The 144179-nt window shown below is 40.6% G+C and overlaps 2 protein-coding genes and 1 long non-coding RNA gene across 3 annotated transcripts; 2 read left to right on the top strand and 1 right to left on the bottom strand.

Moving 5' to 3' along the window:
• Nucleotides 1-1014: 1014 nt before the first annotated feature.
• Nucleotides 1015-3966, bottom strand: LOC127382690 (uncharacterized). The gene is made up of 2 exons (XR_007889022.1): nucleotides 3662-3966; nucleotides 1015-2101 (listed from the first exon to the last, which is right to left on the bottom strand). It is a non-coding gene; the product is annotated as an uncharacterized LOC127382690 (long non-coding RNA).
• A 59-nt stretch (nucleotides 3967-4025) lies between these two features.
• On the top strand, nucleotides 4026-36363 carry STX7 (syntaxin 7). The gene is made up of 10 exons (XM_051615153.1): nucleotides 4026-4109; nucleotides 11893-12046; nucleotides 26294-26363; nucleotides 28211-28301; nucleotides 30004-30141; nucleotides 30874-30926; nucleotides 31673-31763; nucleotides 33059-33131; nucleotides 33364-33446; nucleotides 34736-36363. Exons 2-10 carry the CDS (start codon nucleotides 11965-11967, stop codon nucleotides 34829-34831), a joined length of 777 nt encoding a protein of 258 aa, XP_051471113.1. The 5' UTR covers nucleotides 4026-4109; nucleotides 11893-11964; the 3' UTR covers nucleotides 34832-36363.
• A 20218-nt stretch (nucleotides 36364-56581) lies between these two features.
• On the top strand, nucleotides 56582-111008 carry MOXD1 (monooxygenase DBH like 1). Its single transcript, XM_051614288.1, has 12 exons — nucleotides 56582-56882; nucleotides 68545-68691; nucleotides 70098-70265; nucleotides 70392-70475; nucleotides 89123-89302; nucleotides 91540-91642; nucleotides 95361-95527; nucleotides 99418-99609; nucleotides 102408-102467; nucleotides 103898-104040; nucleotides 107656-107824; nucleotides 110541-111008. Exons 1-12 carry the CDS (start codon nucleotides 56598-56600, stop codon nucleotides 110703-110705), a joined length of 1863 nt encoding a protein of 620 aa, XP_051470248.1. The 5' UTR covers nucleotides 56582-56597; the 3' UTR covers nucleotides 110706-111008.
• The last annotated feature ends 33171 nt before the right edge of the window (nucleotides 111009-144179 follow it).

The raw sequence follows: 144179 nt of genomic DNA on the forward strand, positions 1-144179 counted from the left end.
AGAAAGGGAATTTCCACTGAGTTTCTAGGGTTTTTTTTTCTGAGAAATTTTCTACCAGCCCTCAATAGATTACAGAGGGTATATGCCGTGAATGTATTTGGTTGGCCACTTCTTTCATGAGTCTTATTGCATAATCTGGCTTTATAGAACCCTTGCTCTCCGGAAGCAGTTGAGCCTTATTCCCTCAACCAGTTCCCACTGTCCATGCCACAGTATACTGTTGCTGGACCTCTTTTTTGGCTAAACAGCAGGCTGCAATGATGAAAAGAGGGAAAAGCAGAACCCAGACTGCTGATATGTATAGTGACAGTGGCTGCTAAAACTCTGGGAGTAGCCACCACCACTTTCTGGATTTTCTGATGCTGCATCTCACAACTATCATTAAGTGGTGGTTTCCTCATCTTTGTAACTCCCACCCAGTCCTCTTGCTTTTGGCATCTGTTTGGTTTACATAACTGAATTCTGTCAGGATTCCTTTGTCTGTTTTTTGTTGTGTTTTTTTTTCCTTCATGGTTTCAAAAGGCAATTAAGATAATTATGAATCGCAAAATGATGATGAGGATAAGCTGTAAAATGATGAAGATTGATTGTTCAACAATGACCTCATTTTCAAAATGACAATCTGTTTGATCCTATGAGAGCTAGTTGCTGACCTCAGAGTCCATAGAGTTTATTATTTTTAATATATTTCCTTCTGTAGATTTGTATTTCTTTATCCAAACGAAATGTTGCCACTGAATTTTATGCCTCTTTTAACTCTTAATCATTTTGAAATAGTTTGTCTGAAGTTAGAAAGATTATGCATTTGCACGTACTTCTTTATTAAATACTGAGCTTGGAAAGAATAACATTAGCTCATTTCACTAGTGCAAACAAAATTATATTATGGTCTTTGAAAATTAAACAGGAAGGCAAAGAAATATTTGAAAATTATTTGTTAGTAAAACTTCGTTTTCTTTGTTTTGTTTTGTTTTCTGTTGTTTTTTTTTAGGAAATATTATCAACATCAGGAGCAGAATTTTTCTCTGTTTATTGAAAATGTATGCTATCACATTACCTATTGCTGGCTGAGAGCAAGTACCAGCCTAATAAATCAATATATGTTTTTAAACGAATAGGTTTTACAGGCCATTCTGCAATATAACAGCCTATAAGCTTGTTCAAGCTGGAAACGAACATTCATCATAATTTTGTACAACATTTGGTGTAATAGGAACCTAATCTCATTTCAGGTTCTGAAGCAGATATTTTAATTAAATTAGCAAACAGAGATGATGACAATAATAACAGGAGTTCTTACGGCTGGTGGAATACATCAGTAACAGCTTCTGCCTGGGAATCTCTGCCAGGTGCTTTGTCATCAGTACCAAACACTGACAGGATTGCTCTTCCTGTCTAAAGTTAGAGGCGGAGAAGCAGAGAATGAAATTTGTCCATAAGGTAAATTACCCACCACTTAGGGACAGCTCATGCCTTGGAAAGAAGACACTCCTCAGGAATGTGAGGCCAGGGTTGGGCTGCTTCCCCTTCAATCTCATCACGCCTCATGCAGTCATAGGGAGAAAATGAGCACAGAAATGAGTGCCTCCTTCCCACGTCACCAGCAGCCCCGATGCCTGTGCCACCCATCCTGCTGGGCCCACGTGCTTTCCGGCTCAGTCCCAGGACATGGGAGGGAGACACAGAGTCAGGAAGGTGGGGAAAATTTGGATACCAGGCTAGGAGGAAAGCATGCCGTTTCAAAATCACACTGTGCTTGTTTCGGTTTAATTCCCAGTCTCTCAAACATCAGATACAATACTGAGTTCAGATCCTCAAAAAGTGTGTGTTAGAAGTGACATCCCTTGTAGCTCATTTTTACATACATCAACAGGAAATGCAAATGGCACATACTTTGATCTTCTGTTAGTGAATATCCAAAGCATCCTCCATTACATACTGTGCCTATGATTAGCAGGGTCTCAACATTTTCCCCAGAGCTTTCTCTGCTTCATTTAATCAAACAAAATCAAATCACTTTCCAAAAGCAACAGGAAATGTCCATAAGTAGGTGAATATGTGATTCCAAACTCAAACCCCAGGTAACACTGGTGTGGAAGCTCTGGAAATAAGCAAATTGAAGGAGCTTAGAGACAGAATTGTGTAGCAGCACTCCCCTTCAGTGTCTCTGATGATAACTCTTAGACAGCTTCTTTACAACTCCCATCCACGGATTATGCACCTTTGGAAATATTCTTATCTGCTAGCAAAGGAAAGGATGAAGAACCTGAAAGAATCCTCCTGTTCTATCCAAAAGGGTGAAATAGAGCATCTGCTCCCAGGCAATGGTTTTTCTATAGGAGTTAAGAAAAATGTTCTGAGGACATACTGTGCTGTTAGCAGTATCTGATCAATAAAAAGGACTTTCTGGCTGGTCTCTTAACTGTATAGAATCACAGAAGGTGTTGGGTTCAAAGGGACCTTTAAAGGTCATCTAGTCCAGCCCCTCTGCAGTGAGCAGGGAACTTTTTAGTTAGATCAGGTTTCTAAGAGCCCTGTCAAGCATGGCCTTTAATATCTCCTGGGACTGGGCCTCTATCACCTCTCTGGGTAACCTGGTCCAGTGTTTTGCCACCCTCATAGTAAAGGACTTTTTCCTAATATCCAATCTAAGTCCACCCTGCTCTAGTTGAAAACCATTGCCCCTTGTCCTGTCGCTACATGCTTTTGTAAACAGCCCCTCCTCAGCTTTCCTGTAGCCCCTTCAGCTACTGGAAGGCCGCTGTGAGGTCTCCCTGGAGTCGTCTTCTCTCAAGGCTGTACAACCTCAACTCTTAGTCTATCTTCATAGGTGAGATGCTCCAGCCAGTCTTTAGTGCACTGTCTAGTGGGATCATGTTGGATCAGCTTTAATATGTCAACAGCATGGGGGGAAACAACTGAACATGTGCTAAAATAATTGCTAATTAAAATAGCCTATTTAAACTAGAATGAAGTTGTATACAGCATTCCTGCAGCAAATAGGCATATCAGAATGTTTTTCCTTTGTAACTTTATCAAAGTGAGAAAAGAATGTTTCCAGCATGGATATTTCTAACACTGTTCTGTCCTGCTAAATCCAAGTTGACAGATTATGAGGTAAAAAGACAGTGGGGGGTAAAAAAAATGTAGCTTTATGCTTTTTCAAGCATGTACATGATTCCTGCAAAACAAGTTAATTTATCTGATTGTTTTCCCACATAAAAATCAAATGCAGATAATTTCCACCCCTTGACCATAAGATCCACTTGTTACTAATCAGCTGCCTCCTTGCTTGCAACCACTATACCTTGTTTCTCAAAGGGGAAGGAGAAGAGAAGAGAAGAGAAGAGAAGAGAAGAGAAGAGAAGAGAAGAGAAGAGAAGAGAAGAGAAGAGAAGAGAAGAGAAGAGAAGAGAAGAGAAGAGAAGAGAAGAGAAGAGAAGAGAAGAGAAGAGAAGAGAAGAGAAGCGTTCAACTGCAGTTCCTAATGCAAATTATGACGGCGTACCACTGAAATCAGCAAAGCTATCTGAACTTACAGCCCCAAGTCTGGACACACCCTTCACTTCCCGTTGTTCCTGGCACCGCTTGCCCCCTCTCTCAGCTAAATACGGTCAATCTCTTCACTTAAAGGCACCTTTAAGCATAATTTCCCACTCACTTTCTTCGAAGTGTCCATACCCACTGAGAGACGAAGCAACTAAAGCTGAAAGCAGTGTTTCGAAGCAGAGTATTGCTGTAGTAACATCGTGCTTTTCACTGCAAGCTTGTTTCCTTATTCATGTTTTCCCCTTAATTCCTGACACAGCAGCATCTTTCCCTTAAATTACACTGCCCCTCGTTCTCTCCACCCGCGGAGCGCTGCGGCTGGCGAGGGGCGGCTGGCGAGGGGCGGCTGCCCGTTCCCCTCGGCACCGCCGGGGCCGTGCGAGCGGACCCAGCCCCCGCAGGCCCGGGCGCTGCCGGCCGTGCAGGGCCGCCCGCCTGGGCGGGGCGGCGCCGCCTCCTCACGCCTCCGCCGTCACGGCGGGACGGGGCGGGCCTGCCGCTCCGCGCTCTGGTGCCGCCAGCGCCCGCCGCGCCCAGGGGGAGCCGCTTCGCCGGGGCCGGTAAGGGCATCGGGAGCTCGGCTGGGGCGCTGGGGGGGGGGAGGAGGTCGCCCCTCGGCCCGGAGGAACGGCAGGGCGGTGTCCGGGCGGCCGGGAAGGAGCTGCCAGGCGGGGGTGGCCAGGCAGGGCGGGAGGGCCGCAGCGCCACGCCGGCCGTGGCGGGGGTCGGGGCCTCTCCTCCGGCTGGGCGCTGCCGCCCGGCCTGGGCAGTGGGGCGGCTCGGGGTGGGAGCCGGGCCATGGTCACGGTGGAGCGGGGAGGGCTGGGCCGCGGGCGGGGAGCTCGGTTTTGGAGTGCGGCCGGTTGTGTCACCGCCACCTCCTTTCCCTCACACCTCTCCCTGTGGCATCCCCTTGGTATCGTGGCTTTGGGCTTGTGATACATCCAGGGATAGACTCGGGGCTCACAGCTGCTGTTTCACAGGCGCTTATGTCGAATTGTAAGGTGGGGACAGTCGCTTTTATCATATTGAGACGCTCTCTGTGCTGTTCTAGATCCGAGGTGAGCTAAGTGTGTCAGCAGGAGGGAGGGAGAGTATAAAACTTGCATATGTAGATAGCAAGCCTGGGCCTGGCGCTCCAGGCCCGTGGCCCAACCTTATCCTGACTTTCCTGGTGAGCCTCTCGCCCCTGCATCAGCAATGGGCACTTCTCGAAACTAAAGAAGGAAGTGGAAGGTTTCACTCCTCATTGCATGAAATGCAAAGCACTGCATCTTAATTAAAGCTCAGTGATACAATCCCGGGGTGCTCGCTGCCAGAAGCGGTGTGCTCATGTGTTGTCATCCCGTCCCCTGACGAACAGGCCGTGCAAAGGTAGCCGTGCTGGTGGAGCAAGTGGAGCCCCCCTGACCCGGGATAGTCCAGGCACTTGCTTTGTCACCAGTGCGGCCCTTCAGCCTGGAGCTCACGGTTTTGTGCAAGTGCTGCTAATAGAAAAGAACGAACAGAGGAGGGGAAAAAGTTAAAATGCATTAAAATTGGAAAAAAGTGGTGCTAAAATGGTGGCAGTGTTTGTGTTCCCTTAATGAAGATGTGGCTTGTGGTCTTATATCAGAACATTAAGTAGCACTCTTCTTGGTTGTTTACATTGAAGTTAAGCTCTTTGGTGGGAGGGGAAGAGACCATGAGCTGAGAATGTAGTCCTTAGCATCCTAGTAGGCCTCAGAGGGAGGTCTGGGACAACTCTCTGCCGGGACACCTCTGCACTGGGACATCTCCCCACAGACCGGCAGATTATACAGGGCTGTGCTGGTCTCCCAGTGGAGAGATGTCCTGGCAGAGAGCTGTCCTTTCCCATCAGAGAGACTCAGCACCCAGCGCAATTTTGTGCAAAGATATTTCTCCCTTGGTTTACTTGATATGACAATTTGGTTCAAAGTAAACAAGCTGCTATTAGGGAGATTTTGGGTGAGGAGACATAACGCACTAGATGTACTGGGGTTCTGGTCTATCTTCGTTTTCCCATGAGATGTTTGTCTGCCAGCAGCACAAGAAGCTTGGCACTTTGAAACAGTCATCTCAGGTCCATTTTCAGCCCACCCGTTCCCTTCCCATTAGTTCCAGTACCCAGTGTTCATTTTCCTATTCCTGCTTCATCATCAGGCCTCTAAACATTTTGTGTGCTCCTGGGAAACAATTCCCTTTCTTAAGGCACTTCCCCAAGAACTAGTATGTTCTGTTAGGCTTGTGAGAGTTATGTGCTTCCGTCACCTATTTAATTATAAATATTGGCGTGGAGGAATTTGACAGTGACAGGCATATTCTTTTTGGAGCCATATATGCTGAGTGTTGGTGATACATTAGGCCTAATCATATCTTAGGTTTTCATAGTTTAGTTTTTCACCCTGGACAGTTCTAAATGCTGCCACTTTAAATTACATCTTTGTTGGGCATAATAATTTCTAGGGAAGATGACTAAAACACTGATCAGTGGCACAATCTAGTATTACTATTTTTTTCCTTAAAAAAAAAAAAAAAAGAATGCTTCTAGCTACTGCTCAGTATAAGCTTGATTTTTGTATGTTTCAGTGTGACTAATGTGGCAAGGCTGAAAGAATTGGTCAGAGTAGAACAGAAAATTACCTTTTGACATCTTTTATGTTAGTGTTGCTGTGTTAGAGTGAAGGAAGTTTTAAATAAACTTTGCTTGCTTTTCCCTGCCCTATATGGATTTAAGTTTGAATTCTGCCTGAAAATAGATGATAGAAAAAAATCTGAAAACTTCTTTTTTATTATTATTTTAAGAGGGTAGGAAGGAATTTAATTATACTGCTATGTTGTTTGCATATTTATTATGCTCTGTAGTTGGGTTTGTATAATGGAAGCCCCCAGCCTGCCTTTGTGGACCAGGACTGCAGCACATTAGGAGCTGTAAATTCACAAAGTGGAAGATACGATCTCTGTTTTTGGGTAGTTTAGCCTAAGCATAAGGTGAAAAAAGGAGATAAATAAAAAAAACATCTTAACCTCCCTCATCCCCACTACAGAAAATAGTGACAGATTTAATGTTCACCTGCATATTACAAAGTCAGTTGCTTTGAGTTGGTTATGAGAATCCCTCAGGTGCTGTAGTAGGGAGTACTTATTGTACAGTGTACTGTCTGCCCTTTATTCCAAGAGCTGTTTGGGTTATTTTAAGTTTAATTTTACTTGCTGCCAAGTCTACAGCCAGTGCTGTCTGAAGATGGTACTGTGTGCTGGGTTGACTACTGTAGGTGCCAGAGTCAGGCTGCTGGAGAGCAGTGTAGGAGAAAGGGACCTGGGAATCCTGGTAGACAGGAGGATGACCATGAGCCAGCAATGTGCCCTTGTGGCCAAGAAGGCCAACGGCATCCTGGGGTGCATTAGAAAGGGTGTGGTTAGTAGGTCAAGAGAGGTTCTCCTACCTCTTTATTCTGCATTGGTGAGGCCGCATCTGGAGTATTGTGTCCAGTTCTGGGCCCCTCAGTTCAAGAAGGACAGGGATCTGCTTGAGAGAGTCCAGCGCAGAGCTACAAAGATGATTAAGGGAGTAGAACATCTCCCTTATGAGGAGAGGCTGAGGGAGCTGGGTCTCTTTAGCTTGGAGAAAAGGAGACTGAGGGGTGACCTCATTAATGTTTACAAATACGTAAGGGGTGAGTGTCAGGGAGATGGAGTTAGGCTTTTCTCAGTGATGACCAGTGATAGGACAAGGGGTAATGGGTGGAAATTGGAGCATAGGAGGTTCAAGGTGAATATATGAAAAAATTTTTTTACTGTGAGAGTGACAGAGCACTGGAACAGGCTGCCCAGAGAGGTTGTGGAGTCTCCTTCACTGGAGACATTCAAAACCCACCTGGATGCGTTCTTGTGTGATGTGCTCTAGGTGACCCTGCTCTAGCAGGGGGGGTTGGACTAGATGATCTTTCGAGGTCCCTTCCAACCCCTAAGATTCTATGATTCTATGTAGGTGTGCCTTGTCTCATCTCAGTATTTGGGTGGTGAAACCTTCTGAGGTGAAACAGATTGAGCAATGTTACATTGCAGAAATCTTACAAATCATGGTTGGTACCATGCTACAAATTTTCTGTAGCTAACATTGTGACTGGCTGCAAATTTTTTTGCTAAAATCTTCAATTTTTTATTTTTAGCTGTGTTTTTTCACTGTTTGAAGGTTTTTTCACTTTTTTTTTTTTTTGGCAGTATTTTCAAAGGAAGTCACATTCAGGAGTTGTTTGGGAGAAGCTTTGTTTCTGTGACCTTTATTTAGAAAAAAAAATAATCACATACAAGAAAGCCTCATGACTTGTCTCTGGATACTTAAAGGCATAAGATCCTAATTCAGATCAGATTTAAATTTTCAAGCATGTCAATGGAATTCAGCATATGCTTTTTGCTTTCTGAAAGTTAAGGAAACTGTTGCCTGGGGTTCTTATCCTAATGTTGTGTATGGGCTAATTTTATAAGGGAAGGAAAACTCTTAGAACATTTAAATAAGGTAATACAAAATTTATTTGATGGTTATTGACTGTAGCTGACTGGAGCCTGCAAGATATTTTGGTGACTGCTGCTGAGATCTGACACGCCCTGTGCTTGTCACGTCGCTGTGTTTTCTACTGATGCTTTCAACGATGGCACTGGGGACCCTCTCAGTTGTGGAATTCCTACTTTCTTGTCTCTGCATTTGGCAGTAATCTGACTGGAAATAGCCAAGGGAAAAGTGGATTCTTTCCATGCCTGACACTTTTCTAGAAAACAAGTTGATACTAAGGTTCCATTTATTTTTTTTTTTGCTTGGGTATGGAGTGACAGTGTGATGCAGGAACCAGTAAATGCAGAAATTAGGAAAAATATATAATAATCCTTTGAATTCTTTAAACTTCTTGTATGCACAGGGAGATAATTGCTTCAATGAGTGTTGATGAAGTGTTCTGATTCTTTCATTTTTGACAGTAGACTCAATTCTTCGCACTTTCTTCAGTGGCTCGAAAAGCCCAGTTGCCACTGGGTACACTGCCATGCAAAAACAGAGTTGGTGAGTGAAAGGTGCAATCAAAAGCTTCACCCGACTGAAACTTTTAGAGGAACTGAAGACTACCACAGATGCATGCATCTCTGTTCCAGTTTTAATGCAAAGTGTACTTCCCTCAACTGCAGAAGGGTATTCACTTTCCCATTTAAAAAGTTATGCAGGCAGCAAATACCAAAATGCATCATGGCAGAGTAGTTCAATGTAGAAGTGAAAAGGGGTAATTTCTATGGAAATTTAGAGTCTTGATGGATGCTCGTGTCACCTTGGTATGGAAGGAGGTGCTTGGTGCACACATCTGTTTTGTTTCCTGGTAGCTGAAACCCTGACCTTGCCAAAGGTGTTAGCAAAACTCCCATTGACTTTCCAAGGGCTCAGCTATCTGTGTTTTCAGAGGAATTTGAGTAACTCGGTGCTAAGGAGCAAAGGGTGTGCAAGTGGAGGTGAGGTGTTTGTTCAGTTCAGATGGTTGTGTTACTGTGAGAACTAGAATGAGGAAGAAGTTCACACTTCCCATTTAAAAAATAATAATAAATACAACATTTTCCTTCCGTTTGGACTGTTTTTCCTTGACTTCAGGCATTTGTAGTGAAGACTGGGAAGTCCTGAGGGCTGATGGTTTACATTTTTCTGTCTCTTCTGCAGATCAGTAGCTTACCCTGTCAGCAGCCTGTGTTATTAACGTTGCTTGGGGGGAGAATTTGTATGAAGTAAAACAACTGTGAATTTGCACAAATATCCTGCAACCTCACTATAAATCTGAATTAAAATGTGTGCCGATACAAAGAATTGTATCAACAATTAAAGATTTAAATGTGCAGACAAAAAGCTAAGCTATACTGTGGACTTCATCATGTATCAGCTGAACATCCACTCATAATGTGTTGTGTTTGGCTGCCTATCTATGTAGATAGAAAGTTGAAAAGTCTTCGGTGTTGTACAAGCTGTGCATTTATCAGTATAGTGCAGTGCAGCTTTTTAAAGATCCTTTCGGTGAGCTGTTAAAAATTTTCAAGACAAAAAAAAAGAAAGTCAATCACTGCTTTTGTCAATATTTGGATTAAATATACTGTTTGTATCTCTTGATTGTTGATGAGAACAGTGCTACAGGCAGCTGCCTGGTGAATATAAACATGAAGAAAAACAGTCATTAGGGTCTGTTTTGGTTACTTCTGTAGCCTCTCTACGCAAGATAATTTGGTCTCTTGCCCTCTCCTCTCCCTAGAAGCTGCATTTTAACGTTTAACTTTTAACATGAAATATAATATTTAACTAAAAAAGCCTTTCTAGCCTGTGCTAGCATTGTGGTTAACATACTACTAAGGAGTTTAGAAATACCCATAACTTGTAAAAGCAATGAACAATGTTATTTGAATGTTATGCCTACAATTGTGTTTTCTGCTAAATTGATAGAATTTCCTTACTTAGTCACCACACAAAGGCATAGAGCTGTGTAGTTACCGTGAAGTTTGTTTCGGTTTACTCTACAATACAAATTCAATGCAAAGTTGCCCAGAGTTTTCAGAAGGGTCAAGGGTTGTTATGCCCGTTTCAGACCAGATAAGTGGGATTTAAGGTGGCTGGCTGACTTCACACTGTGATCTGAGACCCAGAATAACTTGAATCTGCGTGTGATACAGACAGAGACAGGAAGCAATACTGCAGAGAGCTAGCATGATTTGCAGGTGATTGTGCGGCAAGGACTTAGAACAGTGCAAATACACTCCCTGTTGCCTCATGTGCAATCAGATTGTTCATTACTAGGGGATACTTCAGGGCCTGAAGACTCCAAGCAGGGTTTGGCACCCTGGTGCAGCAGTCATTTCAAAACTGTGCAGGGTTTGTCTTCACAGTAGCAACAGCTTGTTCATCCAACATAACCTGCAGGACAGCAGGGATGAGCCTGACTTCTGTAGCTGCATCCCTGGTGAAATTCTGGTGGGATGGGTCTGACCAGTGCAATGTCTTGGCGGCTCCACTAGAAATCAATTCATATCGTAGAGATGTGAAAGCAATAATCATTTAAAACAACCAGGGGGTTGCTGTGCTGTACATCGGCACTTCTGAAGGTGAAAAAAAAAAATATTTGGCAACAAGGACTGTTAATTTTTTTGTTTTGTTTCTTAAAAAAGTTCATAAACACTTGAGTTTGCAAGCTGTAGCACAGCTGCTATCACTCTTGACAAATCAGTTGACCTTTTCATTTCCTTATTTTCCGTTTAAACATTTAAATGTCCTTTCTCTGTCTTCCCTAAAACTGAGTTTTAGCAGTGTCTGTTAACCAGAAGTTCACAGGCTAGGAGAAGAGTAAATTGCTTGGAAGGCTCGTGGTTTAGGTTGAATAGTGGAAGTGTGGAGAACTGGTGAGGTTAAAATGTTGAACCTGTGAAGCTGATGTAGAGGAGAGTGGAAAGGCTAAATTTAAGACTTAGCCTAAGACAACCTGCATGAAAATTTGGGATTGTATTGGATGCACATATGCTTGATTGGTTTGCTTTCTCACTGCAGAACAGATAAATTGCCAGTTTTAATTTGCACATGTATCCTAAGCTGTAACCTGTGAATTTGGATTTAGAGTATGTTTGAATTTGTGCTGAAATTTGGTTTATACCAAATAGATAGAAAGCAGGCTAAGACATCTCTAGTAGTTACATGCTACATGGTTGTATGTCTGTGCTTTTAGGAAAAGTGTGTTTGTGAGTATTTGTGTTACCAGATTTTGACCTTTTTAGATAACATATGATCGTTCTGGGTGCAAAAAACCAAAACAAAACACACCTAAAAATGCATTTGTATACCCAAGTTGTTGAAAAATGAGTTCGTATTGAGAAACAGCAGCTGAAACAGGTTAAGTTGGTAGTTTGTAGAATTCAGATGAAACTGGATTACAACTAAAACTGAAGTGGTTAAAATGAGTGGTGTTTAGAGGGAACTGGGTTCTTCATTCTGACATCTTGTGTGATATCTGTTGGGGTTTTTTTCTGTGGTTTATGTATACTGGGTTGTATTGGTGGGATGGGTCATCCACCATATGGAAATAATCATATATTTGCTTTGGGATGTAATTCATCAGATGATTTGGCATTAACAGAGGAAACATACATTCATATTTATTTATATTTTTTTTTAAGAAAGCATTAGCTTAAATTCCATCTTTGAAGTACTGTGTTTTCAGAGAGGGTAAACATTAGTATACAGTTTTCTTAAATCTTTTTCTCTGCATTCTTCTTGAAGATGGTGAAGAACTGTAAACCAGTGACAAAATATAACTGTCTTTTTGGGGGGGGGTTTAGGTGTCCTTAAGAGGTGGAGCCTGTCTGACTTGTTCTCCTTGTGGATGATCTGGATAGCGAATCTACTCAGCCATGTCATACGGTGCCGGATTTGGGGATCCTAATCAACTAGCCCAACGCATAACTTCTAACATCCAGAAGATCACACAATGCTGTAAGTTGCATTTATGCATGCTTTATATAAAACTTTAACAATGGTGGTGACCCCCATTCAAGGTTAATTTATTGGACTCATTCATGGGAGGTCACTCTTTGGCTTCACCTTCTCATTTGACTGGTTTGTGGCAGGCCACACGGTAGATCCAGTCCTTCTTATGTATGGTTATGTGTGATCTGTCCTGGGGAAGTGTAGTATCACTCAGTATTTGCCAAATGAATAAATAATTAGTAAGATGGCTGCTGGTAATAAGCCAGTTTTGTCCTGACCAGTTATGTGGCACTTTAAGATGGTAGGCTGAGATGTTTGCTGGGCAAGGATTGTGTCAAATATTTGCTGGAGCTTGTTTAGCAGGGGCAGAAACTGTGGCCTTGCAACTGTCCTTGGAAGTACATATTGGATATGTAAATAGGATTGTGAAGGTTTTAATATACTTGAGCTTAGATTCATACTATCTAATTTTTTAACCACATATCTGGGATGCTCAAGTAAGAGGTAAGCTAGACTGCTGGAGTTTTCAGTCCTTTTCCCTTTCCCTCAATTTTCCATTTTATTTTCAGTATTAAATATGAAGCAAATACAACTTGGATCTCTCCAATTATGTGAGGGAGAGGGGAGCTAGCCATGAACAGCATATGACTAGGTTTTAGGCACGCATGTTTTTGATGTTGTGCATGATGTAGTGTGCGTGGAGAAATGTTTTTTTTTATTAAAAGTTTAGATGAATTTTAATCAGTTAAGTATGTCAGTTTTAATAAGAAGTTTGATCGTTCTTTTGCAAGACAAGTTTTAGGAGCTGGTGTCTGTAGCCCTGATTAGTGGCACAGATTGGGCTATTTTGTATTTTCTTCCAGAATTTATTTAAATCCCAAAAGACGGGAAGAAAAATTGCAGTTTTGCTTTATTGGAAAGTTTCTGTGCATCAGGATTGTATTTCCTCAAACCTAAAATTAACAAACAGGCTCAGTAAAAGCTCATACACCTTATTTCTTAAAATCTGTTCAGTGAATTCACTAGGTCTCATGGCTTCTAACTTGGTCTTCCAGAGACTCGTAGCAGCCCGTGTCAAACACTGAGGCTCCAAGATGTAAAAAAGAGGTCTCTGTTGTCAGGCGAAAATGTAAAATGAAATCAGTGGTTGAAACTAGAGCATTGTGATATAGCTAAACATAATGAAATATCTTCTGCTGGATTCAGCAAGTCCTGAATCTCATCCTGCCACTTTCATCTCCTCTCTTGCTTCTGCTGTACCTCCCCTCCCCTTGGGACAAACAAGACATACTAAAATTTAGCAAGCTGCCCAGCTTAGATAGAAGGAGACATGCTGCAAGGGTTACATGCAATTCTGCCTTCCTTTCTTTTTTGAAATTTACATGGCTGAAGTCTGAGCAATAGACAGGTGCTTCTGCCATTGCAAGACCCAAGTCCAAATCTCTCTTAGCCCCACTGCTGTGTGGCTTCAGAAACAGGAGCTTTGCCTTTAAAAACTCCAGCCAAGCACTCTCCTAGAACGGGTAGTTACACAGCTGGATTTCATCCCTCACTCTTTTGTAGATCAGACTGAACTGTTAGCACTCAGTTACTTTTGTAGTCAGTACTCGTTGGGTAGATTTTATGAGGATCTGGATTCTGTGGGCATGCTGAACATGTTTCTTGGACTGAGCTCTCCAAAGCCTTATGTACACTTTTCTGGCTATTTTGTTCCCATGTGTAGTACCTGTCCAGCTTTCTGTTGGAAGGTGTGAGCTGCAGGAACTTCCAGGTCAAATGGGGAGAAGCCTGCAAACTTAGGGAGCTGTAAAGCTGGTCAGCTGCTGAGTAGGTGTCTTTCGGACTGCAATTCATCATCTTGGTTAGGGAGGGAGGGGAAGAGAAGTATCTTGATCCTAAATCCATGCTTTTCCTTCCAAGCAGTTGAATTGATTTTGTGCTCCATCCAGAAATTCTTAGCATTTGTGAGATATGTCAGCACATCTGAAATCTTCTTGGTTTAATTGAGTTGGGTGGATATTCTGATTTTCAGAGTGAGATTAATAGAGTACAAGAATTACGTTTCAGATTACTGAACCTTTTCAGGAGGTCCCTCAAAACTAATTCATGCTTTAGTTATCATGCCAGCAAACTGAATACTGCTACAGAGATACAGATAAGATAGAGGCTAGTTTAAAGGAAGCTAGCTCTTCCAGCTAGAAGCTGGCCCTTTAACTTGTGGGAGAAATACAAAAGAACTTCCTGAATTTGACAACACTGTGCTGCTGAGATTTCGTAACACACCAGGGTTTTACAGCAAGCAGTGTTGGTCGGAACAACAATCTTTACTGTAACATTTTGTCAAGGTTGAATTATTACAGACACCCTCCAAGTAATAAATTTATTCTGGTTCTTGATTAGCTGTTCTTAATACGCTATGCATAGACAAGATAAAATATGTCTATAAAATGCCTCACACTGCATAATGCATCCACATGATCCTGCTGTCGTATTCATACTCGTGATCCTCACCTCCCTTCTTTCTTAGTTCATGTAGCCCACTGTTACTGATTGACAAGCAGAGCTCATCCCTCAGCTGGGGAGACACACCACTTAAATAATTGTATCAGTTGCAAGGTAGTATTCTTTTTACTCTGGATTGTTCTGTGGTAATGGAGAGGACCTATATTTGTGTCAGGTAACAGCTCGGTTGGCTTAGCACCTTTTTAACTTTAAAGAACAGACTTTATTGATCTTGATTTCTTGATCCCATCATGCTGTTGATTGTTATGTTGGAGATGTGTTAAGAGCTGTAAATTGCTTCTGTCTCACTTGAGCTGCTGGTGAACTACTACAGTAAAAGTTACCTGTAGTGGGCTTGGTGGGTCATTTTTAGGATCTTGAAGGTACAATTGAGCTAGCTAATGGGAAGTAGCATTCACTGCAGTCTGCACTCTCAACTCTCTTGGAAACCTAAGCCTGGAAGGCACCTATATGTGTTTGGGCTCCCAAACCCAGAGCTTCCATGGAAAGAAGGTTCTTTCAGCTGTTCTTTAAAGAAGAATCTGTGCTCAGTTTTGTGTTTCCAGCATTTCTGCAGAAATAAATGATAACATCACTTAGCAACATCTAGGGAGTGGAGTCTACTTTCCTCAGCCTGAAACTCATGTTTTGCTTATCAACAATATCTCTAAGCTGAGATTTATGGAACTAGTCTGCAGAGCATTTCTCTGTGCCTTTTGTTAAAACTGTTGCAGTGAGAATCTGGAACTGCAGAACTCTAGGCTCTTCTTGCCATTGGCTGTAGAGCTGCAGGCCTCAGGCAGGAGAGTGAGAGTCAGGCTCTCAGACCCACTCCAAGCACTTGTAGAGGGTCCATGTGACCCTTTCTGAGCAGAGCTGTAATACCTGGGGAGCCTCCATCACATGTGGTTGAGTGAGCTGCAGTGCTGTGTGCTGAACCTCAGGGAGGTCAGCGATGCTGCCAGCCGTGTCTCCCTGGCTTGGTTTCAGGTCTGTGTTAGCAGTGATGAGAAGCAGATCTGCAAACAGCTAGGGAAGGTTCAGATTGAAATGGTAAAACCAATTAAGTGTATGATGAGCTTCGGCACCTCTTAGGCTTAGGCAGCTGCTAAATTTCTGTGTTACTAGAACACAATTTATGATTAAAGTTTAAATGTCTGTCTGGAATCTGGTCCAAAGTAATTGTAATTCTCATTCCAGGCCTATCTTACATCTGATTATAAGATCTAGATGACAAACATTGTGTTGGACTATTGAAAAATGAAATTAAAGATGTCTGAGGTTTGTTCCCAACTTCCTGAATATGGAATATGGAGAACAGATTATAAGGAATGATGTAGGGTACAGATCTCCATCCTGTCTGTGCTTTGTAAATGTAGAATCCATTATCAAGGTATTTTAATCAGTGTTTACTGAAGGAGCTTTAGTTTCAGAATGGGGTTTCACAGGTTGCACTCTCACTTAAATGGCAGATTAACTTGCAATTACTTTTTTCAGTATTTCCTTGAAATATTTCCTGTTGGTTGCTCATTTACAGCAACTCTGTGATGTTATTTTTCATTCTTTCTTTCTTTTGCCTCCTCCTCTTCTTGAAGAGCATGTAGAAAATTGGAGAAGAAATCTGATCTTTCAACAAATAGAAAGATGAAAGTAGAATAAGCAAAACAACCAAAAAGCCTAAGTTTAAACCTTTCAGACTTCATACAACTGTGAAGATGAGGGGGAGCAGTTCTTTGAAATCTGACAGTTTCCTGCCTTTTAAAATATTTGCTTCTCTGTGTGTAGCAAAAAGAGAAAGCCTTTTGTTTAAAAAAATGTTCCCGAAAGGGAGCAAAATGGGATTTGCATTCATCTACAGGGAGAACTCCATAGTAATAAGAGCAGAAAGGATGTAGTTAGAGGAGCAAAAGCCTCTTTTACTCAGCTGGAAGGACTGGACTTTTGTTCTGACACTGTGCAAGAGGTAACCAGCATTGGTTTTTCCTCCTCCAGCATGCTTCTTCTCAAGTCTCTCTCCCATGTGTGGGTCACTGAGGAAGCAGACTTGGTACACCTTTTCTTTCGTTTTGCTCCTAGTGTTTTCTTTGGAGCTTCCAAATATGTCACTCTGCAATCCCTGAAGGAAAGAAAGAATGGTACAGGCTAGATAGGTCACTGTCATGTCTCCACTGGCAGATTAAGCTGGGGTTAGGGAGGTGTTGGTTTAGAAGCAGTTTAGAATGCTGCCTTTTGCCTGGGAACACAGAACAAAGCCTGAAATTGATAAAGTACACCCAGTCTTTGAGTTTTAGGGTATTTCTGGTTTGCAAACTGTAATCAAACAATTACAGAACCTGTGCTAACTGAAGTGAGGCATTCATGTTCCCTCTATATTTTGTGCAGTGGTAGTTGCAAAGCCAGTAAGAATAGCATGATCTACCCTTGCTCAGTATTGGCAAGGTCAATGATAGAGCATTTGACTTGTTCATGCACACTGAAAATCAGCCTAGCTGGAGAAACACATTCTGCATAGTGCAAGATAATGAAAAGAAAATTAAATTCAGTAGTCACAGTCCACATACAGCTAGAGGGAATCTGCCAAGCTTTGAGAGATTCTTTCTCATGAGGACTCTTGCTTTCATAAGGACTTTCTTTTATGTTTGTTAAAGTAGCACAAACACCAATTCATATGGAGCACATTCCCAGAAGGTCAGCTTCTGCCAGCAGAGTTCCCTCTGTCATGTGATACATTTCCTGTGACAGAAAGTTTATCTAATATCTGTTGGATCCTAAGTTTTGTGTAAGCCAGTATTTTCATTGATACATAGTTAAAATGGGAGTTGAATTGCATCCATCATATGACTTTAGCTTTCACTTCATGTAACTGTAGAAAATTATAAACATAGATTAAATCCTGAAGAATACAGAGTTCTGATATATGCCTTTTTGTTGTGGTTTAAAAAACAGGCTGAAACCTTCATGAAAAACTGCTGCTGTTTGTAACACCAACAGATTTGCATGATTATTCTTTAGCTGAAGAAAGATACAAAAGGGCAAGTGAAAATCAAATTAAATTGCTGAGGTGTTGAAATCAGAGCCTGTATGAAAAGAAAGTTCTGTTGTGTCTATATTTAAAATGCGGTTTTGTACAGGTGTGTTTTTTAAGCAAATAGAAAGCAGAGCTTGTTGAGACTTCTCATGTTGATATTGTCAAAAGTTTCTGATTAGCTGCTGTTAACCAGAATTTAACTGTGTGGGAAGATACTAATTGGAAAAAAAAAAAAAAAAGATTATTTGATTTAGGATGAAGTTTCAGTAAAGGCTGGTTGTTTAGATGTTTTAAGCACCTGCTGAGGAATTGAACTTGAATCTCCTGTATCGAAATCAAAACTTGAATGTGAAGGATAATAGGAGTAGAAATTCAGATATTTTGGTTCTTTCTAAGTGCCTGTCTTTCTGCAATCAGGTGAAGTCATGAAGCCCACAGTTCTTTCAGAAATAAACTGATTCTGAAAACTTCAAGCATGAATTGTTTGCATGCTGTTCCTAAAGGCCTTGTTCTGTAAAGTAGAATATATATTTAAAGTAATATGCCTCACAGGCTTGTTTATTAATTTGTAGAGTTTGCTAGTATTTTATGTGTTTTGTCTTGTTTGTTAAAATATTTTGGTTCTGTGGAAAATGGCATAAAAACAGTCTCTTATGTGGATGACACTGCAAAAGAGGAGCAAGAATTTATTTATGCTAGTGTCTTTTGTGTACACCTCAGAGTGCTATTTCTGCTAATTTGTGCAGCAAAAGGCAGAATTTTCCTTGTCCTACTCTATTTTGCTCTGCCTTAGTTAACTACTTTGGGGGTGGTGGGACAGAAGAGCTCTGGAAATTAAGCCATCCTAGTTCAGAAGCCGTTTAAATAGCAATTGTAAAATTGCTGTGCAATGTGTAAATATCAAGGTGACTATGGAAGACATCCACAATTTATCTGCATCTGTTGCTTTTTCTGATGGAGTAAGCATAAATGAACTCTCCTAGAAAAGACAACTTTTGCAAACCAGCCCAGATTTGCAGCAGAAAGGGGAAGGTGAACTGGCTCCTTCCTGTCTCTAGAGCGTTACATTTAAGAGCCTCTCTAAGGTACTTAAAATACTTACTCCAGTTAGTTCTGTTGGATTTTCCTCCTTGAGAACAGGAGGAGATGGTATGGCAGCTGGATCATCCAGAGAGCCTTCTGTGAAATCTACTGAACTGCTGTACAGGAGGCTGCACTCCTTTTCGGGCTCAGAATAAACCCCAGTCAGTGGTTGGCTGCCAGTGACCCTTGGACTGACTGCTTCTTTCTTGTGTCAACCAGTCTGTGAGGCGTTGCATGTCTTTGCTTCCATATTGTCTCCTCAGTTAGCTGCCTGTGTTAATGACCTGACCTCTTAAAAAAAGCTTTCTTCCTGTAGGTGGGTTGGGTTTATAGTGTTTGTGCAGCTACTGTTTGCTGCACAATCATGCATCATTTTCATAACTTAGTTATGAATATTCTTTAGAGAAATGTTCAAACTTTGGGGTTTCAGGGAGTTATTGGGGACATTTTAGGTTATGAAGTGGTTAGAACTTGATTTAATGATTTCCCCTGGGCTGAGCTGTAATAATTGATCACATGATCATTTACTGTGCACTTAATGTGTATTTAGTGTGCTCTATGCTCATATTAGAAGAGCAGGCACTACTTCAATCCCACTTCCCAGTGTCCTTGGAAGACTGTTGTAAATGGTAGTAAACCAGCATGAAATAATGACAGTTGCACTGAAAAAACTGCGGGTAGGTCCTGAACTCCAGAAATTGTTACTGAGGTTCTTAATCACTTGGGGACATGATTCCATTTAGAAATGCTAGAAGCTCTAATAAAATTCAACAGGAGAGGGCACAAGACTTGGTGTTTTCCCATTCTTATGTACTTACCAAGTCTTCAGTCCTTAGAGCTCTGAGAACAATCTTAATCCCTGTCCTCATTTTGTTTTCTTCTTCCCATACATACTTCAGTTACTGTTTCTGTGCCCCAGTGTTTTATCTTTTTCTGGTCTTAAACACTGAATTAAGATATAATAAAGCAAATAACTTAAAACTGTATTGCTGAAGATTTTAGATACTTAATTCCAATTAGGTGAGCTCTCGGGCATGGGGCTGCTGTGTACTAAATTGGAGTCTTGACTGGTGTATTGGATTTGATTAATCTAGTGAACTTTCCCTCTTGGTTAAAGTAGGGATAGCGAATCGTACAGCACAATGACAGTGTAATTTGTTTTAAATCCTCAGTGGGTATGAATTAAACTAGGAGCTTTAAAGAGGCACTTACACTCATACAAAAAAATCCAGTCTGCTGTATTTATTGCAACATTAGGTTGCTATATATAAGCTTTTATAAAAGATTGATCCAGGAATGTTTTATGCAGCATCTGTCCATATTTAGTCAAGTACTTTCAGTTGAAGTGCAGAAAGAAAGCACGTTGAATTGGATTTGAATAAATGGAAGAAGCTTGTCATCCCTGAGAAAAAACAGTTTAAACTGGTGTAAATTAAAAAAATAGTTCTTCTCTTCCAGTAACCTGCTCTGAAGTGACTCTGAAGTTTATTAGATTCCACACCACTTAATCTGTAACTGTATTTGCCGTTTGTCGACTCACTTGTTCAGTTGGAAGCAAGTAGGAGATTTCTTCATGTTTACTTAACCAGTGGCAGCACATGTAAGGTCTTTGATGAAGCATTTCTGAATGGTGACTGCGCTGGTGTTGCATACACTGCTTATTTGCCATATGAAGCCATAGCTGAGCCTGTGCCTCTGTGGAGCAGGCTTTGCATTTGGTGCACGGGAAGGAACAAACACTTTGCTAAATTCTGTTTAATCTCCTTGGGCTCAGGAACTAGGAAAATCTCTGGAAATCTCTGGCTTTAAGTCTCCATTGTTAGCTTTAGTCCTGTGAATCTTAGGCAGTGACAGAAACCCTGTCTGTCTGTTTTCAAGGACAGATAGTGGCATGGGTGGGCCCCTCACCATAGTAGTTACTATTCAGGAGCAGCTGGAGCTCTCCTCCTGCTCTGCTCCATCTTCCTGTGCCAGGTCCAAGCCTTGCTGTTCTTGAAGGCAGGTTTCATTGTACTCGCCCTGCCTGCTTGTCTGGTTCTTGTCTTCCCTAGTACAACGCCTTGGTGTTTGTTGCTCCTGTTGTTGTCAGTTTTTTTTTCCAAGCACACCCAGTGGATACCATATTTCCTGTGGAAGCATTAGACCGGAACTTTATGAAACTGGGCAGCGTGGTGGGTCTGGCTTGAACTGTAACACTGTCCAAGTGCTAAACCGTGGGTGTGAAACTGCTGTTGTGTGGCTGTAATTCAAGAATATAAGAGGTTCCAGGCTGCAAAGGGGTAATAAGCAGCACTCATTAAACATGCTGCTTGTTTTTTTTTTCCCCCCAATTTCATGCTTCTGTGTTGTGACCTTCTCTTTAGGACTCTGTGGGATATATGTCGCCTCACTCTCCAGCTGTAAAGCAGCAATAAGCTTGGTCATGGCAATGTGAGAGCTCAGAGTTTTAGTTTTCCAAATGTTGAGTAGAATGAAGGAAAGACAGTTGATGATTGTAGGTAACCTGGGGAAGCTTCTCTTCTGTGTCCAGAGTTCCTGGTAACTGTTCTAAAGTAAGGCCATCCTCAGTTTCTCATGTCTCATGCTAGGGATTTAGTTCTTTAGTTCTTTGCTTTTCAAACATCAGGATTTGCACTCAAAGATTTGGAGGGGTTTTTTTTACATTTGCTTCTGCAGTAGCACTATGGTGTTACAGCCTGTACAGAGATTGCTAATTCTCAGCTGGGGTTAACTTTGCTTGTGTGTTCTTAGAAGCAAGAAGTTGTTTTCGTTTTGGTTTTTGTTTTATTAATTTGGGTTTTTTGTATATTTATATTAAGCTTGAAACTTGTTTACTATCATACAAGATTTTCATGTTCAAGGAGCAGAATCAGCAGTTATGTCAATATGGATTTACTTGTGATAGTGGAACAGCTTTGCAGGGGCAGCTAAAACGCAAGGGAACATGAGGTGAAAGGATATGAAACTTACTTCTTTCCCAGTCAGCTAAAAGCCAGCTCTGTGATCCACTATGTGACATATGTATTTATCTATGGAAAAAGTAGAATGTATTGCAGATCTGGCAGGAACATATTTCCCAAGTACTCCTACCTGTTAAATAATGTAAATATTTCCCATGTAAATTTCACTAGTCCTGTAAGTTGTGTAGAGAAAAGGATTATTTTTATATGAGACAATATTACTACTTTTTCTGTTCCCATTTTTGTTTTTCTCTTTATCTAGAGGGAGACCTTCCACTGACTGGAAATGGAACCACTGTTTGGCTTAGTAACAGTAAACATGAGCTGACTCTTAAACAATTTTCTCTGTAGGAATTCAGGTTGCTTCCTAATTGTTTCTCTGGCTCATCATTAACCATGTCTGACCTGTTCCTGAGCATGTGACTGATCTGGGAGCAGCTGAGTAGCTTTCATGAGCTACTAGTTATGTATTATGAGATCTAGATTAGGAATGCCACAAAAAACAAGTGAAAAGCCTTTTTACTAATACAGTGTTGTTTCTGATACAGGACTCATTTTCAGGTGGAAAAAGTGAGATTATTTTCTTTTGCATGTGAGACAGCAGTTGACTGGAGAAAATGCAGTTTATTTGGGTGCTATCATGCACCCTGCTTCCTGTGCTGCCCAGTTCCCCCAGGGGACTAGGCTTCTGCAGGGGCTCATTGCCAGCTTGCAGTTGGCAAGGTGGTGTTCCTCCAGGGTTGCAGTATGAGCCCTGAAAGAGCTGTTATCTTTGTTATATGCAAACAACTACCCTGATCTTCAGCATAGCTGTGGCTGCCAGAGTTAACATGCCTCTGATGGAGGCTATTGTTATATCCTGGTGACTTTGGTGAAGAAAGCCTGCAGGCACACTGTGTGTGCCCTTCTGCAGCTCCTGAGCAAAGTCCAGCAGCTAGCTCTACATACCCAAGGAACCAAAGCTAAAGCATCAGACTTGGCATTGAAATGGTGCATGATTAAAATCATGCACAAGATCCAGTCAGTCTCTGTTATGAGACTGGTAATGCCCAGAAGGACAGGAGGGACCTCTGGCAGTCGTATTACTCCTGTCTTTCAGAGCTCCGTGGAAAGTTAGAAGAATCAGGAAGTGGGGAAAGGAAGACTGTAAAGGGTGAGGTAACCTCAGAACCCATCAAAACTGTGCTCTGATCTTTGATCCCTGACTGTTACCCATATGTTTATAATGCAGAGCTAGGACTATGTGAGTTGGGCCTAAGTGCTTTGCTCTCCAGGACAACTGAGCATTATTGATGGATTGGGAGGCACCAAAGCAGCTGCCAGGTGCCTTGATGCACCAGCCTTAACCCCCTGCACAGGGGGGTAAAATGCTGGACAAGGGAGGGAGGCAGTACCATTAGGAAGATTACCATCAGTAGTGAAGCTGAGAGTTTAGGGGTCTCTATTTTATAAAAAATAATCCCAAGTTTCCAGCAGTTTAGCTCTTCCTCTTCACTGCCAAGATCCTCTCTCTGCTTTCTTCCCATCTGGGGCAGTGGAAGGAGCCAGCAGAGGTGTTTATAGTCTAACCTTCAGGAGGAGAGGCTGGGGCTGCCCTGCTTGTTCCTTGAGGAAAGGAATATTGACTTTTATCTAACTTTCAAAGCCAGTTCTTGCTTTTAATCAACTTCTGTAAGATCTCTGTGTGTACATGTGAGGGAACAAAACACTTTACCTGGTGATCCAGATGGGTATGTCTTAAAGCCTATTTTAATTTTTATTTCAATTTTTTTTCTAATCAATAAAGCTGTACAAGTTCAGGAGTCTGGACAAATGTCTGCAGTTTAGCTGGTTTTGTGACCATATGTATAATATTATATCAGATGTCCAAATGAGTAGTAACTACAGTAAGCTATCTATTAAAAAAAACCAAACACAACCGATAACACAAACAAAAAACCAAAACCAAGCCAAGCAAGAATTAGAAGTCTATAAAGAAATATATTTTTTAGTATGCATCCACTCTGGCATGTTTATTTTAATATGAAGGAGTACAGACTCATCCACCTGCAGGTCTGTACTGTAAATCAAGCTTCCCTCTCCTTCCTGTGGTATACTTGCTTTTGGCTTTTTTATGAAGACAGTTTCAGGAATGCTGCTGAAGACATTTGGCCAAAATTTACTTTTACTGCTCTACCTTTTTTCTGTTTGCATACTTAGTTAAGCAGTGTTTCAGTTTTCAAAGCAATATGCTTCATATGAACAAAAAATATGCTGGTTTCCCCCCCCTCTGAATAATGCCTTTAATGTGAAAGGTCAGGGTGGAAAATGCTGAAGTAGAGGAAGCCCAGAAAAATTGCTGTCAACTCAGGGTTGTTTTTTTGTTTGTTTGTTTGTTTTTTTCCTTCTTTAATTGATTCCATTTTTTCCCCATGAGATTTTAAAGCCTGTTAGCACTTTGCTCTTTTGATGCATACTTACAGACTTGTTGATATAATGTGTTTTAATTTTGTGCTAAATTCTTGAATCACAAGACCTGAATTGGGATGAGCTTCCTTCTGCCTGGAATTGTATAGCCGAGTAGCTGTATAGTGTTGGCTTTTAATTTCGCCTCAGTTAGCTACTTTTGTTCAATTTTAGAATCAGGATAGATATCTCATTAACTTGGAATGCGAATATTTTAAGTATAGGCTTTGTTTCATTTTCGAGTGAGAGCTTTTATTTAAAAGACAACCCTGTTACGTTCCCCATTTGCAGTTACATACTGCATCTCCAGGTGGCGGCAAGACACGCCGGTACTTTTTCGGTCTCCAAAACAGCTGTTAATTGTGCTTGCAGTTTGTTTGGGTTGGTTTTTTTTTTTTCCTTCTCCCTGTAAAAAAAAAAACAGAATGCCTATGCACCTTGGCTCTTGAATCAGAAGGGGAGTGCCTTGGAACAAATAAAGCATAATTTGTGTTCAGTTTTACAGATAATTAAAATTCAGCGCTGTTGAATGTAACACCTGCCAGTTACCTTTTTGTTTGTTTGTTTTAAAACAATGCATTACACTGGACATAAAAAGAAGGCTTAATTAACCCAAGTTGGTATTTATCAGTAGGTGTGACCAGCTCCAGCTGCCCAGGAGCAGCACAGGGGCCCTCCTGGCCCCGCAGGAGGGAGCCCCAGCAGGGCCGGGCTGGTGTGTGGCAGCAGATGGCAGCTGTGGACAAAATTTTTTTTTAAAATCACATTTGCTGCCTTTAGGCTCAATTATAATACAACCTGTGTGAAACTCAGCTTACAGTTCTGTTCCCCTCAGTAATTCCTTTAGTAGCTTATGTCTACTCAATTCCCCCAAATACTTCTATCTTGAAGTATTAAAATTTTACCTCATGCAAAACTGAAGTATTAACTTTCCTCTTTTTTTGATATCTTTGTTACCTTGGTGTGCACAGAAGGAAGTGACTACAGCAGTTGTTGACAGTGTGACATTGTCTAAAGTAGTGTAGGAAATAAAATGTAATCTAATTCACTGGTCAGTTGTTATGAAACAAAGATTAGAAGTAACATTATTACTGAAAACGTTCTAAGGAGTTCTAGTTTTATCTAACTGCTTAACGTAAGTCACAGGTAAATTTCTTGTAACAGAAGTTCTGTCTGTCACAGATCTCTTCCGTGATGTAGGGAAAAATACTCTTTTTATTCTTTAGGGTTTTCTCTATTACTCAGAGGTGACTTTTACTGCAATTTTAACTGTATTTAGGAAAAAAAAAAAAGATCATGTGCTAGTAAAGTGAGCATGACACAATCACTGTCATAATTCCTAGTGACCGTGTGGTACACCAGTCTGCCTGAAGAGGGCCACAGAAATACAGGGAAGAAAAATCTACTAGCAGAGATCAAGGAAGAATAAGTTTCTTTGCGTATGTATTATGTTGTTTTAGAAGATGTGAGGGTGTTAAGCTGAGATAAAGCACATCGAGGATATTAGTTTTGCAGTGTGATAAACTGCCTATCCTTGAAGTATCTGTCCATTTTTCTCCTTGTTTTGTCTTGTGATGGTAAAATATAGTAAGCTGAAAATAAAGATTAGATAAATGTCACTCCTTACAGTTGGAAACTAATCTATTTTATGAAATGTACTTTAAAATCACTGGTGGTTTGTATCCCATATTTAAAAATGTAAGGATCTCGAAATTACAATTTAAACATGGACACCTGACCTTTTTTTCTTTCTTTTTTTTTAATGTACTGTAAGCCCATGAGTGCTTTGTTGCTGTCTCTTCATTAATGCTCTGGTTCTGAAATATTTGTGTATAGTAATGTCGTGGCAGTCTTTCATATGGCTTTCCAAAGTTACGTGTAAAATATTATTAAATCAGAATAAGAAGTATGCTGCTTATTTTAAAAATTGATATTAAAAGGCCCGATTTATACTCATTACAGTGACACTATTAACTGATCTTCAAATTGCCTGTTTCTACCTAGACACTTGAATACATTCCCATGCTTTATAAGAAACCCTGGCCTTTGACTTCCAAAAACCATTCACTAGTTCTTCTGGGACTTCTTACATGGAGTCTTTGTAGTAGCTTGAAAGAGTCTTGAGTATCAGTTTCTGTCAACTTTTATAGCTTTAGAATTGTTGAACAAAAATGCATAAAATTAAGTGGGCATTGCCTGTGCCCCATTAACATTTCTCTTCCTCTTCACAAACAGCTGCTGAAATACAAAGAATACTCCATCAGCTTGGAACACCACAAGACACGCCTGAGTTGAGGCAACAGCTGTGAGTACTTCACATGAAAAAGTTTAATTTCATCGCATTGTAAACAAGCTCCTGGTAGATGATGAGGTGGTTCTTTGTTAGGCAGAGTGCTCGATCTTGCCGAGCAAAGCAAGTGTAGAGAAATGCAGGAAATGTAAATGTTGAGATGTCTTTTTTAAAAAATTCGTCTTGGATAGTCTTTGTAAACTAGAGTCTGTTGGTTTACTCATGTACATTCCCTGTATCCATACATCTGTAAAACCTGTGCTCTATGTCAGCAAAGGAAAAGAGGCAGGACCAGAAAGCAATATCATGGTTTTAAGAAAGAACAAACACCACCTCCTTCCACCCCAGTCCTCTCCAAATCTGTGTAAGTTTCACAAGGTATTGAGTGTATTGGGTTTTGGGGTTTTTTTTGTGAGATGTTGTACTGGAGAAGAGAATAGAAAATCTTTTTAGTGATGAAAGACACAATACAGGATGAGATTATAAAATAAACTTGCACCAGAAGTACTAGAAAAGCATAAGCCAAGTAAGGTGCAAGCAGGTGCTGCGCTATAGTTCAGTTACCTGAAGGTAGACCTTCATTAATATGCCACTGGCCAAGACAGTCAGCTGCTCTCCAGTTTTCTGCATGGTATGAAGGGTTTTTTCCCATTAAACTCCTTTACCACAGTAGTCTCAGCATCATAACTGCAGGTAAGCAGTGTGTTGTGCTAACCCTGTTGGTGAGAGAGTTGACAGTCTTCAGTGTGGTTAGTGCCACACTGTGGCTGTTGAATAATGGGAGGAGGTCTTTCACATTAATTCTGTGTGAACAGCCAAAGTGCTTTACAATAGTCCAAGTTCAGGGCCCTTAACTTTAGCCAGGTATAGACATCCCACTGGAGATTGTGAATAGGTAAGGTCAACATACACAGTTTATGCAATAACTAGACAGAATCTAGGCACAAATTCACAACCAAACTGGATAGAAACTGTTGTGAAGGACACATTCCAGTCCCTTTGTAATGGAGGTAATACATATGGTAAGCTTCCATACATTTACATCTGTTCCTTTTTCACATTTGGCCCTTCCTTTCATGTGGGCATCTATCTGAACAGTTACTTGATTATTTTAAATGTTGATGTTGATTGTTTGCTAGTAGCTTTCCAGATAATACCTGTTTTTATATGCTGGAGAGGAGGAAGCAAAAGCGGGTGAAGAGTTTGAGATGCTCCAGGAAAATAATATGAAGATTGGTAAAGGAGCGTGTGATAGTATCAGAAGCAAAAAGACCAAAAAAAAATAGAAATGTTGTTGAAGACAAGGGTTTTTTTAAACACTGTTGAAGCTATTAGTAAACAATTAAGTTTTTAGCTAAGTTCATAGCTATTGTATCATGGGAGAATACAGATCCCTTTTGGATAAGCTTCCCAGGAACTATTAGGAATTGACCTTCACTGACAGTGGTGTCGTAATTATATTCAAGCCACACAGAAAAAAACTTGGTCTTTCTACAGTTATTCTGAACTCAGAAATGACCAGCTGTTTCCAACTATTGATCAACATCAAAAGGACTATGAAAAGCATGTTTAGATGTTCATAATAACTAGAAAGCTATTGCTACACATTAAGAGGGGAAAAAGAAACCTAAAAAAAGAAAAAGAAAAAAGAAAAGTGAGTAATGATGCTGTCACCCTGAGGACCTTCTTCAGCATCTGCCCTGCCTAGAATCCATGGCATCACACCTCTACCATGAAGAACATAATAAACATGGCTTTGTACACTTTACAGAAACATTTATTACTGTTGCTTTTCTGACAATCAGTGACATTCAAACAAAGTAACCCAATGGTCCCTAATGAAACATTGCATTTGGTTTTAGGCAGCAGAAGCAGCAATACACCAACCAGCTTGCCAAAGAAACTGACAAATACATTAAAGAGTTTGGATCCTTGCCTGCAACGAGTGAACAGGTATGGAGCATGGCTTGTTTGACTGTCATGTCAGCTCATGTTGACTATTTGAATGACTTCACTTCTGCATGCCTATTTTTGTGCTCCTCACCAGGCTTTCAAAGTGCTGTTTTGCTAGTCAATACATTTGCACAACAGGGACACTTAGAACGCAAGAAAATGTTGTTGCAGTCCAGACTTGTTCCAAAGTTGTTTTTATTCATCAGGAATGAGCTAGGCTGACTTTCAGGTAGGAATCAAGGCAGTGTGCTGTGCCAGTGATTTCAGGTAGCTGGACATTTTGTAATCTGTTGCAGTGGTGCTAACTCTGCTTCCAGGGGCAAGGAGTTGTGTGCCAAAAGCCCTTGCAGGGCAGGTGGCTAGACCTGTTCACCCTCTGTCCAAATTATTTGATTAAGCACAGTAGTTCTCTTCTGCATGACTCAAATTAGCATAAATGCCATGTATGTCCACAGGCTTTTCCTTTCTAATGGGCAGTAGACAGGAGCTGTTGCTAAAATAGCAACTTGTGCAGTCTTAAAACTTTCTTTCCCAGCTCTGTGTAAATCTCCACAGGAGGTAACATGTGAAGTGGCAGTTTTCATTAGCACAATCTTGCCTGCCATCCTCTGGTTTCTTATCCTAGCAAAATCTGTCACTTAGATACAGGAAAAGCAATAGGATCACAGAAAAATGGATTCAGGTTATTGTCACTAAACTTGCCTGGTCTGTGGCTGATTACCAAGTAGCCTTGAGGAAAATGAATTGTCCTGAAACACTGAATTCAAATGGCAGGTCATGATCCACGTGTGCTCATCATGTCGAGGTGTAAACTTCTAACATAAGTGTCAAAACTTGATCTTGGAATATAACCTCTAGTTCAGGCAAAGTATGTTTGCAGTTGTTTTTGTTTAGTTTTGGTTTTTTATGGTTTCTCTGTTTCTGTATCTTGGAGCTGAAAAGGTGACAGTGAGATGTTAGTTATACTGTTGAATTTTACTCCTTTTATTATGAGCCTCTTCATCAAATCTACCTCTCATGTGCATAAATAAGACTGATGAATGGCAAATTATAGCTTCTCAGAAATTTGGAAGAAAGGGTTGCTGTACACTTAGGGAAATACGGTGAAGCCTCTCCTGAGTGCCCAGTATTTCTTTTCCATCCCCTGCATCTTAAAAAAAAAAATTAAAAAAAAAAAAATCTTGAAAGGTTAGAACAGGTATTTTTGTACAAGTTTTTAAACACTCAAGGGGGAATTCGAACCCACTTTTGGATGCCACTCAAATGTATTTTATTTAAAATACATGTGGAGTGTTCTGTCCCTGCTTATTCCTCTTTTCCACACTTTTCCCCAGTCAGTCACCTGTGTATATTTTAGTGTCCAGGGTATCAAAATATTTCACACTTAAACAGCAGGTTTTATATGCAACAGATTCTAAGGAAGGTAGAAGTTTTCTTATCCGTGCCCATTTCTCATTTTCAGCTGTTACATGAAACTAAACACATTGATTTCCTCTTTAAATTCCTTAAACTATGACAGAGTTATGTGATCCAAGAGAGAAGGAAGGTTTGTCTGCCCAGTTGCAAATGGTTTTGTGGGTAGCCTTCCCTTACGTTTATTTCCATTTTTTTTAACAAGAGTGCCTTAGCTTTGATCAGCCTAGAAATGGCAGTCTTGAAAAGCCTAAGCTCATTCAACTTGGTAAAACTTTTTCTCCTATAGCGTCAAAGAAAAATACAGAAAGACCGTCTGGTGGGGGAGTTCACCACAGCGCTAACAAATTTCCAAAGACTCCAAAGGCAGGCTGCTGAGAAAGAAAAAGACTTTGTAGCGAGAGTAAGAGCCAGCTCAAGGGTGTCTGTAAGTATCTGGGAATGGGCCATTGTACTCTGTTTACAATGTGTTGGTGGTGTTTGATGTCAAACTTTCCTCTGTAATGCTACTTACTAAGGCTCATACCTGACTCCAAATACAGCAGAACATGTGCTATATACTTATGAGTACATCATGATAAGCTTTCTTTGCTCACTTTTGTGCATAGCTGAATTACACAACTCATTTTATAGTTAAGGCTGAAATAGGTTGTAATAACCCTCCCCCAAGAACTGTTATTTTTCCTTGCTTTTGTCACACAAAGGCATGAACTGCCCCTGGGTTCATGCCAGAATATTGCAAAAGCAATTTTTAGTAGGTTTTGAAATGAATTTGCTGGACCTTTAGATATCAACAGATTTTTCCTACAGGGAAGAATGACATGCCAGATTTCTGTGTAGTATTAAAGTGGAGAAGTGCTGAGGAGCTTGAGAGGTTGAGCTCTTCCTTGTTGGCAAATGAATTTTGCCTTTTCACTCTATGCCAAATACACATTGTTATACATGTAAATTTTAGCAGGCAGTTACTGAGCTGAATGGTTTTGCTTGTATTTCAGCTTTATCCACGTGTAAAGCAAAATGAGAATGCGAACATGTTAAATCACGTTTCAGTTTCAAGTTGACTTACTATAAAACTTGTAATAGTGACTCGTTATAGAAATGCTGGCAGTGCTCCTGTCAGGGCCATAATGTTTTATTTATACTTTTAAACACTGATCAGGGGGGTGCTCCCGAAGACAGCTACAAAGAAGGAACCCTTGTCTCTTGGGACAGGTAAGCTGAATTTGTAATAAGTCTTAACCTAGTTGAGAATCATAAATGGCCTGCAGGGAAGCCAGCTGCCAATTTTTAATATATATATATTTATTTTTTTTTTCCTCATTATTTGCCTTTTTTTTGGAGGCAGTTGGGATAAGTTGTTCAATTACTTCCATGGGGCAACTGTGGAGAAGGGGCTTTGGTGGGGTAGGTGGGGAGAAAAAGGAGCAGTTAACATAATCTTCCCCTCTCCCCCCCATGATTCAGCTTTAGTCATCTCCTTAAGCTGCCCTAAATTTGTGTTTGCGCTGAGACCCAAACTTAGGTAAGCAGAGTCTAACCTGTGAACAGCCTAAAACTGTTAGTTGTGATAAAGGTCCACTGTTTACTGGGATCTCCCATTGCCTTCATACTCTCCAAGAACTGCTTGCAAGTCTCAGATTCTGTTTTGTTGGCTAACTTGCTTTTGCCTCAGATAGATATAAACTCTGCAGTTTATGATTCAGAAGAAACTTGGCCCTTGTATTCATACCTAGAATTTCAAATCAGGTAGCTCAACACTACACGCAATGTTACTACAACAGCAGCTTCCTATACCAAAGGTGTGGCTGTTCAACCTTCCCTGTTTGCCAGACAGGCAAGAGTAAAAACGTTCATTTTCTTAACCGATAATGTAAAATATGTGCGACATTGTTTTATTCTTCCTAGTTATTTCTCATTGTGCCTGTTCAATTCTGGGTGGGGTTTTTTTGGTTTGATAGTCAACCACAAGCACAAGTGCAAGATGAAGAAATTACAGAAGATGACCTCCGTCTTATTGAGGAGAGGGAATCTTCCATTAGGCAGCTTGAGGTAAGTACAAGTGGTTTTACAGCAGAATATGCTATAATGTTTCTACAGAAAAAGCATTTTATAGCGGCATGAGCATTAATTGTAGACACTAATCTTGAGAGGTTAGAGTTTGTGGTTGTGGGTTTTTTTCCTTCAAAACTACAAATACTGCCACTAGATGCAAAATGTGCATTGGAAATCTACTGTTTGAAAGTCATGTTTTGATACTGTGTTTAAATTCAGTGATTCAGCAATGGACTAAGAGAGAGCTCATGTGATTGCAAGGAAAAATGTAATTTTCTTTCACACATAGCAGTTCTATTGTATCACCATTTTCAAGAGGGACTATAAATGGAGCAAAATTGTACCTTTCCTCCCAAGTATTCCCAGTGCATTGTTCAACATCTTAATTTAGTTAGTGGCTTTTTTGAACATTTCTGGAAATACAGATACTCCGTTTCATTCAAACTGTTGTAAAGAGCTTGTCAAAACGTTAAAAATGTTTAAAAACAAGGTAACAAGGTGTAGATTACACCCAAAAAAATTGTCACATGTGATGACATACTGCCATCAGGAGATTTCTGTGAAGACAAAATTAATTTTTCCAGTCAGTCTGGAATTCATATTTCTACCATCAACAAGAAAGATGCTGGAAATAGAGTTTGTCAGGAAGTAAGTCTTGCTGATGCATGTGGCAAAATCCATTCTGTGTATATATTTTTCAGTAATGACCTTCTTGCCACCATACATTAACATAGAGTGAATTAAACTAATCATATACCAGTCATTAATTAAGAAGAGGTAATATGCACCGTGATAACATGGCATCTATTACTTCATCGTAACCAAATGGTAATAGGATAATGTAATATAGGTGCAGTAGGCTGGCTATATTATGGAGGTAATTTCTGTAAATTGTGCTGCATATGGAATTTCAGTGTCTTTATTACTAATATTACCTATTACTAAAACTAAGACAAAATACTATATTCGCATTATTTTATTAATTTGCCTTAAATTGATAGGCTTTAAGCAAAGTTGACAAGCCCTCAGCAATGAGGTGCTATTTGTGATGTAACATGAGGTGTACTTGGTGCACGTACTTACCCTTTGTTAATTTGATTATAATAAACTTGGTCTTGGAGTACCAAAAAAGCCTTCCAAATAAACCTATTAAAGCTGTTACTTTTTTCTGTCCTGTAGTATGAAGAGTCGTGGATGTGTACTCAGTAGTAGAAGGAGCAGTATTTTTATTTAAATGTACAGAGATGATAGAATATGCTACATCAATTAATGCAATGATTGTTTCCTTGCAGGCAGATATTATGGACATCAATGAAATTTTTAAAGATCTAGGAATGATGATTCATGAACAGGGTGATATGATAGGTAAGTGCAATTCAAATAGTCTCATTGCCCAGCTGGTTCAGAAATTAGCTTTGGCATACATACAGGATGGGTCAGACTTCCATAATGCAAGGTATAAAGCTTTGGATATTGATGAAGACACCAGCAGTCGGGGGGCAGCTATTACATATGTTTTCAAGAGTATTTCAGCATTCCAAACATTTGGCTGGGTTATGACTAACCAAAATTTTAAATCTTTCCTTTTAAAATAAAGACAGCATAGAAGCCAATGTAGAAAATGCAGATGTACATGTGCAGCAAGCAAACCAGCAGCTCTCAAGAGCAGCAAACTACCAGGTAATGTCAATGCCAACTGCCGGTTGTGTGTAACTGTCCTTTCTTAGCAGTCTGGATTTATGCAGCTCAGATTTTGCTTATCAGTTTCCTTGAGGCTTGGAGACTTACTTAAATGTTAGACTATAATGGTATTTCTGACTATAGGTGACTATAAAACAGCAGTCAGTGGATTCTGAAAGCTTTAGGCTTCCTGTAAAATTAGGGTGTTTCAGAGGACCTGGAGTTACATTTTTATTACAAAAAAGAACAACAACCACCCAAACCAAAATGGAACAAAAACAACCCCACAGAAAAACAAACACCAAAACAAACAAACCCAAAACAAACCCCAGAAAAATGCAAATAAACTGCTCCTTTTTCAGCTCAAGAACTAAAAGGTTCCTGTGCATGGAGAAGCATGCCTCTAAAGATCACTGGAGGGGTAGGGAAGATACACAGGGAAGTCTTAGGAAGACCCTTCCAGTTAGCACCAATTTTTGCTGTCTGAAATGTCAAAGCTGTATCTGCAGCCTCTGTTACCTGCAACACTGCTGTTAAAGACGTATTTCAAAGTCTCAAACTTTTTTGCAAAGCCATTTAAATATCTTTAAATGCCACTTTATAACATTTTTGGAACTTATTAGAAATAATCTTATTAGTAATAAAGCTTCCCTCTTAGGTCAGAATTAGTCCTTAGACTATTTTCTTTTTTTTTTTTTTAATCCTCTTATGTGTGTTAGTAGTAGTAGCCAGGACAGTAAATCAATGACAAAATGTCTGAAGGACTGCCTACTGATTTCAGAAGCAGGAGGGGGAAAGGGGTGGATGCATCCTTGAACTGTATTCTAGGTGGCATTAATTGGCATATTAAGTATGGTTGGTGGCTTCTATTTTGATACTGACAAACTTCAGAAAAAAAATAATAGCAGCCAAAATTTTCTGTGGAAGGTGGTGCATTTTCTGGTTGAAATTTAAAATGAAAAAACTTTATGCTTTTTCTTGAGGAGGTAAGGATGAGTATCTTCTGATCTCAAAAGAAAGTTGTTGAGACCTTGACAAGCTTCTGTTAGGTGTGTCTTGCAGCAGAGACCAAACACTGAAATAATTCTGTTGAATAATATAGCCAGAAAAGTAAGTTGTGGATAACCTGGCTCTTTTTTTCTTGAACAGTTTTATATGTCTTGTTGTTAGTAAGGATGCGATTTAGTTAGATTGCACAAGCAGTAGGACCATAAAAGCATTTGACTAGTCTTCTGATGTGATGGTACAGTTTCCAATCAACTTTTTGTTTTTTTTTCCTCTATTGGCAGCAAAGATCCCGAAAGAAGATGTGCATCCTCATTATTATACTTGCTGTTGTAGTATTGGCTATTGTAATCATCATATGGTTAACTGTAAGATCATAAAATCATTAAGGTTGGAAAAAACCTCTTAGGTTCATCAAGTCCAACTGTCAATCCAACACCACCATGCCCACTAAACCATGTGCCACATCTACACATTTTGTGAACATATCCAGGGACGATGACTCCACCACTTCCCTGGGCAGCCTGTTCCAATTCCTGACCACAGTAAAGAAATTTTTCTTAATATCCAATCTGAACTTCCCCTGGTGCAACTTGAAGCCGTTACCTCTCATCCTAAATAAGTGTCTGGAGAAAGCATTGTATTTAAATTATGAAAGGAAATTCATAGTCATCATTTGCTCATTGTGAAGCTGAATAAAATAATGGTTCTGTCCTTCATCACACTTACTTTTTTATAAGACTTTTTGTTTTAACCTGAGAAGTAACATTTTCAGTATTACTGTCATTGTAACTGTCTGCCATCTTGCATATGAGTGCCAGAGAAAAACAATCAAATCATACACTGTTCCAATAGCTTAAACATGAAAACCTCTTAAGGGGTAATCAAACTCCTAATAATTTGTTTTGAAGGGGCAGTTAAATATCTTTTGAGATATTGCTAAATGTTGCTGCCAAAACAAACTTCTGAGTTGTTGGTTGAGGCAACAAATTCACATCTCAGAATTTATTTTAAGTTAGAAATGTCTTTCTGTCTCTTTTCCTTCGATCCCACTCATCTGCCCATTTGATGTGGGTGGTTCAAAAATAAAATGTAGGCTTCTGAAGTTGGTGCGACCTCTCTTTTATAACTGAAGCTTTTGAATTATGCCTTCAGTTTGCCTGAAATCTTTTAACTGCTTCCTATATTTCTGTGTCTGTCATTGAGTATGGTTATGCCTGGGAAGCGCCTGCAAAGGTAGGTAGGGTGGATGAGGTGATTATGTGGATTGTTTGTTTGAGTTTTGGCATCAATACTGTGTTTTATGTGCACACATCTGGTGTGTTTGTGTGCATCAATGAGCTTGGCTAGATGAAAATAAGCTCTAGTCTGTGAATTCTTAGATTTACTGGGAAGAATAGAAATTCCCAACTTCTTAACTGTGTTTGAATGCCACTGTTCTGAAACTGCTGTAATTCAGTTTCCATGAACAGATCCAAAGTTGTATGTGAGGTCTTTCATACAGCTGAAGAAAAGAAGATTCCAAGTTCAATTCCAAGTTCAACAGTGGTATTTGAAATTAAGTTGAAATCAGTTGAACTGATGCAAACTGTTCAAGATGTTTGATGCTTATAGCCTTTAAAATGACCTTTTTCCTTTGGTGCCATTTTGTACTAATATATTAAAAATGTAACAACACCTTTTTGCCAATTAATCTATTTCCTTTTTTAATTGACCTTGAACTAATCTGAAAAGTGTACAGATTAAAAAGTCTCTTAATCTGTATTTTATAAATTCTTCTATGCTAGACTGATAGGGAATAAACTGTTTACCTGGTGAGCTATGAAATACTATTTGGGAAAAATCTTAACTGTAAGCATACAGGGACTTCAGAATTGTAACAGTGCAACCAAAATAAAGCTCTTTGAAAGAGTGTGTTTTCTAAAAGTTTCTTTTTTTTTTTCTCACAATCTGTCTTTACAAGTATAGCTGTCATCTTTATGTCAATTATTGAATCTTCTCTGAACAGCTCCAGAAAACTTCAGCTCTGATGGCTGATATGTTAATAATAGGACCTGTGTTCCTGTGATGTGCTTCACTTCATTAATGAAAACACCCCCGGATTTTGCTGCTGCTGTATTTGGGTTCCCAAAAGCAATGGAGGAAAAATTAAGTTGTATGAAACTGCATGAATATGTTCTATGTAATGCGGTAAACATCTCCAAGATTGAAAGGGAAATTTAATTTTTGTGTAAGATGGAGTATGGACTCTTTGAGTGTTGAGATCCCAGCTTCTGTGTTCCTGTGGCTGTCTTGGTGCTGTGAGTGAGGCTGCAGCTCCATTAGCCTGACTTGTTACACAAGCATCAGATCTGCTTAGGACTGCTGCTAGTCACGGCATGGCTGACACTAGTCATGTTAATGCCTTTTTGTGTTTCCAGGATACACGAGTCTATACTAGAAGAGTAGTCAGCATTTTCACTGAGTTGTTTTCTCACCAGTGAACTATCTAAAACCAACTTCAGAAGTTTCTGACCTTGATGGTTAACAAATATTTAACACCATTGCAAACAGATGCAGAGGAATGGCCTGATGCCACTTGCCCAGGAGATCCTTTATCACAATACCTCATACCTGCTCTGTCAGTTCCTGACTGATTCCACTGACATACTGGGGAAGGAAAAGCAGCACTTTAGCAGCATATCTAGCTCTGGCTCCTAGGAGATCAGAAATTCTGCCTTTGCTTAATACTTGTCTCATTTCATATGCATTGCAGTTTGTTTCTGTGCTAAGAGGGTTCTCTGCTAAAAGGCATATCAAGTTATAAGAATATTGCTTATCTTCGGATTAAATGGTATATTTACTGATTGCCTATTTACCTTATAGAGAGATTAATACCTTCCTGATTGGGTTTACCCAGCAGTGACTGCAAGGCAGAGAATAGCCAGTACATCCATCAGCAGCTGGTGGGAATCAGACTGGGGCAATAATTTTGAGTGAGTCAGAAATTCTGCAAGTTGCACAGCATCACATTTCCTAAACCCACGCTTCAACCTCTGTTCTTGTTCTTCTGTGTCTGATTTGTCTGCGTGTCTTTAACTCCCACATGCAGTTGGCTCTTCTAAGACAGTCAGACACCGTTGCTGTTTGACTGTTCTCTTGTGGTAGTGGTGCCCAGGTGCTGCCAGGGAGAAGAGGGCTGCTGGTGAATGCATTGGTGAATGCATTGTTTGTTTTCATTCATGGCCTCCTACTTATAAAAACTACTTATGGGGTGGAGGTCCCTTCCCCACCTACTCTCAGATTAAAGATTACTTCCTTTCTTGAATCCCAATGGAGGGGGGACACTGGAGCCCTTTACTTCTGGAAGAGATGAAGGGCCAGCTCTCGGAAGTCGCGGAGCTGTCTCTGCCTGAGCAACCGGATGGGGGCTGGGTGGCTGCTGCTGACCTGGGTGCCAGGCAGGGAGTGGTGAGAGCAGCACTTGAGTGTTTTACACACACACTCTTGTACCTGTTGGAGAGACCAGCCTGCAAGGCTCTAACTGGTCATTAAGAATCTTGGTGCTACTGATTTTCAAACTTGATTAGGCAGAAACAAAATGTTGGGCTTTTTTGTATTTAGAATGTCCATGTTGGGGGGCATATATACTCCGTTATAAGCTACTCTTAGTGGAGCTCCTCTCATTCTGTCTTTACCCTCCCCAGCATACGTGCATACTTCACTGTAAAAAATGCAATTTCCAAGTATTTAAAGAAAGCTTTGATATCTATTATGAACCCAGTACAACATCTGGATGTAACATGTATGAGTCAATGTTTTTAGAACAACGAGTTTTGGCTGTTCCAAATTATCCATCAATATCTGTCAGATTAGCAAGGCCAAAAAATGCAATCAAAGCACCCTTCATTTTACTGAAGGAACCTGGTAAGAATAGTTCCTTTGTAGTTATCTTAACCGCACACCAGGGGTACTTCTCTGTTCTTTCTTGCTTTTTCAAAGAGCTGAAAATCACAGGGGCAGGAGGCTTTTTAAAGGCGCTTTTTTTTCTTTTTCCCTGCACCTCCCCCTTTCAAGTTGTTCTTGATAATCAGCAGGGTACACAATATTCCCAAACTAACTTCATACCTAAAAGCCTTCTTAAGTCACACACACACTGTGTGCATTTAGTCAGCATTTATGTTTGATGTCAGAGGTATGGGCTAGATTTTGGGCATCAAAAGTAGTTTGAAAACATGAAAAAAAAAAAAGATCTTGGGAAGTAAGAGGTCAAAAGGTGGGAGGAGGGAGATAATGACATAATCTATTAGTGGAGTTTGAAAGATCAAATAGCCTTGATTGCTGGTTTGGGATGTTTGAAGGACAGTGTTGCTGTGTTGCACATTTGGAAGAGATTACTTTGCCTTTGTTTAGCTCTGGTTGAACCTACTTGATGCTTAAAGGAGCAGAAGGTTAAGTGAAAGGAAAGAGCAGAGATCTCCTTGCTACTGTACGTATCAACATTTGATGACTTTCTTAAGATACCTACAGTGCAAAGTGGTGCGCATTGCGTGCAGCTTGCTGTTTCAGTTTGCAATTAAATAGGTCCAAGCCTCTCACCCAAAGCTATTGTGGACTGAGCAGTAATGACTCTCTGATGAGGTGCCCACCTGCAGAGCCATTCTAAATGTTACTGCAGCAGAGCTGCAAGAATAAATATCTGAAAGCAACCAGCTTTCAGGCATCTTTATATTTGTATGTGTCTCCAGTGGTGCCCCTGAAGCTACATACTTTTCTGTAGCTTTAGAATGCAGGCATTTACTTAATTATTTTCGTGTACTGAACATGTTGAGTGATAAAGGAAGCCAAATGTTTGCACAACAACAAGAAACTCTGTAAACCCAAAAATAACTAGAAAAAGTAACAAAATGTTCATTTTTTAGAGGCATGCTGTATGTTCAAGTAGAACATCATGAGAGCACCAAGCAGTGTCTAATTTGTTATTCATAAAACTGATTCTCTGCTTTTCCTGTTGTCTATTTTGACTGTCTAGGCGTGAACACAGCTGTGGGGATTCTTTTTCCTCCTATTCCAAATATCAGAAAGGCACTTAGGGAAAGGGAATGCATCACACTTGTTGATATTTGTAAGAATAAATCTGAAGAAGAAATACTGTAAGTGCTCAATAATAGTCATACCTCAGTCCACCACACAGCACTCTTCTGCTACTGCTGATAAAAGATATTTTTCTGATTTAAGAAAAAAAACCAAAACCTAGATTACAAGGCTTGTTAGCACAAGAAAATTGGGTTGCAGTTTTGTTTTTATTAATATGACATATTTTAAAATATGTCTTGCGGAAGGTGGGGTGGGAAGTTAAAAATAAAGAAAGTGGAGGCTGGTAGCAGCATTGTTCACACCCACACCCCCACAAGTTCTTCAAGATTTAATCACGGACTGGATTATGGTCATGTCTTTTCCTTTATTTAAGGAAACATTTAGTCTTTAGCAGTGAAGATTGAAGTGTGAAGAGTTAATAAGCATGGGAAGGACCAGGCAAATTGCATAATTTAGATATCATAACTTAAAACACACTTTCCTGCATTTACTAAAAAAAAAAAAAAAAAAAAAAAGGAAGAGCTGCTGGAGCTACTGCTGGAGCTGCCAAGCTTCCAGTTTAGGAAGGAGAGCTCAGGGCTCAAGATCCACATCAAGTTCCTCTGCAACAGCTTCAGCTACTCCTAAGCCCTCCTACTGCATGGACCTTTATCTGAAGGAGGTAAGCAGGGTCAAGGAGAGAACTTTTTCTGTTTTAAAGGAAAACATCAGCCAGCAACTTGCAGAGAGGGTAGATAAATATAATCCCTGCCATCTGTGCCATGTTTGCTCCCACCCTCACTTATGCCTGGATGTTCTCTCTGCAGAGGAAACTGAAAACACAAATTTGGGTTCCCAGAGCCCAGCACAAGGGAAGAATTAGACCTTCATATTTCATGCTCTTCGAGAGAGAGATTTGCTGCCACAGAATGTCACTGAAATAGTAAGAAGCCTCATTGTCTGATATAGTGTGCCCTGACCCCTCTTCTTCAACCAGATAAAGAATAAATACAATCTTGGAGACTAGGGACTGTGTTGGCAGGGGGAATTAGGCTGAAGAAGTTTGGAGGATTAGAAATGCTTATTAAAAACTAAACTGTCTTTGTAAGAGGCTTTCTTATCCCATGTCAGCCTTGTTTTTGATGTCTTCCCTCGGTTTGGGGCAGACTACGACTGCATGAACTTGAGACCCTGTCAGCTACTGATGGGTTGTTTTGCTTGGCCACGTCATGTCACCATCCTTGTGCCTTTGAAACTGCCTCTGTGAGGCACCGCTTGCAGTTTGTCCTTGTAGAAACTTCAGCCAACACTATTTTTTTGCAAGAGGGATTGTCTCTGATTCACAGAGTGTGGGAGGTGTACAAACCAGCACAAAGGCAACCAGCACTGCAATCCGTCTTCTGGGTTTTGCCACCCTCGGAGTGGTGCCCCCAGAAACTGAGATCCCTCTCCAGAACTTGGACTCACTTCCTGCAGCATCTTCCCTACACTCCCCACAACCAGACAGGAGGCAATTTTTTTAAAAGCAACTATTTGCATAACTTTTCCTTGTCATAACTTTCCTACTGGCAGCTTTTCCCCTCCTCCAGCCTTTGCCTGGCAGCACTTAGAAACAGAACCAGCCGTGCTTTAAGGCTCTGCCTACACCATTGTGCCAGCTTTCTTTCTGCAATTAAGGTCATTTAGGTTGGCTACATGATTGATACACAAGCCAGTAGTTTTAGACTGGGAATAAACATTTTATTCACTTAGGTTCAAAGGCATTCAGTGATGGAACAATCTGACATCATCAATTCCATAACTTCCATGAACTTCTCAACCAATTGTAGTCTTGATCTCAGTTTAGCTTTTCCCAGTGAAGAGGAAAATTCATTTTATTTCTTCTGGCAGACACTGGAGTGAGATTGATTGATTGATTGATTGATTGACTTTAATCTCTACAGTTCTGATATTGTGATGGAACTGTACCTGAAAACAGGCAAATGCCCAGTAAGTTAAGCATTTTCTTAAAAGTCAGCCCTCCTGTCATCTCCTCTGCCCTCCTTCCCTGCCCTGAATTTATTTTTTAACATTGCTAGGACTGTAGAAATTCTATCTCAAGTTTCTCTCTGCCCCCAGACATAAGACATCCCTAAACTCTCTAGCTACGCTGCAGCTCATCTGGATTTTCAGTAGAAATTATTTTTAAAAAAACCCACCATGTGAGGTTTGTGATTCATCCATTTGCAAACACAGCTCTTCATAGAAAGGCTAAAGGGTTATTTTGTAAACCATGCACACAGACTAGAAGAGCTCTGAAAACCCAGAAATACTGCATAAAAACCACAAGACTAAATGAAAGTAAGAAAAATATTTGAGGGGAGAGGATGAGGTAGGGGAGACAGAAAAAGGACCTTTCTACAGCCTGTACCATAGAAAAGGGCAGAAACAAATATAACAACTGTAGCTGAGAGAACTGGACATGACTGTGGAGGGTTGTACTGACTGAGTAACACTACAACATTGTTCTGGGCGATTAATGGTGGCTGACTGTCACCCAGTGCAGATGACTCAAATTTTGGAAATTGCTCTTCTATGAATAGCCTTCTAAAGCTGGCCTTCTCTACAGCCAGAAAGACCATCTTTGCTTTGGGAGAGGAAAAAACAGCAGCATTTCTGCATGTTGTGTTTCCTTTGTAGCCTGAGGATTCAGTAGTTTGGTGCAGTCATTTTTATGAGTCTAGGGAAGCACTCGAAACCCTGAATTTCATTCTTGACTTCCCTGTTACGTTCTGGTTTTCTGGGAGGGTGTGTGCAGGGGCAAAAAAATCAGGAGGGCTGGAACAGAGGCAGGACGTGTTAGGAAAGCTGGTAAAAGGATTAAGAAGACTGAAGCAATTGCATCATAGTAATGTCAAGAAATGGAGATATACATGCATAATTCAGCTTGGCTATGCGTGACTTGTACCTATGAGACAAAACATATGCCAGTCTCAAACACTTAGATGCTTAGCAAGTCAGATATTTTTTAATTCATTTCGAAATCTCAGGAAAGCATAAAACATATTTGCCTTGACAGCATCCTTAAGGTTGCAAAGGGTCCAAGAGTGTTGGAATTTTAATTACTTTTGTTTCCTAATTACTTTTGTGTCTCCTCAGCTCTGCTGTTTTATCTGGAAGTTGCTAGTGAAAAGTGCTGTTCCCAATGTATGTTTGCTCGTTTGTGCTTTTCACCATGATTCCTCTGCACCAAAATCCTATCTTCAATCCTCCTGTGCTATTCTGCTGGGATATTTGTAGCAAGTTCCCTGCCTCAAGCTGTGTTCTCTGCTTGGATCCAGCAACTCCAATCCTCAAAAGAGTGCAAGGGCAAGACTGCTCAAGACTGTTTTTTTTTAAAGGTGTGTTCAAAATACCACAACAATTAACTGAAGATGTAGTAAAACCTTCTACTTGTCAGACATGCTGCTCTTTGATGCCAAGGACACCTTGAATATTTTCATCTAGCAACTAAACCTGGTTTGTTTTGAGCCCCAAATTTGGGCTGGCCTTCAGTAGTGATTCCTAAAGGGAGAAGAGAGGAGTTTCCTCAGCTTGGTCCTCAGGCTTTTCTAGGTAGGCTTTGCCATGTCGATACACAGAGGATCTTTTGATGAGGCTCTTGACAAAATCAGACCAGAAGCATTTAAGGAAGGCAGAAAGTACAACATTATTAAATGCTGTATCAGGAAACTATTTGTCTAATCAAATTTCCTGAGTGCTAAAGAAAAAAACATATGGGTTTGTAAATCAAAAGGAGAAAGGAGAATGCAAATTTGAGGTGATTTAACACAGCTTTCTAATACCAGCACTTTTTAGGAGATGTTTGTTGATTTGATTTTTCTACTTATCCAGGGTTGCAAAATTTTCCATGAGTATGCATTACAGAATACTCCCCACTGTGCTGAGTAGCACTTAATGACTCTTAGTCCTTACAGTGCTAATGGTAGTGATTTGATTTTAATGGATACCAAAGTACCGTGAGTGTTTACTTTGTTAAAGATATTGTGGGAAAGGGGATGAAGTAGACTCAAGAGGATGGCACAGGACTGGGGCAAATCTCAGTTGAGAGCAAGGAAGTGACAACTGCAGCTTAGAACTATGCTGCTTCTGAGGTAGCAGTAGGGAAATAATGTATTAAAAAAAAAAACCAACAAACCAACAAACCGTGTCTGCTTGAAACTCAGGCAGCAGCCTAGTGGTAGAATCTGAAGCCTGAGATGCTCTGGCAGTCCTACATAGTCCTCCTTTAGTTAATTAGTCCACATGAAGATTTGCTAGAAGAATAAACAGGTGACTGTGGATGTCTCTTGAATTCACAGTGCTGTACTTCACAGAGAAATCTCTGACAAGATGCTGCAAATACAGAAACCAGCAATTTTCAGGGAAGTTTGGGTTTGGACTGCAACCTATTCTCCTACCAGAGATAACAAGAATATGGTGTTAAAATAATACAGAAGCTCCTGAAAAATGCTGAGGAGTCAGACTCTGATCTATACTTAGCACTGTGAAATTACAGTATAGGGCAAACAAACCAAAGTTCATTACTTATAGACCATCCATTTAATGGAAAGCTGAGAGTTTGATGTTGTGATGTCAGACTTGTAGGAATAGAGAGAGATGAATGAAGCCAAACAAAAAAGGCATTATGATTTAAAGTCCATGAAATGCCACTACTTACTGAAAATGACACATTGTGCAAGTAGGTTGGAAATAAGTAGTCGACAACAACATTGGTATCACATGAGTCTTCTGAGGTTGCGACCACAGATGGATGTGTTCTGTGACCATGTCCTGCAGCTTCCACAAAACACTCGGGAGAGCACTGAATTCACTACTTCCTCAAGGAGCTTTACTTCAAAAGCACAACTATTGTAGGCCCAGATCTGTGAGCTCCAGAGCATTATGCTGCCAGAACAAATCACTGTCTGCTGGCAACAGCAGTACTGGCATTTTAAAGCAGATCTGTAAAACACTAACAGGGCAAGGAGCCATCAGAAAGCAAAGTTTTGCTTCTAAGTGCTAGGAGTGTGTTGACTGGGAAAGGAAGATGTGGTGTTGGGAATTGGTGTTTTTTAAGAGCTTCAGAGATGGGAAGTCTGCAAAGCAGGGGTGAGAAGTGCAAGTTCCCTGGGCAGAGCTGCTGGGATGAGTCCCTGAAGAAGGAGAGCTTCTCTGTGCTCAGAGCAATTCCCCAACATTGCTGTCTAGGTGGCCTGTCTTAATTTATTGTATATTCCTTCCCAAGAGAGAAATGGAGATCCTCTCTAATGGAATTGCCCCTCCCAGCAGGGATTGTAATTCCCTGTAGTTTTCCTGCCCTAAGCTAGAGTAGTGTATGAAAACATCACTTGTCTTCAAAATTCAGTATCATAAAGAAATCCTTGACTGTGGAAAAATTCTCTGCTTGCAAGGTGCAGCAGAAGCCTGGCTTGCCTGGCCCTGGTGCACCCTGGAGCTGCTGGCTGTGCAGAAGGAGCACTCCTGCTGATCCACAGTTTATAGGCTGGCCAGCCCTAACCCCCAAGACTGCAGGAAGGGAGATCAGAGCTGATTTCCTCTCTTCATGCTTTTCTCTTTTTGGAAGCAGGGAATGAACAGTCCCTGCTTTGTTGCTTCTGTGGGAGAGAAAGAGCGGAGCCAATAGGGAATCTTTCTGTCTTCTTGTGCAGCCTCTTCCCTGCTTTCCTCCACCCCAGCCAGGAGGTGACCACACAGCCTCACCTGAAATAAGTTTAGGAATCAAACTTGATTCTTATATACAAAAGTAAGTATTTTTCTAAAATAAAATACATATCTAAGGTTATTTTTTTAACTAGTCAGCAGGAGCTGCAGCTCCTGGAAGTTCAAAGCAAGCTGGGTTACAGGAAGAGGTAGTTTCTTTTTCCCGCAGCCCAGTGATGTCTGTTAAAATGGGATTATCTGTGTATTTGGTTAATATCATGACTTGTGACTAATACAAAAGGAATTAAAGCCTTGGTTAAAATGAAAGCCAACAAACAGGCAGCTGCTTCTGCATGATCTTTGTTCTCCCCTTCAACTCACGCAGCTTAGCATGCTTGAAGTCAGCTGATGGATTATAATGAAAACAAGGACCTAAATTCGTATCACCAGCAGAAAGTGTTAAATACAGCTCCACCCAGGAGACCCAGCAAAAAGTCCGTGGATATTGAGCTCAGCTGGTACAGTCACATGGAGAAAGGTTGCTTATATAAGTATGGGTTTTGGGCTTCAGTCTTGAGGGTGCATTAACAAACCTGTCATCACCGAAAAATGGAAATAACATGTATTCATGCTTTGGATTGGTATTGTGTGCTCCAAGTAATGATTTGTTTAGTTTGGTTGGGAAGACTCCAGCTTTGGGGAAGTGAGCCCTAATTTGAAAATGTTTGTGCTTATGAATGTTAGACAGCTGCAGATCTGTACAGTAGTGTTCATTTGGGAAAAACTTGCAGCTGCTTTTCCCCTGGTGTTTAGAATAAATGTCTGCTGTCTGCTGGGTTCTGGACTTAAACTTTCTCAAGAAGCCTAGAGGTCTCTCCATCATATACTTACTATTTCTTCTGCAACACTTGCATTAACATATTTGAAAACATGTCAGTGATTCATAAAATAATATCTACTGATGACACTGTATTCTCAACATATTATAAAAGATTAAGAACGTAAAGTTCTAAATAATTTTGTTAAAGTAACTCTTAAATGATCCAGCTGAGCATGGGAGAATATTTCACCATATATGATATTCTTATATGGTCATAAACCCTCTGTGCAGACCTGTTTCTACACATCCAGCTATGAAGAAGGTGAATGGTCTTGTTGCAAAGAGGTGACAAGACTTCCTCCTACAGATGTGGAGCAAGGCCGTATAACAAACCTGAAAATGAAAGCAATTTCTTCCCAGAACTATGAACTACGGTAGCTTAAAAGCTTTAAAAGCAGGATTTGGGGTCCACTCATTTGGAAAACACTGGGTTAGGGAATGATTAGGGCAGTAAACCAAGGAGCAGAAGCAGTGGTAGGAAGGAAGGGAGAGATGGGAGGAAAGTTGTAACTCCTGACTAGTGATGGCAAGTGATGGTGAGTATCTGGGGCTCAGCTGGGACAGCAATCTTTTTACCCAGCTCAGATGCAGTGAGAACAGGACATGTGCAGCAGCCCAAACACATTTCAGATTGCATTGCACGAATTAAAATCTCTTACAATGACAGACAATTTGTCATTAGGCATGGGAATTTATCTTTCCCATGAAGATTTTTTGTTTAAGATCTGTGTCCTGCTATCCTCTGCCAATGTAAAGGCCAGAACGGCTACTGTGAATTTGAACAACTTTTTCTTTTGGTGATGCAGTTGGCCAATATTTTTATTTATAGACTATATTTTTAACTGTAATTTTACCCCTTGGTACTTACAGGCCATGATCAACTCAACTCTTACCTCTGACTCAGAGCTAAGAAATGTAAGCAGGTTTCTGAGGCCTTCAGCAAGTCTTTCAGTCATTTTCTGTGTATTTTCAGTTTCTTAATTGTCTTTTCAGTGTGTGGGCCCTGGCATAGAGGACAAAGCAGAGCAATGCTTGCTTGCTTCCTTCCCTAGAGGCACAGTCAGCTCTCCTCTCATCGTTTCACACTAGGAGCTCCTGTTCAGCAGATTATTTAGTAAGATGCCTCTGTCTCTTTTAGTATCACTGCTTCCAGGGTACTTTTTTCTGTCACATCCCTGTGACTTTATTTTTTGCTATGTTTGGTGCTATGGTCTTGTATTTTTGTGTTCCTTCTGCAGGGCTAGCTTTTGTCCTGTCAAGACAGTGACCCATTGCTGAAATGACTGATGTCAAGAGGTGATGTCATTTGTGAATTTTAAGGATTTTAATTTAATTGCTTTTTGCCATATTCCATTCACTTTCATTCTAACAGTCCTTGTTATTCTAGATGTGAAACTTGACAAAAGTATGTATGATCAGAAAAATCAATGCAACAAAGCCAGGAGAAAAATCCAGGTGTTTTAATAATGACCGTGTTGAACACCAGCCTTTGGAAATCTTACAATAAACTTCCCTTCAAATCAGCAGGCAAGAATCTCATCCCTCAACCTGTGTAAAAAAACCCTCATAACTGATGAAAAGAGCGGAGTGCTTGGAAGTTTAAGAGATGGCTATTTTTTATTACACCAAGGTATGTTTTCATTCTTAAAAGCAAGCTTACTTCTCCTGTTTGGATTAGATATTTACTACTGACTTCAGTGGAAACAGGATGGAGTTTAATAGTTTGCTGTGTTGAAAAATTCTGGAAACTTTCATGTGATGGTGTAATTGGGAGCTAATCTTCAGAATTTGGTGGTAAGAAATTCTACTGTTGTTGTTCAAAGGATGCAGGATGATTGGCACCCTCTTTCTGCTACATTTTTGCTTCTTGTTTATATTCATAGCTTTGAAGGTCTAGGCAGGCTGTTTACACAGAGGGTAGGGCGTGGGGATGCTCTCCACTTCTGCGGAACAAGACATTCCCCCAAAGGCACCCAGGCCCACCTCCGGCTCTCCTTCTGTTTTGCGTTTGTTCTGCTAATTTTGACATCGTAAGTAAGAGAGGGAAATTAAACCCAGAGGTGAATTACGCCTCTGAATTCATTGAATCCATCTGTCCAATTAAGAAAACACTGGAGATTATTTATTTAGATGTAGAAAATTGGATGACTATTGAGATTTGTAAAGGCTGCACAGGGGAAATGGTCTTCAGCTTCTTACAAAAGTAGTTTAACTCAGATTAGTTTGGGGTTTTTTTTTAGTAAAAGATGTTTTAATACCAAACCATTATAAACCACTAGCATATACTCTGTCTTTCAGATATTTAGTATTTGCTGAAAATAGCAACAGCTAATATTTAATTAACCCATAAAATTTCTTAGAATCTCTCCACAATATTGTTACAACCAGTAAAAAATTAATTTTAATAACCTCCATTTTCTGGATTTCTGCTCGTGTTTGAAATTACAAAGACACAGCAGAGAGAAGCAGTTTGACTCCATTTTTTCCCCCTGGTGTTATTCTGGTGAAAGTCCACCTAGCACCAGTTCTTCTTCTTCCTAGAGCTGGCTGGCATCCTGCACTATGCCCGTACTCCAAATAAACAGATTTATCTGGCCATATGAAAGAGTATAGGAGATACTTTTTAGGTGAAGAAATATTAGAAAAGAGCAACTATTTTATACTGCTTAATCCAGATGTTTTGTGCAGGCACAAAAATATTTGCAATACTACTCAAAAATGTGGATGGAGTTTTTCATGGGACTATGAGAAACCAGTTTAACAGTGGACCATGAGCCACCCATGAACCAGAAGCCTCAGACTACTAATTTGTTTTGAAAAAGTAATGGATGCAGCTCTAAATTTTGTGGGGGGTTGGTTTGTTTCTCCTTTTCTTTTCTCTTTTCTTTTCTTTTCTTTTCTTTTCTTTTCTTTTCTTTTCTTTTCTTTTCTTTTCTTTTCTTTTCTTTTCTTTTCTTTTCTTTTCTTTTCTTTTCTTTTCTTTTCTTTTCTTTTCTTTTCTTCTCTTCTCTTCTCTTCTCTTTTCTTCTCTTTTCTTCTCTCTTTTCAAGTTAGGAACAACTGTTTTGTCTTAGCCTACTTTATTAAGGTGGGAGAAGAGAGCACTGTGCTTACTTTATTGAGGTTTATTGAAGCTGCACTTAGCAGAAGAGCAACATGTCCATGTAAGTACCCCATAAATTGTGTATTTATAGATACCTGGTACCTAATCTAAAGATACACACCAGCACCGGTGAATTAGGAGTTAGGTCACTACCCAAGATCAGACTAAATCTCCAGAATTAATCGACTCATTAAGGAACAATAGAGAGACATCATCTCTTTGCCCTTTGCTCTTCAATTCCTATCAACACCCAGGAGCATTCTCAATGAGTGAGCACCAAAGATATCTAAAGATATTACTAGCTCTGAAAGGGAAATATATGACTCTATTGTGTCTTCTGAAAATAGTAGCCCTCTGAAAGTGAGAAGTCTGTCCAAGTGGGGATACAAATTTTGCAGCCCTTCAGTATGTATTTTGTCTGGAATTTCCTTTATGTCTTCATCTTTTGTTATTTTAAAGTGTTTGGGGTTTGGGTGGGGTTTTTTGTTTGCTTGCTTCTTTTTCCCCCCTCATCCTTTTTTTTCCACCCTATTTCCCAAATACTTGAAAATTATCTTTAAATTTTTAAGTGGAAAATACCTACAATTTAATTGATCACTGTAAATAGAGTAACTGCATGAAAGCTTTTATAAACTCTTTTTCATTCTCTTGCTATGCATTTTATGTACTTGTTTTGCATTTTTCTTCTGCTGGGTGTTGTAGAGAGGAAGATGCAGTTGCTTTTGCCTTCAGATTGGCATCCCAGGACCTACAAACTCTTACGAAGTAATACAGGTTAATCACTAGAGCTGGAAGCAATGTCTGGCACCAGGGGGGTACAGAGTGGACTCTTCCTACGTTTCCATTCTGGGAACACCTTGACCTTGGCTCAAGTTAGGGTAGTTTTGGAGCTCTCTTGTGCTACCTACAATCTATGTTGTAAATGCTCTGCTCATCTCAAACTAGTATAAATAAGCAATAGTATGCTTTCAGCTGCTCTTATGATGAGTTTGAACTCATGTCAGTTGATGTTTTTAATTATTCACCTGTGTCATGGTTCCTCACCTCTCGCCTGCCTGGCTCGCCAATAATGTTGTGTGTGGTTTGGGCCGAAGATGACAACAAAGGAACAGCCCCATGGTCGCTCACTCAATTCTCACCCACACACACACTCTGGGATGAGAAGGACAAAGCTCATGGGTCGAGACAAAGGACAAGGAGGGTTCTTCACCAGTTAAGGTCCCGGGCAAAAGAGACTCAACTTGGGGAAAAAACAATAATTTAATTTCACACCAATCAAACACACACAGGACACAGACAACAGAGCAGGGCTTGCATATGTTACCCCACCCCTGCCTTCTTCCCGGAACCAAATCACTTTGCTCCCAGTTTCTCTCCCTCCTTCCCCCCAGCGGCACAGGGGGACAGGGGATGGGGTTTAGAGTCAGTTCACAGGCTGGTGGTTCCTGCTGCTCCTTCCTCCTCAGGAAGAAGGATTCCTTACAGTCCTTCCCTGCTGCCCCACGGGGTCCCTCCTATGAGAGAGAGGAACCTCTCCTTCATGAGTCCTTCCCACGAGGTCCGGAGCTGCTCCAGCCTGGGCTTCCCACAGAGTCACGGGTGCTTCGGGAACACCCAGCTCTCCTGGCGCCAGGGTCTTCCAAAGCTGCGCAATCAGAGTCCACTGGCAGCAAATCCACTGGCCACAAAATCCAAGTCCCCTGGCCCAAGTTCAGCCCTCCTGGCACCTTCAGAGAGCGTTCCACCACGTTCCTCCATGAGTGCAGGGGCACAGCTGCCATCTCGCCATGGGTTGCAGGGAAACTTCTGCTTGGGCACCTTCTTCACCTTCTTCCTCACCAACCACCAACACCGCTCTCCTTCCCCAGCACAGCTCTTCTCCCCTCTCTCCTAGCTCTGCTTAGGTGTTATCTCAGTTCTTTCGTATGTTAATCGCAGAGGTGCATCTATTGTCCCTCTAATGGCTCCTTGGCTGGATTTGGAGCAGGGGGAGCTTCTCAGCTTCTTACCGGAGCCACCCCTGAGGTCCTTCCCCCGCTACAAAAAAAAAACCACCAAACCAAACCAAAACAACCTGTGAAGAGAGAAATAAAATCAATATAATAAAAAAATATTTCCCCGTTCCTGTGCTCGGGGCACTAGCAGAATGACTTAGCTTTCTATTCCACACTGGCAAGCTGGTTTCTGCAGACATTGCCAAATTTCCAAATACCTTGACTCAAGTTCATAAAAACTTCTTACTTCTCTTGGGAGAGAAAATTGGAGGGCAAGAGTTTTATTAGACCAGTTGGAGGAGCCGACAAGCTTTACAGCAAAGAGTCTCTAATTTCTCTTGGTTGTGGTTGTTGTCTTTACCCTCCTTTTACGAGTACCTCTGTGAAAGCAGGCACTTAGCTGCAGGCAGGCATGCAGAGTAGTGCTGGGAGCTGGCTGACAGCAAATGCCACAAGGGGATGCCTCAGCGATGGCATTTCTACACGGGATCTCCTCAGTTGTGGGCAAGAATTAATTCCCTTGCATTTGAATTTAACCCAATCTCAACTGTTTTACTCCTCACTGAGTGTATCTGTTCTGACACTGATGTTTCCTATACTGGAATGCCTTTTAATATGCATGCCTTTCAGTGCAAGTGCCATTGAAAAATGGTTACTTATGCTTCATCTATATCTTTACTAAGTTAATATACATGCTATTACCACTCTGCCTGCCTGTACTTCTGTCACACAGGGCCTACACTCATTTTAAATGCTTTTTGCATAGGTTTCATAGATCTTTTAATTGTGGTTTTTTGTTTGGTTGGTTAGGTTTTTTTTACATTAATGGCTATGTTCTGGTCTTCACAGCATTACTCACAGGTACGTGGTGCCACATTTGTTTGTAATGCATTTGTATGCATTTCTTGCAGGAAGAGGGCCTAGAGAAAAGCTGGGAAAGGACTATTCAGACCTTTTATGAGGACTTGTAATGAGAGCACAAGGGGTAATGGCTTTAAAATGGAAGAGGGGAGATTTAGGTTAGACATTAGGAAGAAATCTTTCACTATGAGGGTGGTGAGATCCAAGGAAGTTGTGGCTACCCCATCCCTGGCAGTGTCCATGGTCAGGTTGGATCAGTCTCTGAACAACCTGATCTAGGGGAATGTGCCCTTGCCCATGCAGGAGGATTGGGTCTAGATGATCTTTAAGGTCCTTCCAACCCAAACTGTTCTGTGATTCTATGATTCCATGACTTGAGAAGGTCCTTACGCAAATGGTTTCAAATGCTTCTATACTAGTTAGATGAGGGATGTCTGGTGCATGAGGGTTTTTTAGGTAAGCAGTGTGTTCAAGAGAGACATTCATGTTGTTGCTCTGGATGAAACCTGGTGTCACTGCTGGCTCCAAGGATTTTTAAATTTTTCTTACACAGCCTAATCAGCTCACTGGCTAAGGGCCAGCTTTCTTTTGGGTACTCACAGGTAGTTGTTAAAGCTGTGCTGTGTTCTTCCTTTCCTTACGGTTTTGGGAAATGATGGGTAGAGTGTCTCTTATAGCAAAGTGCACAGTTTTCTATCAACAGATGTTTATGCTTTTAGCAAGTCTTTACTGCATATAGATCTTGTGCCTTTTTTTCAAAAATATTTGTGGCATGAACAAGAAGGTACCATTTTTTACACAGCTGTTTAGTATATGAACCACACTGCACAAATGGTGCAAGGAGCAACTGGCAAGGTTGTCTTCAGTAATGGTAAGTGATTTTAAAAAGATAAATACTTGCTGAATCTTCCTGTGCTTGGTTAGATGACTGCCTTCCTCTAGAAAAGGAGCAATGGGATTGAGTACAGCCAGGAGAAGGTATTAATCTGACGTTGCCCTGGGCTCCTGCCAGCAGCATTACTTCTAGGCCAAAACTCAGATTTAGACTGTGTTTTCTTCATATGTTTGGTCTCTTAATGATGCAAAATTTTTTTTTGTGAAGTCACTGAAGTCTCTTAATGTGAGTTTTGGGAATTATGCTACTCTGCCCACAAAGTGCCTTTTCTAACTCTACTAGGAAAGTTTTATTACATGAGTATTGTTCTTGGGATTATAAATAGCAGAAAATTGAAAAAGATTGGTTTTGTCACAGTTTTTTTGTAGATCAAGTGTGCAGAAACCATTTGGATGGCTTGTTTTGATGGAAAAATATCTGCTGGAGATTGGAAAGCAATAGGGCTGCTATTCCTGCACTTCTATTAGTCTTAGGGAGGCCAGTGTGATGGGTGAGCAGTGCTGCTGAGTGTGAATCTGTTGCTGGAAGACAGGTTACCAGCACCTCTAGTTTTTGGTAGAGTCACAAGGGCTTTAGGAATAAAGGCTTCAGAGCTGCTGAGAAGCAGCAGACTGACCCTTGAGCTGTGTGAAGAGAAGATCATTCAGTCCCATGGGAGATTTCAAGAACTAGAGTATTGTTTCCACGCCAGCTCTCAGCCTCCAAAATGTCATTTTTCTCCACAGAAGAAAATAAAGCCCAGGAGCAATCTGGGGTTAGGTCCAGAGCCATAGAATAGGGATGTCCTGGCCACAGGCTCCGCCAGCACAGGATACTTGCATGCTGGGCTGTGCAGGGGCTGCCCAACCTCCAAGGCCTCTGCAGCTCATCAGAAACATCAGGCTGCTTCCCCTGAGTGTTACCAGTTTTAACAGACCCACTATAACAACCCTATGTCTTTTCTGAGGTACTGCTCTTTGTCCAAGCTGATCCTGTTGTCTTGGCTTTTGGCTGAATTACTGGAATGATCTCAGCTGACCCCAAGTTTGAGTTCATTAGAGCCTGTGTTTCAGTTTCTGTCTGTGCCTGTTTGCTGTAAGAGGAGCAGGGCTGGATGGAGGTGTGGGGTCAGAGGCCAGGCTCTCCACACAGGGAGGTGTGCAGCTCTTACCAGCAACATCCTGTACGGTGCACACCTACCTCCAGCTCTGTTTCTCTCATGACACCCACGTCCAGGCTGGCTGAGTAGCACCATTTCTGGTTCCTGTGCTGTACAGTATTGTGCACTTTATGGGATATTCCACGATCCTTCCCTATATAACAATATTCTGTGCTGTCTATAGGCTTCTGAAGTGTCATCTGTACCATCCTTACTGAGCTGAGGCATCATGGGGTACTTCAAAGTGAGTATTTTCCATTACTTTGTACAAATGCTTATACAACACATGCTACAGGAAGCACGATGAGGCATCCACAACCTTTCTGGGCAACCTATTCCAGTGTTTCACCAATAGCAGAGTTTGTTACTGTTACAGAAAAGCAGAAAGACGTATATACTTGTATCCACTTGGATCACTGCACAGCTAGACATTAAGGTCCTGAATACAACTTTCTCTTTCTTTTGGCTGTAATTCATCTGGCAATTAAGAGCTAATGAACAGAGAAAGCAACTCCTAAGAGAAGCAATGCAAGCCAAAATTACCTTAGACAAAGTAACTGGTAGTAAGATGCTTGATGTAGTCATTTGGCTTGTGTAATTACTAAATTAGGAGAACCCTGGAAGTGTTCAAGGCCAGGTTAGATGGGGCTCTGAGCAACCTGATCTAGTGGAAGGTGTCCCTTCCCATGGCAGGATCTAAACAATCTTTAAGGTCCCTTCCAACCCAAACCATTCTCTGTTTCTATCTTTCTATGCCTTTGGTGCCCACTGTTGTGGTTGAAAGGCAGTGATCTTCCTACCAGATGTGTAATTCAATGGTTCCTTCCAAGAGTGAAGCTACTGTATGAGCTTCTCACGTCCACATGATTGAAACTTCATCTCAGGGTTTCTGCTATATAAGAATGTAATATACAATCTCATAAGAAAATTAAGAAATAAAGATAATTTTAAGAAACATCCTTCGTTCCTTCTTTGTCCCTGCCCCCAGATAATACAGACATACTTTTTTGTAACTGTCTTATGGATCTCCTATTTAACAGTTTTACAAAGAGTGCTCTCCCCACCCCAATTGAGGTCACACCTTTGGCCTTGAGAGGTTTTTTACATACTTGAAATTTCTTCTTAAATTAATCCAAGATACTTGTAAACATTAGCAATATTTAGAAGAGCATCTCACTGCTTTCTGTTTTGTCAGTCATCTGAGTTTGTACCTTTGAAGTTACTTGTATAATTGGAAGAAATGTTACACTAATCTAATCCCTTAAAAATATTTTCATTTCACCAATATCTCATTACTGTTTTTATCTTATTTCTTATTATGTTTTAGGTGAAAGTGCTTTTGGTGCTTTGATGCTTTAAGCATTTTATTTTCTAGAAGTTGTTTTGTAGTTTGATGTATTCGTCAGATCACAGTAGGTGGTGATATTCTGGAAGCCCCAGTGATAATTTGTGAAATATTTTCATGCAAAAGGCTAAAAAGGAAGCATTTTTAATTTCCCTTATGTACTGGTTTCATTGGTTTTCATAGAATTACTGTTTCATTTTGGTTGAGTATCAGGCTCTTTCTCTCTCATTTTAACATGAACAGAACACAGCTCGAACAGAGCAACTTCATTTTAAAACTGATTCTTGGAGCTTTCAAGGGCCAATATGACTTCTTGTGCACCACGACTTTCCCGGTTTGGGTGCTATGCTATTTTTTCATTTCCTCCAGATTTGCAGGGACCTTGGAAACATTCCTCCAAAAAAGCACGTTTCTGATCTTTGCTTTCCTGCCGCAGTGGTGGTGTGTGGAGGGGAAGGGGAGCGTGGGGGACGGCTTGGCCAGGCTGACCAAGTGATGGTGGCACTGGGGACGGGTGCGGGGATCTCAAGGGACTCGGGTGCGGTTTTGAGCTGTGCTTTTGGAACCGTGTCGATGCAAATCACTCGGGGAGCCCCCGTTTTCCACCAACGGAGTCAAAGTAACTCTCCCGACGGGGTATCTCCTTTTTAGGCCATCACATCAAGTGAAGGAGCGGCCGAGAGCTCGAAGGCGTTCGCTTGCCTCCCGGCTTCCTCCCGCGGATCCCCTTCCACCGGAGTTAAACCTCCTGTGGGGCCGGGGCGGGGAGGAGGGGGGAGAGGTGTCCCGCCCGCCGCCTCCTTTCAGCTCCCTTGGTCAGGAGGAGGGTTTCCCCTCTTTAATGCGAACACCGAGCGTCAACCCGGGTGGCCCCCGCGGGACCCCAGCAGCCGCGGCGGGAGCACGGCAGGTGCTGCCGGTGCGGCGGGGCTTGGCACGGCCCAGCCCAGCCCAGCCCCGACGGGCGGCCCAGGGGGAACGGGGGCGGCCGCCAGGGCCGGGTCGGGGCGGGGAGCGAACAAAGCGGCTGCCGAGGCCGCGCTGCCCCGACGGGGCCGGCCGGCACGGTGCCGCCCGCAGCGGGGGCGGAGTGACCGGGGCACCCGGCCCCCCTTCTCCGCGCACACCGCGCACACACACACACACACACACACAAGCAGACACAGAGACTGCCGCCGGTGCGCGGCGGCAGGATGCGGCGGCTGCGGCCCTGGGGGCTGGCCCTGTGCGGGATGCTGTGCGGGATGCTGTGCGGGATGCTGTGTGTCGCCGGGCCGCCGCGCAGCTACCCTCACAGCGCGGTGCTGGACGGCGCGGGCGCTTATCGTCTGAGCTGGGGCCGCCGCGGCAGCTCCCTCGCTTTCCTCCTGGAGGTGCGCACCCGCGGCTACCTGGGCTTCGGGCTCTCGGCCAGCGGCGGCATGGCCTCGGCCGACATCGTGGTGGGGGGCGTGGAGAGGGGCCAGCCCTACCTGCAGGTAAGGCCCGGCTGCTTCCCCCGCCCGCTAGCCACCGACGCCCGCCGGGGGAGAGCTCTCCCGCATCCCGCTCCCGCCCCGCGTCCTGAGTTCTCTTTGTCCTCACACGTTCCCCCTGCTGTTTCTTTCTCGGGACGTCCCTATTCCCTGTCCCCCTTCCTTTTGCAGCCTCCTCGCCCCGCATCTCCGTACCTCTTTTCTAATTCCTTCCAGCTTTTTTGGTTATCCCTATTGTTCTGCGTTCCTCTTCCCCCGGAGGAACCGTTCCTTTTTGGTCCTGCCCCTGCCAACCTTCCCTCTAAACTTCTACATGGGTTTCTCAAAGGTGTCAGGTTTCCTTCCTCTTCATCCAAAAAATGCAGCAGCACTTTTCTCACTCCTCGGGCGCTCCCTCCCTGCCGGCCCTCTGAGCCCAGACCGAGAAGAGGGGAGGGCTGGCAGAGTCTCTCCCAATGAGCTGCAGCACCTTTACCTTCATCCTGACCGTAGCTTGTCGCTGCAAACAAGTGAGCTTGGCCGTCCTGGTGCCGCCCGAGCGTCCTTTTTGCAATCCCAGCGGCATGAGGGCACTATCCCTCTAGGTTCCCCGCCGGCTGGGATCCCTCTAGCTTCCCAGCCTACTCGTCTGCTGGGGCACAGCTGGTGCTGCTCCTGTCCTTGACGTTCCTCCTGTCCTCACCTGGAGGTGTTTTGACCCAGTTTTTGAAAATAACGTACAGAGTAACAACGGGGGCTTCTGGTACTTGTCCTTGCTCTGACAAAGCAACCTCAGAGCAGCCCAACTATATTGGCATATTTCTCTATGTACGTCTCCGTAGTTGTCTAGATATTGCCAGAGCTATGTCTGGGAACAGGAGTGTGGGACATAGACTCTGCTGGTGCTTTCAATAAAGAATCCTCTCCCAGAGGTACCGGTGGCTGGTGGAGTAGGACCCATGAGAGGGGAAGGGACCTGTACCTTCCAGCCCCTCTCAGTGACCTGAGATCCAGCCTGGAGGAGTTGCTCTGGGGCCAGGGGAGCAAAGACAGCTTGTCCCAGGGGTGAGTGAAAGGGGAATCAGACCTGGCATAACAACTTGTCGCCTCCCAGTTGCCTGAAGAATAACTTTTAGAGAGGCAATTCAAGAGCAGTGTGACACTCCGCTGTTAGCGTGCTGCCTAGGAGAAGCTGTCTGTCTTAATTTTGTTAGAGCTAGTTGATCTTTGAAGCTGCTGCTTAAATTTTGTGAGATTTTGCTTTTAGAAGATGGGTTTTTACTAACATTTAAGAATCTGAAAACTAAATTCTTACTATGCTCTCCTTACTATTTGTTGAGATTTTGTAAATTCAAACATTTTCCAGAAAAAAAGGGAGTTTTTTAGTGTATATACTTCCCTTTTTTTCCCTGTTAGTTCACTATGTAAAGTTTAGGCAAATATGTGTGTTATCTAATTTCAGACTGATGATTTTCAGAATATTTTTTCTCCATATTTCAAAACAAAGCTATTTTTTAAATGAAAACCTCAGTCTAAGTAAATCACTAATAATAATAAAAAACCCCACTATTCTGGTTATCAAGCAATGAGCTCTTAGTTCATAAAATGTAGGGCTTGCTGGAGCCTTACTCTTCAAAAGATACACCTATTAACTATTAAAAGAAACACAAACTGTGCTTGGTTAATTCATAGATCCTGTGGGTAAAGCAAGCCTTTTAGAAAGGCATCCAAACCCAGTGTAAAGGCATCCAGTGATGGATCTGTCACTTCTCTTGACAGTTTGTGGCACTGGTAAGTCTTTGCAGTTCCTGATTTCCAGCATTAGCTTGTCTGGGGTTAGATTCCAGCTATGTGTTTTCTCCTCTGTATGGAAAAGTCTCGTCACCCTCCTCCTGCCTCCATAAAATTATTTATATGCTGCAATCAAGTCATTCCTCAATTTTCTTTTGCATAAAATAAATCAGTTGAGGTCTTTTGAGTATCCCACTGCAGGACATTTTCCCCAGCACTCGAAACACTTTTGTGGCTCTTTTCAGCACCTCTCAGGTTTTCAGCATCCTTTAAAACTGGCTCCATACAAATTCCATTCTTCTTCCAAGTATTTTCTTCACTAACATGCCACAACAAATACAACTGAGATAGAAAAGGGAAGGAAAGACCGGGGCAAGCACCTCCTGTTACTCAGCACCTCATATTTTTCCTGAAACTCTTACTTTGCACATGAACATCTGCTATGCTAAGTGCTAGGAGCTATTTTGTTGCACTTTTGGGTATATCCGGCACAGAAGAATCACTTCTATCTGTTAAGCTTGCTTGCAACCCGAGGTTTTCTTCATTCCCATTTCTTCTTCAGTTCTAAGCATGAAGGTTTCTTTTTAAACTGTCTGAATTCTTTAGAAATGTTGCTCAATTCAAATATTTCTGTACTTGCACCGACAAGGAAAGGCCGGAAACAATGACTATTAGGAAACAAAATTTGTCCAAAGGCTTCTTCTGGCCACTCAGCAGGAACTGCTATAAAATTAATGACTTATTCTAGAATGTTATTCCATTAATATATAATTCTTCCCTTTACTGGACACACAGTTATACAGTGTGTTGAGTAAAGGACAGGCAATATTTAAAAAACACGTTATGTGTTAAGGGTATATCATCATCATCATCATTTACATTATTTACTACTAAAAAGAATTTTTCATAGATAGTACTGTTGAAAGTATGTGGTTTTATGCCTAGCTGCAGTCTATAAAATATGTACACCCTATAATGAAAGAACTTACTCTTCTTTTTGGTTTTAGAAATATGTTTTTATTCCATGATCATCAGTCGGAAAATGTGCATCGTGGTCTAAACTCTTAGAAGGGTCATTTTTTGGTTTCTTTGAAAGTTTTGCAGTGCTTGTTAGTGGCCTGATTTTCAAAAGATGTTCTGAAACACCTTTATAGCCTTTGAAGTGGGCAATGAAATTACTAGTCTCTTGGGAGAATTTAGCTTCTTTCCCCCATCCTCCCGTAAATTCTCTCTCTCCCTTTAAAAATAGAAAGTGTCCTTAGAGGAAGGAGTCTTCTCCTGGGAGCCAACATGTAGATGTACTTAGACTATGGCTGTCAGTAAAGGTAAAAGCTGATATTCCTTGGTCTGTAGAAGGTCAGGTGTATTGAGACAGAGGACAACATCCAGATCATTTTCAGAGAAGAGTAAAAACGTTTCCTCTGGCATTTATTCTTCATCCTCTCAGAACAATGAGATGCTATTCCTACCATCAGCAGGCAATGTGTTCCTTGAAAAAAGCTGTGGTGACTTAAATTTCTGGATATGCAGGATGGGGTTTTGCTTTCTCAGTTTTAAGGAATATCCTGAACTTGGGTGTAAAGAGTCACTCTTTTTGGTCCACTTTTCCATGTGTGAGCTGTAGCTTGTCTGGCTAAAATGATCTGAAAGTCTGAGGTTTAGTTATTTCTAAATATATCAAGGTGGAAAGTGTTTCAGTGTCATGAGAGAAGACCAAACCTCCATGGTGTACCACAGGAGTTTTTGGGAGAGCATTGAATGATCAGAGAATTACACATTTACTATTCTAACATTTCAGAAGTTTAGTATTTGGAATGGGAACCTAGACATATTTTGGGAGGATGTAAAGGACATGCGCACATGTGCCTGAGCACATATATACACACATGCATGGCTTTACTCTATTGTCATGAGGGTCACACCTCTGTCAAGGAGAAGGAGGAAAAGAGGAAGATCAGTGAACAAATCATTATCCCATATTACTGAGGGCCCTGTGGTGACAGAATGGCAGATTATGTGGTGTTGGGGTGGGTGTGTTTGAGGGCAGGTAGAAGATACCAGCAGGGTCTGGTGTTGGAAAACTGGGAGCTGCCTTTGTCTCTACAGGGAGGGGGTGGACTTTGAAGGAGAGTTCTTACTTAGCAAAATGTTACCTTGAAATACTGCCATGATCACTTACAGTATGCATTGCTCTTCATAAAAAAATTATTGGGGCAGCCTTAGCTAGTATTTTCCCCTCCTTTTTATTTTTTTTTTTTTTAATGTATTTTTTAAAATGCATCTCTATTGTGCTTATGAATTGACACAGCATGCTTTTTCATGCTAGACCCATGCCTTTTCCTTGGTCTCCACCCCTGTCTGGAATTGTGCATCCCCACCCACAGCACGTAGCTGCTGAGAGCCCCATTTTGGGGAGAGGAATCCTCCTTGATGAATGCCTATTTTGTGCAAGTTATACAAGAGGGTTGCATTGTTAGAATCTTCTGTTGAACTTGCACAAAAATAGTTCCTACTCAGGGTGAATAGGGACTGTGTGTCACTAAAAAGTACTTTATTATTCATTACAGCCTTGCTTGTTAACTGTCGCCCAAACTAAAGAATATCTGTTATCGAATGTATCCCATAGAGTTAGCTTAATTGCTCATAGGGAAGTACTTGGAAGAGATTTTAAAGGACAGAAAACAGTGAGCATTCTCTGTACTTAACTATATGCTGCTTTTAAGTGCACTCATGCCAACAGCAACAAAAGAAGTGTTTAGAAAACAACTTGAAAGGGCCCAAGAGAGATGCAAAGCAAGTGCCACACGGACATATCTCAGTTGGGGCTTTGTTGGAGGTATTTCATGCCTTTGGGCATTGGGGCAAAATCTCCTGATGACTAATGAGTCCCTCTGGGCTTCCTTGTGGGGCATAAAGGGACACTGCAGTGTCCATCTCACTGGGCTGGGTGCTTTGTAGTTTCCCTTTCAGAGGTACAATAGTTAGGACAAGGAAGCAACAGTTGGTGAACAAAAGATGAGAAGAATTCTGTAGCTCTTGTGTTTTGCAGGCTTTGGGAGTCTGTTTTGCAAGGGTGGGTTGCTTTTTGGTGGGGTTTTTTTTGGTTTTGTTTTGTTGTATTTTTTTAATGGTATATTTTCTTGTCCTTTGGATTTTGGAAACATCAAGAGAATTAAATTTTCATACAGCTCCCCAGAAATAAGTACCTGGGACGGGATGGAAATGTAGCCACCACGAGTGATGCAGAGGCTTAAAATAACAGGGGGATGGTTTAATTATCTGTAAAAACAAGTATAGTAGAAGTAGGAGAGAGAAGAGGGGAGATTTTCTCGTGCTTGAAAATCCTTTAAGTGTTTTAAAAACTTCCTCATAATTGGAGTAATTAAAGTAATTAAACCAAGAAAACTTGTACTGGTTAAATGTGGCTTCTGTGTAAGGAATGCTCCTTGTGATAAAGTACGGTTGTGAGATTTGATCATGCAGTATCTCCCACTTACAGATTTTATTTTCCCTAAAACACATTGCTACATGTTTTGTCTAGTATGTTTGTATTAGTGGAGCCTTTAAGATAGCCTTATAGCTTCTGATATAACTGGAATATAGCCTCTTAAATCAACATTTATTCTGGATGGAAAGACTCAGATCCTTGGGACTCTGCTGCAAACTACATATCCACACTGATAAGCAATACTGTATTTCAGCTTCTAACTGCTTGTGCTTCTTACACCTTTGTGTGCTAAGTCTGAGAGTTCTCCACATTTGCGTGTTTTCCATTTGTGTGTGGAGAAAGCAATATTTTTATATCTCCCAGGAATGCCGCAGAAAACAAGGGGCGTTACTGCAGGCTCTAGGCTACTGGGAAGCTGCCCTGGGAAGCTGCCCGGGGCAGCTTTAGATACAAGAAACACGCTGAAGTGTATTCAAATGACTTATAGTTTGAATGAGGAAATACAGGTCTCTGGGTAAAAAGTGTGTTTCATGTGTAAGAAATACACACCCTCTTCTTGGAAAGAAATGATCTGTACATGTACGCACACATACACACATTGTTTCTGTAAATACACAAGTGAAGAATGCATCTTTGTGTCTATGTGTATGTCTGTATTTAAAATGCAGCCAGCACCCATAATTATTAGCTACAGATAATTTTTTTCTGTCCTTGTCAAAGTTACTTGGACACCTGAAGTAAATAACCCACATTTACTCCGGTGTAATTTGGCCAATTTAATCAGAATTGTACCAGCAATTGTGCAGAGCTTCTCTAAACTGCCCCTCTGAGTGAGATACACACTTCCTAGCAACCACTAATTCATTTCATGCTAATCTGCCACATAGGTTAAAAAAAAAAAAAAAAAAAAAAGAAAAAAGAAAAATCAGTAAATGAGTTTCAAACAGACTTCTCCAGGGCAGCAGCTAAACTTACCCATCCCCACTGCTTTAGGAACTTCTTGCAGCTGCTTGTTTGCTGTTGCTGCACCCTTTCTGTGGATATTTTTCCATTTGGGGCCAATCCCAAGATTGGATAGGTCAACTGGAATGCTCTCAAGGTGTTCTCATATGGAGCAGTGATGCTTTCAGACTCTTGCTTTGTGTTAGTTTTCTGTGGGTGGGCTCTGCTTTTCCCTAACATAAGAGCATAGTAAGATCTCTGCTTGTAGCTCAAGCTGAAATTTATTTGAGGCTGCCAAGAAGTTTGGTTTGCTTATTTGTAAACTCATGCTCTGGTTGCTTCTTGCCAAATAGAATGTAAAAACAGCTCCTTTTTGATGGTACCATCCAGTGTGTGCTGGAAACATGAGCAGCAGGATTCCATCTAAATTGAATGCAACAATAAAAAATCTAAAAAAAAAAAAAAAAAAAAAAAAAAGGCAAATATTGACCACAGCTGTTTTTCTGGAAACCTAGGAAGGCATAGCTTGGTGCTTATTTCAAACCAAGGTTTTGGTCAGTTCTTCTGTGTACTGTAGCGCATTATCCATCCTGTTTGTACTCAGGTAGATGCTTTCCTGCATCAGCTTCCTCTTGGTTTTGGCTTCCTGATTCCTTTCTCCAGACTTCTCTGCAGCCCTGGTCTTAGGCATCAGTTTGGTAGTTTGGGGATATTCAGAACTCCATGGCTTGGCTACAGACCATAGGTGAAGAATAGCTGCAAAACAGCTTGTTTTTCCCTCATTTCCCAGTCCTGACTTGTCCCTTTACTTGCTTGAGGGTGTTCAATCTCTGCTGCAATGGCAGTGCTCTCCCAGTTAGAGAAGGGCAGTGTCTATAAATCCCAGTGGCAGAGATCATAGAATCGCAGAATTGCCTTGGTTGGAAAAGACCATCAAGATCATCAAGTCCAGCCATTAACCTAGCACTGACAAGTCCTTAGCTAACCCATACCCCTTAAGTACTATGTCTATATGACTGTGATGCTGGCAAGCCCAGTCTGCAAGGCCCATTGCTGGATGAGGCCACAGTTTGAAAGTTATTTTATGCTCCTTGAGGTTGAAAGGTGCTGTATATAATTAGGTTGGGAAATGGATATCACAAACAAAGCAATCTTGTACATTGTAAAGATTTAGGGAGGGACTCCTATAAACACCTGTTCAAGCCTGCAATGACAGCTGGTGGTGCTGGCGGGGTCAGGCTTCCCTCTGCAGCTGTGCTTGCATTCTCAAAGAATAAAACAGCCTCTTTTCACATCCATAAGAAATTATTCTGCCTGACTGTTTGTAAAGCAGCAATCAGAAACCATATATGCTGCAAAACATATATATATATATATATAAAATTATTTTTTTTTAAAAGAAGGAGAGAGGTTAATGGGATCTGAGAAACACTATAACATGATCGGCTTCACATCTGGAAAAGAACATAAAATAATTTGTACTGTCAGGAAGATTTTTCATATTCCATATGTTGTTTCAACTTCTAGGTAATTGGAGGAAGGAGATGCTTAATTATTTGACTGATGGCACAATGTAGCCTGGAGTTTTAAATGCCAGTTTGTGCCATATAATCAAAGGGAGTGCAGAAGCTTTAAATGGTTCAAATACAAACAGTTTACAGAAGCAAATTTTGAAATAAAAATAACATCTTTGTTTTTAAGTAGCATGATCAATAACACTTCCAAAACTTTGTTTCAAAAATGTACTATTTAAATAAGATGTTCTTACTAGAAAAAATATAGGAATTTCACCTTTATTTTTTCTTTCTGTAACTTCTTTAAAGTCGATGTTAAACTTGACAGCTTTTATCTACATTTAATGTATGATATAAATTTCTGTGTGTATAAGAAACTGAAGAATCTGGATGCAAGTGCCAAATCAGTACATAAATCAATGTTTTCTGGTTTGTGCTGTGAGTGTTTCAGAAATTCAATTTTCAGGACTTGATAATTATTGCAGATAATCTTTCCTACAAAAAGACACAGATTTTCTAATTAATTAAATGGGATGGCAAAACCAAATCTGTGCAAAAGTGGTGATTACAGTGCTTTCCTACCTGTGAGGAAGAGTGAAGTATTTGTATATAGTAATATGAGCTACATTTCAGACCACCTATGATAGATATTGAAGCACTTACATGAGTGAAACATATTAATTTAGATGAGTTCTATGTTACTGAAGTCTGCTCCTGAGAGAGTTTCAAACAGTATTTAGATACCCTCAGTTCAGCTGAAGCCCAGATGCCTCATGTCATTTCCCTGGTCTCTGGTGGATCCATCCTCTGTGCTGTCCTTTGGCTTTATTAAGTCACTTTTCAAAGGCCTTCAGGTGTACCCAGCTTTCTCCTTTGACTGGACACAGGACTTAAATGGAGTGTAAGTTGTCCAAATGTGGTGGTTTAAATTGCATTTGTGACGTAGGAGCAGGACTTTCATTTATTCTTATATTTCCAGTCTGAAAAGAAGCACAGAAAATGTAGAAAGACATAGATATATCTCTAACTAACTTTTTCTTACTTTTCCAAGATACTGCTGAAGAGGATTTGGCATCAGAGTTTGTCAGTGTGTCTTCCTTTTTGCTAGTCTCCCTTTTTTCATTATGTTTTTGTACACAAACAGGTCTTAAAGGCTGTTAAGCTATGATTAGTAAATTGAGCAAAGTCTGCATAGTTTGACTTAAAATCTTCTCTGTGAACAGAGAGAGATCAGTGTCTCCTTGGCAAGGTGGCCTTATTTTGCCTTCACACTGGTAAACAAACCATTTTCTTATGTGAGGTTGAGCAATAAAATTCTGAGCTGTTCAGAAGCTTTTGTGTTGCATTATTTGATTTTATTTTTGTGATGAACATCTGGATGATTTTCAACAAAGGAAATAAAAATAGTAATAGAGGCAGTTCCTTAACTCCTAAATAGCTCTTGGCAAGCATACTCACACTAGATTCCTCTAGGGCAGTTCCATTGCATGCAGTGAAGTTGTAGGATGTGGGGAATTTGGAGAGGGTCCAGAAAAGGGCCATGAAGATGTTCCAAGGGCTTAGGAAGAAATTCTTCACCATGAGGGTAGTAAGGTACTGGAACAGGTTGCCCAGGGAGGTTGTGGAAGCTGCCTCCCTGGAGGTGTTCAGGGCCTGACTGGATGAGGTTTTGTGCAACCTGGTTTAGTGGTAGATGTCTCTGCCCATGGCAGGGGGATTGGAACCTGTTGATCTTTAAGGTCCCTTCCAACCTTAACCATTCTATGATTCTATCTGCACTTACGTCTTCCTCTGTCTACATAAATTTGCTTCCCAAGTATTCTCAGCAGCCTGATTTTCAAGGGCTGTTTCAAGGTGGCAGGTATCAGGCAGATGAAGGAATTCATTCCTTCACAGAAATTTTCACACGGGAAAGATTAACTTTAGTTGGTGAGATTAGCGTCTACCCACAAAATAATTTAGGGTGAATTACAGAACGAGGTGCTGTTGGGCAGGGACAGCAGGGGCAGGCAGCAAACTCTCCTCCTGCAGGAACCAGCACTGTCCTCTCCTCAGTCTGGCCTTGTGAACACCATCCCCAGAGCATTTTCCAGCAGCCACAAAATCACCCCCTCACAGTGAGCCAGAGCTTTGACCCGTCCTTGACTATCATCCAGGCGAGACAAATAATTACACTAACAATCACATTAAGAAGGCACATCTGAGTTAATACCTTAATTACACCATTTTTTCAAGTTATTTTTGCGTTCTTCACAAAGGCTTCTGGAAGTCATGGTTCATGTTTAAAAACAAGAGGGTTTTTTGTGTGTTTGTGTTTTGGTGTGTTTTTGTTTTTGTGGTTTTGTTTGTTTATTTTGTTTTGGTTTGTTTTGTTTTTGTTTTTTTTTGTTATGGCTGTATCCTCTGGATTTGTTAAGAAATGGTGAAGCTTAGCAGCAAAATTTCAATGTGCATACCTGACTTTGGTTCACATTTCTGAATTTTGCTTCACAGCTGGTTCAGGCAAAGACTTTCAATCTGTCTACATGAGGAAAAGCTGTTACTGAATTTGTATTCCTCAATAATTCAATGTGTGGCTGCTTATTCTAATACAAGGGTGCCTTCCTCCAATTTAATGTAACATTTCAGCAAAGATACCACACTTTAATAAGCTGATGTCCACAAGATTGCTTTTCTCATCCAGACAAGCCCTTGCTATTTTTAGGATGGAAGTGGAAATTTCATAGAAGAGTGGTCTCAGAGCAGGGATGGTATTACATATAGAGGTACACTGCCTCTTTCCAAGCTCTGATGGCGGATTAAAAAGTGGAGAATTTTGATCCCATAAAGTACCCATCTTCAAGTACCATCCCAAAACAGGCCCATTATTTTCTTCTGGAAAAGCAAACGCAAAAATTTTTCTCTAAACAAACATAACTCATCTGTCCCCTTTCTTTCAGCATACAACTTCAGGTCCCAGACCCCCCTATTGCTGTTTTTGGTGATTATTTTTCTATATGTTTATTCTTTCACATATGTACTCCTTCATTTGTAGTCATGAGAAGTGCTGAGAAGAAATGAAGGCCTCTTTTTGGTACCTTTCAAAATTTTTGAAATTTAGATTTGTTCCAGAACTGAAAAAATCCAAACTGTTTCAGTAGTTTTGGCAAGACAGAATTAAATCTGAATAATCTCATACTGCTAAAAAGTAGTCCACTTTTTACCCTTTTCTGCCTTGAAACTGCACTGTGACTGAAATAATTTTGTGCAAATTTTCATCCAAATCAACATACCTTAATTAAATATTTGGCTGTGCAGTTTTTTGTAAGTCTATAAAAGGCAGACCAGCTTGTGAACTTTTGACTGGTGTGCATGTGGTCTCTTGCATGCATATGAATTTCTAGGGTGTGGTTAAGCCTAAGTTTACAGCTCCTAATGATCCTTTAGGGAATTAATAAGGTATCACTGCGGCCGCTCCTCCATTGTGCCGTGCTGCTGCTGAATCCCAGATGGGCTGCCTCTTTCTTACAAACAGCCCCCCTTCCCAGCACCTTTTGTGTCAACTGAGCACATTCCCTGCCAGTTAAGCCATAGGGTTTCTGGTTCTAGTCAATATTAATTCAAGAGGTTTGCTTTTTGTATGGAAGAAAGAAAAAGTTGTGAATATTAAGTGAAATTCATTCTCTCTGTTATTCCACCCAAAGTTCATGACACTCCAGTCATGATAAATCAGGCTGCTGGGTTGTTGAGTACAGCCTTTATTTCTACAGTTAAGTGCAGGCAACGTGTTGTTGAAGTTGCTCAAAACATTCTTTAAGCTGCTTATCAAGGAGACTTGCTTTCTTAATATTTTTAATAAAAAATGTTAAATGTTGCCTCAAATTTATAATTTGATACAAACCCCTGATGCTTCTATCAAGGTGTGTTTTAAGGGACTTCAGTATGGGACATAAAGTTTCATTTTAAATTTAATATTACATTTTAAAACTGGGCTACCTTTTCTTTTCAACAGGATTATTTTACAGATGAAAACAGGGTACTGAAAAAGGACCCTCAACAGGATTACCATCTAGAATATGCCATGGAAAACAGCACACATACCATTCTGGCTTTTAGCAGAGAACTGCACACTTGTGATTCAAATGACAAGAGCATAACGGTAAGAGTCTCTGCCTATATGTAGAGAGATGAAGTAATTAACAGAGGCCAAATGTATACGTGGTTTTGAAGCTGGCTATTAAAATTTCACTTTAGGTAAAGTAAAGAATTAGAGAATTAGAGAAGCTTGCTTTCCAAAACATCTGTTTGGCCAACTTAAATTACCCAGGCAAAATACTTGTGCTAGTTTTATTATATTCTTTTTGTTCTTTTACTTTAATGCATAATGTTCTCTAATTCCTAACACACCATATGAACACAGGATTGAAAAAGGTACCTCTGGGCCATCAGGTCTCATATCCCACAGTTAAAATTATTTAAGAGAAACGTTTTTTTTATTTACACTAAATTGTGATTGGTCTTAGACTTTTTTAAAAGTTTGGAGGGTATACATTTAGAGAGTAGTTTTTGTTTTAATTCTTTCTTCAAAATTAAGAAGTTTAAAAATTTGATGATAAAAATCTTCCCATGGTAAAATATTTCTCATGATAAATTCTCCTCTTGCCATAGGCACTGCTTTCCCAGTCTTTCCCAAGCATGATTTTAAACTATTTGATAACTCCTGTATTGGCAATGGCAGACACGTTAGAGAGGGTTGCAAGGCTTTCTATGCTTCGGCTTGTTTGCTACTCATTTTGGAAGCATTGCTATAGTAGTTTAGCACTATTTTCATTATCTATGTTTTCAAAATATATGAAGTGAGATGCAGGAAAGATGCAGGAAGCAAATCCACAGCTGTATAAACCAACACATTTCCAGGTGGTTAATGGAACTACGGTTTTTGCACCTGCTCCAATTTCTCATTTTAATTTAACATTTTGGGACACTTCAGAATTTATTAGAGTACTTTGTCTCAAGGGTGCTTATTGCAATCTGAGCATAGTTTACAGAGAATTGATCTTTGCTGTGAGTGTAGATTGATTTTTAAGATGTAAATCTATTCTGTAATTGCATGTCTGTCTTGCCAGCATGTAAGGACAACACTTCACAGAAGATATTCAATCTTTATGGAGCTCAAAAACGTTTTTTGGGGAAACCTCCTGATCACTGGCCAAGTAGTGACATCTCTGGAAATAACTTTTTCATGCTTTTAGTTGGTTACCTCTTTATGCATCTGTTCTGCTATTTGCAGAATTTGTGACATTCATGAAGGAATTGAGAAGAGAGACACTGAACTTCTCTGCATCTCCAATTAACCCCATAAATATGAAACATCAATTTTAAAGGCAAAATTGTGTCAGGAAGTGACTTCTCCTCTAGTATATGTTCTCATTGTTCAAATTAAGCAACACCTACATCATACCTGCTGTAGGAATTATGTGAATTATGTAAGGAAGATATTGTTCCTATTCTTGATAGACTTTTTGGTTTGTTTGTTGTGTTTTGGGTTGTTTTTTTTTTCCTCAGGAGAGCACAGTGCGGGTAATATGGGCCTACCACCATAAAGACATGGGAGAAGCAGGTCAAAATTACCATGGGTCTAATCGTGGTACCAAGAGTCTACGTTTACTGAATCCTGAGAAAGAAGAAGTCACATCTGCCTCTTTGCCATACTTTGACTTGACCAACAAAGACGTAAGTTACTCTGGTTTTGAGTTTACATAGAGATGGGGGATAAGGTGGCAGCCAAAACTTTGTGCTTGTGCAACGTGGTAGTATGACTTTTATAATATTATGTTCTTGCCCTTTTTATTAAGACAGGTGCTTGTACCAGACAAGGATACAACATACTGGTGCCAAATGTTCAAGATTCCTGTACAACATGAAAAGCATCATGTGACAAAGGTGAGTGATTCTGACTGAGCAAATTTAAAGAAGCTCAGATAACAATTCCTCTTCAAATCAATTATTGCACTTACATAATTTGTTTCACTACTTACTGGTGTGAAAACAAGACCTCTTGTCTGTCTTCACAAACATGGTTCAAGTGTATGTGTATGTGTCCCCAAGATCTGACTCTGGTGTGCCCTGATAACCAACACATTCAGTGACAGAACCCCTCTTTCACTTCTCCTAAATCCCCTCTCACTTAAGAGAATGAGGTTGAAAATTATTCCTGTTCATAAACATTTTTGGCAAAGACTAAGTAAAATCCTCTAAAAGCATGTTCCATCAAGTTTCCACTTTTATATAAGAAAGTAATGAATTTCTTTTAGTGGATACTGACTTCAGATTCAATTAAATGGTGAAGTTTGTTCAAATAAAGGGCCAGATTCTTATTTGATTCCAATCACCTCTTTGGCCATGACCACAGTGAAGTTATGCCACTGTTGTGGTTTGACTCCAGCCAGCAACCAAGCCCCACAGCTGCTTGCTTACTCCACCCTGGTGAGACGGGGGAGAGAACTGGAAGGGGAAAAGTGAGAAAACTCATGGGTTGAGATAAAGACTGTTTAACAGGTAAAGCAAAAGCCACACACAAAAGCAAAGCAAACCAAGGAATTGACTAACTGCTTTGGATTGGCAAGCAGGTGTTCAGCCATCCCCAGGACAGCCAGGCTCCTTCACCTGTAAATTGGGAACCTGTGACTTGGGAACATAAATGCCGTCACTCTCAATCCCCCTTCCTCTTTTTTCCCCACAAAGTTTTATTGCTGAGCACAATGTGGAATGGGGGTCCCTTTGGTCAACTGGGATCAGCTGTCCCAGCTGTGTCCTCCCAACTTCTCGTGAATCCCCAGCCCACTGACTAGTGGGTGCTGAGGAGCAGAAAGGACCTGGACTCTGTGCAAGCTCAGCAAGAGCTGAAACATCCCTGTGTTATCAACATGGTTTTCAGCACAGATCCAAAACACAGCCCCATCCCAGCCACTGTGAAGAAAATGAAGTCCATCCTAGCCAAAACCAGCACAGCCACGCTACATCACGTGAACACAGACTTCATTATCTTCATCTGTGTAAAAGACAAGTATTATGAAAAAAAGAGATGGATGTTGTAGTTTATTTAAAAAAATGAATGCAAGTTTGTGAACATCTACACAAGGTTCAGCAGGACCTAAGGTGATCTCAAAACCCACATGCATAAACGTGTTTTCCTGTGACATATTTTCTAACTTTTATTTCAGTTTGGAACAGAAGGTTTAACAGTATTGGGTTAAAATTGGCTCTCACATTCCTTCTCAGGAGCAACATAACTGAAAACTTCCTAAAAGAACAACTCCTTATTGTTCTAGACTGCTTAAGATAGCACAGAGAGATAGCTCTGGCCCTCATTTTTTTTCCTTCTTTGAACACTTGAAAGCTTTTAAGTACAAATTCTATTCCATTTTTTTGATTGTTGTCAGTCATGCTTCTCCAATGCATTCAGCAAGACTGGATTTTTAACTTAACACAGAGAACTTAACATGTGATCTCCAGAAATACATATAATTATTCTGAATCATTGTGGGTTTCTGCACTATAAAAGAGTGAAGATTTACAATGTCCAAATTTCTGCCTTCATATACCTGGTCTGTAATCACATTTGAAATTTGTGACAGCTACTTTCACAGATCTGTCTGAAAAACAGAATTTGCTTGTAATACAACATACACGTCAGGATTCCTAGCTTTCTGCTTTCAAGTGAGAGAGCTTGAAAATAAGAGTGTATCAGAAGCATGCTTTCCATGCTAAGTCTGGTGGAAGTTGTAGATACATGCTGTTCTGCTAAAAAATTCTCTGGAACAATTTATTATTTATATTTTCTGAATTATTTTTTTAAGTGTTTTGCCTGTCTGCAAGTTTAGTTACTCATCTTAAAGATATATATATAAATTGTGTTTGGTTGAAGCTAAAACATCACTTTAGCTCAGAAATACACTGACTAATTTTTAAAATATTTTAATATTCTTTATTTTTATGATAGTGCCTAAATAATAATACAACGTTAGAAATCACATTTTTGAAATCAACAGTTTCATTTTTTTTTATGAAGTTAAAAGTTAGAGTAGAATGTTCAGTGATTTTCTACCTTCAGAAAGGTAAACAAATTTAATCCTCCTGCTTAAAAAATGTTTGGAAAGAGAAAAATGATTACAGAAAGAGAGAACTATGTAGGAACACTTCCTTAGCATTTCCTTACAGGGGCAAAATTTGTATTTTCATATATGTGACTTCTGTAGATGACACACAGAGAGTTGTTGTGAGATTGTATCCATGCATTCTTGCAAACTGATTAAACATTTCCTAAAGCCTACTGATACACAAAAGATGGGGCTTATGGGTGCTCAGAAGGATATTAGCTGTGCAAATAGATTGAATTTCACAAAGGGAAAGACAGATTAAATATTTGGCCTGATCAAACTGTCTGTGTTGGTTAAATACTTACATAGATGTTGATTCTGGATTCCTTCTGTAGCACCATTCTCATTCAAACCTACAATTTCATTTTTACAGACAGAAAAAAACCCCCCAAACCAACAAAACTTAGAAAATGGTACAAATTCTTCGAAGTACAATTCAGTGTACTTAGGCAGTGTAGGTGTGAGCTGACTTTGGCCATTTCTGTCCTCTTGTACAATTTTTTGGAGCACTGAGGTGCAGTTCAGCTCTTGTTGAAAGTGTGGGCCATGAGCACTGTGGAAGTGTGTGCTCAGCTGTGTGTGTGTGTAAATCTGCTGGTAGTCTGGAGTCTCAGGTAGGTGCAACAGCCACAATAAGAATTTTTTCATACTGTTCAGCTGTTCTCTGTCACTCCTTTCTTCTTGAAAATTGCTCGGAGCATTTTATAATCAAGTATTTTTAAAAGGTCAGTTTCACCAGGAAAGCACAATATTTTAATGAAGGAAATTGACAAAAAAGTAGACCTATCATTACAGGTAGAGGCCAAGACGTAATCATCTCTGGTTACCAAGTGACAGATTCTGAATCCAGAATCTGAATTTAAAAGGAATTTTTAAACTTCCATTGCCTGTGCATTATTTTAAAAACAGAGTACCTATATGATATCAAGCAGAACATATTCGAAGTATTTATAAATGTATTTGGTAAATACATTCTAGTGGTGGGTAAGTGATAACACTTGGTCTTTGGTTTTATTTACATTAGTGTTTTAGTTTGGATGAGATTTGCTTTTGAAGCAAATTTTCAAGTTATTCTTGCTTGCTTTGTCATGGTTACTGCCATGGAGCAGTGGTGGAGCTCCTGAGCTGAGTCCCTTTGGGTGAAACTCAGCAGGAGGGTTTGTGCCAGGAGCACAACAGAAAGCCCCAGGTGGAAATGGGCAGTTGGTCCATGGGGCCAGACCTGTGCTTGTGCAAATAAAACATCTCTAATGCTGGATAGTGTGGATGTCAGGACCACATCCTTTTCCTCTTGTGTGTTTGGGTTGTTTGTTTCTTTGTTATTGTTATTGTTCTTCTTTGTTTGTTTTTCTCATGGAAAAACTGTCTCCCAGGCTGAATGACTCCCAGGACAATGAGAAGCTGTTTTGCAGATGTCCAATATAAGGCCTTTGCCTTCGGGGTAGCTCAGGTATGGTGTTCCACCTGACTGCTCCCATCAAGAAGCTCTTTGGGTCATGATAGCAAGGCCTGTGTTCTTCTGTTAGGACAAGGGAAATAAATAAGTAGTGTAAAATATCTCACAATCAGTCAAAGATAAATTATGTAAGATCTCATGTCTTTTTAGGAACAGAACAAGAGGGAATGGCTTCAAGTTGCAACAGGGGAGGTTTAGACTGGACACTAGGAAAATTTCTTTCACAGGAAGACTGGTTAGACACTGGAACAGGCTGCCCAGGGAGGTGGTTGAGCCACCATCCCTGGATGTGTTTAAGGGTTATTTGGATGTGGTGTTGGTGGATATGGTTTAGGGGAGAACTTTGTAGAGTAGGGATGATGGTTGGACTCGGTGATCGCAAGGGTGTCTTCCAACCTGAATAGTTCCATGATTCTATGATTCTCTTTCTCTTTACATAATATTCATGCTATTTTCCAAGAACCTTAGGTAATGAGAAACAGCATATTTTCATTGACTGTTCTTGATCAAGCTGCACTACATGACATGTAAATTGTGAGAGACAAGACTGTAATCTTGCCTTCATCTCATAGGTAGAATAAGGACATGGATAAATAATTTCTCCTTATGCTGCACTTGCCAATGGAGAGTAGAGCTTCACTGTGTTAACAGGGCACTCAGCCAGAATTTGGACTTCTCTGATTTATCTTCCTTTGTTTCATATCTCTTGCAATTTCTTCCCTAGGGAAGAGCTTGTGTCTTCCTGCATGTCTCTACAATGCCTTCTTTTAAGAGATCTTCTCTGATGCCTCCAGGAACTTCTGGAGAAATAACTCATAATAACATTATTCCTGATAAGAAACAAAACTAAATAAGATCATTTCTCAATAGCTAGGCATAATAGGGATAAGAGCTGCCCAAATTACAACCAAAACCAGGCACCAAGCTGGTTTTGTGACTGACCAAGTACATCACTCCTCAGCCTACCTGGCTGAGCAGTGGCTGCTTGAAAATTTGTTAAGCTCCAACAGGTTTTCCTTCCCATGTGTTTTTGTTAGCAGAACAAATTGTCAGGTTAACAGATCAATTCTGAAAATAACAGTATGCAGAAATAATGAAAGGGATTGCCTGGAGGTAGTAGCAAGCAACCACTTCTTCTCAAGCCAGGTGTTTGCAGGATGGCTCTGCAATGGTCTTGGAGTGGTGGACCCTGGCTGCTCTTCGTGTGGTAGAGCACACTTTGCAGCTTGTCTGCAAAACCCTCCTGCAGCTCCGTGTGCATTGGCCTGTGTTGCTTCTTTGAGCTTCAGGCAGTGGTATGTGCCTCAGGCTTATTTCCCTACAGGGATTTTTACTTTTCTCACATACCAAAGTTAGCTGGGAGCTTTCTCAGAAGTAGCTTACTTAGAAAAAAAGCATTCCATTTATTATCCCAGGCTTTCCGGAGGTGGGTTTAAGGTTATTTCTTGCTAAGATTTTTGCAGTGTTCTCTATGTATCATTATTTCAACTGGTCCTGAGTATGCCTCTTAATCCCATCCCTAAAGACAGTTCTCTGGTTTCACTGACTGCACCTGGGGAAGGACGTCCATGCTGGCAAGACCTCTCAGGAGGAGGGAGGGACCCAGTGGTAAAGCAGACACCCAGGCATATCCATTCACAGACCCCGCCATGAAAAGGTTTCTGTCTCCTTGCTGCAGCCAGGCTGAGGGCAGCTCCTGGAGTGTGGGGAGCTCTTACCAGCAGCCTCTGTTGGGCTGGGGTGGGCAAGGGGGCTTGTGGAGCCACGAGTGCTCACTGAGGGGGACATGCACTGAAAAGGGGAGTCTGTGCAGCATCCCACTCTCCCCGCGTCCCCCTTTTAAAATCTCTTATTGCTCTTTTGGTTTAAAATAAATAAATAAAAATATTGGGAGGCAGCACACAGGAGCTTCTGATATCCTTTCATGCTCATACCATTGAGGTGTTCAATTTTCATTATTTTCAATGTGTGTGTATTTGTGTGTGCTCACATGCCTCCCTCTACTTTGACAGCTTACAAGACTATTTGCTTGTGATTGTTTTGTTTCTGTCTATTTGCTGAATTTAGTTTGTGCTTACCATGAGTTGGAATCATGCAGATCCTTACCAGTGGCAGGGAAGTGAGTATCTGTTTCACATTTGTGAGAGATACTTCCCAGTATTTTGGTAAATACAGCTTGTGCTGTATGTTCAAAGCTTGTTTTTACTGTTCTTTCTACTTGTGGTTACACAGATACAGCTTTTTGTATTACTGTCTTTAGCCTTCAAGACTCAATGTCTTGTCTTTAATTTAATTATATTGCTTATTAGTGTAACTGCATTTGCTAAAGATTAATCACTTCAGCTTCACATTAACTGCATGTCCCATTTGCTACACTGTTTTTTCCACTGAGATTAAAAAACCTTGAGATACAGTATTTCCTCTACTGTCTCTAGATTATCTGGGGATTCTCTACACCTGTGGTCTTCCACTACACCTGATATATTGTTTAATGCTGTGTGTAAACTTCTGCAAATTTACGGTATTTACTGGTGAAAGAATGGCGTGTGTGTTCTGTGTGCCAGATGTGCCATAATCAATTTGTGTGAAGTTTTACAGCTTCAGTGTATAGCATGTCCATGCTAGTTTCAACACTCTGTAACTTTACCCTCTTTATTTTCTTAATTTCTTTGAAGCAGACTGTGTTTTCTTCAGGGAAAGTAGTTTCCTGGGCTTCAGTCATAATAATTGCTTAGACATAAACACATTGGACATTGAATTTCACTATTAAGAGTAGGAAAAATAGTTTATGTAAAATAACAAATAGAACTGTGTAGTAGAGTAATTTAGCTCTATCTACAAGTCTTTAAGAACTACGAATTTTCCTGTAGTTCCAAGCTTTCTGGGTTTTTATAAAACTAGTATAGTCAGAGAAATATTGGCAGCAAGTCTGTGATGTGGCAGTGCTCAAGAGCATAAAATCCATCAGATTCTCTTATTGTGGGATGCTGAGTTTTAGAGGGCATTTGGCTTTGGAGAGGAGGATAGTGAGTACCATTTTGTGAGCTCTTAAATGTTTGGATGCCTGTATGCAGCATTCTTTTCCTAGTCATTATTTGAACCTGCTGATGAGGATGAAGTGAACAGGTTTAGTGCTGCTGAAATGGGGAAGAAGCCCCATGCTGGGAATTAGGCTATGTGGTCAAAATTCAGTATCTCTTAAGTACACCTCATGAATACTAAATTAAACTTGGGCAACATATTAAAGATAGTGAATTTCCAGCCATTAAGATGGGCTTCTTCTCATCAAACTTGATTTATCTACAGGTCTGAGCCAGCTGCATAAATGACCTTACAGTGGCAAAAGTAGTAACTTGTACCAGCCTAGAGGAGTTCTATGAAATACATGAGCTCAACCTTCCTCTGAGTGGTTCAGTCTCTCCCTTGACTGAAGAGAGAATCCAGATGACCAGCCTATATTAGATATGTAGCTCTCAGATGAATATATCAGGGGACGTGTGTCCCACCAAAATGGTCAGGGGACAGGAGAGTCTGCAGAAGGAGAAAAAGTTGCAAAATACAACTTTTAATCTAAAATTTAATTTTAGAAAAAGTTAATTTTTCTCAACCTCAATTAAATAAGCTATTTAATTTTTTGGCACTGAACTTATGATGTGACTAGTGAAAACAGGCTAAGCATATAACCAGAAAAAAACTTAATTATTTAGCATTAACTGAGAAGTGCTACATTGAGCATATTTTTATATGAGCACCGAAGTTTTCCATTTTTGATCTCCTTCAAAAAGGGAGCCTCTTTTCAGCTGAAGAAATTCCTATATTAGAGCCCACCAGCAGCTGCTAGTTAATCTTCACGTTCAGTTTCAGAGCAATCTCTGATAAGGAAGTAAAAACTCAAAAAATCCTTGTTGCCAAGGGTAACTCTGCTTTTTGACAGTGGAATCCTTCAGTAATACCAAAGACCCCAGTGTGAAAACACAAAGGGACTCCAGTTTAAGAGACTGATTGATTGAAAGCCAGAAGGGCAGCTTGTAGCCTTCAGTACCTAAATGAGGGCACTGATTTTTAACTTGAATGATACCAGACAGTAATTGCTTGTTGTTGTCTGGCTTGAGTTTCTACATTTTCCTAAATGTGATAACTCTAGCAAATGTCATCATGCAGCCTGACATAAATAAATGTTCTGCATTTTTCTGCAGGTTCCCCTCCAAAGCAATTTCAGCCTTGGTAAATTAGATTGGCAACCAAAGGATCATCTCAGGCTGCAGAGCTTGCAAGCTATCTGCCCTTTGATCTGGAGGGCTGTCTCTTCCATGCAAGCCTCAATTGGCCCATTAGGCTTTGCAGTGCTAAAGAATCATATAACTGGGCTGACTGGAAATGAAAAGTTTCCCAAGCGACTGTCTCAGGAAAGAACAGAAATACTGTCTTCTCTCATGTTCTGCTAAATTATTTCAGATGTTATATTATCTCACATATTATTTCATTCTGTGATCAAAGATGAAACTACATATGACTACAGATTTTACTGTCACAGCCAACTTTATATTTCTTAGTGAAACATTCTTATTTTGGGGTAGTCTTCTTTGATTTCACCTGTACATCTTTACAATAAGAATACTTAAACTATGCAGCAATTGCTGCATAATTTATTCCGTACTTGCTTTGCAAAAATTATCTACTTCATTTCTGTCATCAGCAAACCTGAGCTTCTAGTTAATTTAATTAAATTTCTTTGATTTTTCTTTTATTATTATTATTTTTTAATTAAAACTAAATCCATCCATTATGGCCATGTATTGACTATGCAGGCATGTGGTTGGAAAATATGTATTTTATGTAATTTTCTAGTTAAATGAAAGTCAGAAGTTATGTAATTACTAGTTGCATATAAGTGTTAGATGTCAGGACTTTAACTTAAAATATGACCAATAGTGAGCATCGAGAAAGGGAAGGTAAAATTTTTGTGAAGTTCTCTGAGTTTGATCTCCCAATTCTGGGATGATTTGTGGGGTGATCTTCATGTGGGGATTGCTATTGATTAACCCCATTTTGCCTTATACAACGTTTTTGTTTCTTCTTCCTCATCTTTAGCTTTGTGCATGTTTTTAAATTAAGCTTGTGATGAGGTAGTGAACTGAAAAGATAAGTAAGGCATGTCTGGAAATTGTCTGCAGCCAACCAATCAACCCTTCTTATCATAGCAGGCAATACAAGATTTCAGAGTAGAATTGGACCTTAGATGGGCAATTATAAAGCATCTTCTGTACAAATACCAGAAGAGCAGGTACGTAGGTAGGAAAATCTGACTTGATGGGGCTTGCACATTGTGAGATGAGTGCCTGGACGGATCACAGAACACATCTACCTTCGTCCTACTTGCATCTTGGTGCTGCCTATTAAGATAAAATTTCTAATTCAGGTAAGTCACATAAGAGCAGCATATTAAGCAGATTTTCTATAGGGCCAGATTAAATTGCTCCAATGTAATTTAAAAGAAGAAATTTCATTTCCTATCTACCTGTTTAAAGTATTTCTCTTCTGTACTAACCTCTCACTCTAACCCCACCATTAGCTTCTAGGGTTAGTTTTCAAAGAATGATGTTATGATACCCTCTCCATTTCTGCTTCCACTTGCAACATGCAGTTATCACAGCTATGTCCAGACTATAGATTTGTTGACTCACAGGAGTGGAACAGAAAGAAGGGAAGAACATTAATAACAATGGAAAAATAAACAGCAGTCAGACAATACTAGTCCACCACATCCACACATAGACATTAAAATCCACACAGATTACAACTGAACCACAGGTAGATGGTGAATAGTTACTCTTTGCACCAAGACTGGAATTACAATAATTTACATCATAGATCTAATGAAAATACATTTTAAAAAATCTGCAAAACAAACCAACAAGCCCCAACACCCTAACATGAGAAAAGAGAAGTATCTAAGCCAATTATTATACAAACTAATGCTGTTCAGTCTCCTTTCTCCAATCCCCTCACTTCTGGGAACTTCCCATTACTGTCTCTTAAGTTGCTTGGACTGGAACTGGGTCTTTCTGGTTTATGAAGTGCCAATTACAGTTTTGGTTTCTAGAGAATTAATGTAGTGTAATTTTAATACAATATCCTCAAGTGACTTCAAAAGGACCCTGACATCTGAAAACGGCTGTTGTTGTGTGACTTCATGGGTACTGACTGTTGAGGGGTGCTGGAGCCCTACTGAAGGGTATCAAGATCTGGCTCAGAGTGAGAAAATGTGGAAGTCATATTATTAGTGTAGGCTGTACCTAACCACACATCTTTTGTAAGCCATGTCATGTTTGAATACTAACCCTGTAAATATAAATTCTTAGAGGGTTATGAGCAATGAGTTCATGAGATTTGTTCTGTTGATTCAGGAGGCTGTGTCATGTCAGTATCATGAGCCTTCTGCTTATTTTATCCCATGCTTTCTCTTCAGCAAACTTTAGGTGCCAGAGCATCCAGGTTTGTGATTCCTGTAGAGAAGCTCAGTATCCAAATGCCTAAGGTCTTTCTTGTGTGTGTTCTGTTTTGGTAGTCCTTCACAGAACTCAGCATTTCCTTGTCAGAAAACATGTTTCCTAACTGTATACCCAAGTCTGTGTAAAACAAGAAATGAACAAGCTGTAAATTCTCACATGCTCTTGTCTTTGGGTAAAGTTGTGCTTTCACTCCCAAGCAGGAGGAGAAAAAAGGTATAAAGTTATTAAGCTACATGACTGAAGGGAACATTTTGCAGTTGTACAATAGAATTTAAACCTCTTCCATTGCCGTCTCAAGGAAATAGATAGACATGGCTGTGTATTAATGGTTAGTTCATTAATAAATGGGAGTACCTTTACCGACTTTATTATTTATACTATTCTATACTACAAATTCTATACTATAATATACTACAAAGTATACGGCCCTCTTGAATACAGAGGACCCATTTTGTCTTTAAATCTGAAATATATTTGGCTCCATATTACTTTATTTTGGTACAGTTTTCCCAAGAAAGTAATCATGCTGCTGATTAACTGCCAATTAATTCTGCTTGGTGTGTTTCAACTGTGTTGAGAGACTATGGCTGTAGTGAATACCACAACAACTCTGCTGATGCTTCTGCTGCTTAGGAGGGCAATGAGTGTATTATCAGGAAGTGTAACCAAATGAAACATGTTTTATCTTGACATGAGCTTTTTATCAGGTTGCTCCTCAGGGTTATACATTTTAACTGTTACTAAATGCGTTATCTTAAATCTTCAGACGTACCTCAGGCAGCAACAGTGTTTTATGAATATTTCTTTGAGGTATATTTCTTTTGGATTTAGTTTAAATTACTGCACACCTTGAAAGTCTGAAACTCTTTGAGTGGCAGAGTTCCAGACAACTAATTAGGAATAAGAACTTAGGGATGAAGTTGATGGTGGAGAAAACAAGAAGCCTGTGTCTAGTTCTCCTTCTAAAATGTTTTGTTTTATTGGTTAAAATATATAAGTTATTCTGCACACTGACCCATAGAAATTCTGGACATACTGTGTAATCATTAGCATTCCTTTAATTATAGTAGCATTTGGAAGGATTTGTGTGAATTTGGATACACAGCCTTCTCTCCAAGCTAACTGCTCATCAATGGTAACTTTTATCTGAAAGTGTGTGTTCTTTTCCCATAAAAATTCTGCAGGTTAAATCAAATATGTGGCAATTACTTCTTCATGTGCTCTACTAATAGAACTTAAATGAAAGCCTTTACTGAACAAGACAGTCATCCAGTAAACAGATCCTCTCTTCTTTATGCCAAGAACAGGAAATAGCTGTGCTTTGAATAAGGTTTTCCATTCATGTGGTAAAGGCTTTTTCTTTACATTAATGTTAGATTTTTTTTTAATGCATTTTAAAGTATATCCAAAACAAGTTAAACCCAACTGCCAACAATATAGCTTAAATAAATAAATAAACAAACAAACAGGTCAGCACTGTTACTTTAGTTTGGGATTATGTTCTGTATTTGATTCTCACTTTGGAAAAAAACCCCAAACCTTTCACACATTTCACATATATTAAGGACTAATCATGTACATTTAAATGCCTTCACATGTATGGAACCTCTGTTTTTGATCGGCAAAAATTTCCATCCTACAAGGAAACCTTACTTACTCTCATTATGAGGTTGGGGGTGGGGATTGTTGCTGTTGTCTGTGGCTTTTTCTGATCGCCATCTCTTTTGTATTAAAATACAAACATCTAGATATCTCACTAACTGCACACGTTATATTCTGCTCCAGCTTGAATATGTGAAAAATATGTACGAAAATAATTTGGATTAACATTTTTACATTTGAAGGACAATTCAAGGTAGGGAGTAATGCTCCCTGTTGTCCACAAATGACTGTCACTGAGGCAGAAACAGTGGATTTGCTCTGCCTCCTGCAACTCACTCGCCAACATACACACCTTTATAAGTAAGCACAGTATAAACTCAAGCTCTTGGGACAGAGAACAATTTAGAGGGCTTAGTTAGTATGAAAGACTGAATTCAGGATCTCAGTTGTACAATGAGAAAACCAACAACGGCCACTTGGCTGTGTAGATGCAGCTGATCTGGCTGATCTCAGGGAAGATTCCGGCAGCTAGTCTATGCCAGGCTGCAGCTGGTTGAGCATTTGGGGTATCTCTTTCAGCCCTAACTACTGTGTGCCCTTAATTTAATGCTTTCTGACAGATGGGAGAGTGTGGGGGTGCTGGGAGGGTGGTCCCTGCCTGAGCCCAGGATGCCTGAAATTCAGGCTGAATGTCTGCAGCAGAATGGTGTCCCAGATGTAAGGCTGATCTAGGCAGGCTTTTCTCCTGACATAAGATAGCTGTTAGGTCATTAGGGTTAAAATCCTGGTCTGCCCTGGAATCATGGGTTTAAACATCTACCCCAGCTCAGAGACATATTTCCAGCGCTTGGGTTATTGCTCAGCACACCTCTGGGTTTTGTGCAAGAAGCAATGTTAGACATAAAATGACTAGTTTTTTTCTTTTGGAATATTTAGATTAAAATAAAACCATGTTAATATTGAGTTCTTTTCTGGAATACATGTGAGTTTTTTGCTGAAAAGACCCATCTGTATTAAGCCAGGTATTCTATTTGCTTTTCTGAGTAAAAGTCTAAAACCTTAAAAGAGATGTTGTAGATAAATATTTGTTCATTCCACAACCACACTGTCGTAAAGAAAAAAAAAAATAAAATCAGCAAAAATCTTGATTCCTAATAAGAACATAACATGTCTACCTTTGAAGAACTTTCTAACTCAGACAAATATTTCAATGGATGTACATGCTACTCATTTGTGAAAGAAATATAAAGATCAGAGTAATCAGTAAGAAGGTAATAGTTCTTCCAAACTAAAAAGCAGAGACCATACTCTGTAGTAGCCTTCTGCTACAAAAATTCTCTAAAGGAAATTCAGCCAGTAGTGTTTCGCAAGCATCACATTTTGGTCTGAGTTAATCAGGAACATGGCAAGCGTGTACAAATACAGTAACCAGCCACAGGCTAGAAACTCTTAGATGCACAGCTGTGCCAGGACAAAACCTTGTGTGAAATTTTTTGTCTCAATTTTTAGATTATAGCTTTTTTTTTTTTTTTTTTTTATCTGTGACACTACTGGCTACTTATATGAGGTGTTATATAAGGCTATGGCCTTATTCAAAGTGAGTTATAGAGCAAGATGCCTTCCCATGGTGTACTTAAAATGTAACATTAAGTTGAAGCTAGCTTTCAAGTCAGAAAAAACCCATATATTTTTCATTGACATCTCAGTGTAGAAGCATCACTGCAACAAGATAAAAAACCTGCTGTAATTTATGTATATAAAAATAAATTCAGTATTTTGTTTTCTGAAGTTCAGAGGGCTACATTTTCTAACAGAGAGACTATGGAGACACTGTGGCTATAGTTTACTAACTTTCATCATTTTCACAGGGAAGCATGGAAAAATCCCACAGCTGTTAACTTCACAGACAGCAAAGCAAATAAAAAGGGAGAAAACCAGGAAAAAGCAAGAAAGACTTCCAGGGTTCTGGAGATATTTCTCCCTTGAAGGGAATGTAAGGGATTGAAGGGAACCTCTGGGACTGCTTGAGCTGCTTCAATTTTTTTTCTGTTTAATACATTGTATCTTGACCCTGCTTATCAGGAGATTGAAATGCAAGGCTCTACTATGTTACAATTTTGTCTTGTTTTTTAAAAGACAAAGACGTGTGGAGTGTCCAGTTTGTGCAGTAAGTAAAGGGATAATAGGAAATATAGAAGAGAGGAAGAAAAATTGCAACTGAGTAACACAGCATTGGCAGATAAAAGCATTTTCTTTTGTGCATGTGGTGTCAGCCTGTTGACTAGAATAGGGCTTCTGTTAAATTAACAGGTGGAAAGCAGGTCTTATGTCTATTAATTAACTTGCTAAAAATTGGAAATTTGTTTGCTATATTACTTGAAAGTCAGCATTTTGAGAAGTGTTAAGAGATACAGTATAATGAAAGGAGCTCTGTAAAATCTCAGTCTGTCCAATGCAGACGGGTCGTGCTAATCAAACACCACAACCGTAACCCATACTTGTGGTTGCAGAAGGCAGTGTCTTCATTTTGCATTTGAATGCAGTGTATTTTAAATGCCTCCCTCTCTGGAAAGCCTGATTTGATGTGGTGGTGGATTATAGTACATCTATTATTTTTTATCTCTGTTTGTGGGAGTCAAATAAGTTCATATATGTCAGTGTGCTTGGTTAGAAAGATCTTCCACCCACACTTTCAAGAAAGGTAGAGAGGATGCAGAAAGTAAATCATCATGAATAATAAATGCAGCTTCTTTCTGTGGGTTTCATGAAAAGCAGGGGAGACCATGTCTTGTTGCATGCACTTATTTGTTGCAGTCCCAAACGCTTTCGGCAGTTTGATGTAGGGTGGATGGAGAGTTTTTGTTATCTGAGCCTCTGGCAATCAGGAAATGTCAAGCAGAAAACGCACTTTGCCTGCAGGGGAAGAAGTCACTGAGGTGCCCCAATGGTGCAGCATCTCTGCAGGCTTATTCACGACATGGGGAAGAGATGAACCCTGACAGCTGGGTCTGCCTTGTGTGTCAGCAACAGTGAAAGTGCCACAGAAGAGCCTCAAAGAATGAGGCAAAATGGGGAAAACGGGTAGTTAAATGTGTGTTCCCTTTCAGTTGACTTTCAGCCTCTTTCTTGCTAGCCTCTCTTGGCTAACGAGAGGTGGGTAGGACTTAGCAAGGAAAGGGGAAGAAGCTATGCTTCAAACTCACAGGTTTCCTCATCATTACTGAAAGTGGAAGGTGGATTCTCATTTTCACTACAGCTCATCTAAATTACTCAGTTATCACTAGCTCAAAGTGTCATTTGAGAGTCCTCTTACACTACAAGAACAGCACAAACAAGCCCATGTATAAATAAGAGTAAAAAAAAATTAAAATTTTTCACTTGAATCTGCAGTTTATTATGTACTCTGGCTACTTTTATCATTTTTTTTCTGTATTTCATTTCTTTGCCCTAATTTACCACAGTGAATTATTATCTTTTCATAAGTATTCTAAAAGTTGCAATATTTCCAAGAGAAATTAGTAAGACAGTCATGATGACTTTTCAAGGTTAGTCCACTGTTACTGTAACTGGAGACCTGTAAAAGTATATCTTAGCTTAGCTTAGCATTCGGTTGTGTGACTTTATGATTAAAGACTATTAAAAACCAAAAACTTTATGTTTAAAACGTTCAAATAACTGGAAACTTTTAATGTGTCCATTAAGCAGTCCATATTTTAAAAATGAATGCCTACAGTTAGGGGTGCAGGCTGATAAAGGGCTGTTATAATAGGAATAACCTGGTAGGAGATGAGTCATTTCAAATTGTGCTATCAATTATTGGGGTTGCAAGTACTCTGGAAGCCAGGCCACCTTGATCTAGATATTTCATTGTAGGTACCTGCCCTAGCAACTAATTTTACACCTGGGTCTACTTATGTGCACGCTAAATACATTAGTGATTTGCTAGTGATTTGGCCCCGTATTTGAGGAACTCAGTCATCATTCATCATTGTAAGGCTGGCCAGAAAGCAAGAATGTTGTTTATTTGGGAAAAAAAAAAAAAAAAAAAAAAAAAAAAAAAAGGAAAGAAAAAAAAAATAAGGAGGTTTTGGTGTTTCTGTTCAGCTTGGAGCAAACAAATCTGTACAGATGCTCTTTGTGGAAAGTCAGGGAGGAAGAGGGAGGCAACCTAAACAACTCAGTCTATAGGCTAAAATAACAAATGGCTGAGTAACTAGAGCAGCACTCACCTGGGATGTAGAATAGCATGTGTAAGTCCCTGCTCCATTAATCCCTACAACAGAAACTCAAATAATATTTCTTTTATTCTTTCTGCTGAAGTTTTTCTAGTAAGTAAACACAGTTAGGTATTCAGTGGATCAGAGAAAGGGAATCCAACGTATCTAGGGGATCTGCTCCTCTTCCTTCTCTTGTATCAAACTGAAATTATGCTGTCTTCCTTAGGGAGCTGGCCATGAAAATATTTCCATGCATTTCTAGGAAATCAACAATTTGTGATTAATGAGATTTTCTAAAGATTTTTGTTAACAGATTTTGGACCACCCTAACAGTTTATTTTTTTTTTCTTTATTTGTTTAAAAAGGGAGAGAGAGGAAGATGGCACATCTTCATCTGTGTTGTAACAAAAGTGTGTAAAAAGTGTAACTTCATTGTTGAACTAATTTATATATTTGTGCTTCTGAACAATATAAGTTGTCCTACAAGATGCATCGGAAGGATGCTTAAGGATTTGGTTTGGTTTTTCTTTTCTTTACTAAGGAAAGCTGGACAAACCTACTTTTTGAAGTGCTGTTATTGTTTAGGTAACTGACACTAAAAACCCATGACAGGATGTGAGTTTCTAATTTTGGTGATGTCCCATTGTTTTGAGGGGAAGCTGGTTTTGAAGTAGTGATTGTAAGCACAGTAGGTGCTGGGATCTTGTAGCAGCAGGCAGAACTGTCACGTGTTCGGACAAAAATACTCTGTTTTCTTGCTATCTACTGAGTTAATATTCCCATAATCATTTCCCATACATTATGTGGAGTTTCTGAATTCTGGCAATATATACTGCTATTTGAGGTATATGCTGCCATGGTATGAGTGTGTTTTGGTTCTGCAGTATTTGGATAAATATGCAAGAATATGAAGGATAAGAGGGAAGATGCAGCATCAGGCTGAAATGGATTTCTGAATCTTTGTCAGTCACTCGGAAATATTTAGGAATAAATTCTTACCTGATGGGAGAACTGACTCCTAGCTCCTTCAAAAATACCTTTACTTCCATAGTACAGTAATTAATTATGGTGGTCAGGGGAGGTGAAATAGTGATTGCTCAGAACAGTACAGAAAATCTCTCATGAAATGTTTCAGTTTTGCCATCAGAATAAATCTTTGGTGCATCCATAGAAATTGGCATTCTTCCATTGACTTCTAAGGGCAGCGAAGTGGGTGGTTTTGGGTTGTGCACTTCTTGGACAGAAATGCAGGTACTCGGCAGCAGCTGGACTCCCTGAGAGCCCAACTTCAATGATATTTTGCAGATTTAAAACAACGAGGGTGGTCTTAATATGCACAGGCTCTGGTTGCTTCTTCCTGTCCTCTTTTGTAATTGGTTTAGTGGTTTGAACAAAGTGCAGAGAGATAAATTTCTGGTAATAATATTGTGCTGACAATATTTTATAAGGTAATAAACTGTTCTTTCCTATTGTGTTCTGTTACTCTCCTAGTTGGGGTTCATGGGCTTGCAAAACACATGATTCAAAGTCAGGATGTATATGCTATTTATGCCTTTTAAAGATACCTTCTCTTTCCTCATATTAAAAGGCAATACTGTGTAGCACCCGAAATCTGAAGAGTTGCATTGCCAAAACTTTACTTTTCCTGTGAAAGCATGAATGTTTATCTTATTCTATTTGAAGGTAGGTGTGATAGAATGGGATGCAATATCTGAATGCAAAAGCAAGGGAAAAATTCCTTTCATTTAAAACTTCTTTTCTACATGCTGGTATGTTGTGGAATATGATCTTTCTGAAAAACAAAGTTAGTTTTTTTTCAGAAGTATTCATGTTTGCCCCAGGGATCTCATCTCTGACAGAGATAATTTAACATCATCCATCCAAAAAGAGCTAACGCTTTTACACAGGAATGAAATAACTTCAGCCTATCCTGAAGTTTTGTTGTCAGATTATACTGGGGGCACTCAAGCACCCCTGAGAGCCCTTCAGCTCTTCACTGCCACAAACAGACTGGAGCACCCAACCTCTGAGGAATGATTTCATGTTAATAACATCTTTACAACTGAGCAGATTGTAAAATCGTTCTAATTTCTCTTAGATGTCAAAAAAATTTTGAAGTCCCTCTTGAGCTGCTGAGGAATGTGGGGTGTGCCTCTGGGCTCACTCTAGATGTAGAGAATCTAGGGAAGCTCTAGTTTAAAATAGTACAAAAGAGGCAGAAAGAGGGATGAAAAGTTCTGAGTAGTTCAAATAACAAAATCTGGTTTAGTTGAACAGATGTTTAGGTGCTTTATAACCCCTTCATGCTGGAATGTGGCTAAACAAGATCTGGGAGGGAGAAAGACAAGTGATGGGGCAAAACTGGTGTGTGTGAAGAGAGAACAAGACAGATGGCAATGGAGGTTTCATCATGACAAAAAAATTTCCTGCTGTCCCCCATTGATGCACTTGGGCAATTATGTTTTTAATGCTTGGGGTTGCAGAGTGCTGAAGTGATCTCAACCTAGCTGCAATCCAATGTCAAGTTTCCTCTTTTAAAACAAAAGCACCATATAACGTTTAGTTCAGTCTGTATCCATGCATTAAAATAGCCACATCTGAGATGTGTTTTCTTTCATTTTCTTGTTCATTTTAACATTGACAGGTTGAGCCATTGATCCAGAAAGGCCATGAGAATCTGGTGCACCATATCCTGCTCTACCAATGCAGCAGCAATTTGAATGACAGTGTGCTGGACTATGGGCATGAGTGCTACCACCCCAACATGCCAGACTCCTTTCTCACCTGTGAGACGGTCATTTTTGCTTGGGCCATTGGAGGAGAGGTAGGAAGAATGGCTGTCTAGCATGGTTCATCAACAGGGCTTTAGGAGGGTGTGTATTATAATGAAGCTTCTTCCTAGTATCTTAGTGATTACTTAATCTGTCTGGTTTTAAGGGTACACAATCACAGTCCCAAAATGCGTCACCAGTAAGTCCTCAAATTCCTGTTGACCTCTTAAGCATGAAATACAATGAACATCCTGAGTGACCAACTAGAAGTAATGAAAATTGTATAGAGAGAGTCAATGCATTAGGGAAAGAAGACGACTTGGGAGCATGGGAATCTGTCACCATATCAGCTTGGCCAATCTGACAGAAATACACAACCTCTAGCAATGACCAGTATCTGTTACCTGTGGAGAACAACAGAAATAAAAGAAAGTCTCTGTATGTGACTGCATCAAAAACTTGGAGGGAAGGTTTTCTAAATTAAGTTGGACATAGATTTAATTCATCTTGTGCTTCACTAGGACCTGGCTACAGAGTTGCCCCATTCAGGCATATAATTTTGAAATTTCCTACCCAGCCCATAGAGACATCATTTTATTGTAGGAGTGATCCTGTGTCAGTGCAGAGCCAAAAAAAGGACCACTTTGTTCATGGTAATGGAGCATATCTTCAGAAAACAAAGTCTCTGATGCCATGTTGTCCCCATGCTGTGTTTTCAGCTTATTTCACGTTAATTTAGACTGCAGGTAATGCTTTCAGCAGACATAAGGCAGCATTTCTCCCAAAAGAAGAATCCCACCCCTTCTTTAGCCCCTTATGTGCCCACATATATGACAGTGTGGGCATAGAGGGTCTGGGGTAATGACAAGTTCTGGAGCCTTTGTTTGTCAGTCTGCAGTCCAAAGCCATCTTCAAGTGCTGCAGTGTAAGGAAGCCAGAGTTGCTACACAGACCCATCAAAAGAAGTGTAATCCACCATGAGCATTATCCCTGATGTATGCTGTGTGCATTTTTGCCATCAGCTATGCTCTGACCTAGTATTTGTACTTTCAACTGTCTTAATCTAAGTTAATTTAAAAACTCACATAAATAAGTTATCATTTGAGAAGGACTATGGAGGCTTTTGCAAGGATGATCCTGTTGCTAAAGATCTATAGAGAGGAATCTGGCAGATCTGGGTTACATTCAGGTTTACTGGAGTACTCACAGTGCTGTAGTTCTTACATAGAACAGGTGATAATATTTGTTATTGCATACTAAGATTAACTCATTCATGTCCATCAAGCATGAGCAAGCTGGGAACTGAAGTTATTAGCTATATACTGTAAAGTGATACAGACGTATTCCTACAAAAGTGAACTTTGTAAATGAGTTCACTTAGAAGATTTTAGGTTGAATCAGGGGTGAACTTTTGAGTTCTCCCACTTATCCCCACTCACCAAGCTGTGTTTCTCTTAAGTTGTTTGAGAACTTGCACAGTGCCCATTGGGATAAAGTCAAACTGAACATGCTGGGGTGAACCCAGCATCTCCCAGCAATAAATGGGTTTCAGTGCAAGGGTTCTGACCAGAGCTTGTCCAAACAAGCATCATTTAAGGGTGGGTCCAACACAAGCTGTTGCACTGTAGAGAACTATTTCTCTTGCTCTACTGGCTTGCCAATATAAATATAGCCATGAAGATCATCTTTATTGTTAAAATAATTTTACAGTGATCAATAAAATGCAATGATTCCTGAGGGTAAACCAGTCTAATTACGTACAACCTCAGTATTCCCTGGAAATTACTGCTTTTAGAAACTGGGAACATTTAAAATGCAGATTCACTTTTTCATAGGGGTTTTATTGTCAGACTAAATGCTTGATAATGCAATATTTATACATTTAAAATAGAATTTTCCTTTTCTGCTCAAGTAATAAATACAGGATAAATAATCCTAAGATTATAGGATAATGCAGGTTGGAAGGGACCTCAGGAAGTCCCTAGTCCAGCCTCCTACTCAAAGTAGGGTCAGCAATGAGATCAGACCAGTTTGGTCAGGGCTTTATCCTCTGACAACCATAGGATCTACTATTTTATATTGACATAGTTATCTAGTGTGTTGAGTATATAATAAATATGCCATAATGCCCTTTTCAGAAAGCTTTAAAACAAATCAGCTTTGTAAATTTTATCAATAATATGATTGTATCATTGGGGGGAAATAAAAAAAGTATATGTATTTGTAAAAATAAATTAGCTCTTAACCATGCCAAGATACTTTAACTCTGTATGTGTGTGTTGATTTCCAGGGCTTCACCTACCCTCCTCATGTTGGTTTATCCATTGGCACAGCATCTGACCCTCAGTTTGTTCTTATGGAGGTGCATTATGACAATCCATCCTACACAGAAGGTTTGTACCCTCACACTTTTTAAAATGTTCAAGATTGGCAAATGTACTAGACACAAATGCTTCTCATTGCTTTGCACAGCAAACAGAGCAAATACAAAGCTGAGGCTTATTTTTCCCTGTTCCTGGTTCCCAGTTTTTTTTTTCTCACTACACTTAAAAGCTTAATCTGAAGTCAGTGGGAGATACAGATATACCAAAAATTGTGGACCAGGTGGATACATTTCCTTTTATCACTATTCTTCATGTTATCTCTCTCTTCTTTCCTTGCTTTTTGCTGGGAAATCCAGTCATACTGAAAGGGAGCAGCACAGCATCCAGGCAGTGAGACAGCAACACAGGGAATGAGCCATTAAATATGTTTTTTAGCAATTTTTTTAAAGACAGCTACTTGAACTGTGGGCAGTTTCTGAAGGTGAAGCATAGAATCAGGTCACTAGACCATTCACTGGGTAAAAGCATTTTATCTTAAAAGATAAGCTTTTTCCTGTATAATGGTTTTCTTAAATCTTCATTCTAACATTCATTTATATTTAGAAGAAGCAAAAGGAAGAAACCAGGGAACCCCAGAAAATCTAGGGATCTTTGAAGCTGACTTTTGGAAAGATACTTTTTTATTCTGAAGCAAAAGTTGATTTAGCTGCTGGAGAATGTTCTGGTGATTGCTGTGTATGGACTGAAAAAAAATAATCCACCCTATCACAGTGCACTGGCCCTTCTTTGCACCCCCATGTGTTTAAATAAAATCCTGTGTGTGGGTCATGATGTTTTGTCTGTTATTCCCCCTCTTTATGTTGTTCTAGATGAGCTACCTCAAAACCATTCTATTTCATGACAGATGCTCATCCTTCTGCATGCATATCTGCATGGGATATGGTAAACTGCATTTGCATCCTTGGTGTTACATGCTTTTCCATCCACTGATACCTGAAATCCTGAGGAGCCACACGCAGAAAAACTGCTTCTGAATTGTGTCCCTAAATTCACTATTTTATTTTAATCAACAGTGCTGTATGATAGCTTTGTTTTATTTCCAAGTGTGTGTCCATTTAATGGTCAGGGCGAACCAACATCCAGAGAACAGAAATGTTCTGTTACTCCCCTCCACAGTCACAGGGGAAGACAAAAGAGGGATAAGGAAGAGAGGCTTAAAGGTTGGAAGTTAAATCTAAAACAGGTTTAATAGAACAGGGAAGGGATAGTGATATGTGGGATATTAATGAAAAATATACTAATAGATACAAAACCTAATTTCATTTGTCACTGATATAAGTGTCCTAAAGTCCCCCGTGGCAGACGCAACTCAGGACATGGGTCCAGGGCTCTTCCCAGCAACTGATGGAGTTTCATCCTGGAAAGCATGTGGCAAGCTGGAGACAAAGAGCATGAGCCTCCGTCTGAGATGTCCCCCAGGAGGGATGTTCCCCAGACAACTGAGAGAGGCAGGAAGGAAGAAGGGCAGACGGGGTGGACTTCTTACCCTCCTGGCTTTTATAGGGTATGACAAGAAATGGTAGGGAATAATGACCCCTCTCTGTCCTGTCCCTTGCATCCCTCTGGTTCCTAAACAACACCCTTTCCCTAGGTCCTCGAGTTAATTCTATAAAATCAGCCTGTGCCCACTCAAACCATAACAAAGTAGCACATACCAAAACTGGGAGTAAATACTGTTGTGTCCTTTTTAAGCAACGGGGACAATTTTACCTTGTTGGGACAGTCCCAGGTGAAAAAAAGGGTCTTGTCGAAGACCTGGGAAAATTCAGACAACACAGATAGAGCAGGGAGTCTGTAATCTAAGTCATGTTTCTCCCTTCCCTGACAAAATACACAGTATAAGATCGTGCCACGAGTGTGTGGGACTAGACCTAGGTGCTCTGTCTGTTTCAGGTGGGAGACACATGAGTCCTCCTGACACAGCACCAAACCCACCACCAAGTCATCTTTGTTCTCTTGTTTTGGGATCTGCATTTTCCCTGCTTGGATACCATGGTTAAAGGCTGCATGGTTAGCTTCATATTGTGACCTGGGGTAATGTTTTCCTAAGTGACTCAGATCATAGTCAACCTTAGTTCCCAGTTAGACTCAAAAATGTTCTAACTGCTCCTAACTTGACTGGTTTAGATGTTTTTGTTTATTAAATCCTTAACATTCATTTCAAATTGGAAAAGTGACCTCTGCTAAGATTGTTTATCAAAAACTCGTACTTACTGTAAAAATTTCTGGCAATTAGATATTAGCAACAATCTTGAAGGGCAGATACTGCAAAGGAAAAATTCACGTTGATGAGATTGTTCAAATATCTTCAGAAAGAGGAGGAGTATGTGCTCCCAAACACATGAAAGTCAGGATATTCTGGGACAGTGTATATCACCTCAAATATAATTATTTGTATATTGCAGAATATCTTATAGTTAATCACCACTCTTAATTGGCTATGCATAGCTCATATCCTTTGTTCCTTAATAATTATATGATACTATCTCTTAGGTATTTTAGTGACTGGGTAACTTAGTTCCTGCTCTGCCCTCCTGTCATTTGTCTATCTTAAAATACCCTGCCAATTTCATGTTGCTGTGAAATTTGGTTACAGGCACTGCTATGTCTGTTACTTTTTTTAAAAAGACCAGTTGTATGGCACTAGCAATCTTCTTGCTGTCTCTGAAGTACTTGGTAGGCTTTCGTGCATTTTTAATTTTCAAAAGTGATATTTTAAAAGGGACAACAAAGAAGGTAAGAGATGAACCGACATAACTTAAGGTTTGTGCAGCACAAATCAATCTTTCCTTTTTGCTTGTAGTTTTCCTAAAAAAAAATGGCTAATACAAGTTAAATAATTACAAGCAGTTAGATGATAGAGGCAGCATAAATTCTGAGTAGATACACAAACAAATGCCTATGGCTAAACATTTAGATGAATGAAATAGATTAATATCATTTTGACTCTTATAAACCATAACCTTTCTACATGATGCTTTGGTTTCTTAAACTACTTTTTGAAATCACGAGAAGTCCTTGAGTGAGTGGAGCATTAAAATCCTGTGTAGGTCTCTTGCTATTTTACTCAAGGTGCTAGTATTATCTTCAGGTTTGGGATTTAGGAAGCAAGTTTTCATATGCTTAGTTGATTCTCTCTTAACTGGGGAGACTGAAAAAGGGATATATTTGGTCATCTGAGGTATGCTGCAAGATGACAGTCATTCCAAAACAAAGGAAAAGTATAATTAATGCTAGGGCTCGAGGTGAAAGATTAGATACATTCTCAAGTAGAAACAACACAAAGCTTGAAAATTTTAAAGATGTTAGCCCCACAACTTTAAGCTCTGCTTTAAATATTTCATTTGAAAATCAGACATGGTACCTTCTGAGATCTTATTATTTCCTTGTATTGTTTGTTCTGCCCATGATCTACCTTCTTTGCTCTGAGGTCCATGTTGGTAACAGTGAAAGGGACACAGGGGCTGCAGACAGCACATATTTTTCATTCACAGCTGAGCACCACAAATATCAACATACCACGTTGATACCACCTTCCTGTGGGCTGCCCCTATTTATTACTTTCCTGCATATGGTTTAACTCATTTCCAGGTTATTGAGGTTGATTCCTAGATTTTTGTGTAAAAATCTTAAGACAAGCCTTGAAAAATGTGAAGCAACTGGGTTTTAAAATTATTTTTTAAAGTGTTGATTTACAGCAGCAGCTGACTGTGTTCTCTTGTTGCAGGTTTGATAGATAACTCTGGTCTGAGGCTATTTTATACTCCAGTTATACGGAAATATGATGCTGGGGTTATTGAAGCTGGTCTTTGGGTCAGCCTCTTCCACAATATCCCACCAGGAATGCCTGAATTTGTGTCAGAGGGTCACTGCACACTGGAATGTCTGGAAGAGGTATATCTCCTGCCTGAATCCATTGGTTTTCATTCTTAGAAATAGTTTGGACAGCCTCTTTAACTTTTTTGGGAAGATTGATAGTTACTGGTTAAAGACATGTGAGCAAAGGCATCTGCTAAATGCTGCCCTCCAGAATGTTGAGTTGTTTTGGTCTGGGTATTTGGGGTGCTCAATATTCAGGCTGCTTTATTCATATGAGTAACACTGGATGGCACAGTTCTTGCAGTGATTTAATTGAATGTTCAATATATAAGCATACATTTCTTTTCATGGCAAAGCGATTAATAGTCCAGAAAAACTGTTGGGAGAGACTAAGATCTGTGCATGTGCAGAAGGCTCCTAACAGTGAAGAAAGCTGGAAAGGAATTCTTAGACCAACCACAGAAACTAAAGACCTGAATGAATTTTGTTGGATGGACCAAAGTACAAAATTACGCATTTGTTAAACTGGTGGTTTAATTAAGATAATTTAAATATATCTACAGATAATGGAAGCATTGTCTAAAATCTGTGATTAATATATCATGGTAGATTCTCATATACTTTGTCATTTATAGAGACAGGTTGAATCAATACCTGTTATGATGTGGTTTTTGAGGAAAGAGCAAATTAGATATGGAATTTAGATTTGTTCTTGGTGATGTTAAATGTTGCATATTGTCATAGCATGTTTCAGCTTAAAAACACTCAAGTAAACTATTATCATGAGGTTTCTGACCTTAAGACTTTATTTGAAAGATATTCATAGAATCATAGAAACATTAAGGTTGGAAGGGACCTTAAAGATCATCAAGTTCCAACCCCCCTGCCATGAGCAGGGAACCCTACCACTAGACCTTGTTGCACAAAACCTGGCCTTAAAAACCCTCAGGGATGGGGCATCAACAACCTCCCTGGGCAATCCATTCCAGTTCCTCACCACCCTTATAGTGAAGAACTTCTTCCTGATGTCAGACCTAAATCTATGCTCTATCAGTTGAAAACCATGACCCCTTTTCCTGTCACTACCCTCTCTGGTGAAAAGCCCCTCCCCAGCTTTCCTGTAGGCCCCTTTTGCAGGTACTGGAAGGCTGCTATAAGGTCCCCCCAGAGCCTTCTTTTCTCCAGGCTGAACAGCCCCAACTCTCTCAGCCTGTCTTCACAGCAGAGGTGCTCCAGGCCTTTGATCATCTTGGTGGCCCTTCTCTGGACCCTCTCCTCTATATCTTTCTTGTGCTGAGGACACTAGAACTGTACACAGTACTCCAGGTGGGGTCTGACCAGAGCAGAGTAGAGGGGCAGAATCACCTCCCTGGCCCTGCTGGCCACACTTCTTTTGATGCAGCCCAGGATGTGTTTGGCTCTCTGGGCTCCAGCACACACTGGCGGCTCATGTCGAGCTTCTCATCTACTACCACCCCCAAGTCCTTCTCCTCAGGACTGCTCTCCAGCCACTCTTCCCCCAGCCTGTATTTGTGCCTGGGGTTGTGCAGACCCCAGGTGCAGGACCTTGCACTTGGCCTTGTTGAATTTCATGAGGTTGGCTTGGCCCACCTCTCCAACCTGTCAAGGTCCCTCTGGATGGCCTCCCTTCCCTCAAGGGTGTCAACCACACCACACAGCTTGGTATCATCAGAACTGTCCATGTCTCCAACAAAGATGTTAAACAGCACTGGTCCCAATACTGACCCCTGAGGGACACCACTCGTCACCTGCCTCCATTTGGACATTGAGCCATTGACCAGAACTCTCTGGGTGCAGCCATCCAGCCAATTTCTTATCCACCAAGTGGTCCATCTGTCAAATCCATGCCTTGCCAGTTTGGAGACCAAGATGTCATGTGGGACAGTGTCAAACACCTTGCACAAATCCAGGTAGATGATGTCCACTGCTCTGCCACCATCCACCATCTCTGTAGCCTTGTTGTAGGAGGCCACCAGATTGGTCAGGCATGACTTGCCCTTAGTGAAGCCATGCTGGCTGTCACCAATCACCTCTTTATTTTCCACGTGCCTTAGCTGGTTTTCCAGGAGAATCTGCTCCATGACCTTGCCAGGCACAGAGGTGAGACTGACTGGCTTGTAGTTCCCTGGGTCTTTCTTTTTCCCTTTTTTAAAAATAGGGGCTATGTTCCCTTTTTTCCAATCAGCGGGGACCTCACCAGACTGCCATGTCCTCTCAAATATGATGGACAGAAGCTTAGCAATTTCATGCGCCAGCTCCCTCAGGACCCGTGGGTGAATCCCATCAGATCCCATAGATTTATGCACCTTCATGTCCTTTAGATGGTCACGAACCTGCTCTACACCTACAGTGGGGGGTAATTCATTCTCCCAGTCCCTGCTTTCACCTTCTGTGGCTTTTGTGTTGAGGTTGGAGCACTTGCCAGAGGAGACTGAAACAAAGAAGTCATTGAGGACCTCAGCCTTCTCAATATCCTGTGTTGCTACCTCGCCCATTTCCTTCAGGAGAAGGCTTTATGTTTATTCCTCATGTTTATTCCCCATGCTGTGTGCATTTGTATAAAGGCATTTAAGATGGGCCTCCAGTAAGATTCCCTGACTAGCTGACCTGACCACCACACCACCCCTAGGCTCATCTGTAGTAAGCCTGGGTTTATTCCCCATCCCCTTCCAACCTAATTTAAAGCCATATCAATGAGCCCCACTAATTCCTGCCCTAGTGCCCTTTTTCCCATGTGGGACATGGTCTTCCCATCCAATGTCAGCAGGCCTGGTGTCCTGTAAACCAAACCATGATCAAAAAACCCTAAGTCCTGTTGGTAGCACCTTGGTTGGTATTATGGTAACAGATTTTTTCTAGGTTGGACTCTGAACAAGAATCTCAGTTTAGCATACCACAGGTTTGCATGCATAGATCCATAGATCTCAGCTTGAATGGGAGTGATGTCAGATTTGTGTCAATTTGGAAAAGTTCATTTTAAAAGGCTTTTCATCTGGAAAAAGTTTCAGATGGAAACCTACAGTATTTCAGTACCAGTTGGCTTGAACATGGGAAGCAGAGCATAGTACAATTAAAGCCTCTTAATTTAAAATGTTTCTCTTGGTGTGATATTGATGATAATGTCATTCATAACTGCATAGAAATTATTTTTCACAATAAAAATCCATATTCATCAATATTGGCCGTTACCACTAAAATAACATGCAGGTTTTAGTATTATGTTCTTGAAAGTCTTAGATTTATTGAGAAGGAGGGTTTTATTGAGAAGGGGACGTTTAGGTTAGATATTAGGAAGCATTTCTTCAGTGAAAGGGTTTTCAGGCACTGGCATAGATTGTCCAGGGCAGTGGTGGAGTCACCCTCTCTGGAGGCATTTAAATGGCATGTGGACCTGGTACTTAGGGACATTGTTTAGTGGTGAGCTTGCGGTGTTAGGTCTAAGGCTGGACTGGATGATCTTGGAGGTCTCATCCAGCCAGGGACATTCTGTGATTCTATGAATTCTTTGAAACTAGTTCATTTTAATAAAAACCATGTGTATTAGGATTAAACCCACATTTTTATTAAAAAAACCCAGACATCCCTGGATGTGTTTAAGGGTCGTTTGGATGTGGTGTTGGTGGATATGGTTTAGAGGAGAACTTTGTAGGGCAGGGATGATGGTTGGACTTGGTGATCCCAAGGGTCTTTTCCAACATGAACAGTTCTATGATTCTATGAACACATAACAAAAAACAAGCGAAAACACAGGAAAAAAAAAGATTCAATGTTTGTGAATAAAACCTTAATTTCACAGATTTGGTTTTGCTCCAGACTGCATTTTTTAAAAAACTGAGGGAATGTAAAATGCATTTATTAATGTATTTTCACTCTGTTTGTACATTGCATTACATGACATTACATTGCATCTGAGCACACTGACAGTGTTGGTTTCCTCTGGCCAGGCTCTAGGTGCTGAGAGACCAGCTGGGATTAATGTGTTTGCAGTACTTCTCCATGCTCATCTTGCTGGCAGAGCCATCAGGATGCGGCACTTCCACAATGGCGAGGAGCAGAAGTTGCTTGCATATGATGATGAGTTTGACTTCAACTTCCAGGAGTTTCAGTATCTTAAAGAAGAAAGAACCATCTTGCCAGTAGGACACTCTTAATTCTTTTCCTGAAACTGTTTAGCATCTCATGTGCATAACATTTATTCACATTGAGGATTTATTTTACTACAGAATTCCTTACCATAGAATTCTTGAATGTTTTGTTAATTTTCCCACTTATCACAGAGCAACTGATGCATTGAAGTTGCAGTGTTTCAGGACTGTCCACCCAATTTCCAACAGAACTGGCTTGTCTCATCAATTCAAGTGATTCTTTGGGTCTGTTTGGTGTCCACAACTACTTGATTTGAACTTTACCATCACAAATGTTCAACCAAAGCAGGTTATAAAATCACACATGTGCCTGGTTGTGCCATCTTTGTGCATCCACAGGGGCATCTGAAGGGGACCTACAGGAAAGCTGGGGAGGGACTTTTGACTAGGGCTTGTAGCCAGAGGACAAGAGGTAATAGATTAAAACCAGAAGATGAGAGATTTAGATTGCATATTAGGAGAAAATTCTTCAGCACAAGAGTGGTGAGACACTGGAAGAGGTTGACCCAGGCTGTGGCTGCCCCATCCCTAGAAGTGTTCAAGGTTGGATGGGGCTCTGAGTAAGCTGGTCTAGTGGGAGGTGTCCCTGCTCATGCAGGGGGGTTGGACCTTGATGATCTGTTAGGTCCCTTCAAACCCAAACCATTCTATGATCTAGCCAGCTGAAGAATGGAAACAGCACCCCTTGCTTTACTGTTGGATCTGTTGGAACCAAGCAAAACATCCTGACAGTTTGCACCCAGCAAGTATCCAGCCTTGCAAACATGTCTACGAATCAGCCAAGTCCTTTGTTAGTTTCACATTTTTTATTTTTTATTGGGAGTAAAACTCCATGCTCATGTTCCACGTGAGGTTTCACTATAAACAAAACCCTTTGGAAGAGGAAATAATGCAATTCTATCTGCTATTCTTCTGAGAATACCGTAATACAACTTCAGAAAAATCCTAGCTACAATTATATTGTAAAGCTGTAGCTATCCATAGGTATTGCATCAAAGCACTCTGTATTTTTAAATTATTTTTTTTTGATGACTCATTTAAAAATTATTCACTCAGCTTTTGCTAGTTGCAGACACAGCTTTTTTTGAAGCGTTGGTCTGAGGACAGAAAGGATAGTGCTGCAAAGGTTGGGTTCTCCAGATCTAGCCAGCAGAGCAGCTGGAGAAGTGCTTGCCCTGGTGGATGTGAACACGTCTGTTACTTGATGGAACTGGTCAGATGCAAAATATGGAACAAATGGAATTTGTTTACAATTGGAGCCAGTAAGGAAAAGGAGCTCAAAACAACATGACAATGACTTAACTTCAAGTACGGTCAGGAGCCTCATGGTTTAAACTTCAGGCTTCTCTTCTCATCCCTTTCTCTCTTATGTCTCTTCTCCCACACTGGCATACTTTGATATTTGTCCTTTAAAGGCCAGAAGATAAAATGCTAACAATTCTAATTTAATTCCTACAGCAAAACCTGGAGGTTCAGGTGCTGCATTTTCTCTTTGAAGTCCAACTGCTTGTACTCTACAGGGACTTCAAAGACAAACTGGTGTTACCTCCTCCAGGAAAGAAGTGTTGAAGGGTTAAGGAAGAGGGCTGGCAGAAGATGACAGGTTTGCAGAGAAAGCCTGTAATATTTTTAGGAAAATCCATGCAGATTATAGAGAAAGGCCTCTTAAAATTCAAGAACAAAAGGTAGTAGACAGCAGAAAGTCTAAAAGAGGTATTTGATAGAAGCAGGAACTTAAAAAAGACAGCTCAAGAAGGAACTGGAATTATTTCTCTGAAGTGAGCCTTTTTCATGCCTTTTATTATTTTAATCTTATGCAAAACTACCAGTACAGCTTTACATACATCACTCTGGTTTAATTCGGACCTCAGTCTGAATTAACTAATTATATTAAATTAACTAATCATATATAAAGGTTCATAGAATTTCTTGTTATTCTGTCCTTCTCAAAGCTCTTCCAATGGTGTATCCTTCTTTCAGATTGTGGAGTTCAGGTTATTTGTTTTCCAACCTGGCTTTGGACACTTCCAGGGATGGGGCATCCATAACTTCCCTGGGCAACCTGTTCCAGTGACTCACCACCCTCATAGTGAAGAATTTACTCCTAATATGTTCTTCAATATTTTAATTTCCCCTTGATTATCATGGTGTGTTTTAGATTTGTATTTTATTAGGACCAGGGAATAAAGGTACTACCAAACTGTAGATCAGTTTGTCAAGAGAGCAAAAAGTTAATGGTATGTACCTGAGAAGGTAAGTATTCTGCCTTTCCCATACACATCTGTCAATGTAGTGAAGTCTTAGCCTGCCACTCCTCTACTCCCAGGCTTGGCAGATAAACAGTTGTTATTGTGATGTGGAAAACCTCCTTTTCCTCATTTGGCAAATATTTCTGTTGAAGCTGACAGGAAAAATTAGCCTGGGGAAAGCTATCCAAAGTAGCACTGGATGAATTTTGGAGCGAGAATAATGAGTACACATTGTCTAAATATATAGTTTTCCTGAAAATAGGATTATAACTGGGCACCTCTATTGCTATTTTAAAAAATCAGACCAGACTTTTAATACGACTCTGTTTGAATCCCTGGGGCAATCCCTCAGGATCTGGGATAATATGACTGCTAAGTGCCAAGGCCTTAGCATACGCCAGTTACCTAATCCTTTGCTCTTTCAAAGTCGTATCCACTACTCTGATCTTAATTTCTTAAGTGTTTGCTGTCGTCTGTGGTTACCAGAAGCTGGTGTTGATAAACTTCAGAAGTGTGAACTTCCTAAACCTTGTGTTTCAGGGGGATAATTTAATCACAGAATGTCACTACAGTACTGTGGACCGAATTCGCATGACATGGGTAAGAAAAGTTTTAATGGATCAAAATAACTACATAGATTGTATTTGGAACTAAAACACTTTCCATAAAATGCTATAAAAATGTACTTGCTAATGCCTGTGTGCATGTAATTATGTATTATCTTTTCTTTCACAGATTCTTAGGTTTTAAATTAATCATGACTATTATGATCGTAGTCTGATCTCTTGCATAAGGCATTCAAATTACTAGTTTATAAAAATAAGCAAGCCAGTTCATTAAAGATCTTTAAAAATCAGACTTTGCTACTGCAAGGAGTGCTTTCTTCTTAAGAGTTAGCAGAGGCCAAGTGCTGGCCATTGCAGTGTGGCCACTTGGTTTTGATGGGAAGCAAATTTGGTTGAGTGGACCTGAGCTGGATTGTGTCAGCTGGCTGCAAAACCAGGGAGTGATGCCAGGACCACTGTGTTTACAGGAGGGATGTAGCTGCCAGCACCCAACCTTTGCCAGGGGCTGATCCTGCTTCTTTGGGAGGGGCTGGATCCAGAACTCTGGCAGGTGAGACCTAAGGGGTTTCTATCTGGCAGCGAAGACCTGGTCCTGGCACGCAGAGAGCACAGGGATACCTCTCCCTGAGTCATGACTTGCATGTAGGTGCATGCAGTAGGCATATAAAGAAAAGCAAAAGATGAGAACGAAGGCTTTTGAGTTTTTGTCCTATTTTCCTGTGTGGTGACCACACTACCTCCTGGCCCTTGGTTCCTGTGTTTTGTCTTCTCCATTCCTATTCCTGTAGTTCTGTGAGATTCATGGAACTGTTCCCACATGGGATTTAGGAATGTGAAGCTCATAATCTTGTCCATATTTAGCAAGACCAAATTACTTGGTTCTCAATGGAAGACTGTTTAAGAGTCTGTTTCTTCTGCTAGCTAAGAATATTAGTTTAATCAATTATTTTATAGTTTGTGCTCATTTGTTTTTGAGTCAACATTATCTGTTAACTTAGAGAGCTCTCTTCTTTCTTATGCTGTATCTGCAGATGTAATTACAAGGAGAGTCTATATAGACATATATTCCATCCTGACCTCCATTTTACTAGACAAAGCTCAGGATTTTGTCTACATCTGCTCTATTATGAAGCCATTTTTCTGAAACAAATACAATTACCTTGGAGACAAGGTTGAAAATAACCCCAAAATTTTCAGATAGTACTCTTCAACACAATAGGACTCTTATTTGATTGATACTTGTTCTTACTGACATCTTTTAAGTGCAGGAGCTAGTGTTTGAGTTTGCAGTGTATTTTGTAATTAATTATGTAATAAATTCTTGCTACTCGATAACTTGATGTGCAAGGTAACTTTTTAATTTGGCCTCCTGATACACATTTCATTAGCATGTAAATGCTAAGCAGTGTTTTTATCTGTGAGATTTGAATGCTATCTTGATTAAAAGAAAAATCCCATTTTCAGGGTGGTCTGAGCACCAGGAATGAAATGTGCCTGTCGTATTTGCTCTATTACCCAAGAATCAACCTCACCCGATGTGCAAGCATTCCAGATATAATGGAACAACTCCAGTTCATTGGTGTTAAGGAAATCTATAGACCAGTCAGGTAAGTAAAATGTTTATGAATATGTGTAGTACCTCTGTTTCTCTCTGTGGAATGACAGGGTCATTTTTATTTGGCCTTTGTTTCTTTCTGGTAGTACCACATGTTGCAGGGTCACTCATGCCACTTCTTTTTGGTCAATACTCTGTACTGCTACTTACTTCTGCCAAAATATTTTGGGTTTTTTGTTGTTGCTGTTTTTTTAAATAAAACCCCATATTTTTTCCTTTAAAGAAATAGTATTTCTCACAGCAGTTTTTTTCAGCACAACCATCTGTAAAAAATCTATGTATCAAACTAGTATCAATGTTTCAAATCTTTCAATGTATTCAAACATATCAGTGTTTCACATATAAAAATAAAATTTTGAAAAGGGAGTCTGGGAACATGGGTATTGGATTACCCTGGGTAGATTTGTTGTCAGTAATTCTGCTGAAGTTAATTGGTATAACTAGATCCTCAAACTGTTGCTTACATACAGAGATTAATGCTATCTTGGTGACACTGACAAAAATGCATACAAGGGAAAGAAGTTGTAAATTAGAAATTAAATAGATAGTTTTAGAGAACATTAAATTGTTTATAGTAAAAGATAAATGGTAGAGAAGTCCCATGATGGAGAGAAATGAGAGAATGGAGGCTTCGGAAGAATAACAAGTTAGAGGATGATGAGCAAGGCAAGTAGAGAGAAAAACGTGGAACCAGTGGCAGGAATCCAGCCAAGAAGGAGAAGAGAGCTTTTTAAGTGAACTGTTGGCTGCAGGGGCTTGCAATTCTGTGCTAAGACACTGTCTCCCGAGTCTTGGTCTCCTACTGTTCAGGGAAGCAGGGCACTGCACATTTTTTAGATGTAAATCCTTATCAGAAAGAAACCCCCCTAGCTCATTCATCAGTTCTTTTTCCTGATAAAAATAACCCACAAGAATGTGTATATTGGCCCACTGCTTGGCTGAAAAGGAATAAAACGATTTTGTTGTAAGATGCATCAACTTCAGTGCTCTACCGATGTTAAATACGCCCTCAGTGAATGGCAGGGGTGGGGGGCTGTTACCATTTAGGCAAATCAAGATCTATAGTAACCACCATCTATAGTAGCAGGGAAGATGGAACATGATGATCTTTAAGGTCCCTTCCAACCTTAACCACTCTGTGACTCTATGATACAGTCCATGCAATTCAGCTGGCATCTGACCTCTGAGCTGAACAGCAGCCTGGTGATTTTTAAACAAGGTGTTACAGTTTCTCCAGTAAGTCAGTAGAAGTCTTGCTGTCCTTCATCATGAGAGTCTTCAGCAAGAACAGAATGCTTCCCAGTGTGTTGTTGGATCTGGCTTTTCTGCTCTTTAATGTCAATGCCAACGATACTGCTCAATGAGAGCACGAGTGATTTCCAGTACCTAACACAGAATTTAAATGTTGGTAAGAGATGGGTGGAAGCAGGATTAATGTGTGTGGATATATACAAATCAATAAATAGTGTTTTCAGTTTTCAAGTATTCCTTATAGTGCTTACAATTAAAACCTTTCAATAGCAGTGGAAGTGATTGTAAACAGATTGAGAGCACTCTAAAGGGGAAAGTTCCCAAAGGAATGAAATGCAGAAAAATAATCAAACAATAGAAAGTAGAATGTACTGTTAGTGGTGTAAGAGGAATTGCCTTTGCATTGTTAGTTGCACTAAACTAAGGTAATAGTAAGATTTTAAAATAAAATTGATAGACTAATCATGTGTCACCACACTTAAATTTTAGAAGTTGTCTTTTCTTACACAGTTGAGAGTAACAAGACCATCTAAAGCTATAGTTGCAAAGTAATTTGATGTACAGATTTACTGGTCTTAGCTCTGAAATTTATATCCAAGCCAGAAGAGTCTGAAGAAAGTCACAATGCAATCAATGTCTACTTCATTTTCCACACTATTTCTATCTACATTCTCTTTTAATACTGGGAGGACTCAGTTCCTAAATTAGTCCTAGCTAAAAGAGTCTTTCTGAGCTTAGAAAGAAAATATTCTAACAAACGTATGCTCTCTTGAGTGTTCATTCATGATAACTGTACTTAAGGAAAAAAATGCACATTTAGCCTGGGGAAATAAAGATGTTTTGAATAGAGTAAGTATGCAGACTGTCTGCCGCAAATGGCATAGTAATTAGAAGAAGAGATTATTAATGCCTCTAGTATTTATGACCTAATCCACAATTCTTGTTTTATGAAGCTCTGTCAGCCTAAGGATATGTGACCTGATACTCATCTCTCTTGTGTCAGTCTTACACTGGGATTGCTTCACTGACTCCTCTAAAGTCTCTCTTGACTTCCACATGAAGGCAGACTGGAAGCAGGATCAAGGCTCTGTGGCTCACTTTAAAACTCTTTTTTTCCCCTCAGTCTGGTGGCAAAGGCAGGCGTATAAATCATGAGGAGCTGTGATGAAAGTGATTGGGCCACAATAGTGTAAAATAGCTGCTTGATTCAAATTATGTCCTCTGAGACTAGATGGGGAGTAGAGCAGAACTTCAGCATTGGCAGCACTTTACCCAAAGCGAGTGGGAGAAAGCTTAGTGCAAGATAACACAGATCTGTCTGAAATGCTTTGAAAAGATAAGTCCCGCCCCAACCAAAGTATTAATTAGGTTACTTAGGTAAAGTTTTAACTACTTTCATTCCTTCACTAGCTGTATTGGACCTTGTGTTTTTTAAAAACTTGAGCTGACCATGTTATTTCTATTCATCCCAGTAAAGTCAAACAAGGAAAAAGCAAGAACAATGTAAGAGGTTTTCTTTAGATGTTTTGGGGGCTTTTGTTTGTTTCTTACTTTTAAAAATTTTCCTTCATTATTATTTTTCAGTTTTCTTTACTAATGAAGGACAGTAAAGCTCCCTCCCTCCCCTTCCACATCCTTGGCTGGTGGTTAATGGGGTTGATGCCTCTTGCTCATGGGGAGGATTCCCACACGTCTGCAAATAGTCCAATGTCTTAAAGCAGTGCATCAGGTCTCTATCCCACCCCTCGCCAAAAGTTCCCTTGCAGCCAGCATGTAGGCACCTGCCAAATGACCATGTTCACACCACCAGTTACTCTCATTTGATCTTTTGGCACTGCTGCCAACCAATGCATGTTAGAGCAACTCCTGTGCTGGGCTGAGTTTTGATCAATTACCCAAGTTGTGACCAGAGTTTGGTAGAGCCATCTGGAAGCAGCTTTCTAAGGGCAGATGTTTCTTTGCAACATTGCCAAGCCTGGTGGAGGGTGTGGTGCATTTTTTGTTTTAGTTGGTTTTTTCAGAAGTTACAACAGCAGATCTGTTTTATATTGCCTGTGTTTTCAGTTTGTAGATCAGAAAACAGCAATGTAATTCTCTTTCTCTACTTAAAAGTCCTTTATTTATAAAAGCATATGGAAGCAAGTCCTGAACCGCTGAAAAAGTTCCATAAGTCAGTTAAAATCAATGTAACTGCAACAGTTTTCAGTAGCAGAGAATTTACCTGAGCATGTGGCACAATATACATGTTAATAGTACTTTGTTTTTCTGAGTAGATTCTCCAAAACCTTTTCCTCACCAGTTCCAACTCGATGGTATTTATCTATTTTTAAAAATCTATTTCTTTATTTTTCTTCAGGACCTGGCCTTTCATTATCAAGAGTCCTAAGCAATATAAAAACCTGTCTTTTATGGATGCAATGAACAAATTCAAATGGTCCAGATCGGAGGGTGTCTCCTATAACGAACTTGTGCTTAAGTTACCAGTGAATGTGAGATGTTCCAAAACAGATAATGCAGAATGGTCGGTAAGTCTAAGTGTTGAAAAGGAGGCAACAGTGCAAGAAACAAGTGTGATTTACTGTCCTTCATTGAGTATGAGTAAGTACCTGGGTAAATGTCTTCAGACTGTTTACATGGATGTATTGCATTTACATATAATAACAAACGATTAGAATGTTTTATCAACGCTTTCACCTAAATCAAATTCTGGAAGTATTTAAAAATAATAGAAAAGCTGGAACTTTGATCGGCACTTGGGATTAATTTTAGGCATGTGGAGTCTTTCAGTGTATCTGAGACTGATCAGAGAATAACCATGTGTCAAGATTAGGGGACCAAGTTAGAAATCCTTTTTCCTTTGGCTATCTCCATTGTTAGGGACTTACGTTAGGGTCTTGCAATGGATGATTCAAAATCCCTAGATCGGGTTTCTTCTCTGAGTCACTCTATAGGGAGAAGCTTATTGATTGCATAAGGAAGCCTCAAGAATCTAACTTCTTAATTCAGGCATCTAGACTACCTGAAGTCATACAAGTACCCTTCCAATATCTCTTGCTTTTTTGTTGTGTCTTAGACATGTCTGTTTTATTGGGCCAAAAAGGTACATTTGGATTGTGTGTTTCTTTTGTGCACCTTTGTAAGGTCTTACCTTCTGGAGTTTTCCTTCTCAATTCCCTTGATGAAAAAAAAAAAAAAAAAAAAAAAAAGCTGTATGATAGAAATAATTCCCCAGCAAGTTATTATTTATTCTAAATGTCTACTGGTATTTTGACAGGACTGCTGGCAAAAGCTGTCCTCTTTAGTGTTGTTTTTATAAGAACTACTTGTGCATCTAGTATCGGAGATGCTGAAAAAAAATGTATTGTTCCTTGAACTCCTTTACAGAGTCCAAATTCTAGATTCCCTTTTACTTCTTCGAGCTTTTCTGCTCAGGAGGCGATATTGTCTCATTGTACTGACTTACCTCCTACAGTGATTTAGGCCAGCCTAATGGAGCTGATATCAGATACTACTGATTAACTGCTTCCTAGGAAAGGACCTTTGCCTCATTCTCCTCACCCTGCAAAACAACCCTAACCCTAACCCTCATAGCAAGTCCCACCATGTTTTCAGGTAGTGGAGGAACTGCCCTTTCTGCAGCAGCATTCTCAGGTCTTTCCAGCATCCATCAGCCTGTCCTGCCCATGGCATGTCAATTAAGTACTGTGTGCTATAAGTAACCAAGGGGATTTTGGTGTGTTTTGGTGTTTTTTTTTGTTGTTATTGTTTGTTTTTCTAATATATGTCCCTCTGCAAACCTCTTGTGAAAAGTAGCTATTGACTGTGTGTGTGACTTCACTAGTTTTGGTTAAACTTCTTGACCTTTGCAGCTGTTGACCAGTAGCAGCTGCACAGACACTCATTCACTGGTGATTTGTCAGAGGACAAGTTAAGATGAAAAGCACACAGAAAGCTTATCAGGATGGTATACACTTTTATTTTTTTAATATTATACTTTCTGGAAAATGCCTTACGCCTTTATCTTACAGGATGAAAGAACAACACAATTTAATTAGTGTAGTCAAAGAGTGAGCTCACTGGAACTGGGAGCACTTATTTTTTCCTTTTAATCATAGTTTCCTATTTCAAATGACTAGGGCATGTTCCTCAAAGCTAAGATTAGGACTCTTTCCTTTCCTTTAGTAGTGATATTACATTAAACCGGCCATCCTCATCAAAATCAGGAACAGATTTAACCTGAATGGCCAAACAATCAAGTAGCTGTTAGAAGAAGAAAAAAGCTTGAAACAGAGGAAGTGAGTTTAAAATATCTTCATCCTTCTGTAGGGATGGTCTCTAGATCAGTGTTAGCTTTGTGTTGTGTTTGCTAAGATTAAGTCAATATTTAGATTTTTTTTTTTTGCAGTGCAGGATAATTGCAACATGGAAAAACCCAAAGCAAGCACATGCTGTGCAGATGGGCATTCAAACTTTCAAAAGTATTTGTGCCCAGGGGCTTGTTTTTTGCAGAGCTTCTTCCCTTTAATGTGAAGGGAGTGCATTTAGGAAAAGTACAGCCAAGAAATGTGCCCAAGTCTCTCAAATTTCATGTCAAAGCCAGGACAGGCAGGTAGTTATGTCCAACTCCATAAAAACTGCACTGAGCTTTAAGGGAAGAGTAACAACTGCTCAATATAGAGAATTATGACACTGCTGTAGATGGCCCTGCTTTAACAGGGGCGTTGGCCCAGATGACCTCCAGAGATCCCTCACAGCCTCAACCACTCTGTGTGATCTTGTGAAATAAATGTGTGTTCAATTAACTGCCTTCTACATTCAAGGGTAAGCCTTGTATGTACAAATGAATGCACTCAAACATCATCCAACATCCCTACAGCACTGTAACACTGGAAACTTCCATTTTTATCTGCCAGAAAGATGAAGACAAAAACCTAACCAACCGAACAATCCCACAAAGCAAAATAAGGTAATTCAAACCAACCAACCAAAGCCTAAACCTTGCTTTCCTGGAGAGGATGCCAGTGTTGTACATCTGTACTCAAGCAGAGAACAGTGGTTGTGCAAGCGTTTAGTGTGCAATGTATCAATGTTTTTCCTGAGATTGATGTCTCCACAATAACAGCCCCAATAGAAACCTAGCAATAGGCTCTCATGCAATCAGCCAACTGGTTAGAGAGCAAAATACAGTTTTCTAATCTTATGTGATGAAGCTCTCATAATTTTTTATTGTTTTAATTGCAGATCCAAGGCATGACAGCTTTACCCCCTGAAATAGAGAGACCATACAAGACAGAACCAGTAACATGCAGCTCATCTTCCTGTTTACATTGCAGTTTATTCCTCACCCTGTTGTCTGTTCTACATGTCACAGCCAGTACCATAGGAAACATTGGACCATTTGTATAATAATTTTTATTAATTTGTGTTCTGTATGCGATGCAACTTCTGATGTGTTTGCACTGTTGCTATTGTAGATTTATTTTTTTATATATTAATAAACTAAATTTGCCAGTTCAAAATGAAATGTGTACTTCCTCTGAAAACCGTGGGGTTTTTGGTTTTTAATGTAAAGTATGTATAAAACACAGTAGGTACACTGGCACGTTGCATATTGAAAGCTTTTTCCCATACCATTTTGTTACACTTTATCCTAGCTCTTTGACGTGGTGTTTTCAAAACCAACTATGTATATGGGTAAAATTAATAAACTAAAAGCAACGTAGATAACCACATTCAACCTGGTGTGTGTTGTATTATTTTGTCTTGGTTCTTGACATCTGCAAACACGTATTTGGACACATCTGACTGACACCTACCATAAAACTACAGGAAGGATTCATTCAGGGAGGACATTTCTGGGAGCAACACACTGTAAAACATCTCTCTGCCTTCTGCCTTAACAGAAGCAAACACTATGGGTGTGAAAGAGATGAACCCCAAATCTCCCCATAGCAATTGCTGTACTAGTCCTTCTGCTTGGAAGGGATTTCTCTCCTCCTTTTCTGTTCTTTCTGTCCCCCACAGTCCCTTGCAATTCAGTGTATTTCTTTTATCTTAAGGTATTTGTACAGCAAGTACAGCTTTTGTAAGGGTAGGCATGCCTTTCCTAGAATCATAGAATCATGGAATGCTTTGGGTTGGATCGTCTAGATTCAGCCACCCTGCATGGGCAGGGACACCTCCCACTAGATGAGGTTGCTCAAAACCCCATCCAGCCTGCCCTTGAACACTTCTAGAAATGGGGCATCCACAACTTCCCTGGGCTATTTGTTCCAGTGTCTCACCACCCTCACACTAAAGTATTTCTTCCTAATATTTAACCTAAATCTCCCCTCTTCCAGTTTTAATCCAGAACCCCTTGTTCTCTTGCTAAAAGCCCTTGTAAAAAGTCCCTCCCCAGCTTTCCTGTAGGTCTGCTTCAGATTCTGAGTGGCTACTGTGAGGTTTCCCTGGAGCCCTCTCTCTTTCAGGCTCCAAATCTCCTAGATTTTGTCTGGATAGCAGCAGCAATAAAGATCTATCTTGCAGCCAGGCTCTGGCATGCAAGGAACCAGAGTAGGAGTCTGACAGGATCTATTGTTAGCACACTCTGAGCATCACGATAGGCCAGACTGTTGATTAAAAGCTTATTTTTGTGTTTCATGTACAATTTTTTATTTGTTTGTTTACTTATTTGAAAATCTCAAAGCTTTTTTACTCAGATGATGTCAGGCAGGGAAGATTCCCAAAATATACCTGATTTATTGCTCCCCAATTACATTATGCAACAGAGTAGAAGAGGACTTTGAACATCCATAAAACTCCTTATTTTTATAGTCACATGGAAGTTATATTAAACTCTAATTTTTCCACAGTGCTGCATAAACTTTACCAGAGTGTGACTATAAAAAGAAGTTGGTTTGGGTGTTGAGAGTGCTTCTCTGACCACTGCAACACCTGCACTACAACTAGCCTCTGTAGACTTAGTTACATATGGACTTTGTTGTGTACATTTTATGTCGTTGAGTGCTCATGCAGTGCGGTGAGTCTAAAGCAGCTCAGGAACCTGACTGAGCTGAGATAAACTGGTTTTCTGAACATTTTTGTTCATTGAGTGTTAATGTCTGTGCAGTCGCACCTTTTAATGAAGACAGGCTGTTCTGATGCAAAGGGATATCACAGAAGGAAAATAAGGAGAGGATTTGGGAACTTTCTGTTCTCCCTTTGGGAAGTGAGAAGGAAAGCATCACCAAGCTGGTAAGGCTCCTTTTTGAGTAGCCAAAATGACAATGTGTGTGATGACTGACACAGAAAAGAGGCACTAAAGCAGCTAATTACTCAAATAGAGATAAGAGAATTAATCAAGTATAGATTAATTTTCTAGGAGCTATAACAAACTCATTACAAAATTTATGCATAAAGGGAGTTTAAAATAAGCCATGGAGGTGGAGGTTTGCAGGGCCTACTTATCCTTACTAGTGCTGCAGCCTGCACTTGGTCTAAGAGTGCATTTCCCACCAAATTCTGGGGAATTTCTTTGCTGTTGTTGGGCAGCTCTTTGCTCTAGAAGTACCTGGCCAGTGGTATATTCTGCCATCCTTCCTACTGCTGTTGGATAAGGGAAGGAAAAGGTGTATGCCAAATAACATGGATTTTTTAGGGTGAAAACCTTGAAGTTTCAATAAATCTACATACTTAGGTGTCTCTTTTCTGCCAGCAGAAGAGTTAAGCTTTTCTGTTTTGTGTTCCTGAGTGGAACTGGCTGAAAAATTTAAAACTAATTATGATCATGGTGAATTATAGGCAGAAAAATCTTCCAAGTGATTATTTGCACAGATCTGTTCTGAACGTGAAAAGCTAAGGAATCCTCTGGCTAAGATATCAGAGGACTGCCAGAGTGCATCCTATTGTAAAAGCAGTCAGCAGGAACCTTGGCTTTTCTTCCACATAAACCCATCCCTAAAGAGGGCATCTTTGAACAGCTTTTTCTCATGGAGGGCTGGGAAAAATAGTAGGGAATGAATGAGAAGAGCATTTGTGTTAGAGCGGGGAGCCCTTTCACAAGCAATGCAGTCTCTTTTTTGTTAATGGACTTGAGCCACTGGCATCAGTCCTATATTGTCTTGGTTTGCAACAAAAATAAAGCAGATATAGGGTTATTTTCCATTCACTTGGCTGTTCTCTGATTTGATGCAGTCTATTATCTATGGGGATTTCCGTTCCATGGACACCCGTCTTAAGAAAACATGAACAGATGGGTGTTTGTTGTTGCCGTCCAGTAGGCCATGAGATGATGTAAAGCAAAGCCAGCTCAGAAAGGATGTCTGTGAGAGATAACTGCCAGTATATCAGGAAGACCTGCTCTATACACTAAAAGTTCATTTTTGTTTAATCTGCAACTTCTGGAGAAAGACAAAGGAAAATTTTGCCTCACAGTTCTTGGATGCTTCCAACTAAAAAGTTCCAAAACAATAAGTACATTACATTATGAAAGAAACTTAAAATTAGGAAAAAAATTAATTGTAGGTGAAAGTCTGAAATTTTAAAAAATTCAAAGTAAGGACAATGGTGAGAAATGCCACAAGCTAATTTCGTGCCTCAGAAGAAAAAAAAAAGCTGTGGCAAACAGATACCTGGTCACACTGCACATGACAAAGCTGTCAGGCAGATTTTTGTTATTTTATTTCAATACTGTGTTATGCTAAAGCATGTATTATTGCATTGTATAGTTACCCAAAGCTTTCATAATAGCTATACTTGAAAGTATGTACAGTAAATTCTGTTTTCAAGAAAACCATGGAGAGGAGATACTGAGTATACACTGGAAGATCAATGTGTTAGAGGTGATAAATGACTAAATATTATACCTCCTTTAAAAAACTGTATTATTCAAAGCTTTTCTGTGTGAAGATGTGTTAAGAATTTCTAGTGAGAAGCTAAATATGCAACTGTTTTAGTGGGATAAGGAGTTGCATTCTGGAATGGCAGTTGAAAATCCCATTCTCCTTCAGTCAGATTCCCCACAGAATGGTTCGGCTGCTCATAGCCTGTAGGCTATCTATAGAGATACTATTAATACTATTTAATGCCTACTGGTATTGTTATTTATTCAGTATGAATCTTCCTTGTAATGAACATATGGCTCTCCTCAAATATTCACTTTATCTGAATCAACACCTATTTGGGATTTTGCCTGTTTGTTGTCAAACCAAGACACAGAAAGATGGAGAAGGAAGCATTAGAGTTTACATAGCTCTTTGATTTGCCTCTGCAGGGAAGGATGTCATTCTCTGTTCACATATCCCATCCATGCTGCACACTGCATGACCCTGTGTCATCCCATCTGTGCCTGCATCCCAGTGACATCCAGGCTGGGAGCAAGTGTGCAAGAAGCACAGCCACAGCCAGTAGGAGTGCTACTGTGCTGGACTTAGAGGAACTGTGTGGCCATTTGAGCCCAGATGCTGAAGAGGGACAAATTTAATAAATAAAACCTAGTAGAAACACTGGCATCATTCTTCTCTTTCTTCCCTTCATGCACAAAGCGACTATTTTTAGACCAATTATTACTTCTGGAATGTTTAAGAATTTCCACTCCTTCTGCTCTCTGCCTCTTATTTCTGATTTTTGGTACATCCTTGGCTTGAATGAGAGAGACAGGAAACTTATCCCACACTTTTTAGCAGAGGGGAAAGCTGGGAGAAGAAAATGACAGATGTGACACAGGGAGCTTTTCTGGGCTGCTTCCTCCATCCCCACGGAGGATTTCCTGGGCTATGGGTACCCCCAAGAGCATTGGTCCTCCCAGAGACCAATGTCCTGAAGGTGCACTGTGCCTGGCACAGGCACAACAAAGTGGTGGGAACATCCATGAAGTTTCCCTTCTTCAGCCTGTGCAAAATGCTTGTGGTGCAGGTGCCCACCCCTGCCTACCACAGCTTAAAGCCTGGTGCTTAGTGCACTTAGGATAAACATAATTTATGTTTGTACATCAGAACTGGCAAAGTAGAATACTTTCCCAGGCTGAATTTTTAGGTTTTTGTTAATTCTAGTTTGCAGAAAAACTGTAAGATAGCAGATAAACATAAGATGTTTTAAGATGTCTAAAAACATAACTTATAGTCTGCTTCTGAGAGCTGATTATTTTAGGATGAGTCACTGCATCCTGGTCAAAAGAACACATGCTAAAATTCAATACAAGCCCTTCCAAACCACTGAACAAGAGTCACACCTGTCACCGACTGGACCATCCCACATAATCAGATTTGGCTTTTCCTATTACCCACTTGGTTTGCATTACATCCACAGACTTCAATTTCAAAAAGCTTTTTCAACAAGTACAGTTACAGTGCAAATTTTACAGGTACAGATATATTTGCTAAATTTGTGATTGTTTTTCCTAGTCATCCTGCTCTTCTTCAAAGTAAGATAATATCAGTATTACAGGAGTTAATGCTCATGGAGGACCATTTTCTTCTGCATAGTGTCTAAGTGCCAACACAAAATGGTGCAAAATTATTTTTAAATGCTGTAATTAGTGTAATTGTTCTAAAATCTACCTTGCCCGATTTATAAAACTGCAGAAGGTGGAGGAGAAGAGTAACATCTGCTAAATATGACTACCTTCATGTCAACCTGTAAAATCTTAAACACTACATGTACCACAGCTGTAAAAATATGCAAAGAACCAGAAGCTTTTGCCAGACAACTGCAGTGAGTGAACCATTGAGTCTTTGCTCCTTGTCCTGCCTTTCCAGTCTTTGTAGCACTGATGTGCTGTCACTTATGACTCCAGTGGTGACTTCTGCTCTGGCTGTGCATGCGGATGTTCTGGGGCTCTGCTGCTCTTTGCCACTGGCACTTGGTGAGGAGAGCTGGAAATGACTGTGACAGCTTTTTCATGGCTGCCCTGAAAATCGCCTTGGGTCTCAATGATAAGGAGTAAGTGAAATATGTTTCCTTGTTTTTAAAATACCTGTCTTAGAAGCACAAATCTTTATTATCACATATAGCCGTCATACACACTGAAGAAGGTTGATGAGAAGCGCAGAGGTGGCTGATTAAATACTTGTCGGAGTGTCCTCTTAAAATTACTCTAGTTTACACTGGATAGTTAAGATTTTTGAGGTCTTTTGAATTAAAGATACACCTTTTTAGTTAAAAGCAAACAAACCCTAAAAGTGTAAATACATTTCTTGAGAAGAAGGAAGGGTGGTGTGCTGGGCGTGTGTAAGCGATAATGTTACAGGTTCAAATGGCAGCAGCTCCCTTATCACCACTTCCTCAGAATAAAATCGTTGTGTGGTTTTTGACTGGAAGAGTCTAAGATGGATAGATCATGGCTTGTGTTAGCTAGGACAGGCAAAAGCTGTAATCTCCCACACTTACTAGGATTAAACTATTTCTATTTGTTTTTGTTTGAGTTAAAGTCTTTCTATTATGTTTTTAATTACTAAGATCATGTCCAGATCATACTGCAGGAATCAACTTTTATTATGTCATAGGCAGCATATAGATAACTAACTAGATATGTACTGCAGCAGTTCCTGCCTTGCAGAGCATGGCTTTTGGAAGAGAGTTGACCATTTATCTTGAAATTTCACAATCTTTTAATAATTAAAAAAATACAGAATATGCAGTGGGACATATTTTTCATCCAACTTAGCCTCAGATGCTAAAAGCATATGTGGGTTGGTTGTTAGGGTTTTTTTGTGCTTACTGTACAAAAGACAGCCCTTTTTCCCTAGCTGCCATGCATCCTTACATACTGTTGATTTTACCTGGGATATGCCAGAGCTCCTTAAATGACATCAAGTGTTACTCCCTCCACCTAGCTTCAAGCCAGCTGAGGTCTCTAGTTTCTCTTTGTAGCAGAGGAGAACAGTGTAGAACAGAGGTCCTCCTGGAGGGACAGCTCTCCCCTGATGGTACTTCTTGTGAAGGAATACTTTGCACAGGAACATGACAACAAAATATTTACTTTAGGAAATGTATTTTTACCCTTGCCTCCTACTCTGTACGCAGCAGGCTCAGGTAACAGCAAACCTGGGGCATCACATCTGACCTTGAACAACATGTTGCAGTTTCACTACCAACGACAACTAACACTGTGGTGTTGAGGGACAGAAAACTCTTATTTTAAACCACAAACAGATTGCATAAATACTCCTGGAGTGTCACTGGCAAAATAATTTGCCTTCTGTAAGACTGTTCTCTCTGTTTCCTATGTATATATCCCATGGGTTACATACACAGCACCTTGTAAATGCTTCTAGTTTCTTCCATCCTAGTGAGCAAGAAACCAGATGGGAGCTGAATGTGGTTCTCTCACTAATTAACCACCAGGCGGGTTCATTAGAGGTGGTTTACAACTCCCTTACAAAATAGTGGCAAAGGAAAAAAAATTACTCTGTGTTTTAGTTTTATAGGCCTGAGTAACTGTTTCCTCAGCACACTGTCATTATTTAATCGTGATTTAACTGCTCTGTCTGCAGTGATTTTTAAGAAAGATAATGGTATTTTTCACTGGAAATTTCTAATCTCTTGAAAGGAAACCTGGCAAAATCCAAGCTGCTGACTCCTTCCTCTTCTCTAACCTAGGGACCAGGAATAAAAACTTCTTACAGCTTGATACAACAATGTGATGAGTCTTCATTAGTGAAGGAGCAAAAATAATGTGACAATCTCAAATGCCTTTCAGGTTTATTTAAGCATATACAATCAGTGCAAGAGAAAATACATTAGAAACACCTACTTCATCAGGACCACAAGCATTTCTGTTGGTCTCCTCTTGGTTTTACTGAGTATTTCTGTTCTTGGGTCTAAAAAAGCATGCACTGCAGTGTAGTTTTCTCTAGTTATCTTAAGATTGTATGACTGGCTTGTCATCAGAGGATTTCTTAGTATATTTAAGGGGAAAAGCTTGAAAACTTCTTCATAACCTGTGCAAAACCTTGCAAGGCATTTCTGGGGAATACAGCAAACTTCTATAAATATCTATGTCTTTTAGACATCAACTTACAAGTCTGCAATATCATGTGAAAGCCATAAAGGCTGCCCAAGTGTTGGCCATTATTTGTGGCATCATGTAATAAATCTGGGGGAAGGTATTCCCAGTTTGTTCCTCTCTGGGGAGCCTGTAATTGAAATACTGAACCTGGACACATTTTTAGACATAACAGGTTGGATTCACTGCTGATGTAAGGTGACACAAATCCATTATAGAGCTATATGAGTCCACCTCATCCTTCAACAGCAGAGGAGCTGGCACTTCAAGGCTGGCAAGATGTAGAAAAGCAGGTCAGAAAGTTGAGAAATGCACCACAGGAACCAGATAGCAGGGGGAAAAAAAGCAAAGATAACCATGTCCAGCTGAATATACCTCCAGAGGTTAGTGCTTTTCAGCTAGAGGGAGGAAGAACTGACCTGTAGAGAGGAGAGATCCCTATATATGAAACCTGTGAGTATTTTTGGAGGGCACGATGGAAAAAACAACTGGATTCATACCTAATGCACTGAACTAAGTGTAGGAGACCTGGGTTCAGTAGCCTGCCTGTGCCATCACCAGGAGTAGGTCTGCAGTTAAACTAATACACACTCCAAACCACTCCAAGCAGGGTGATGGTGGATGAATCTGTGAAAATGTGCATGTGGGAGCTGCATAACAGAGAAAAAGGATGGCCAGAAACATCCAGAGAGTGTATTAGTGCAGAAGTGGAGAAGGAATTATTAAGGGGATTTTTGGGACAATTAGGCAAACTAAATTTTGCCTAAGGCTGGTAAAGACAATTATCTAAGACTTTCTGATGATGAAATCTGCCCAGCTGCTTGTTCATCTTCTGTTTGAAGTCCTTGAACTTTACTGCCTGGGAAGGGTAATCTTAGATTTGACAAAAACTCTCTACTTTACAGAACATTCCTGTATTGGCAGAAGATATTCTGGTAACCAGATAAGAACTCTCCCTTGTAAATAGAAACATAAAAGATACCTTTTCCAAGCACTCCCTTTTTTTTTGTAGGTATATGTTTTTTGCCAAAATTGATACTCAGAAATTGTTATTGTCTGTTTTTTTTGTTTGGTTTAATTTGTTGTTTTGGTTTTGGTGTTTTTTGTTTTTTGTTTTTTTTTTTTTAATATGAGTTCACAGAGTGCGTCTCTAGATATTTGGTTTTTTAAAAGTGTTTGTATGACATTGGAACTGGTTAGAAATTTTGGAAACTGCAAGTTGAGGAAAAGATTTCATGTTGGAAAAATATACTTATTAAATTTGCAAGTCAGCCTCAATCCCAGCACAGACAGTAAAACAGATTCTTCTATACAGTGACCTCTTCAATGTCTAATTTTCATTGAAAACTCTCAGTTTTCAAATTCTGCGCTAACAGGAAAACTTCCTTTTCAGTGAGTACTTGCTGGTCTAGTGGTTATCTTCATTTATTTGTGTTTAGTTCCCAGCTGGTTTACTATTGTTCTGAATAGGATGAGATAGAAGATAAGATGTATATGCACAGAACAAGATTTATTGCAAACAGCACCATTTAAAGTAGAAGGCACAAGCACAGTCAAATTATGGGGAGACTGGGACATCAGAACCCAAGGTGAGGTTAGAATGCAAAAGCTACCTTAACAATAAAAGGTACTAATAGTACTACTAGTGAGATCAAACAATAAAGGTTAACCATTAAAATGTTGGCAGCTTACGTATTACCAAGTTTTATACAAGGCCTGGAACATAAATTACTGACTTTAAAAGGATCCTACAAACTTAAAATTTAAAACTTAACAATGAAAGATTGTTTAATAGTAACTAATAAAGACAATAAAGGAGTTAATATCTCTCACCCTTGCCCAGCCACAGCTGGGTGTCCCTGAGTGGATTGTAATTCTCGAGCATTAATCTCTCTGGCAGGTGTCCCTGCTGGAGAGGAGAAGGTCCAGCAGCCTCCTGGGAAAGTGTACAGGAAGTGTCCCAATCAAAGATGGGACCAGGCTTTTCTACAATAAAGTGGATTGACTGCTGTCATTTAACTATTTAGCCATACCTTCAAAATCTCTCATTGGAGAATTGGAAAACAGTAGGAAGAATCCATGAAGGCCCTGTTCTCACCAAGCAAACTCTTCTGCTTATCTGTTTGCTCTTACTTTATGTCTGTTTCAGGCCTAGTTGTGGCTGGGCTGGGCTCTGTGTTCTCCAACACCAAAGAGCAGCTGGTGTTATGAATGTGAACTTGGCCTCTGTTTGTACCTTTCAGGGTTGTTACCAGCTGAGAGCTTGCTAGGCCCTTTCCCTTCTCATGGGAATCTTTCCAGTCCAGGCCTAGGCCTGCAAAACTGAAAGACAAATACAGTTGAATCATAGAGGGAAACTGAGACAGGCATATTGTGAGATGGAGCGTCCTGCTACAACTACTATAATTTCCTTTCTCTAGCCCTAGCTGGAATTTTCTTATTCCTTCTCTACCTTATCAGGTGTAACACAAGATCTTTGTTGATCTTGCTTTTAATACTAAGGTTTTAGTTTTTCTCGTCTCCTAAGGAAAAAAAAAAAAAAAAGAAAGCAAAAAAAAAAGCAGCTACTTACTTTAACTAGCAAAATAAATAGTTATTTTGTTTGTTCAGCTCTGATAAGTACCAGAATGAGGGTGCAGCTCCTGCCCACAGAGTGGGATAACAGCAAGAGGACTTTCAATGGGCTGAATTCTGGACTTGATAGCAGGTAATTGCCACCTTCCCCACATTAGGCAGTGGACTTGTCCCCCACTATACCCACCCACTAGCCTTTAAGCAATGTACAGCTCTCAGGCAGGAGAAATACACTTGCCAAGCACACAGCAAGATGTAAGGCTTGTACAAGACAAGCTGTTCACATCTTTTTTTGGTCCCAAACCAGCTGGTATTTAGTACTCCACTTAATTTACAGAGGATGGAGGGCCCTTTCCTATGAGCAGAAGGAGTCAAGTATACTTCTTTTTTTCCCCTTTTGTGTTCTTCTATTTTTCATTAAAACTTGAGAAAAAAACAGGGAGAATCAGACTGAAAAAATAACTGCTTATTGAACAGCACTCTCTGCTGCCTCCTGAGAGATTTGCATGTGGTATCAACTTTAAGCTTTTCAAGGCTAAAAGAAGCACTTCATAGGATGGGAGAAATACCCTCTTCTGCCAAGAAGCTAGAGGGGATGGTGTTAAACCGTCTTTGATGCCAGTCCTAAACCCTGCTGTTTGCCCTCCTAGACTAGAGGGAGAACTCGGTAGTGAGGAAAGAAAGGAAGAGGGGACTGAGTGTGCAGCCACTCACTAAAAACAGTCCCCACCTGGCTTATCTCCTACTCATAGAGTATTCTGTGCAGGAGCAAGAAGGGAGGAGCTGACATCAGATAATACCAGCAATGGACTTTGTCAGTGCACTTCAGAAATTATTTTTATAATAGCAAAAAACCCCAACCCCTAACACCTGTCTTCTTGAAATAAAAGTATTTTTACTAAAGTCTTCTCCACAGACAAAAGCTGAGGCATATTATGTGTAAACTATTACATCTTTTGTAATTTATACCAGTATAAAAGTATTTGCAGTGGCTGGCCTGCTACCTGAAGGAAAAGGAAATCAATTGTATGAAAAAAAGAGGCAAAAAGGTTCACTTACACCAAGGGTTATGCTAGCAAAACAGTGTTACTTTTCAAAGTGTTTAACCCGTCTCAGGACCAAGGCAAAACTCTTACAGAGAAAAAATCTCATCACTAAAAAAGCATCATGTAACCTCGTCCTTCAAGATTAATAATGTCAATATCAGCAGCTGAGAGTGTTGAGAAGCCAAAAGTGAAAGGAAATCGAAACAAAAACAAAACAAAACAAAACAACAACAAAAAAACCCCCAGAATAAATGAAACAGAAATATGAAAGAGATATGTAAAGTTTAGGTGTTGCCATCTTGTGGTACCAAGGCAGAATGACTCCAGGGCTGCCGCAGCACAGGGTGGGTGCTCAGCTCCTGCTCCGGAGCAGAGTCCCACGGCTGCAGCCCCGGGTGCCTGCGGGGGCTGGCAGAGGGACCCCCCAGCCCTGACCCCCTCAGTCCTGGCTGCTGCATACCAGCCTACCAGCAACATCCTTGTTTAGGGAAATGACAGGCTGTGGGAGAAGCAGGGGTTTAAACGCTGTAGCATTTCAGTACTCACCCAGTGGGATCCATTTAAGAGATTTTTGTCTGCCTATTTTATTTGTCCATTTAATCTTCATCTTTCTATCAGCACACGGGGTGCTTACTCTACATTTAGAAATATATATGTTTCAGGTTGGATAGGTCTTTCAGCAACCTGGTCTAGTGGGACGTGTCCCTGCCCATGCAGGAGGGTAGGATCTAGATGATCTTTTAAGATCCCTTCCAACCCAAACCATCCTGTGATTCTATGACTCTGGTTGCCGAATCCAGTCACCCAACAGAGGTGAGGCTGCTGCTGCGTGTCCCCAGGTCCAGCCAGTAGCAAGGCTGAGTGTGTATCCCCTACAGGCAGGTACACACAAACACGATGTACATACAGATGCAAATATATGTATACTACTGGCAGGCCCAAAAAAGCAGCACCAACAGGGACATTCATGCAAGCACAGACAGCACAAATAGCCTAATCCTGTTCCCTTCTCTGGCACTTCATAATGAAGATCCACTGATGGGAAACATATGTATATGTAATGTGAATCCCTCCTGTTGCTGGCCCTGGGGATTTATGAGTCCCTGAGGCCCACTGCCCTGCTCCATTTGCTAGTGCTTCAATACACACATACAGATACAGCCCCTCTTAACTCCCAAGCCCCTTGTCCTCTTCACCAACCAGTCCAGTTGGCTGATGGTCACACCCTCATCCTCTTCAAGTGCTAGCACCCAGACACAAGGCCTGTAACCCATGGTTCTGCTCCAGCTGCTGGTGCTTTGACCCCCAGTTGCACACACGCAGAGGAAAATACTTAGCAACAGAGCAGAGGGAGAAGCCAGGACAGGCTGCACTGATGCGAAGCACCATCCCTGCAGGTATTCAAAAAACATGTAGATGTGGCACTTCAGAACACACTTCAGTGGGCATGGTGGTTTTTTATGGGTTGACTGTTGGACTCGGTGATCTTAGAGGTCTTTTCCAATCATGAGGATTCTGTGATTCTGTGATGTGGCACAGGGCATGGCCAGACAAATGTGCTGACCAGCAGCCTGCTTGTGTGCTACTGGCCCCTTTTATCCCCTTAGCTATGTATTTTTCCACCCTTGTTTTTCCCAGCCACCTTGATTGCTCTGCCTTGCTGCCTTTTGTTCTTCCTCTGAACATCCTCTAATAAATCCCCAAATGCACTTCTCCTGCATCCCATAATAAGTCCCATATACCTAGGCACAGCCTTCCTGTGCCTAGTTTGTGAAGTGCTCTGGGGAGCCTCACCCTTTGTCTCCTGTGGTGGCTGTCAGCCCCAGGCACTCCCCGTGGGGCTCATCTCTCCTCTAATGATGTCCTGGGAAGATCCACCCAGTGCCCCTTTTCTCTGATGAATTATTTACGTTGCCCCACTGGCACCATGCCTCTGTGCTACCCCTGTGTACCCTGATGAGCCACATAACAATGTACCTTTTCCTAGGCTGAATAAGCAGCTGCTGTAGTACTACACCTGGAGTACTGTGTCTAGTTCTGTAGTCCCCAACATAAGAAGAACATCAAGCTGTTGGAGCAAGTCCAGAGGAGGGCACGAAGATGATCAGAGGGCTGGAGCACCTCTCCAATGAAGACAGGCTGAGAGAGCTGGAGTTGTTCAGCTTGGAGAAGAGAAGGCTCTGGGGAGACCTCAGAGTGGCCTTCTAGTACCTGAAGGGGCTACAGGAAAACTGTTTTTACTAGGGTGTATAGTGAGAGGACAAGGGGCAATGGATTAAAACTGGAAGAGGGGAGATTTTGGTTAGACATTTGGAGGAAATTCTTCACTATGAGGGTGGTGAGACATGGGAATAGGTTGCCCAGGGAAGTTGTGGATGCTTCATCCCTGGAAATGTTCAAGGCCAAGCTGGATGGGGCTCTGAGCAACCCAGTCTAGTGGGAGGTGGCCCTGTCCATTCAGGAGGATTGGAACTAGGTGATCTTTAAGGTCCCTTCCAACCCAAACCATTCTATGATTAAAACCTCCCAGGCAGTTCTTCACACTGTTCATTACTTCCCACCGTTCATTCTCTAAAACTGCTGAGGCAGAGATCTTGTACAAACCACAGTACACAATGAAAAGGCACACATGAGGGAGAGCAAATCTGTCCCTGTCTGACTTTGCAACCTGGGAGATATTCTTTAAAACCAGGGTTTTTTTCCTGCAATTTCATTTTTAGAAATAGAAAGAGAAGAAAATCTGAGAGTTGCCACTAGGAATGCCAACTAGAGTTGCCATGGGAATGCTGACTGCTCTTCCCAGATGTCAAAAATTCAACTGCCAAATGCCTACAGTTCAGTTCCTCCTGGACAAGGAGAGAGAAGCATCTGATATTTTTGACCATGGTGGTTTGCACCAGCCAAGGCATGGTCCTGGCAGACAGCCCAAAGCTTCCTGGTTCCCACAGACCTCTGCAGCCAGGGGTTGAAGCAGAAGGCAGGATATCACACATGGTGCCTGGCAGCAGGTGCAAGTGCTTATTTGTGCAGTTTCAAAAACAAGAGCTTGAGAAAGTCAAAGGAACTCCTTGTGGCTGGAGGCTGGCGGCTCCCGTATGGAGCTAATCCCATAGGGATTAGCACAGCAGTGGCAGAGGGGAAAAAGATGCATCACCCAACAGCAGGTTTGACAGGTATCTGCTAGCAGCAGCCCAGGGAGAACAGATTATCATGCTTGCTTGCTACATATACATCAGAGTGTGCTCTAAGCCCACTGGTACTGCCTGAGCACCCCCCACCTCCTCCCAGCCTCCATGCCAAGCCCAGCTTCTACACCGTGTTTCAAATGACAGGGGTGCTGCAGTGCCTCCAGGGAAAAAGCAACAACAACTTTTTTACTGTGTGAAAAATGATGTATTTTTAACTAACCTCTTACGTGGAAACAAGTGAATCATTTTTGGATTAATTTTTTCCACAAATAAAGCAGCCTTAAGCAGACACTAGACAGGAAAATTTTGTCCAGATTATGACTTCAGAAAAGTTACACACAACAGACAATAGGACTTGCAAAAGGAAAATGATGGGGAAGCCTTAGTAGTAACTGATGTTGTTAAGCAGTTTTACAATAATCCTACTAGAAAGCTGAATAATTCGGGAAAGATTTATTATGCTCTTTTTCAACTTTTTTCTTCAATGCTGATTTCTACCTCCCTTCTAACTCATCTTTTATGGAGATATACAGCAGCATCTGAGACAGATCAGTGCACTTTTACATCTCCATTCATAAACTAGTATAAAATATTACCACTCACTATGATAATCTCTTTCTTCAATATTTTTATCACATGTGGATGAATTAGCAAGGTTTTTCTGAATCCTGATTATTAAAAGTGAGAATTACCCAGAACTTGAACTTATATATTTTCCTGTGGTATTTTACAGACTTAGCTAGACTTGAACACTCATGCTAATTCTTAATTCAGTTGTAAATTTTATGATCAACAAGTCCCATGCTGGTTTTGTGTTATGAAAAAGCAGACTCTGAAATATGAATCACCTGGAAAACGACGTGTCACTAGCAGTTTTAGTTTACCACCCTTTCTTTTATGCTCTGCTCTCAAGTAATTTTACTGTAGAACAGGGTAAATGCCAATAATAGATTATCAGCTTCTTTTTTTGAGACAGTAGTTGCATATTGTTTATGCATATGCAATATTGCATATTGTTTCTGCTGTATCATTCCTTCCCTGGAAGGGTTCATGCTTGCCCAAATAACATCAAAGTAGTGGAAAATGCAGGCTTTCCAAGGTGTGCCTGATATGGCTAAATCCACCTCCCCACTGCCTGTCCTGGAGCGAGTGTCCCCCAGCTCCCCAGCCTGTGTGAGGCAGGGGCAGCTGGCTGCCTGCCTCCTTCCACAGACCAAGGGCTGCACCACAAAAACAAAGACAGGTTGTTATTGCCTCCAGAGCTGAGGCAGCAGGCCTGAAGGTAAGAAGGACTGTTCTATCCGTTTCTGTAACTTTACTCAGCTCATTCAGCCTGGGATTTGGCCTGCTTGTTATTAATCTGCCTTTTCTGTTCTTAGCTCCAAGCCCTGGTGGGTTGGTGACAGGACACATGGGCTACCTCATTGCCCGATGCCAACTGCCCTGGGGAAGAATCACAGAATGGTAGGGGTTAGAAGGGACCTCTGGAGATCATCTAGTTCAATCCCCCTGATAGGGACGGGGGCAGGGGTGTTCTGTGTACTGGGCATTACATCAAGTATGAATGGGCATTACATCAAGAGTAAAACCAAGCTCTTGACATCAGAGGTATGATCATAGGAATAAAACCCCCATTCAGGGTGAAAAACAGGGTCAATGTGTAGATTTGACTGCCACATAGAGCCCATCTGAGAACTATTTTAATAAAATACAATAAAATTAATAAAGATTTATACTACAGCTGTTGGTAGTGAAAGGGCTCCATTCTCCTTCCTCCCACAACAGATCTCTGGTAGTAACTAGAGTTCACTGACCAGCACCCATCAAACTCACTCTCCTCTTCCAGGGCTTGTTTAGCAGAGCTTTAAAACTCCCTCACAGAGAATCTGGGAAAGTATCTGGCCAGTTGTAATGTTTGAAAGAAAAAATGTAAACCAGATAATGCCAGAGTACTTCAATGCAGCAATAGACAGCTAAATAGCAGACAGACTGGGCAGTAGTACATCATCTTTTTGCTCATTGTTTTGACTCTCTGATTCTCAATATTTCCTTTTGGTAAAGTGAGATTAATCACCCCAGAGCTGCTGCAGATAAGAAGCATCACTACAGCAGTAAAGGGCTGCCAGGACACTCTCTTCCCTGCAACAGCTCTCCCAGATACCCATAGCAGTTGCTGACACTCATCCTTTCTGTAGCTGCAGCCTCTATGCAAGGCATCCTTGCACCTTTAAGCTGAAAGCAGAATTGAGAAGTGTGGCAAAAGTCATGTCCAAGGGAATTTGTCAAGAACTGGCCTTAGGTGCTTACTAAACATTTATACATCAGCTTTCAGACCATGTAATTCTCAGGCAATTAATCAGCCTCCCTGAAGATAATTACACTCTTTTGGCTGTAATATTTTCCTCTCTTTCACATTCTTTCCTTTCTTTGGGCAGCCCAAGAAATGTCATTTTCCATTGGATCCAGTGAATTAATTAGGCTCATGTCTGTTAATTCATGCTTTCTTCAGTCAATCTGGAAAATATTGTTTCCTAGGAGTTGCAGGGACTCACAAGGCTTGTTTTGGTGCTTTGTGTTTGTGTGCTACTCGCTGCCACTGCATCCTCCTCCAGAGCTCTGTGAAGACAGTCACCCTCCAAGTCAATAACAGAATTGCACCCCATGACTAGAGTTTGTCAGGAAAAACAGCTGAGTAAGGTACACTGGCTGCTGCTGATCAGCTGTGTTTATCTAGACTGAGTTAATAAATATGACCAAGTCAAGATGGTGAGTCTACTGTCTGTGGCAGCTGGCCAGGAGCTCCTGGGCAAAGAGAGAAGCTCAGTGACACAGGAAGGTGAAAGGCCAATGTTTGCTGTTGGTACACAACTGCTAAAACAACTTACGCAGATCACAGTGGGCTGAACAATCAGCACGACAGATGTGATGACCTAGAAAAGGGCTGCTATGATATCTGGAAAACAGAGGGATTTTTTTCTTTCTGTTTTCTTCAAGCTGCAGTTTGGAAAAAAAAAGCCTGCAAAAGCAGCCTGATGGGGAAAATATTAGGCTGACCTGATAGTGAATTTTGATCAATAGCAAATGCTGTATTTCCTCTCTGTCTCTCTTTCCCCTTTTCTCCATAACACCCACACTCTATTTTCCTCTATGCACACACATATCGAAGAACCAGTAACCTTCATTATCTGCAGGATGCTGTTTCTCTCACCACATACCACAATGCAGTATGAGATGACTGGTTAAATGTGAGCAGAACAGCAGCGCACAGGTAGTGTTGCCAGCTAAGGCCCCGGGGCTGGAAGCTAGAGTTTTGTTGAGAGATGAAGAAAATAGAGAACTGGATTTCTGACAGCCTTTAAGTAGCAGTCAGCCTGGATCACTCATTGCTTCCTTGAAGTTTCCTGGACTTTTCTTGTGCACCTGGATGGAGACTGAGTCAAGATGTTCTGTCTGTGTCTGAGCTTACTCAGACAGTCTGTAATCTTCAAATTGATTTAAAACACTTATAAATTAAGCTTTAGCCATGCTCTTCTCTTTTTCTCTTTTAATCAGAAGATTACAGAACAATTTTTAAAAACATGTGAAAATGCAGTCCATTTAACCTCACTGAAATTAATTTTCAGTAGACCATGTCTGTAGTAAGACATAAAAGTTTTGCAAAGAACAATCTTAATACAAGAAGCCTTTATAGTATCTTATACTGTGTCTCAGGAGTGTATTTTATAGGCAAATTGTGATCCTCTTCAAGACTAATAATCTGAGGCATCAACAATTAATAATAACAAAAAAATGAAAAACAGCAGCAAAAACATCTCAATATTTTGGCTTCCTGAAATTTCACATGACAGTGTTAGATCGTCCTCCTATTGATTGTCTCATGAAATGAGTAACTGATAATTTATTCATTCAGTTTCCTTGAGGGGAATGTTGATGCCCTGGGTGTCTGACAGGCATGGATTACTTGTCCCAAACGGGATGCTCAAAAGCACTGGCAAGGAGAAGCAGAAATAATTTTTGAAAAATTTCTCATACTTTCATATATATTCAGAAACAACAATTCCAATTCTGTCTCATGAGGACTAGTGACACATGTAACCTTTAAAGATCAGCCTACAGGATCTAAATATAATTTCTTATTCACATTTATTGCACCACTCATGGCTTTAAAAATCTCTGTCGTTCTCTCACTCCATCTCTCTAGCCTGTCTACTCACTCACTTCTCATTTAGAAACCCCTGCATATTTCTGATTACCTGTAACATCTTGATGATGCACATTTCTTCAGAGAAGTCTCATACATATTTTGAAGCATGTCCTCTCCTGCCAGTACATCACATTCATGCACAAATTTAGTAAGCCCATTATCTACCATGGCTCCTTCCAGCTCATGGCAATTGGACATCTTGGCCTGTACATCCCTGACTTGCCCATGGAAACGCTGACATTTTCTGATTTTAAAGATTCAGAGAAACCTATTTTAAAATTTCCTTTCTATTAATTCAGTTGTGAGGTCTTTTAGAAGGATACATTATATACGATAGGCAATAACTCAGCAAGTCCACAGTTTAATTACCTTAAACTAACGTCATCTAGCTCTAACCTTTTAGTGAAGGTAGTAGTAATATCTCTGAAACTTCATGCAGAGCACTGGCTGCAGAGGGAAAATTTTGGAGCAATCACCAGAAAATGACTTTGTATATATTTATCTGCAATGTTAGATGAACTGTACCCTTTCAGTAGTCAGATTTTTAAGAAACAGGTTTGCATTTTAAGGGCACAAAATCCTTGTGTCTTCTATCCCATTTCCCAGCTGATGGACCTTGCAAAGTGCCTGGGCAGGCCTGTAGGAAGTGCTGTCAAGGACTCCACAGCTGTGATCCTTGTGTGAGCCATGCCTATGGCAAAGGGCAAGAGAGAAGCTATGGCCTAAAGGGTTAGGCTTTTGAAAGCAAGAACTTATACAATAGCATCCTTTAAACAATTTCTTAGAGAAAAAAAGAGGTGCAAAACAGGAGGCAGGGAGATTGCCAGAAGGACAGTGGTTTCCAGTTCATCAGGTGTCTGATACAGCCTAAGGGGAACCTGTATAGAGAAAGAAGAGCTTAATCTGAACCAAGCTGCAGGGCCCCAAAAGCGAGACCGTAGATGAGCTTTTAAGCTGGTGAGCATGAGAAAGCCATAAGGTATGGCAGAGCACCTGGTTCAGGGAAGTGTTTCCCCTGCTGTAGAGACACAAATGCTTTGTCTTCAGATGAAGGATCTGTAAGAGGATGAAACCCATCAACCATTAAGTGAAAAAGCGCAGTGGTGTTGAAACAGAGTGCCAAAATGAAAACCAAAGCAATGATACTCATATTTCCACAGAAGAGTAAGAAGACTAAGAAACAGAGTGAAGTATTTGTTAAGTTTAGGCCTCAATGAAGACACTGTTATAGTGGGAAGTCTGTGGTAGGAGGACGATTGATTAGGAACTATAATACAAGCACAGAATACATAGAAAATATTGAACAAAACATGCTGGTAGTAGAATAGTGCTGTTTTTCACAGACAACTTAGAATCAACTCAGATGAACAATCTAACCCCACCAGTGAATGCCAAATAACTAATTTGATCTGGGTGGATCGAAATTCAGGCCCAAGAGGAAGGTTGTACTCCAAGGCCTATATCACTGCCCTCCTGACCTGGGAGGAAGTTGCAATTCAGAGACACAGTACAACCACAGCACACAGCTGTAGTGGGATACTCAAGTGACCACAGAGATCAGGCAAATGTTACACTAGGACATAAAGCAGGACACACATTTTTAAATACGATTGGTGATTATTTCATGGCAGAGCAGAATAACCACTCCTGCAAACCATGGCTAAGTACTTAGCTTTAGCATTTGTAGAGGACAAAAAAGGTTATAACACCCAGAGAGCTGTGCTAGCTTTCATAACATAAGATTTGATTAATGGAATTCTGCAACATCTGTGCTTGACTGTGCTTTTCAGCATATCCAGAAATGGTCTGGAAATGGTCTGAGGAAAGAAGTGCCAAAATTTGCTGACAATACCAAGTTATTAAAGGTGATAAAGATGAGAGAGGACAGTGAAGAGCTGCAGTAGTCTATTAGATTTCCTCTATAGTCAATAGGAACAAGGTATCCAAAAGTTATTTTGCATTCCAGATGTGCTGAATGGTCTTCTGAGCTTACTACCTCCCTTTATCACTGGTAGTCTAAGGAAGCCAGCTCTTGACTCATCTTTTTATTAGTAGGGGTTAATCCAAGGTTTAATATTTATGTCTAATAAAAAAACTCACTTCATCATGCTGTTCTTCTCATTAAGGAGCAACACTTGATTCTTTTTATTCCATCAATCCACACTGTTTTAGGAGTATAAGCAGTGGATAAGGGTTTGATGAATTCCTTTTTTGGGCTTTCAGCACCTTTTGGGCAATAAAGATCAAGGGCCTAGTCCTCAGTCAAGGCATCTCATGCCTGCATAAACACCAACAGTCTTCAATTTTCCTCCAATATTCCCTCAGGGGACTCCCTTCATGCATTATAAAGTGAACACAATTGGTCTTTTAGCTCTTCACCTCTCCTGAGATTCATGACATGCAGAGGAGAAATGGTGGTTTGTTCCTGTCCAATTCTAGATAGAAGAAAAGTTTAGTGTCGCAGACTGCAAGTTAAAGCAGCTTGTAAATTTGCCCTGATTTGTGCTGTGGGTACCACCAGTGCAGCCAAGAATGCAAATGGCTCCCAAGTAGGATTGAGCCAGAGACAGTGATCTGGTGAGCTATGGCAGAGCATGAAAAATGGCAAAATTTGTACACAGCTGGTTCAGAAGAGGTGAGGGGAACTTGATCTGTGGAAAACAAAATAATAAACAGTTCCCCTTATGTTGCGTCGTAGCACAAAGAACCATTTATAACTATTCATGTGCAATAATTTAAGGACAAACTTGCTGATTTTTTTTGTAGTCAGTTTATGCAATTCATGCCACATATTTTTAAAGAGTCCAATGCATGCTTGGGTTTAAAGGGGGTTGAATAACACTTTTCTAAGACCAAGGGGTATTTTGTTTGAGCTTATAAAATGGATGCTTCTTGTGGTCACAGACTGAACATTCTTCAGTTACCTGATACTGCAGAGGCATGGGTTGAAAGTGTTGTGCTGTGGGTGGGAAAGCACTACCTTTAATTACCATGAAAAAGAGTACATTATTTAGGATTAGTATGGCATTAGATGTGATGCACTCCTGTGCATCTCAAATTTTTTTAGAGATCACACTTGATGTTCTCCCCCAGTGTGGAAGTATCTCTGGAAACAGGCAAGACTGAAAATACCTCGTGCATGGTTTCTTCTGGATTACGCTCACCTGGAGTCCAGCATCCAGTTCTGGAGACCCCAACATAAGAAGAACATGGAGATGTTGGAGTGAGTCCAGAGGAGGCCACAGAGATAATCAGAGGCTTGGAGCACCTCTGCTATGATGACAAACTGAGATGGTTGGAGTTGTTTAGCCTGGAGAAGGCACCAGTGTGCCTTCCAGTGCCTGAAGGGGGTCTACAGGAAAGCTGGGGAAGGACTTTTTACAAAGACAAGGGCTGACAGGACAAGGGGTAATGGCTTTAAACTGGAAGAGAGTAGTTCAGACATTAGGAAGAAATTCTTTAGTGTGAAGGTGGTGAGACACTGGCCTAGGGATGTTTTGAATGCCCCATTCCTGGAAGTGTTCAAGGCCAGGTTGGATGGGGCTCTGAGCAGCCTGATCTAGTGGGAAGTGTCCCTGCCCATTTAGGGGCGTTGGAACTAGATGATCTTTAAGGTCCCTTCCAACCCAAACCATTCTGTGATTCTGTGATCTGTGTCAACTGAGACCTCAAGGTGGCAACTCGAATCTCAGACTCCTCAGTGGAAAAATGAGTGTGGTCCCTGCCAAGATTTCTGTCTTTTCTTACTGGTCAGCTTACTGCTGACCAGTAGTTACCTCCTCCCATCAGCAGAAACCTGTCAAGTTCTCCTCCTGTCCACAAATATCCACCTGAGTCCTTCGTCTCCCAGCTGTGGAAAAACACCCTGTCCTTGGCCAAGAACACCCAGCTCTCTTGGACTGTCCAGATGGAGCCAGCTCCTGGGCTGGCTGTGAATGTGAGGAATGGACCATAAACAGTACAATACTAATGGAATTGGCCTGCCGTTAAAGTACTCAGAGCTCTCTAGCAGGCTGTTGGGGATACACCTATACTTACATCTGGACTATACTTGAAACACAAAGTCTTATTTTTCCTTGCCTGCCCTGATCTCTGTACAAAGTGCACCCTAAGAGATTGATTTCTGAGAAATGTAACATTAGATCTGTGATAATGAGCTACAGGCAACATACAAAATGTTTATGTTCCACCACAGGGGCCAAATTTGTGAAATAAATATTTGCTCTCTTATATGTCTGTGGGATCCTGCCATAGAGAACACTATGTTCTAGAATGTATTTCAGAGCAGCCCAAGGCAAGATTTGGACAGACCTTTCACTGCTCATTTAGTGTGACATTTTATTTAGACTGTCTTCCCATTTTTTCTGCTCCTTTGGAAAAAAATCAACTGTATAGTGTGTTTCTGTTAAGGTATCATGTAGTATATCAACTATAGATTGTATATTGAATAAGGTATAGTGTATTTCTTTTAAGGGTTGGAATCCAACTGGGCTGAAATGTACATGTACATGTCAGACAGGATCTCAGCCCAGAGCCAGTAAGAAGTCAAGCAGTGTTTAGGAACTGAGGTGATGGAGACAAGAGAGATTGGCGTGCAGATAGGAATGTACCACATCAGCTGACCATGCAGCTATTGGGGGTTGGACTAGATGATCTTTCAAGGTCCCTTCCAACCCCTAAGATTCTATGATTCTATGATTCTATTTAGAAAGTTTTACAGCATCAAAAAAATGTATCATTAGTGTTTTTTTGCTTAGATATATAACCCTGGTTGTCATTAAAATGTATCAAAGAAGTACATATCCCCAGATTACTTTATATCAAACGATTATCATATGTTCATTAATAGCATTTTTAAAAGTTAGAGACTGAGTGTTCTTGCAAAAAAATCAATTGAGTTCTTGTTTCAGCATCAGAGTATTTTTTGCTTTTGTGAAATTTAGGCTGCTGAATGTGAAAATTTAGTAGGGAAAGTTATTAAGAAGCAATTCAGACCATGGAAAATGGGGAGGAGGGAAGATCAGAGCTTTAGGAAATGTTGATCCCAGCTTGAATATTTTATATATCTCCTTACTTGAAAATATCACCCTCCTATCTGGCCCTTGGAGAGCTCAAATTTTATTATGTCTTCCAATATACATGCATGCACATATACCACATAGACCATTTTAATCCCTGACATAAACTGCAAACCCTATGTGAGTATAGTCTTTGAATCTGTTTGCAAAAACTTTTATGCACTCAAATACTTAATACTTTTTTTTTTTTTTTTTGGGGGGAAGTATTTCACAATTTGAAATGTGTTATTCTTGGTGGTTTATTATTTACTAGATTACCATGTTACTAACTGAACCACAGCAAGACATGAGGAGAACAGGGTATCAGTAGAGAGAGCAAAATTTATGGTAGTAATAATGATGCTTTGAAGTCCAATAACATGGCTTTTTCTATTTCAGACCTCAAACCTTTAATCTCTTTTTGCATCTTTTTGGTGAACTATGATGGCTTTACTATTTGTGAAAACTCTGGAAAATGCCCATCTTCCTCAGCATGAGTTTCTGACTAAGCTGGTACCAGCAATGAAAATAACCATTTACATACTTTCCAAATGAAATTCAGATCAGAAAAGCATGGAAATTCTTGTAACTGCTACCAGGAAACAGTGAAACCACAGCAAGACCTGACCTTGACTTGTGCCATCTGTGTTCTCAGCTGAGCTATATTCATATTTTCCATGTTTTCAGTAAAGAATACATGCTCTGACCCATCCCCTTTTCACACCCTGAAGGGCAAGGTCCCATAAGGAATAAAGGCTGCCATGGGCATACTTCTCTTCAGGAGGGAACAGCTGGGGAGAGGCAACTCTCCATACCCTCTGGCCATCAGCAGGGTGCTGCTGGCAGCTGTCTTCAGATGCTGGGAGAAGGGAGGCACACAGCAGTTCATGTTAGAATGGAAGAAACACAGTGATTTTGTGATTAGGGCAACAAGGCTTGTGAAGGGCCTAGAGCATAAGCCCTATGAGGAGCGGCTGAGGGAGCTAGGGGTGTTTAGTCTGGAGAAGAGGAGGCTGAGGGGAGACCTCATTGCTCTTTACAGCTACCTGAAAGGAGGTTGGAGTGATGAGGGGGACAGCGTCTTCTCCCTGGTGACCTGTGATAGGACCAGAGGGAATGGACACAAGCTGCAGCAGGAGAGGTTTAGGTTAGATATTGGAAAGCATTTTTTCACTGAAAGGGTTGACAGGCCTTGGAATAGATTGCTCAGGGAAGTGGTGGAGTCACCCTCTCTGGATATGTTGAAACGGCATGTGGACCTGGTGCTTAGGGACGTGGTCTAGTGGTGAGACTGTGGTGTTAGGTCTAGGGCTGGATGATCTTGGAGGTCTCTTCCAGCCAGGGGCATTCTGTGATTCTGTGTGATATCTTCTAAAGTGTGATATTAAATTATATTAATAGGAGCACAGACACTAAATTACGTGATGTCTCAGTCTGGTGCTCCTCAGACCCCCTGTAGATGCTGCACCCAGCCAGGCCCCCCACGTGGGAGGACAAGAACACACCAGAGGGAGCTCAGCAGGGCCCCAGGGTGGCCAGACATGAGCTCCCCTCCTGTGTGGGGCAGCTGAAGGACTGGTCTGGTTCAGCCTAGGAAAGAGATGAGGGCACCTGTGGGGAGGTGGTTGAGAAGATGCAGGTAAGCTCTGTGCAGTGGAAGGCTGAGGGACATTGGGCATGAATTGAAATGAGAAGTTCAGGCCTGGTGTGAGGAAAAGTTTTTTCATGCTGAGGCCAGCTGGGCAAAGGAGGGGGTTCCTCCGGGGGTTTCCCACACCTGAGCAGCCTGGTCTGCCCATGCAGCTGACCCTGCTATGTACAGGAGGTTGGACTGGAGACCTCCTGAGCTTCTGCTCAGCCTCAATGACGCTCTAGTTCAATCGTGTGATTCTATTGTATGTAAATACACACTAATGTCATAAATGGGAATAATTATTTTGAATTGACTGCATGTTCTAATGAGTATTTGACTTTTAAAATTGTGGATCTCTCCCTCTACTCATTAGACTGGAAAAAAAACTCCATAAACACTGGGTGCTGTATCTCTGAATACCTTTTTCTTTCTGCAAAATAAATTACCAGAGTTTACCATTGGAGGGAGATAGCGATGAAGCTTTTGCTCTCAGACGAACCATAGCAGTCCATGCAGTGAGGAAACATGTTTCTAGGCCAGATGGTAAACTTTGTAATTGAATTGGTAGTAAGTTTCTGAATGCCATTGCTTTTACTATCACTGTAAACTCTCAGAGGATGTATGGTATTGCTCTGCAGCCAGATGAAATAGCTGGTCGCTGCCCTGGAGGGACTGTGAACTAAGACTGCCAAGTTGAACTTTGAAAAAGGACCTAGACTCATCTGAATTGATGGGAATTAGGCTCCTGGAAGACTGATGCTCAGGATGGGATTTTCTGTGTTGTACTGCAGCTTCACTCTTTTATATGTCTTAATGACCTTCACTGCCTGAAAGGAAGAATCCTACTCTCCTTTCACAATACACACAGAGGTCTGAATCCTTATCAGCTGAATCCACAAAAGCTGGTGAGCTTATTAAAAAAAAAACAAAAAGCAGAGGAAATATTACCAAAATTCCACTTCTTCCCAGTCTCCAAAGTGCAGGCAACTGGAGATTTTTTATCAGAATTCGGGACCCTGAGCTCTCTCCAGCTGCCTGTATTAAATTCACAAGGTTACAGCCATGGTAACCTTTCTGCAGCAATATGGGGACTAGCAGAAACAAGACCAGAGAAGGGGAAAATGTGGGATTTAATACCTTTCCTTTGCCTATAAGAACTAAAAATAGGTTTTTTTTACGTGTGGATAACCATTAAACTACCTGAGTATTAGATACTCTGAGACAGCCTATGACCAAAGCACTATATTACAGGGCAGAGCCTGTGAGCCAAGGAAGAGGGATTCCCCTCCTGAAGGTGAACCCTCCATGTGACAGAGTCATGCAGTCAGGACCTACAGCAGTTGGGATGCTTCCCAGGTCATAGGAACACTCAACCCAAGAGTCTGTAAAAGGATTAATTTTCTCTCTCTTATGTAATGAACATGTAGTCATGGACTACAACTTGTTATTCAAATCATCAAAGAGAATCTCAATGTATTCTATTGCCTGGAATGTACGGTGCTCTAGTCTAAATGCATCAGACATGCAAAAGCCTTTCAGAAGAGGATGGAACTGAGCCTAATCCACTCGTATTGCAGATCAGAGCTTTTCTTCTAGTTCAGTCAGAAAAGGAGAATGGAGGTGAGTATGATGTGAGGCAAAAAGATGGAAGCACATTTACTGTGGCCATAATTCATCAGTAGAAGTGCTACAAAAACACCTACTAGATCAGATGGAAGAAGCAAACCAGTACTAGACTGAGACTCGTCATGAAATATGATGGACAGAAAATGGAAGTGCTTGCAGGATCTGAAAGAAGCTGAGTAAAGGCCAAGAGGAACTAGATTTGGATGTCAGGCACCTTCAAAGCAATTGGCTGGAGTTATGTAATTTTCAATTCACCTGTGAATCCAGCCTAAATGGTCACATAGTCAGAAACTGACTGATAATTTTTTAAGAAGATGCCAAGTGTCATCTGAGATGTATCCCTAGCCAGGTATGCATGCCTAGTGCACTGCAAATATGAAACCAAATTGGATGTTTTGTCTCACCCTCCAGATAGCATCTTTGTAGCACATTAAGTCAGGACACTAATGATGAACGATTGTGTCCCAGCTGAGGAGGAGACTGCTTACTAAATCAAGGTCCTAGACTTCAGCCTAGCAGGTACTAACATATGTGTTTAACTTAATTCATGCCAACCCCACTTGTTGCTTGAAACAGGCAACTTACATTTCAAACATGTACATAAATATTTGCAGCATAGAGTTAAGCCTTAATATATTTTGGTTCAAATTTATCCATACCTGACTTTCCATTCAGGGCCTTAATTGTCTGATTCACTGATGCTGAATTGGTTTGAGCCAGTCTGTACTGAAAAAGGAAACTTAAAAGTGGGGAGGATTTCTGTTCCAGCTCCACTGTCTCCATCTGAACTTCATGGACCCAGCACAGCCTGGATGTTTGCTTTTCAAACACAGACATTGGCAGATGGAAAGTCAGTCCATCATCCTCCTTTTCAGGTTACTAGCCCTGCTTTTCTAGCAAGGCGGAGTGCTACCAAATACACTCATATTCCTCAGCTAGGAAGAGCTCACTTCATGCTGGCCCAAAAATGTCTGCTTTAAACATAGTCTGCATGGATCTGTGCAGTATCCCAGTACAGTGTTAGTGTGTGGAAACAGGGGATAACAACAGTGAATCAGGCTATGAGTGAGAGTTGAGGAGGAAGGCTGGTAAGCACATCTCACTGCTCTCATATTTTTCCAGATGCCAGCAGTCCCTGAGATGACAGGTCTCTGATAACAGACATCACTTTGATCTGTAATGCTAGTATCTGATTGTTACATTTGTGTTGTATATGTGCAGGTCTGCATATATACTTGCACCTATACACAAAATGTGAGTGTACATGCATATGTGTATATATTAAAATGGTGGTGGAGGGAGATCCAATGGAATGCAAATTTAAAAAGGTTGGGTTAAATTCCAGACAAAATAAAATATATTGGGTTGAACAGACTTTCAAATGGGATTTGACTGCCTGATGATGTCATATGGCAAGAGGAGAGAGAACAACAGGTTTAGGAATAGAGGCCAGGAAGACCTGGCCAATGACAGGGGGCTATTTGTCTTGGCGAGGCACACAATGACTTAGTTCCTTCCAGATTTTATCCAGCACAGCTTTCCCCATGAGACCTCTTCAGGCAGCATAAATGAGAAAAGACAGGTTACTGCTCCCTCCTCTCTCCAGGCACGCTGAGAGTCCAGCTGATCTGGGTCTGGAAAAGTGATAAAACTGGTTCACAGATGCCTTTCCCTCCTACTTTAGTCAGGTGCTTGATCTATGAATTTTGAACACAGTGGGTCTGTTTCTTCACTGCTGACTTCCCTAACATATGAGAAAGAGATTATGAAAGGAGGGCTGGAAAGCGAGATATTGGAATATCTACAAGTTTGCCTGTAAAAATGAGTATGTTGTGTTATATTGCACATAGTTTTGATGTAATGGAAAAAGCCAAGTGCATGCAGGTATATGCAGAGAGTTTATTTATTTTTTTGTATATCTCCTACTATTCAGAGCTTCACCCTCCTCATTCCCTATCTCTTTCTGTTCCTTGCAAGGTCAAGAACTCCCACTACACTGAAGCATGCACCGGTTGCGTAGTACTCACCGCACTGTGATCCACAGCATTTTACAGCAGCCACACCAGTCTCACTCTGACAGGGTGACAGGGTGACTGATATAGGTAAATACACTTGGGTCTCCATTACCAAGCACATTCCAATCTAGAACCCACCAGGTTGTGAGAGTAATTGCTATGCCTCAGTCTGAGTAGAAAGCACAAAACCACCATGAAGATTTCCATCCCTAACAATGGGGCAGTTCCACCTCTAAATACACAGAGACAATACAACCAATGAAGAGGCAAAATGTCATTGCATTCTTCAGACACTGTCCTTGACTACTAAAGTAGTTTCTTTTGTGACTAAACATAAAGGCTGGAAGATCTTGTTACATGTATCTGAAAGATATCTGCTGATGAAGTGATTGACACACCTTTTAGATCGAGAAATTAGAGACTGATTTGCATTTGATGGGAGTAACTGGTTTCTGATCTGAAGAAAAAAAATGTATGTACCTCAAAGAAATTTGACTATGACTACACTAGGCTAAGATCTTGCCACAGGCATCCAAAACACTATAATTGTGCTGCTGTAAAATCTACTGTGTTTGAGTATTCCTACAGTTTTAGTAGTATTTTAAAATAACTGAGGCAATATTTCAAGTTTTCCTTTCCAAATGGGCTTTATTTCCTTGCGTCCAGTTGCACAGACCGAAGATTAACACAAATGTACTTAAAAGTAAGTTCCTTGGCCCTCATGCAAGGATGTAAATGGTTTTATTTTCCCAAAACTTGGGTACCTTACAGTTGCCTTTGGAATGTCTAAGTCAACAGGAGATGCCTGGATTTCTAGTGCTTATGAAATTCAATCTATTTCTTTAGGTGCATAAGCAAGAATTTAGGGCTCAGACACATGATCTAATTGTGTGGTTTAGTAAGCTGACACTCATCTTATGATGTGTGATAAACTGTCCTTTCATTTAAAGCAGTTCAAGTCATCCTGAGAACTCAGAATTCTTTCTGTCACAGTTGTAAATGGCAAAGGTCCCACTGTCTTGAGTGGCGTAAGTTTACTGCAAGCCCAAGATTTTTTGCTTCAAAGTGCATGCACATTGACATGCCTATCTGACATTTCTTCTGGGTTTCTCATCTCCTCTCTTGCAGCTGGCGTTTGTGCAAGCCTATGGATGCACGCTCTTTTCCAGCTGCAGCTGTGCCAACAAAAAAGTGAGTGCCCCAGCCTCCTCCCTGCTCTGCTGCTGGAAGTTACCATCCCCTCTGATCTGCTGGCCAGGCTCCTCATGTGACTTCCCATAACTTGTTTCAGTCAAAATAAGCTTCTGTAACAGTGACCCCTTCTTTGAAGACTTAAAAGTGACTCATCGTGTTTTGATGGATGTTGTTAGGGGTCACAGGAAGGTGACAAAAGCATGGGGATGAGGTGCTGCTTCAATAACCTTTTCAGCTGCTGCAGCTACAGCCCAAGAGGGTGCATGTCCACAGCCTACGTGCAGTCATTAATTGAGTTCCCTGTTGGCAAGAAACCCTGTATTCTGGGAAATAGCTGCCTGAAACAAAGCTGTTCATACAGCCCAAGGAATCCCTGCAGGCAAAAAAGACTGATGAATATGCTAATATGGGTCCATTTAGAGTTCTAAAAATTGAGTAAGAGAAAGCCATTAAATAAGTGTTTTATATGAAACTAAATTAAAGAAAGCCAGGATGTCAGTTGGGATGGTGAAACAGAACAGAGCAAGAGCAGAAGAACAAAGGGTTGCTGTAGAGTAAGAGTTGGCTATGACACAAAAGGATGTATTTTTATTTGAGGTATTTTTAAATTTTTGTGTTGTTGTATTTACACCTATATGAAGTCAGCATCAGTCATATTTGTCTTGGTTTCCAGTAACTATTATTTTAAACTAACTGGGTACATTGTTGGAACATGCAAAGAGGACTTAGTACAGACAGCTTTACCAGGCTGGTGACTAATTTTACCTCTGGTTCCTTTCTGGATGACTTTTTGTGACTAGTTTCAATGAAAATTCATTTTATAAACAGTAGTCAAGAGAATGTTTTTCATTTAAGGCACTGTTTTTTCCTTCACTTTCCGTCAGTCTGTGAGACAGAATTCTTGGAATTGTAATCTTGGTGAAATTCATTGTATCGATAAATCCCAGTACCAGCAAGCAATCCGTTTTAATCTTGGATTCACAGCAAGGCATGAAGCAGAAAATCCATAGGCTGCTTTGCACATTGCAGCTGGTGAGAATAAGATTGAAGTAATAGTGAAAGCATCTTTCCACATTAAAAATCTTTCCTAGGAGGGAAGTGAGGCCCAAAATACCTGGTTCTACAAAGGGAAAGTGTGAAGATATGGTCTCACATGGGACTAGCAGACAGCAGAGTATCCCATCAATAAAGCTGTTTTCTATCTTACAGTAACCATCAACAGGGGAGAGTCCACAACTGTGCGGGGCGGAAAAGAGTTGGAAAAGGGAGGTTACTGCCACAGATCACTGTTACACATTATTATATTGTGGGTACATATAATTATATATGAGTATATTATTCTATGGGTACGTATTTTTATACATGTACCCTTCCCACACTTTGCAACCAGAGATAATCCGAGGCTAGAAACAGGATTCCTCTCTAGGTAATATATTATGCTAATTAGAGGTCAGCTGAGGTGCAGAGACCCAAAATGCAGTGCAGAAGCAGAGGCATGCCAATAAATTTGGCAGTTCTGATGCAAAGAATGTTGCAAAGAAAAGTTGAAATGGAGTAGTCTGTGTTACTGCTTTGGATTATCAAGAGTGGTTAACATTACAGGGTAGAGCTGACAAAACACCAGGGCAGTTTTTGTTGTTTTTCAAACTGAGTCATAATTATGTATGGTACACTTTTCAGTAAGAGGTTATCTTGCAGATAATTTACACATGGATTACCATTCATCAAGGAATTTGGAGTTATTGTGAACAAAGATAAACTGAAAGGCAATATACAGAAGTAATCTGCAGTGTGGGTTTAGTGGGGAAAACAATGACTGACTGCTGAAGCAGTTAGCCCTGATAAATTTGGAGAAATAAATCAAAATGAATACGGGAAGTAACGTCCGAGTCAAAGGCATTTCTGAAACTGATGTGAAAAATATGATCCACTTAGTTCTCATTCACCGGCTGAAGCAACACTAGCAGTGCTGTTTCCCAGCAGCCAAAAGTACCCAGAACCTGCCTGAAGATACTGGCCATTTTTGCTGAAATCATGTAATTTTCTCAAATCTCATTACCAGAGGGGGACAAAGAAGTAGCTGAGCCACTGTGGCTGAACTCTGCCTTTATGTCAGGGGATGGTTGACATTGTGGGAAAAAAATTGGAAACGGATTCTTTTGGATTTTACATATTTATTTTGCTCTAAAAATAGCTCAAAGGGTTGGTTTCTTTGTTTCTACTATATGACTTTTTTACTTTTGTCATGGGCTCAATAAGTGAAATTTTCTTTATCTGGTGAGAGGTTTAAGCTGAAGCTAACTTTGGCCTGCATGACCTCTCCAGAGAGCCACTGGGGAGAGACAGGATCTTCCCCAACTTTCTCTGTAGAAGGTGGCATCCCAAGCAGATTAACTTTTCTATATTAACTTCAACTATTGCATAACGTCTGCTGGATTGGAGATGCCACAGAGAACATCCTCCCCCCATTTCCCAATGGTGTCTTTTTTGTACTATTTTGCTTTATTTTGACTAATCCTGTTTTGAACCTGAAGACTTGCTCTGACTCCTCACTGCAGCTCCTGTGTTGGCACGTTTCAGAAATGCACTGGCTGCTCTGTAAAGTGACTTTTGCCTGTTTTAAACTGATCCCTGTTCTACTAATGGAGAATTTGGGTGAACACCTTCTCCCTCACCTTCTGCACTGCCTTCTCCATTGTACAAACCTTGGTCATACCCTTACCTCCCAAGTGAGCTGTCCCAGCCTTCTGCACCTCATTAGCCATCTCATTCCCCTAAAATGATCTGCAAATATCCTCAGCTGCTCATAGAATCATAGAACGGTTTGGGTTGGAATGGACATTAAAGATCATCTAGTTCCAACCTCCCTGCCATGGGCAGGGTCACCTCCAACTAGATAAGGTTGCTCAAAGCCCCATCCCTTAAAAGAGTTTAATGCATGACGTACAAAACTATTTTGCAGTATAAAGCAGAGTTTTGGGGTGAAAAATTTTATGCCCTGGTGACAGCCTGGAGACCAATGGGTGCCTGAGACTACTGTGCCTGGTTTGTAACACTGAGCTGGCTGGAAGTCACCATGAAAAACCAACCCACAGCCTGCCAGAGCAGGGCATAAATGCACACCTTTGTGCCCATGGGATGATTTGAGGTATTTTGTTTTGGAAGAATTTAGATCTGGTGGTGAAATCAGGCAGCTCAAGTCCATGATTCTCCACGGTATTATTAAGTTTCCCCTTTTTCAGGAAAAAATGGGCGCTCTCAACAGCCAGCTGAAAACAGCCTCTCCCACACAGCTAAGTAAACCATCATTGTCAGGAATGTGGGCACACTCCGGTGTGTGCTGGGCTGCCTGTGCGCT

The sequence above is a fragment of the Apus apus genome, chromosome 3 (assembly GCF_020740795.1).
Source record: "Apus apus isolate bApuApu2 chromosome 3, bApuApu2.pri.cur, whole genome shotgun sequence".
NCBI lineage: Eukaryota > Metazoa > Chordata > Aves > Apodiformes > Apodidae > Apus > Apus apus.

Excerpts from the sequence above, each read along its gene's own strand:
- STX7 (XM_051615153.1), top strand. The coding sequence starts at position 11,965 with ATGTCATACGGTGCCGGATTTGGGGATCCTAATCAACTAGCCCAACGC. Across the intron at positions 30,142-30,873 it reads GAGCCAGCTCAAGGGTGTCT|GGGGGTGCTCCCGAAGACAG; the intron begins GTAAGTATCTGG and ends AACACTGATCAG. Across the intron at positions 33,132-33,363 it reads TGAACAGGGTGATATGATAG|ACAGCATAGAAGCCAATGTA; the intron begins GTAAGTGCAATT and ends TTTAAAATAAAG.
- MOXD1 (XM_051614288.1), top strand. The coding sequence starts at position 56,598 with ATGCGGCGGCTGCGGCCCTGGGGGCTGGCCCTGTGCGGGATGCTGTGC. Across the intron at positions 91,643-95,360 it reads CAATCCATCCTACACAGAAG|GTTTGATAGATAACTCTGGT; the intron begins GTTTGTACCCTC and ends CTCTTGTTGCAG. Across the intron at positions 102,468-103,897 it reads ACCGAATTCGCATGACATGG|GGTGGTCTGAGCACCAGGAA; the intron begins GTAAGAAAAGTT and ends TCCCATTTTCAG.